At 44.0% G+C, this 114562-nt stretch overlaps 9 protein-coding genes and 2 pseudogenes across 13 annotated transcripts; 7 read left to right on the forward strand and 4 right to left on the reverse strand.

Annotated features, from left to right (window-relative positions):
* Positions 1 to 1571: 1571 nt before the first annotated feature.
* AVIL (advillin) lies at positions 1572 to 21493 on the forward strand. The gene is made up of 19 exons (XM_074226263.1): positions 1572 to 1649; positions 2987 to 3061; positions 5167 to 5363; positions 5883 to 5991; positions 6307 to 6417; positions 7347 to 7549; positions 8043 to 8121; positions 8224 to 8322; positions 9411 to 9564; positions 9680 to 9780; positions 10256 to 10393; positions 10519 to 10677; positions 16512 to 16691; positions 17895 to 18040; positions 18204 to 18348; positions 19170 to 19358; positions 19701 to 19769; positions 20245 to 20370; positions 20870 to 21493. The coding sequence occupies exons 1-19, from the start codon at positions 1584 to 1586 to the stop codon at positions 20981 to 20983; spliced, it is 2460 nt and encodes an 819-aa protein (XP_074082364.1). The 5' UTR covers positions 1572 to 1583; the 3' UTR covers positions 20984 to 21493.
* Positions 21276 to 35646, reverse strand: TSFM (Ts translation elongation factor, mitochondrial). 2 transcript variants are annotated; one of them, XM_074226259.1, is made up of 6 exons: positions 35527 to 35646; positions 35219 to 35371; positions 31304 to 31432; positions 29810 to 29932; positions 29230 to 29317; positions 21276 to 23606 (listed from the first exon to the last, which is right to left on the reverse strand). In XM_074226259.1, the coding sequence occupies exons 1-6, from the start codon at positions 35581 to 35583 to the stop codon at positions 23200 to 23202; spliced, it is 957 nt and encodes a 318-aa protein (XP_074082360.1). In that variant the 5' UTR covers positions 35584 to 35646; the 3' UTR covers positions 21276 to 23199. The 2 variants fall into 2 exon arrangements, with proteins under 2 accessions (XP_074082360.1, XP_074082361.1); XM_074226260.1 differs by having other exon boundaries at positions 35566 to 35636.
* Positions 35647 to 36199: 553 nt separating this feature from the next.
* Positions 36200 to 47433, reverse strand: EEF1AKMT3 (EEF1A lysine methyltransferase 3). Its single transcript, XM_074226264.1, has 3 exons — positions 47001 to 47433; positions 46620 to 46731; positions 36200 to 37556 (listed from the first exon to the last, which is right to left on the reverse strand). Exons 1-3 carry the CDS (start codon positions 47169 to 47171, stop codon positions 37174 to 37176), a joined length of 666 nt encoding a protein of 221 aa, XP_074082365.1. The 5' UTR covers positions 47172 to 47433; the 3' UTR covers positions 36200 to 37173.
* LOC141510887 (RNA-binding protein 34-like) lies at positions 44024 to 44549 on the forward strand (annotated as a pseudogene).
* LOC141510888 (RNA-binding protein 34 pseudogene) lies at positions 44681 to 45331 on the forward strand (annotated as a pseudogene).
* A 1655-nt stretch (positions 47434 to 49088) lies between the features above and the next one.
* Positions 49089 to 53889, forward strand: METTL1 (methyltransferase 1, tRNA methylguanosine). The gene is made up of 6 exons (XM_074226265.1): positions 49089 to 49242; positions 50860 to 51023; positions 51758 to 51942; positions 52026 to 52139; positions 52339 to 52440; positions 52761 to 53889. The coding sequence occupies exons 1-6, from the start codon at positions 49136 to 49138 to the stop codon at positions 52878 to 52880; spliced, it is 792 nt and encodes a 263-aa protein (XP_074082366.1). The 5' UTR covers positions 49089 to 49135; the 3' UTR covers positions 52881 to 53889.
* Positions 53890 to 54359: 470 nt separating this feature from the next.
* Positions 54360 to 59820, forward strand: CYP27B1 (cytochrome P450 family 27 subfamily B member 1). The gene is made up of 9 exons (XM_074226266.1): positions 54360 to 54554; positions 55230 to 55420; positions 56112 to 56314; positions 56501 to 56701; positions 56802 to 56974; positions 57698 to 57870; positions 58191 to 58269; positions 58639 to 58836; positions 59206 to 59820. The coding sequence occupies exons 1-9, from the start codon at positions 54360 to 54362 to the stop codon at positions 59317 to 59319; spliced, it is 1527 nt and encodes a 508-aa protein (XP_074082367.1). The 3' UTR covers positions 59320 to 59820.
* A 2227-nt stretch (positions 59821 to 62047) lies between these two features.
* On the reverse strand, positions 62048 to 67105 carry MARCHF9 (membrane associated ring-CH-type finger 9). Its single transcript, XM_074226267.1, has 4 exons — positions 66573 to 67105; positions 65370 to 65525; positions 64908 to 65100; positions 62048 to 63795 (listed from the first exon to the last, which is right to left on the reverse strand). Exons 1-4 carry the CDS (start codon positions 66927 to 66929, stop codon positions 63461 to 63463), a joined length of 1041 nt encoding a protein of 346 aa, XP_074082368.1. The 5' UTR covers positions 66930 to 67105; the 3' UTR covers positions 62048 to 63460.
* A 2875-nt stretch (positions 67106 to 69980) lies between these two features.
* CDK4 (cyclin dependent kinase 4) lies at positions 69981 to 72736 on the forward strand. 2 transcript variants are annotated; one of them, XM_074226268.1, is made up of 8 exons: positions 69981 to 70168; positions 70527 to 70751; positions 70880 to 71015; positions 71126 to 71293; positions 71454 to 71563; positions 71787 to 71837; positions 71971 to 72106; positions 72305 to 72736. In XM_074226268.1, the coding sequence occupies exons 2-8, from the start codon at positions 70534 to 70536 to the stop codon at positions 72398 to 72400; spliced, it is 915 nt and encodes a 304-aa protein (XP_074082369.1). In that variant the 5' UTR covers positions 69981 to 70168; positions 70527 to 70533; the 3' UTR covers positions 72401 to 72736. The 2 variants fall into 2 exon arrangements, with proteins under 2 accessions (XP_074082369.1, XP_074082370.1); XM_074226269.1 differs by lacking the exon at positions 69981 to 70168 and adding an exon at positions 70238 to 70320.
* A 70-nt stretch (positions 72737 to 72806) lies between these two features.
* TSPAN31 (tetraspanin 31) lies at positions 72807 to 75550 on the reverse strand. The gene is made up of 6 exons (XM_074226270.1): positions 75072 to 75550; positions 74675 to 74842; positions 74399 to 74479; positions 73991 to 74122; positions 73634 to 73747; positions 72807 to 73491 (listed from the first exon to the last, which is right to left on the reverse strand). The coding sequence occupies exons 1-6, from the start codon at positions 75132 to 75134 to the stop codon at positions 73417 to 73419; spliced, it is 633 nt and encodes a 210-aa protein (XP_074082371.1). The 5' UTR covers positions 75135 to 75550; the 3' UTR covers positions 72807 to 73416.
* Positions 75551 to 82015: 6465 nt separating this feature from the next.
* Positions 82016 to 99480, forward strand: AGAP2 (ArfGAP with GTPase domain, ankyrin repeat and PH domain 2). Of its 3 annotated transcripts, none has more exons than XM_074226271.1 (19): positions 86105 to 87315; positions 89500 to 89558; positions 90973 to 91060; positions 91234 to 91319; positions 91523 to 91670; positions 92253 to 92387; positions 92786 to 92895; positions 93148 to 93306; positions 93504 to 93590; positions 93684 to 93788; positions 94246 to 94408; positions 94658 to 94774; positions 95025 to 95153; positions 96153 to 96301; positions 96647 to 96737; positions 97023 to 97245; positions 97387 to 97642; positions 98293 to 98493; positions 98836 to 99480. In XM_074226271.1, exons 1-19 carry the CDS (start codon positions 86184 to 86186, stop codon positions 99136 to 99138), a joined length of 3741 nt encoding a protein of 1246 aa, XP_074082372.1. In that variant the 5' UTR covers positions 86105 to 86183; the 3' UTR covers positions 99139 to 99480. The 3 variants fall into 3 exon arrangements, with proteins under 3 accessions (XP_074082374.1, XP_074082372.1, XP_074082373.1); XM_074226272.1 differs by having other exon boundaries at positions 94661 to 94774; XM_074226273.1 differs by lacking the exons at positions 86105 to 87315; positions 98836 to 99480 and adding an exon at positions 82016 to 82341 and having other exon boundaries at positions 98293 to 98499.
* Positions 99481 to 114562: the final 15082 nt, after the last annotated feature.

Consider the following 114562-nt stretch of genomic DNA (forward strand, 5'->3'; position numbering starts at 1 on the left):
AGCAGAGAATAGAATTCTATTTGGAAGGTGTGCACTTTCTCAAAGATTTTTCCTAGAATGATTCTTGTTTTCCAAATCCGGCTTCATAGGTGAGTGATAAAGAAAAAAGATCCAATAGATTTTCTCATGATAACCTATCCTATCTCCAATTGCAAGTACCTGTAACAATCCCTGTAGAGTTGTCATTTCCATTTATTTATAAATTTCATCATCCTATTCCTTTGCTGTTTGTGGTTGGGAAGGAATTTTCTACTATTTCTGTCAACTGTAACATCTGTTAGATTATAAGCCTAAATGCTAAATCCATGTTTTTAAATTATATAAAAATACAAAATTAGCTGTGGGTGCTTAATAAAATAATTAATTAATATGCATATAACAAATATACCATATGACCTTCAAGGGCTTGCCTTCCCCCCAGGGCCAAAAGACTGACTATAACCAACCCTTCCCTCAAAAAAGAAACTTGGAAAAGGAAACTGGAGTCAGTCATCCCTACATTCTGAGCACTTCATCCCTACCACTCAGGTGGATAAGGCTTGAATTTATACCAATTCACTAGACCACACCCATTACTTGACTGTTCCTTGCACCTGGGGTCTATTGTCCTTTGCCCAGCTCCATCCTTCTGTCGCCCTTATATTCATTCCCTTTTCATTCATGGGGCACCAGGGGATCATTCTTATGACTCAGACAGGCTACAAAGCTTATTATTATTATCATTTTTTAAAAAACGCAGTGAAAGGAGTCAGAGAAATAACAATAGCTGCCATTTATTTATACAACATTGCATATTTACAGTGTTCTCTTCACAATCAACTTACAACATAGGAGGCAAGAGTATTATTATCATCTTTGTTTTGCTGATGAGGAAATCCAGGTTCACACAATGCCCACAGTCCCACTGCTACCATAAGTGACAATTTCCTGGCTTCTTCAGGTCCCTTGTACCTCTCTGACTTTTTAATAGAAAAATAGATTCAAGCCATGGGTATGCGGAGGAAGAGGAAAGAACTGTTTTGAACTTAATTGCTGAATGGCATCTGAAATTATATTTTTTGATTCCCATTGAATTCAAAAAATACTTTAAAGAGACAAGAGGTAAGAAAAGGCACAGAAATGGAAGTTGAGATTCCTGAGTTCTAGCCATATGTGTAACCAATTAATTGTGAGATTTTGGACAAGTCACTTCTTCACCAGAAACAGCCATAAACTTCCAGTCAATAGAGATCTCTGTTCACATCTTAAGATGAGATTTGAGATGAGACACTGAAGCTGTGTGAACATTCATTTAATTTTGTGAGCCTCAGTTTCCTCATTTATAAAACAGGGATACTAATTCTTGTAGTACCTGATTGCACAGGATTGTCATAAGAATTAAATGAGAGTATCCATCAAAAACTTTGTAATTCTTAAATCATGATGTGAATGTCACTCTGTTACTGGTTTCCTCATAACCTGTGTTTGGGAAACTAGCAAGACGGTTTCAGAAGAAAAGTACTACATGAATACTCAATGTTGGGATGTCTCATTGTACCTTTTCCTCAGTTACATTTTAGTTTAGTCGGGAGAAGACAAACACCATGTCTCTGAGTGGCGCCTTCAGGGCAGTGGGCAATGACCCAGGAGTGATCACTTGGAGAATAGAGGTAAGCTGGGTCCCCATGACCAAAGACAAACATTTCAGCTTCCTTTCTACTAGCCAATTCCCCTAGACCAAGGTACATCTTCAAGGTCGAGTCTGTCTGTAGCACTGAACCATCATCAGTAGGCTTTCTTGAATGTTGGTATCAGAAATTTTGGTCTACTTTGAAAAACTTCTTGACTTCTTATTTTGGTTTGGAAGGAGAGTAAAAGACAGTAAAGTGCATGAATGTAATTGGATATTCCTGATTGCCCCCAGGCATCTTAGGGATGCCAAGAAAAGTACATCTCATAACTTGGACAATAAAAATGATCTATCTACACTCAACTTGCAGAAAGGTCTGCAAGGCCGAAGGCCCCTAAGGCTTGGAGGCTTTTCACACTCACTTTGTCATAGTAATAACAAACTTCCCATAGCAGGCTTCCTTTACTAATTGAAATAAAGTGCCCCACTTCTTCTCTGAAGAGTCAGGGTGCTGCTTTTTTCCCAGAGCTAAGGTCCTCATCTCAGGAGCCAATATTCTGTAAAAGAGTGCCTATTCCCCCCCCCAACTGGTGCCACCCCACCCCCTACCCATAATGAAAGTGGGGAAGTGAAAGGAAACATTTCTTGCTTAAGGAAGCAGGGTACTTCCTTTCCCAAGCACTCCAGAGACTGCCATCCCCTATACCTTGCCCCTTACAATTCTGCCCCAACCTTTACCTGGGGTTTGGGAGGGTGGTGGTAAGGTAATACTGGTACCTGCCCTTTTTCCCCACCCATTGAGAAGGCTAGCAATATGATATCAATTATACATGTGAAGTCATACAAAACATAGCTGTTCCCTTTTAGCAAAATCAACTAGTTCCCAAGGGGCAAAACTTGAAGTGATATTCCCAAGCAATAATTCCTTACCTTGTGACTAGCAGGGGACTATCTCCTCCTTCTCCCCAAAGCTGGACAAAAAAACTCTCCTTACAAGTCTCAGCTCCAGGAACTCACATCAGGACTGTGCTTCCCAGACATAAGTAATGGCCACAAACAGATTAGAATCATTATTAAAGCTACTCATTTGTGAGAGGCAGTGGGATCCGTCAAAAAGAGAGCCAGCCTCAGGGTCAGGAAGATCAGGGTTCAAGTCTCTCCTCAGCCCCAGCATTGGGCAAATACTTCACTTCCAGAACTGTAAGGATCCAGAGAGTTTTTCTGTCAGTTCCCTTTATCAATGAAATCATGGGTCTGGCTTAGAACAATAGATTTATTGTGCCCCCAAACAAGCACTACCCCCATACTAGAGCAGGAAGTGACCAGGACTGGAACACAGACTGGTATGTGCTCCTCACTCACTTTTTGTCCTTCTAGAAAATGGAACTTGTGCTGGTGCCCCTGAGCCTTCATGGTAATTTCTACGAGGGAGACTGTTACATGGTTCTTTCGGTGAGCAGACCCTAGTCCCTAACTCCCTAGCTTCAGTCTCTTCCCATAGTCATCGATTCTCAGGAACCATGAAGACACCTGCTGGTAATGGGGGCTACGGACCCACAGGAACCTTGGGACAAGTCGATAATATTTCCCAAACATCTATATTTAAATACATTTTGCAATGTTCTAGATTTACAAAGATCAAAGATAATATGGAGCCTATTCTCAAAAATCTTATAAAAGAAATATGCAAGCAACAATAATAAGAGGTATAATGTGCTAAATTCATAAAAGTACATAAGGGAGTTTCAAGAAAGATGAGATCACCTAACTTGGGGGGCAGTGGGGCAGAGAGAATATGAGAGGGCTTTATAGAGAAGGTGTCACCTGCATGGACTCTTGAAGGAAAGGAATTCAACAGGCAGAAACATTCTGGACCTGGAGGCCAACATGAGCAAGGACACTAGCAAGAAAGGAAAGGATAAATCAGAGAATGCTAAGTAGTCACATTTGGCTCAAATGCAGACTGCAGTGGAGAAATAGACTGAAGAGGTAATTTGGAGACAGATTGTGTAAAGCCTCGCATGCCAGGCTAAGGGGCTTATATTCTAGTGGCTAAGCAATAAGGAAACATCAAAGGATATCTAGCTGAGGAAGGTCAAATCAACATATTGCAACATATTGCATATATTCTCAATCTCACTTTATTAGTGAGGAGAGTGCCTAAAGATAGGACAATCACTTATGGAGTTATTACAATGGCCCTTCAAAGAGATAATGATGTCCTGAAGTATAATGGTGTCAATGAGGGGTAAAAACAAGAACCAAGGTTGTAGAAAAATGGGTAATATATAGCAACTGATCTAATGTGAAAGGTGAAGAAGACTTACAGAGCAGCTATATGGAAGAAGGAAAAATTAAAGATAATTCTGAATTATTCATCCTGAATGAAATAATGGGAAAGTGATGGTATCAGTAAAAAAGGGGGGGGAGGGTTAGGAAGTGAGGGGCAGGTTTGGGGGCAGAGTAGGGAAGAAGAGGCAGGATAAATTAACTCCATTATAGGCTCAGGTAGGACAACCAGTCAGCAACGTACAGCTGGAAGTTAAGACATGAAGCACTGAAGACTCCAGGAATAATCAAGGCCGTAGGGATCCCTGAAATCAAGTCTAGACCTCCAAGAGTTTAGAAGTCTAAGGTGCACCCTCAAAATTGGCCTTTCCTTTTCAATTCAAAGGGTAAGGAATGGTGGAGCTGAATGGAGAATCAATCTCCTTAGTCCAAGAAATGTCCTTCTGTCTGATGTTAATCTGCAATGATCCAGTTGACGATAGTTTACGTAGTCCTCCCCAGATACCAGGAGGGAACCAAAAGGCCCAGCCCTGGTTTCAAAGTTACTTTGGTTGAAAAATAACAACAATAAAGTCCTGGCAGTTTTAAGCTTGATCTTCCCTGTACATGTCAATGAAGTCAGCCGAATTACAAAGACAAAGCAAATGCGTAGGTGCAAGTTCCCAGTGCAACTTGAATATTTAAATGCTGAGAATTGCTGCCATAATAGAGGAATGAGATTTGGAGCATAATCCATAGGCTTTGAGAGAACAGAACTAATCTTTGTATCTTCCTTGCCTCGTATAGCTTGTTTAATAAATACTCATTGAATCAAAATGGGCATCTGTCAAAATTCTGAAGGTATATCCTTTATGGGGGTTTCTCTTTGTTCTCAATTGTCTCGCCTATCTTAAGGGACAGCAAACTTTCTCACTTTTTCCAAATATGGAAATAGATTTGGGGGTCAGCTGGGTGGTGCAATGGAGCACCAAACCTGGAATCAGGAGGACCTTGGTTCAAATCCAGCCTCAGACACTTGAGATTTTTCTAGTTGTATCACCTTGGGTAAGTCACTTAACCCATTACCTCACCCAAAAAAATTGATTAGGACCACAAGGATTTGAATAGAACACCTAGACGAGTTATAGACTTCTACTGGAGTCAACTGACCCTGCTTAGGGATAATAATCCAGCCCCCTACCCCAACCCAGCCCCAGTATGCCACAGCTCTGCCAGAGCAGAAAAATGAGCCACTTTCTAATTTCACATTCTCTTTGCACACACTTCAGACCCGGAGATCTGGAGGTCTATTATGCCAGGATATCCACTACTGGATTGGGAAGGACTCTTCCCAAGATGAGCAGAGCTGTGCCGCCATCTACACTACTCAGCTAGATGACTATCTGGGTGGCAGCCCTGTTCAACATCGGGAAGTTCAGTTTCATGAATCAGAGACTTTCCGAGGCTACTTCAAACAGGGGATCATGTGAGTAGAAATCTGAACTGGACTGTTCTTGCACTCATCCTCTCCCTAACTGGACATTTAACAAAGCACAGAACCATGATGGAAACAAATAATGCATGGTAAAGGAGAGAGAGAGAGAGAGAGAGGGTAAAGAATTACAATAGCACTTTTAGCGGAACTCATAACAGTTCCTTCCTTTCCCTGTCTGATAAAGCTTATGTGTATCCATTGCAATAATGATAACTGAGGAAAATATTGAATTGGTTTTAATTATTAATGGATTGGATTGAAGCTGGAAGTTAATCAAAGAAAGCTTCCTGGAGGAGATGGAGCATGAGTGGGTGAGAAGTTCATTCTCCTAGTAGGGTAGTTATGTCAGGGGAGCCTTGAAGAAGGCCTAATAGGGGGACCATAAGAAAAGACCCTAAACATGTGTGATCCTGGATAAAAAGATTAAACCCAACCCCAACTGGAATAAAATAATAATAATGATATTAATAAACCCTAGGAAAAATAACTATCCCTTTGTCTCTCCCTCAGCTATAAGAAGGGAGGTGTAGCCTCTGGGATGCAGCATGTGGAGACCAATACATATGATGTGAAACGTCTACTGCATGTGAAAGGGAAAAGGCATATAACTGCTACTGAAGTAAGTTTTCCAGAAAATCAAACTCATTTGAAGGGATTGATTACCCAAGGGTTCTTCCCTGGGGCTTATGAACTTATTTTTTTAAAAATTTAATCTTTTTATTTTAGAAAATTTTTCAATAGTTGGGTTTCAATATAATTTATTTCCTTTGTCATCTATTATATATTTTTTATGGATTTTGAGAAGGGGTCTGGTCCATAAGCTTCACTAAACTGCCAAAGGGAACCAGGACACAAAAAAGACGAGATATGTTCACAATGCTTTCACCGGAGCTATAGTACTACCCTTAGAACAGTCTTTATCTCTAACCTATAGGTAGAACTGAGCTGGGATAGTTTTAACCTGGGTGATGTCTTCCTGATGGACCTTGGAAGAGTCATAATCCAGTGGAATGGCCCAGAAAGCAACACTAGAGAACGGCTGAAGGTACTGTTGTTGCTCCTCAGGGAAAGTATCTCTTTTCCTTGGAGTCCCCCTGAGTATGGCTTACGACTTGCAGATATGGTTTTCTTCTTCCTTGGTAATTACTAGCGTTGTTATGATTAGTGATTATTTGCTATTATTATTTTTACATTCCAGGCTTCCCTGAGATTCAAATTAGACCACTACTTTTTTATTAACTGTCTAACATGTAAAAAGTACTGAAGCTTACTTTGAAGGGATCCTTGTTATGGAATGTACACCAAAAAAAAAAATAAGCTAGTGAACTCTGTACATTATAACTTGAAGATTTGGTGAATAGCTAGTAGTTCAATTTGGCTGAAAAGGATAATTGGAACCATATTGTAGAATTTGTCATTTATCCTAGGGACTTTGGAATGAAGGCTTGGAGCAGGGAAATGACATGGTCCAATCTGGGTCTTAGGAAGATTAATTTAGCAGCTATATGGAGGAAGGGTGGATTTGAGAGAGAATACTGGAAGCAGGGAGCCTATTTAGGAAGCTATCACCATATTCCAGGAAAGAGGTGATGAGGACCTAAAAAGGGTAGTGAATATGTGAAAGAAGATTGTGGATTTTATGGAGGCAGAATTGACAAAAACCTAGTAATTATTTAGATATAAAGACCAATGCAGGGAAGAATCACAAATGACTAAGCTATTAAATTTGAATCACTATGAAGATGATGGTATTCCCAACAGAGGGATTTGTTTTGGAGGGAAGCTTTCTTCGGGAAAGATGAGTTAATGGAAGCACATTACTTCCAGTCCAAGAAATTAATGACTAATTCCCAAAACCTTTAAATTACTAAAAATTCCTGTCTCCTGGATCTGAAACTTGCTTCTTCAACAATACTCAAGTTCCTGTGGTAAGACAGGCACATTGAATTTCTTCCTTGAACTCCCTTATGGCAGGCAATGCTCCTAGCAAAGGATATTCGCGACCGAGAGCGTGGGGGCCGTGCTGAAATCGGTGTTATTGAGGGAGACAATGAGGCAGCCAGTTCAAATCTGATGAAGGTCCTTCAAGACACACTAGGTGAACGCTCCCCAATCAAGTCTGCAACCTCTGATGAGGTCTTAGATCAAGAGCAGAAATCAAACATCATGTTATATCAGTAAGTGGCTATTCTCTACTCCTGACAGGAAACTGAGGGATCCCCTCATAGCTTTCTTTTGCACCATCTTCAATTTTCATATCTATAACAAATATAAGTACCAAAATTCCTCTTCTCAAGCATTTTCTCTCTTATGTTTGGTTTGATATTCTGGCACACAGTACTTCCTGCTTATTATTTGAGTTATAAAGATGATGATAGAATCTCTATTATGGTACTGTGAGATACACACTCCAAAGCCCTAAGGCTTTGGGAGGGGGCTCAGAATATGGAGGAGAAAGGTGTATAATTCTCAGAATAAAAGGAACATATTTTTTTTAAAAAAAATCTAAAATGTAGCCTATCACAAGACACACACTTCTGTAACACTGGGAGCAATAACCCAAATTCTACAAAGAAATTTTCCACCAAAGCAATGACAGAAAAGCAACTTGTAGGCAGATGTTCTCCTGAGGAAAGACAACCAAAATCAACATGTTTCTCCCTTCTCTAGTGTGTCTGACTCAGGTGGGCAGCTGACAGTCACAGAAGTATCCACGAGACCTCTGGTCCAAGATTTACTGAATCATGATGTAAGTCTAATACAGATAGACTCAGACTGGAATAACCTAAGAGTAAGGCTCCTTTACTGTCTCCATCAGTGGTGATATCATTTATCTATTGGAATGTTTTAGGATTGCTACATCCTGGATCATAGTGGAAGCAAGATATATGTCTGGAAAGGAAGGGGAGCCACCAAGATTGAGAAACAGACTGCTATGTCCAAAGCTCTGGTAGGTGGGATTAATATACAAAAATGGCCAGATGATTTTATTCAGGATTGCAATCAGACATATATATTTGGGTTCCTTGGACATTTAATTTGAACCTTAGGCAAATCAACCTATCTGGGCCTGCTGGCTTTATCTGTAAAAATGAGAGTTAGGTCTAGGTGGTCTCTCAAGTCCGTTCCAGCCTTAGAGCTATGATAATACAATCCCTATCAATGAGGTGCTATGCTAGGAGTTGGGTTACAAAACCAAAATCAAATCAGGTTCTGCCTTCAGAAAGCTTACATTCTATTAGAGGAAGGGCAGCTAGGCAGTACAGTGGATAGAGCACCAACACTAGAGTCAGGAGGATCTGAGTTCAAATCCAGAATCAGACACTGGATATTTATTAGCTGGGTGACCTTGGGCAAGTCCTTTAACCCCAATGCCTTGCAAAAAAAAAAAGCAAACAAACCAAAAAAACCCCAGGAGAATGATATTGACTTAGTGAGTAAACGCTACTACCAACTCTGCGTAGAGAACCATTGAGGTTGAATGTCGGCACAAAGAGAGATAAAAAAAATTATTCAAGATACTGTCCTAGACTGCCCCCCCACAAGGAGATTATGTTTTAATTGAGGAGAAAGGACACAAGTAGATGTTCCTTTTGAGAAACACAAAGTAATAAAAGAACAAATTGATAGAGTACAAAGTCAGTAAATTACATAAATGCTGATGAGACATGGGGTAAAGGAGTTTGCTCACCATAAGCACAAAAAATATTATGACAGCCTAATGGAAAGATGCCAAAATGTTTTCTATGAATACATTCTGAGGGTAGGCAACTCAGTCTCCAGTTAGAAGTGAATCAGCAAAATTACTTTTAAAGGGATGACTGGGGGTTGGGGGATATGAGAGGAGAGGAAATATAAAAAAAAGGAAATTTTAGCCTATGTTAAAAACTATCAATAAAATTATATTTAAAAAAAAAGTGAGTCATCTTGATATGACTTCAGGAGGAGAGCTTTCTTAGCACCTAGAACAAAGGGGTGAGTCACCAAGCAAGCAAACAAATTCAGTAATGACTAATCTAGTTCTCTTTGGGGCTATAGGGCTTCATTAAGATGAAGGGTTATCCAAGCACCACCAATGTGGAGACTGTCAGTGATGGAGCCGAGTCTGCCATGTTCAAGCAGCTATTCCAGAAATGGACAGTGAAGGACCAGACCTTAGGCTTAGGAAAAACCTTCAGCATGAATAAAATTGGTGAGATTACCTCTCCAAATCTTTAGCCTTGACAGGAATTTCCAAAGGGCAGCACTGTTCATGTTTATAACTGAGTGTGTCACTCATTTGACTTTTCCTGAAATCTTTTCTACAGCTAAAGTCATTCAGGATAAGTTTGATGTGACTCTGCTTCACACAAAGCCAGATGTAGCAGCCCAACAAAGGATGGTGGATGATGGCAATGGAAATGTAGAGGTAAGCCTAGCCACTCAAAACTGAAGGAAGGTGGACATTGTACTCACTAGGACACATAGTGGAATATAGGTTCTACTTCTAGTCCCTTCCACTCTTTTACTCCAACCCCCTCTTATCAACTTCAATCTTAGGAATAAACTTCAAGAAACAGCAAAGTCTGCAAGGTAGTAGTTTTTCTAGGTAATAAGAGGTAGACCACCCAAATTCTACCTTTCAAAACCATCCAAATGATCTATCAGCTGGAAAAGAACTCTAAAGCCACAATCTGATGCATCTGATAGCTCAAAGCACCTCTCTAAGAGGCATGGCACTAAGGATGCTAGATACATTTTGAATGGTTATTGTGTTCTCAACTGCCCTCTGCCTGGATTTATTTTCTACTTATTTTCCTTCAGGCTGTACTAATTTACACAGCTGGCTCCATATCAAACAATACAAACATTGTGTGACTTATGCATTTCATTCTTTTGTCTAGGTCTGGAGAATTGAAAATCTGGAACTAGTCCCAGTTGAGCATCAGTGGTATGGTTTCTTCTATGGGGGAGACTGCTATCTGGTTCTCTATACCTATGAAGTAAATAACAAGCCAAGTTATATCTTATATATATGGCAAGTAAGTCTAAAAGATACCCTTCAGTCAGGGAATCCAAATGTATCACCTGCTGTGGTTTGCTTTGGACCAGCAGCAGGGGTCCATCTCCCCTACAATGTATTTGTCCTCTTTTTTCACCATGGTAGGGTCGACATGCTTCGAAGGATGAGCTGGCAGCTTCAGCTTATCAAGCTGTGGAGCTGGACAGACAGTTTGGGGGTGCTCCGGTGCAGGTGTTGGTCAGCATGGGGAAAGAACCACGCCATTTTATGGCCATCTTCAAAGGAAAGCTTGTCATCTTTGAGGTGAGGTCTCCTTTTCCCCTCCCTGCCCTAAGAAAAATACCCTGTGAGTTGGTATGCTGAAAACCAAACTGGAGTTTCCATGAATGAGATATAAGAATCATTAGTCAGCTCCACAGAAGGGAGAAAAAGGTTTGTCAACCCATGTTGCATAGCCTTTCCAGATAAATCTAACATGATGGCATTTTCATGTCACTTCTTTACTAATGAGCCTACAATGGCTTCAAGTTCAGACTCCTCTCCCTAGCTTTGAAGATCCACCATAATCACACCCATCCTAACTTTCCAAATCCTGCCAATCCTCAGACTGGTCTCCTCACATATTCTCTTCACCGGCACCCTGTTCCCCATGCACTGGGTTTATTCTCACCCCCTAGAATGCTTTCCCTCCTTCCTAACACGTTCTAGTCATCTTTCTCTACTATGACAATTTTCCCAACTACTCCAATGAATAAATTTTCCTTTATCTAAACATTTTTTGAACTTAATGTCTCCCATTTTAAACACATTATTCCTTCTATCATATTAGTCTTTTCCCAACTAGTCCCTTTGCTCCTTAAAATCAAGGAATCCCCTTTTTCCTTTCTGCTCTTGCATTGGTGGTATCATTTCTTCCCACAGTTTAATGATCCCTTCTTTTAAAACAAGTAAGTCTTTATCCCCAGTCTCAACCTTTCACCTGAGCCCTATTGCCTACCAGCTATCTCTGCCTTTGCCCTACTGGCACCTCAGACTCAACAACATTCAGAGCTAAATTCATTTTCTTCCACCCATCCTTCCAACTTTCTCACAACTCCTGCTGGTAGGTTCCATTCTTGACAGGAAGAATCAGCAAACTGGCTTCTTTTTTTAAACCATCATCTCAGCAGTTACTAAGCTAATTGTTGGGAAATCAAGAGCTAGCAAAAGGAGTTTATATTCTACTGGGGAAGATGAAACACAAAAGGAGCTGAAAAGGTGGTGAGATAGGGATAGACTCCACCCAGATCAAGGTGAAGATGAGTTATCTGTGCCTCACAGAGAAATATGATGGGAACCTCTTCCTTAAAATGGACAGTGGTAGTTGGGCCTGGAGTTAGGAAGATGAGTCTCAGACCTCAGACAATTTCTGGCTGTGTGACCCTGTTTGCCTCAGTTTCTTCATTGCCAAGAAAACTCCAACTGGAGTCATGAGGAGTCTGAAAAGACTTGAAGTTAGAGTTTCTGGGAAGAAGTCAATCAGAAAGTGAGGTCTCAAGGTTGGTTCCAGTGAGAGAATAATGAGAAAGCTCTTGGCATAGCAGCTGGTAGCATAAACACTATATAAATATTAGCTACAGTTATTATTATTATTATTATTATCATTATTAATGAAAGAATACTGGAGATGAGACAAAGAACTATGAAATACAGGAAGGGAGGCTGAGTGTCTCCCTGGGGCACAATCTGAGGGATTCATCCTCCTAAATGTTCCTATTCTAAGTCCTAGGGCCCATGGTCTGTCTATGATGGAAGCAACACTATGACAAGCGGTATTGTGTTGTATTGCCTTTTGTAGAGAAACCTGCAAGGAGTAAGGACTAAAGGTGGGGGGAAAAAAGTCTCAATCTCCAAAGCCTCAATTCTGCCTTCCTTGGTGTTAATCCAAGGCTTACTTGGGCTTCCTTCCTCACCCACCCTGTTATTGAGGCTGTGTTCAAAGCCCATCTCAATTTTCTTCAACTAAAGTTTAGGGAGTGGAGAAGACACAGGTATAAAAGGATGAAGAGAGGAGAGGGGGAGAAAAGAGACAGAAGATATTTAATAATGGAGAAAGGAGGGACAGAATCCACTGACCCTCACTCATAGTACCAATTGCTGGAGGCTGTTTTGAGGGCAGACTGGACAGTCCGTGCTGAGAACAACAGTCCCTTTGATTTGATGCATTATTGGAAAACCACGTGGTCTATCTGAATATAACCAAGGAAGCAAAGAGGAAGCAGCAGCAGACAAGGGAAGAACACCAAGAACTATGTGCTCTCTCTCCCCCAAACTGGGACAGTAACCAGCATTTCCAAACAATGGCAGTCTGCCAATCCCTGACACAGTGTCCCCAGTATTCATACATTCAGACTAGGACTGAATTGGGCAGGGAAGGGATTCATCGAAGAATATTCCTTGGGAGCTATCAGGTCAATCTTCAGGCGATGGTAGGAGGCATTCAAGAGGATCCTGAAAGAAGGTGGCTCCCAGGAGTTGGCACATCCTTGTACTAAACTTTCCCTGGGACTTATGGGTTCATCTCTACTCCATATATTTTGGTGCCACTCAAGTTAAAGAGGTATTAATTAGCTTCTTACCTCTGATGTCTTAGGTGTATGAATTTGTCGAGACAAGGGGATTCCAGAGGATTCTAGGCATAGAAAATTATAGACACAGGAGTTCCAGAAGGGTATCCAGAAGGATAGGGCTAGGGCAGAAACAGCGTGTAATTAGAAAGATTTGTGTACTGTGTACTTCTTTTGTTTTGTTTTTGCAAGGTAATGGGGTTAAGTGACTTGCCCAAAGTCACACAGCTAGGTAATTATTAAGTGTCTGATGTCAGATTTGGACTCAGGTTCTCCTGACTCCAGGCCAGTGTTCTATACACTGTGCCACTTGGATGCCCCGACCTGTGTACTTTTTTTTAACATGTTTTTTTCCAATTATATACAATAGTAGTATCTACCTATCACTTTTTGTAAGGTTTTGAATTTTACAATTTCCCCTTCCCTCCCCCCACCACAGAAGGCTGTTTGATAGTCTTTACATTGTTTCCATGCTATACATTGATCGAAATTGAATGTGTTATAAGAGTAAATATAAGAGGAAAAATAACGCCCCCCCCCCCCCCAAGAAGATGAAAAACCTCAAGAATAGAGAGAAAAAAGTACTTCAGTCTGTATTCAGATTCCAATGGCTCTGTCTCTGGGGTGAGTTGCTTTCTTTATCATAAGTCCACCAGAGAAGTTGTTTCAATATTTTTCCCACAGTTGCTATTACTAGCTGTACCTCCACTCTATTCCTCGCCACTCTCACTTATTCTATTCTCTCTCTCTCCTTTCATCCTGGCCCTGTCCCAAAGTGTGTTGAATCTGAGCACTCACATCAGGGAGGTGGATCCAATGGCTAGATATGAATCAGGGCGACTGGAGATGGCCCTGGATGTAAAGCAGTCAGGGTTTATCAAGGTCACACACCTAGTAAGTGGCAAGTGTCTGAGGCTGGATTAGAACTTCGTCCTCCTGACTATAAGTCTTCCTGACTCCAAAGCCAGTGTTATATCTATTATGCCACCTAGCTGCCCTAAAATAAAAGTTGCTAAAGTTTCATACAAATAAGGTTTTTTGGTCAGTTACTTCCCATTAAAACAATACTGTGATCACTTTTCCCACATTTCCAACATTGAATTATTCCACCTTTGTCAATTTGCTGACTTTGTTTTAGATTATTGTTTTTGAATATTTTAAAAAATGGATAGTGATAGTTTCTTCTTTTAAAAATTCTGCCCATATCTCTTGACCACTTATAGGTCATGGAAATGGTTCAATTATTGGAGATTACCAATAGGTTTTGGATATGACTTTTCTTAAAAAGTGTGGTGTTAAGAATGAATTGTACATTTTTTTTCATAAGAAGTTGTGACAGTGGTTGAAAAGACCTGGGTTCAGATCCTGTCTCTACTATAACTAAGTATCTCAGTCAGCTCTCTAAGATTATGTTACAAAGGAGTTGTTGGGCTGCATGATTAGAGGGCCTCACACAGAATTCCTTTTGCCAATGAAGTCACTGGTTGAAAGAAAAATCTTATTTTCAGTTGTTATTACTTTTATTGGTGTAAAAGTTATGTTTACATCACCAAAATAATTTATTTTGTCTTTTATAATTTTTTTAAGTTTTTTTATAAGGCAATGGGGTTAAGTGACTTGCCCAAGGTAGTTAATTATTGTGTCTGAGACTGGATTTGAACTCAGGTCCTCCTGACTCCAGGGCTGGTCCTCTATCCAATGCACCACCCAGCTGCCCTATTTTGTTTTTACAATGTGATGGCATCCTTTCTTCATTATTGTGATAATCTAACTTTCCATTTCCCTTTTTTTAAAATGGATTTTCAAATATATAATTCACTTATCCATTTGGAATTTGCAATTATCTGTTGTAAGATTCTAGTCTAAATCTCTTGCTTATCAAATTGATATTCAGCTTTCCCAGCAGTTCATATTGAAGAGTTCTTTCCCAAGTATAGTGTTCATCAGTTTAGAAAAACTATATTACTGCATTAAATTCTAAGACTTGTTCATTTAAGCTATTCCACTGATTAACATATTCTTATTTAAAACCAGAGAGTTTGATAATTATTACTTTAAAATTTGAGCTATGGTAATGTTTGATCCTTTAGTAGTTTGATATTCAATAACTGTTAAATCATGTCTCTTTTATGTCCAGAATATCTCTTCCATACAATCCCTTCCTCTCTATTTATTCATCACTTTAGTTTTGGCTATCATTTATTATTTTAGCTCTCAACTCACTACTCATACTCAAGATTAAATCATTGTATTTATCTTCAGCTAGTTACTCATATATGTCAAAGCTTAACCAATTTAGGCTCTCAGCAGAAAATACATTTTTAGACCTCACTAAAGCATCATTGCAAGATTCCCATGCTAGCATAGACTCCATTTTTTTAATTCAATTTTTAAATACAGGTAATTTGGGATTGCAGCCAATTTCCCTTCCTCAGCATATTCAGTTCTAGCCTCTTCTTTCATTTCTCACTGTTAATGAGGAATTTTGCATTCAAATTGGTGCTTTTTTGTTATATGAATTGCTTCCTCCAGGCAATTTATAAGATTCTCTTTGACACCAAAGTTCTAGAACTTGGCAAATACATTTCTAAGTGAGCTAAACTTGGGGTTCCTTCCTGTCAGTGATGTGTAGATTCTATCAATTTACACTGCCTTTTCATTTCAACACATCCAAGCAATTTTATTTCCCTCAATATGGTATTCAGACTCTTCTTCATTCAGTACTTCTCAAATTTTCACCAAGTTGTCTTCTAGTTTTACTGTTTTTATTTACAGAGATCTGAAGTCTTCTGTCAATTTTACCGAGGTTTTTTCTTCCATTAAATTTAGTGCATTTGTCACTTTTATGATAGAGTAGGTGATCTGGGATTAGTTGCAATCATTCATTCTACCATTTTGAGAGAATTTATTGAATTCATTTAAACAAGCAGCAAAGCACAACAGAAAAAAAGAGGACTGGCCTTGGGATGACATGAATTTGACTCTCAACCTTAAAATTTACAAACTGTGTGACTCTGAAATCAATTAAACTCCTGGTCTTCCCTTTTCTTTTCTATAAAATGGGAACATTTACAATACCTCAGAAAATGCTGAATGGAAGTCTCTTAATGTTATTATTGTGCATCCCCAAGAGTACCTCACATAGAGCTAGACACACAACAAGTATGCAATAAAAATTTAATGTTTAAGGAACTCTCAACTAGTTTCTAGTCAACAAACTTTTAACATTCTAAATCCTTGTCTGTTATCTTTGATATGCACTTGATCTCTATTGTTCCTCTCTAATGAAGGCTAATTTTTTTCTCTGTTGGGTCCTTAGCTATAGATATACTGAGAATTGACAGGCTCTGGGGGCAGATAGGTGATGCAATGGATAAAGCACTGGAGTCAAGAGGACCTGAGATTCAAATCTAGACTCAGACAGTTAATAATTACTTAGCTGTGTGACCTTGGGGAAGTCATTTAACCCATTTGCCTTTCAAAAAAAGAGATGAGAACTGACAGGCTCATAATGATTTCTTTTATCTATAGGGGGGAACATCTAGGAAGGAAAGTGTTGAGCCTGATCCTCCTGTGAGACTATTCCAGATCCAAGGGAATGACAAATTTAACACCAAAGCTGTGGAGGTATCAGCATTTGCCTCTTCCCTGAATTCCAATGATGTCTTTCTTCTGCGGACACAAAATGAGCACTACCTCTGGTATGGAAAGGTAAAATAGACTGGCAACCTTCCTCTTTTCTCCTTTCTAACAACAAAGTCAAAGGGACCCAAGGAAAGGATGTTTCTCAATTCTCAATGAATGTTTCTCAAAGGATCCTAAAAAGAAACCTAAGTATTTCATATAATTACTTTTCACCAGAACCTCACACCATAAGGTCAAAAGAAATACCAGGGGAGACCAAACTCTATTCTGTAATCTTCAAGCTGGACATAAAGATCTTTCCATGATAGTTTAGTAATTGTTTGTATTCTAACTAAAATTGTAAACTAATCATCTTTATTCCCTAATTCAAATTTGCATATTCATTCAAAAGCATTAAAAAAAGTTACTGTAAAATATTAGTTATGATAAGGACTACTAAAATCAAACTGAAGCAAACATAGCACATACTGATCTGTCCTGCAGATGAAAGAATCTTGCTATTACAGGCAATTCTCTGCACATAAGTGGACCATTCTGCATATCCCTACATAAAACAATTTTTATGTAATGTGAATTTGCCTGAGTATATGGGAAAAGGAGGGAAGGAAGAAGACAGGAAGGAGAGTTTGTATGCCCTTGGTGAAAGGGACCAGCACATGGTTTAAGGACATGTGGGGGCAAGGACAAAATGGAGAGCAAGAGGAAAATATAGCAGCTGGGGAGAGACATTCACCTGAGCACAGACATATGGAAGACAGGAATGGGGGTGCTGGGGCCAGACACAAAGGCAGGTGGGCAGAGCAGGGCAAGGTCTCAGTCTCAAGTCAAGCCCCCAATCCTGCCACAGACACAGCGATTGTCTCTCTGAACAGACATTCTTCTGCTTTCACTTGGAGAGGGTTTTATTGATGGTATTGGGGAGGTCACAAAAGTGCCAAGCTAAGTTGCAGGATCAGAGACAGAACCGAAGTTGACATAAGTTTTTTTGGAATGCAGATTTCTTTCAGAATTCTTTCCATAAAGTTGAATTTGTGTAATGTGAATTTTTGTAAAGTGAGAATTGTCTGCATTCCTTCCTTTCCCTTACTAAAACAAACAGAAAAATCTTCATATTCAATTCTCCCTCTTTAAAAGCACTAAAAATAAAAATACTATTTCTAATCACTGGTGGCTATGGCTTGATACCTAGCCTATGCAAAGTCTCCAAAATTTCTTTCTACAAGCAGCCCATGGGAGGCTAAGGCTCTCCTATTTTCATTCTAACCCCAGGGTTCCAGTGGTGATGAGCGAGCAATGGCAAAGGAATTAGCTGGAATGCTTTGTGATGGCACTGAGGACACTGTGGCTGAAGGACAAGAGCCAGCTGCATTTTGGGACTTACTAGGAGGGAAAAGCCCTTATGCCAGTGACAAAAGGTGAATGTGAGCACAGACTTATTACCCTTCAATTACTATACAAAACATGCAGGACTAACAAATAGCTTACTATATTGAAATTATATGACATTTGAAGTCCCATTCAGCTCTAAAATTATTTTTCAAGTAAGCTTGTTTTCATATAATGGATTGTACCTTACAGACTCCAACAGGAAATCCTTGATGTACAGCCCCGTCTCTTTGAGTGTTCCAATAAAACTGGTCGGTTCATAGTCACAGAGATCACAGATTTCACACAGGATGACCTGAACCCAAGTGATGTGATGCTTCTGGATACCTGGGACCAGGTAAGAAGCATATGTAGGGCCAAGAACAAATGACAAAGATTCATACACTTAGAAGAGGACAATAGGTCAAATGCCATAGACAATGGGATAAAGATGGCATTTTTGTAGTTTTCTAAGATGACAAAACAGTAAGGTGCCTAGAAACTCAGCCTAATAGCCTAGCAAACATGGTACTTTTTACAAATTGTTCTGTAAAAGTTATCTTACAGAAAAAAAATTTATTTTCCACTAAAATTAACAGCAAATCACCAAATTAAAAAACCCTACAAAAGGGCTGAAGAGTAGTCATACTCAGTTCTTCAAAGACAACTCACTATTTCCATCTATTTCATCTGTAAAGGATAATTACCCAATAGCCTCTCTGATAAGAAATCCAAATTAGGAAAAGTTTTTTTGAGAAAATGGATTTCTGTAAGAAGGCTTATTCCATAGATTCTTAAGAGATAGTATAATACAATGGAAAGAGCTCTGAATTTGGTGATAGAGGATCCAAGTTAAAATTCCAACTCAACCACTTAGTAGTATTTCCTCCACCAAACAAATGGTTAACTGGGATACTAAGTGACTTACCTAGAATCTTTTGTGTGCACTATTTTTTGGGGGGGAAGGTAGTGGGGTTAAGTGACTTGCCCAAGGTCACACAGCTAGGTAATTAAGTATCTGAGGTCACATTGAATTCAGTTCCTCCTGACTCCAGGGCCAGTGCTCTATCCAGTGTGCCACCTAACCACCCCACCTAGAGTCTTTTGACTAAATTATGTCATCCTGACTTCTAGATGCCACCATCTAAAATATATAATATTAAATCTTTAACACAACAGGTATTCTTATGGATTGGTGAAGAAGCTAATGCCAAGGAAAAAGAAGGAGCCTTTACTTCAGCCCAGGAATATCTACACACTCACCCCAGTGGCCGGGAGACTGACACACCTATCCTGATCATCAAACAGGGGTTTGAGCCACCCATCTTTACAGGCTGGTTCTTGGCCTGGGACCCTCATGTCTGGAGTGTAAGGACCAAGAGAGCAAATGAACAATAGAGCTACCGGGAATCTCCTGGGAGGATGTGGTCATTGGTTTACATCCCATTCCTTATCCTTCATAGTAACCAGTATAGTCTACAGAGCAGACTCCACATATGCTTATAAGTTACAACCTAACTAATTTCTGTATGTTGAATGATTATTTCTAAACTGATGAAATGGAAATTAGATTAAGCAAAATCTGACCCTGCAAATGGATGAAAATAAGGATTCTGCTCTTCTGACCCATGCTATCTCTGAAAGAATGTATTCTGAGTGACAAATGACATTTCCTTACAACTTTACTTTGTGTATTCTATATTCCCACAGGAAGGCAAATCATATGAACAGATAAAGGAAGAGTTGGGAGACACTGCTGAAATTGTGAGAATCACTGCTGTGAGTTGGACTTATTCTCCAAGATGTCATAAAGGGAAAATAGCAAAAACTAGACCAGGGCAGTCCATTTCTAACAGAAATAACATTTTCATCAGTTGTTTTGTTTTTCCAATAGCTCACAATTACATAGCACTTTAGGGTTTATAGGAAGCTTTTGTAAATACCTTATCTTCATAACCCTGAGGATACCATTACTTTTTTTGCAGATAAGGAAACTGAGGCTGTAAGACTAAGTGATTTGAGGTTAGATTTGAACTCAGGTCTTCCTGATGCCAGGTCCAGTGCTCTATCCACTAGGCCCCCTAGCTGCTTTTGTTATATAATCCAACTAACACCCTAACTTATTTATATCCATTTAAAAGGATAAAGAGGTCCAACAGGATGGATATCTTCTACTAATATCCACTAATATCTTCACTATTAGGCTTTGTGTTTTCAGAACAGCACAATATGCCCCATATAAATCTCTTTCTAGGACATGAATGGTGCTTCCCTCTTCCTGAATGCTGGTGGCAGTGAACAAAAATACTACCCTATAAAAATGCTGCTGAAAAATCAGCAACATGAGCTGCCTAAGGATGTAGACCCTGCCAAAAAGGAGGTCAGTGGCTAGTTTTTTTTTCCTTTTAGGAGAAAAAAGTCATGTTCTCCATAGTCTGGCTCTTCTTATTGAATTTATTTAATTGTGAAGAAACTCTGAACCAGAATTCTTATAATGCAATCTTGTAATCCACCTCTTTAAAGCAGCTGGAGGACTCAAATTAGACTAATAGAAGTATTAGAATTATGTCAAGTTCTGCATTTTGTCCAATGTTTGTGGCTCATATATAATTCATAACCCATTTTACGGTCTACCTGGCATGAAACTCCCTGTTCTGCTCAGACAATGAGCTAATACTAACACTACGCCAAAAATATGACTCCAGCTTACTCACCATTTACAACAAAATTAAAAAAAGTCTAGATTTTCTTTCCCCTAAGCTCAAGGGCAGAGCTTGTAAGCACTTATAAAGGAGATACTTTATTCAAAGTTCTTTCTTTCCACATTAAGATGTGCATGATCCTCCAGAGCTCCTGGTCAAATGTTTTCTCTCTCCTAGAATTACCTCTCTGATGAAGACTTTGTTGCTGTATTTGGCATCACAAGAGGGAAATTTGCTTCACTGCCTGGCTGGAAACAGCTCAACCTGAAGAAAGAAAAGGGGCTCTTTTAAAGAATGGAAGCAGATGACTATTTGTGGCAATACTAGAGAATAGATAGTGCCAATTATGAGGGAAGAATTTATCTGTCCATCACAATGTCCTTGACTACTTATAGAATAGCAAGAGAGTTTTGCCAAGTGCAGCATGTTACCTAGAATGACTATCTGCCATTATTTAGTTGTTTAAATACATATAACTATCCTTCTGATTTCCATGATCTGCATGAATTCAAGTTACAAGAGTGAAAAAACGAAGACATTAAGTTACATAGATCACACAACAAACTTTCAAATCCTAAAAATGTATCATGAAGGCAATAGTTTAATTTTGGTGTTCAGACATTAGGTTCAGATATCAAGATCATTAATGCCAAAAAAAAAAAAAGGAAAATTCACAAATCACTAAAATCTGTAAACAATTTTCATGCTTCCTGATAGGTCCCAGACATCTTTTCAAATCAAGGACCCTCTATAAGATGAGGGAATGATACCAACATCCTTATTTGCTCATACAACAAATACAGCATATATTTCACATCTGTGGAATGTTTTTGTATTGGGAAGTTTGGGGGGGAGGGAGGAAGGGGATGATGGGAATGGGAATAGAGCAGTATCTATTATAATAGAACAAAGTTTGTCTGATAGCTGTCTAAAAAACAAACATCTTGATCATAGCAAAAGATGCAAGCAGGAAAGAAGCCATTCAACGTTCATTGTAGTAACAAATCCAACTGCACATATGCATATAGTCACCAGAGACTTATCTTCAAAGGATGTCATAAATGTCCACAAACGAGCCACATTTTCCAACAAACTGCATTTTGAATCAGTCTCAGATGGGAGTCATATACTTAACACAAGTTACATTTTCATTAGTTTCTGATGACACAACTTCTCCAAACACCTAAAGCTGAAACCTTAGAGGTTGATGCAAATTATAAACAAAGGTAGCAAAATTGTTCCCCAACGTGTCCTCCAAACAGTTGACAAACTGCTTTTCCCAAAACACGTATCTAATCACATCACATTTCTACTCAAATCTCCCTTCACCTCAGTTTATAAAATACAAGTCAGCCTGCCATTGAAGATCCCAGCAGGCTCCCACCCACTTTTCCAAATATTGCAAGAACATTCCATTAAACTAAACTAGCCTACTACTTTTTCTCCTAGTTTGGCATGCAATTTCCCATCTTTGTCATTTCACAGATTTTCAAAGTTGGTTTCCTTCACAATATTGTTATCATTGGACAAATTGATCTCTTGCTCTTACTTCATTCCAGTGTTCATACAAGTCTTTTCAGGTTTTTCTGAATCTGACATGTAAAGAAAAGGTACTAGGGTGGACTCCATCCCCACCTCTGCCCCTTCCTACAAGATGTCTTTCCTGAGGTCCCTCCAGGTTGTTGGTAGTTTTGATAATACTTTGTGTGTATTCGCTATAGCTCTGGACAGCCTGACTAAAGGTGTAATCTACATGTCCCATACCCACCAACTTTGCCCCTCCCCCAAAAACAAAGCTCTCTTAAGACAGGATAGTTTCTTCTTTTTTGTTTCTGTATTCTTAGAACCTACTATATTGCCATGCACAAGGACAGTTAATGTCAGTGGAGGTGAATTATGAGAGGAATTATTTCTCAAGGAGGAGAGGGCTCTGGAAGTCTATAAAAGGAAAAAGTTATATGAGCTTAGGGTGAATAGATTTAATGAGGCAAAGAAGAGAGAGCTCACCAGTGTCCTTGGGATATTTCCAGTGAGGTTCCTCTAAGACAATTACTATTTAAAATTGTTTGGGGCCATTTGCTGGAGATAAAATTAATGGAAATGGGGAGGTGGGTGGGGGAGTAGAATTAAAACATATACAGGCTGTGATTTCACTGAATGTAAAAGATAAACAACTTCAAGTCAAAAGGCTTCACATTCCCATATTCCCAGTAAAGCTACTTGCTCTTTAATGGGCTCAGTCAGGGGCTGTCAATGACACAGTGAGTCAAATTCACAACATAAAAAGCTAAACTCACTACTTTACAAACAAGGAAGAAGGCAAGATTCTACAAGGAGGAAAGCATCTTTATTTAGAGCTGCTGCACTGAATTACCTTTTCAGTTTTACTATAAACACAGAGAGGAAACAGCTCACATGTATTACTGAAACAGTGACCAAACTAATCTCTTAGGACATAGCATGACTCAGTTACTAATTTTTTTTAAGGTCCAGGATATCCCTGGAATCTATTCTGCTTTTGCTACCACTAAATCTTCTCCACATTCAAATCTCAAAAAATCTACCACAGACACACCCTGAGGCTTTACATACTGTCCCAATGTTATGCTAGGATCCAGCAAATAAGGCTGGGCAAGCATCTTTGTTTCCTCTTCTCCACTGGGCTCATCTTCCATTGAGCCTACAGACAAGGGAGCCATCCCCACGACATGCTGCCCGAGTCGTCGGCCAAGGTCTTCAAGGTTTGCTTTCTCTTCAGGTGCCTGGCAGATGACTAAAGCACCATATTTCCCAAGCATCAAGTGACCGAGAGAGGGGCTGTGCACTGCTCCATGGACATAGGAACCAATGTAGTATCCTTTTGGTACAGTCACCCAAGCAGCTCGCTTAAGAATCAAATTTTCTCCCAATTTGCCTGCAGAAAAACAAAAATTAAGCAGTCATCACAATCATCAGGAGCACAGAAGCATCTCTGTAAAGTTTACCTATGCCTGGATGTGATTCCCTTATTTGTGGAGCAGAGTCCCTAACTTTTTTCAAAGTCAGGAGTCAACATATTTTCTGAAATTTCTATCCTCCCCTAGACTAAGGGGGATCTTTCCCTTTTGAAATCACCTTTGGTGTGATGTGACATCAAAAAAAAAAAAGAAAAAATGAGATCAGACATCTTAGAAGAAGTTTTCACCAAAGAATAGAGAGTCAATCAAAGAGATAAAATGGGCAACTTGTATGACATAAAAGTGAAAAGATTTTACTTAAAATCGAAACACTGAGAATTAGGTTTTGTTTTTGTTTTTTAGATTTTGCAAAGCAATGGGGTTAAGTGGCTTGCCCAAGGCCACACAGCTAGGTAATTATTAAGTGTCTGAGGTCGGATTTGAACCCAGGTACTCCTGACTCCAAGGCCAGTGCTCTATTCACTGCGCCACCTAGCCTCCCCAAACACTGAGAATTAGAAGGGAAGCAGTTAGCTGGGGCAAAATCTTTCTAACAAATTTCTCTAATAAAGGTCTGTTATCTAAAATACAAAGAACTAATACAAACATATAATGAGCCATAAATCCAATATAAAATTCAAAATAAAAGGTTATAGTTCTCAAAAATATAAGGAACCAACAATTGTATTTAAAGATAAGCAGATTAAAGGAATTCAGTAGTACCATCCCATCTCTATCAGATTAATGAAAATGATAGAAAAGGAAAGACAAGTAAGTGGTAATGGAGCTATACAACTGCAGTGCTGGTAGAACTAGAACTGATCACCACTCCAGGAAACAATATGGAACTAAACTATAATTTCTGACCCAAAGAAACCAGCACTATACCCATACTTCAAAGAAGTCAAAAAGAGGGAAAGAACACATATCTACAAAAACATTTATAGAAGAATTTTTGTGGTTGCAAAGAGCAGGAAACAAGATGGAAGACCAATATTAAGGTATGCCTGAAGAAATGAGAGTAAATGACTTAATGGAATCTTGTGTATCAACAAAAATGCCAAAAGAGGCAGATTCAGAGAAACCTAAAAAAGCCTTACATGAACTGATGCTCAGTGAAACAGAAAGAACAGATGAATAATTTATACAATGATTATAATACCATAAAGGAAAACAACTTGGAAACACTAAGTTTGAGTAAATTGAATAAATACCAATAACAACTCCAGAAGACTAAGGATTCTAGCTTCCCACCTCTTTGCAGGAAAGTAAGGTGATGGACCAGGAATACGGAATGAGATATAACATTTTCAGATATGCCCAATGTGGGAGTTTTTCTTGCTTATCTCTACTTATTTCTTATAAAGGAGGGATCTCAAGCAGAAAAGGGAGGAGTTGTTGGGAGGGGATGAGGGGAGTGATAGTGATGCTACTAAAAAAGATTACCAATTAAACATTTTTGAACTACAGAGTAGCAGGAAGAAAAAAAGGTAAGTGAGTCAGTGTACTACTATGTTAAATATAATAGTTACTTTAAAAAACTGTGTAATTAACAGTCAGTTTCAGTTTTCCTGTTCTTTTTACTTGGATATATACATATTTGTTGAACCTTGTTAAAGTCTTAATATTTAAAAAAAAAATTTAGAGCCCAATTTGGGGGCAGCTAGGATAGCAGTGATGAATAGACCACTGGCCCTGGAGTCAGGAGGACCTGAGTTCAAATCTAACCTCAGATCCTTAATAATTACCTGGCTGTGTGATCTTGGGGAAGTCATTTAATCCCACTGCCTTGCAAAAAAAAAAAGCCCAATTCAAATAGCACCACTGATAAGGTCTTTCCTGCCCTCCTCTCCTCTTCTCCCCCTCTTCCATTTAGTACTACTCTTTCCCTCTGGAAATAACTTATAAAGATTTCAGCATTTAAAGAAAGAAAACTAGATAAGATACTTTCAAACCTATAGTTTGAGGAAGAATTCTTAATTAAACAAAAGATAGACAAGATTATCATAAAAGACAATAGACAATTTTGACTTTAAACCTGAAATTTAAAGTTTCTGAACAAATAAAATGAATGAAGAAAGACAGAAGAGAAACAACAGAATAGGGAAAATATTTGCATAAAATATCACATAAATCTTGTAACTAAAATACATAGGGAAGTGACACAATACATAATATCAAGAACAATTCCCTAATACAGGCATTGATGAACTTCAACCCCCAGGCCAAATCTGACCCATCCAATTTTGAACAGTCAACTAGCCAAGAATAGTTTTTACATTTTTAAAGATTTTATTTATTTTGAGTTTTATAATTTTCCCCCCAATCTTACTTCCCCCCCCCCCCACAGAAGGCAATTTGCCAGTCTTTACATTGTTTCCATGATATACATTGATCCAAATCCATGGTATATACATTGACCTAAAGTATATATATATATATTTTTTTTTCTTGCTGTATTTAAAAATGTATTTATAGCGTATTTTAAAATGTCCTTGGCTCTGTAGCTTGGAAGTGGTGATTTATTTGGCCTGCAGGTCAGTTTGTTTACTCCTGCCTTATCTAGTAAGATGAGAGGTCAAAAAACAGAAACAACAACTACAAACTACAGATGAACATATGAAAATATGCTACAAATCACTAATAATGAAAAAATAACCAAGATTTCACCTTACACTAAACAAACTGACAAAAACAACAAAAGGGGGGAAACAGTAAATGTTGGGGGGCCTGATATGATAAACATTCTGGATATCAATTTGAAAATACAAGAAAAATAAATTGTCCTTACCCTTTGACACCCCAAGATATAGACTCCGAGAAAAAGGTCTAATAATTGTTAAATAAATGATTATATACCCAGATATTCACACCAGCACTCTTTGCAGTAACAAAGACTGGAAACCAAGAGAGTGCACATCATTTGTGAATGGCTGGAAAAAGTCAGGCTATATGACTCTAATAGGGAAATGCTGTGCAGTTGAAAATAAATATGAGAATCAGGGAAAGATTTGAGTGAACAGATGCATAGCAGAATAAGCAGAACCAAAAGAACAAACATAAAAAATTACTACAACCAGTTAAATGAAAAGAAAAATTACCAAAAAAGATATCAAATTAAAAAAATGAAAAACTAATAGCTTAAAGATTAGATAATAATCTGAAGGGTTTTGAAATATTTGTGTCACTTCCCTATATATTTTAGTTATAAGATTTATGTAATGTTTTATGCAAATATTTTCCCTATTCTGTTGTTTCTATTTTATGTCTTTCTTCATTAATTTTATTTATTCAGAAACTTTAAATCTGACAAAAAAAAAATATTGTAACAACATTTTTAACAATGATCCAAGTCAATTACAAAGCACTAATGATGAAAAATGCTATCTTCAGAGAGAGAATAAACTCTGAATTGCAAGGCATATGTTCCCCTCCTACCCCCCACACACTTTATTTTTCCTGCCCATGTTTTTACATGGCTTCACATGTATACTAGGTACCAACCATAGTGCTTGTCTCCTCAATGGGCAGAGGAGGGGGCCAGAGAGAGAGAGAGAGAGAGAATTCTAAAACAAAGGTCAAAAATAAATATATTTTTAAAAAATATTAACAGATATGCCACTTTAGATAGAATCTCAAACTAGTAAAGCAGGGCACAGCAAAAATCCCCCAAAATTCTAAACTTCAATTTAACCAAGAGTTTCAATATATATAATCCAAGAGTTACCTGGAGTTTCCCTTTTTGTTAATATTACCCTCTAAAGAAGAAACAAAAGAATCAAAGGGGAAGGGAAGGGGCGGCTAAGTGGGGTAGTGGATAAAGCACCGGCCTTGGAGTCAGGAGTACCTGGGTTCAAATCTGGTCTCAGACACTTAATAATTACCTAGCTGTGTGGCCTTGGGCAAGCCACTTAACCCCATTGCCTTGAAAAATCTAAAAAAAACAAAGGGGGAAGGAAGAGGGGATGGAATAGTAGAGATATGAATAATTAGCTCTGATTTATTCAAAAGAACACAAACACAAATACCTATCCCAGAGAGTTTTTTTTCTTAAGAAATGTCCAGAAATGAAAACTAATTTTAAAAATTAGTAGTTACAGTACTTCCCCAGAAATAAAACTAGGCTAAAATCCCCCAATTTTTCCAGAATTACTTAACAAACTTCCTAGACTTCTGCCTAACCTGGTTCCTCATCAATGACTCACTAATTGTGAACAGACAGTATGAGATGATCTGGTAAAAAGGACTGTTCTCATTATCAGTAACCTCAGAGGAGCAGCTGGTTTCTAGGATTCTGCAATGATCCTCCCCATAAGGGAGTGTGCAAGATAAAACAAAATTCCCCTCACCATCACAGATTGGGCAAATTCACTAGAAAAGTTCCCACAACTCCCTAATTGATCATTCTTTCCTTAAAAAGAAATATATCCAAACAATCAGACAACTAAATGCCTGTGGATTTGCACATACAGAAGCCCAAATATCTTATAATCATATTCTCATTACTATGAATTTAGTTCTTTCAGAAATTACAAAATTTTCTAAAAGCCTGTTTTAAAATGATGAAATTGAAGCTATTTATATATAGTCTATATATTAAAAAAATGCTCCAAATCATTACTGATTAGATGCAAATTAAAAATGCAAATTAAAACAACTCTGAGGTACTACCTCACACCTATCAGATTGGCTAAAATGGTAAAAAAGGAAAATGATCAATGTTGGAGAGGATATGGAAAAATTGTGACATCAAAATACTGTAGATGGAGTTATGAACTGATTCAACCATTCTGGAGAGCAATTTGAATCTATGTCCAAAAGGGCAATAAAATTGAGCACACCTTTGATCCAACAACACCACTACTGGGTCTATAATATCACAAAAAGAACATTAAAAAAGGGGAAAAGACCTACATATACAAAATATTTATAGCAGCTCTTTGTAAAGTGGCAAAAAATTGGAAATTGAGAGGATGCCTATAAACTGGGGCCTGGTTAAACAAGTTATGATAATATGAATATAACGGAGTACTATTGTTCTGTAAGAAATCATGAGCAGCTCTGACTTCAGAAAAGCCTGGAAAAACTTCTGTGAACTGATGCTGAGTGAAGTGAGTAGAACTAGGAAAATATCAAACACATTATTAGCAATGCTGTGAGATGATCAACTGTGACGGACGCAGCTCCTCTCAGCAGTTGAGCGATCAAAATCAATCCTAAAAGACTTATGATGGAAAGGTCATCCACATCCAGAGGAAAAACTATGGAGTCTGAATGCAAAGCAAAGCATACTATGTTCATTTTTTAAATCTCCTTTTATGGTTTTGCTTTCTTTCTCATTTTTTCCACATTAGTTCTAATTCTTTTTTCACAATATGACTAAAGTGGAAATGTATCAAACACAATTGTACTTGAACAACTTATATAAGATTACTTGCTGCCTGGGGGGGGGGGGGAACCTACAAAAAGATGAATGTTAAAAACTATCATTGCAAGTAACTGGAAAAAATAAAATAACATTAAAAAATAAGTCTGCTTGATAGAAACCACTTCTTGATTTCTATTCTTAGTCTCAGTCTGGAGTCTACTGCCAGTACTCACCAATAAATAATGTCAACTGATCCTTGAGAGAGTCTTCTCTATTAGGTCCAACTCTAAGCTGAGAGAGCTCAGCTGTCTCTAGAAAACCCTGAATACACAGAGAAAGGAAAGCAAAGATCAATTTGCAAGCTCACTTGAATACTAATATGTGTGTGTGTGTGTGTGTGTCTGTGTGTGTGTGTGTGTGTATAATATTTTACCACCAATGCCTGTCCCATTGGAATATGAACTCCTCTTAGGGAGATTTCTAAGTAATTTCAGAATATGAAAGAGCCTCAAAAATAATTTAGAACAATTCTATCATTTTATAAATGTACTAAGAGAGGTGGAATCAGGCCATACCTGATTATTGGTTCATATTATTTTTCCTATGCTACATGGTCTTACAAAATCCTACCATCTCTCTCATAAATGTTTTCAGGTTCCATTAAATAAACACTTTATTCCCTATATAGCTGTTTTATCTGGACTACATTAAGAACTTACTAAAATTGTGCCTTTTCTAATCTGACCATCTAGTAATTCCTTTCTCCTGTCATTTTAGCTTCGAAGTCTGAGTAGACTCTAAACTCAAACTCACCTTGCTGTAAGTAGAGAGCTGTTGCTTCAGATTCTGACAGTACGACAAGGTTCCAAGGGCCACTTGCTGGACCAGTTGTTGAAACTTTAAATTTCTAGAAACAAAATCTGTCTCACAGTTCACCTGCAGGGAAAAATTCATGACATAAACAGTGGTTTAGTGGCAAACTGATAACAACAAGAAGAGTTTATTTAGTACAAACCAAAGTAAAGTTAAGGTGTACTGTAGATATAACTACGTCTTTTCAAGCTACCATTCCTATGCTAGTAGAAACTTAAGCAGCTCTTGCCATGAGTTAAGCAATATATGCCAGTTGAGAAGATATTTTAGAACACTGCCAGTGATGTCTTAACTCTTGAGTTTATTAACAATTTGGACCTTTTCCCCTTAACTTCATTTCCTATTCTATGTTCTAAATAAATTACCCAATTTCTTCTCTTTTCTCTTTTACTAATCCTTTATGACACCTAAACTACTTCTATGTCCACTACCCTCTCTGTACAAGCTAATCTAGAAAATTTATAACCTCTTCAGGAAACCCGACAACAAAGCTTAGATTCATAGCTACCTTAAATTAACAATTCAATCATTTAAGCTGTACCTACGATGTATATGAAACACTAATGTCCTAATCAGAATGCAACATGGAAGTAACACTAAGGTCTTCAAGGCTATGCCAGTGGGACAAAAGCTCTGCAAGGTCCTACCAAGCTATAAAAGTTTTAAGATCAGTTCAGCAATATCTGTTATCTGGATGTTGTTCAAGGACCAGACTAGTTAAATTTGGACCAATCTAGTCAAAGGGCAATTTATTTTTTAGTGGAAACCTCTCTCAAATCAATCTGCTGAAACACAGAGAAACACAGTGTGACAACAATGAAGATGAAGGTCTGGAACCCTGAAATTACAAGCAAGAAACTACTTTTAATAACAATAATACAAAGATCTGGTTAATCAAGGAATTTATACACCAAGGCATCAAAACAAGGGCTAGGAAGAGACTAGACATAAGAATTCGTTGGCACAGGCAACTTCCAAATAAGGAATTCCCCCAAGGTCAACACTTTCTCTTCAATAGACTTGTCTAAGATTCACAAAGCCAGTCTTGAGTCACAAGAGGGACCTTGAACTCCCAGGCTTCCAGACTCTTAGACTAGTTCTCTATCCATTATATAATACTGCCTCTCCAAGGTGAATAGACAAACATAAATTAGAATAAAAGTGCATGGGAGAGGTACAAAATTGAATGAGTGACACACAAAGATGGGCCTCTCCTAACACTCCTTTACACATCTTTACATAAAACTAGCTATCACTGAGGTCATTTCTAATGATTACTTTTGATTCCACTGTTTGATTCCTCAGTTTCACTGTCTATCAGACAGCTCTTTTAGAGTTTATCCATATTTTCATCTAAAACATCTGGTACAAGTATAGTCAAGTATTTGAGGACCAACAAGTATTCCTAGAAACTGGTACATGTGAGGGGCTCACCTCCACCATTACAGCTGAATTCCCTTCCCGTAACAATCCAATCAGCCCTTCCTTAGTTTTTCTTCCCTGAAGTTTTGTAGCTTTGCTCCATCCTTCCTTCTGGGCCTGATTATGTAGCCAAGCTTCCGCCTGCAGATTATGGAAGAAAAAAACAAACAAACAGCAAGTCAGACAGAATTCTGGAGCTGCAAGATCCTAAATGTTTTCCTGTCTTCAATTTCTCTGTTTCCTCTACACCTCAAATTATTTAAGCCCACTCTAGAGTGTAAAGCAAAAAACAAGTCTTGTGACAATGAGTTCCTGAGACTTAAGGGGCTTCATTTCTTGCTTCTAAATAGCTGAGCACTGTTACAATTCTGTAATACTTAATGCAAAAACACTCAGAATAACAACTGTCATTTATTATAGAGTACCATCCTGCACAACCTGCTCTACAGATTTACTTTTGAGAAAAGCATGATTTGGCCAACACAGAAAGATGTTTCATGTGACTTCAAAGGTATAATTGCTTGCTCTACTCAATGGATTGGGGGAGGGGCTAGAGGAAGGAATCTGGAGTTCAGAAACATTTTTTTAATGAATGTCAAAAATAAAGGTGTCCTCCCCCTACCCCCTAAAAAAATATGTATTATGATTGTTTTATAGATAAGAAAATAAGCTTAGGGAAATTAAGTCCTCTATAGTTGCACATCAAGACATATACATTAAAAATGTGAGTTCAAGTTCAAGCTTCCTACTACTACACCCAAAATATATCACTTGAGAGGCATAAGGTTATCTTCCTCCTAGCTAAGTGGGGCTAGCAGTAGTCTTGAACTCAATTCTTCCCAAGGTTCTATGAAATGTAGGTCCTGAGGGATGCTAGGTGGCACAGTGGATGAAGCACCGGCCTTGGAGTCGGGAGTACCTGGGTTCAGATCTGGCCTCAGACACTTAATAATTTACCTAACCCTGTGGCCTTGGGCAAGCCACTTAACCCCATTTGCCTTGCAAAAAAACCTAAAAAAAAAATCCTATGAAATATAGGTCCTACAGGATTTCAGAAAAGTCTGCAAAGACTTGCATGAACTGATGCTGAATAAGATAAGCAGAACCAGAAGAACAGTGTACACATTAATAACATGGGGTGATGATCAACCTTGATGGACTTGCTCACCCATCAGTGCAGTAATCAGAGATCATTTTAGGGGATCTGTGATGGAGAACATTATCTGTATCCAGAGAAAGAACTGTGGCGTTTAAAGGAAGACCAAAACTTACTATCTTCAATTTTTTTTTAATATATTTTTTAGAATTTTTTTTTTGCAGGGCAAGTAAGGTTAAATGACTTGCCCAAGGCCACACAGCCAGGTAATTATTAAGTGTCTGAGGCCAGATCTGAACCCAGGTACTCCCGACTCCAGGGCCGGTGCTCTACCCACCGCGCCACCTAGCTGCCCCTATCTTCAATTTTTAAAATTTATTTTGTGTATTATGTAATTTTACTATCTCTAATGTTCTCTTTCTTCCTTTTGGATCTGTTTCTTCTCTCACAACATATTCAATTTCTATCTATGCAGGTCATGGATGCAAATCTAAAGACTATATCAGATTGCCTTCTGTTGGGGGTGGGAAGGGAGGGAGAAAAATGATTGGTAGAAACTAGCACTATATGTAATTTGAAAACAAATAAAATATTTATATAATAAAAAAATAAGGTAGGTTTAAGTCTCAAGATTGCTGTAAGGTTGAGGTGGCTAGGTGGCGCAGTGGATAGAGCACCGGCCCTGGAGTCGGGAGTGCCTGAGTTCAAATTCGGCCTCAGACACTTATTAATTACCTGGCTGTGTGGTCTTGGGCAAGCCACTTAACCCTGTTTGCCTTGCAAAAAAAAAAAACCTAAAAAAATAAAAAGATTGCTGTAAGGTTCAAATGTAGTGGTGTGTATAAACCAAAGCACACTTCAGAATGCTCTATACAAATTAGCTATTTCAAGTTTTACTGTGGTTTTTTTCCCCTAGACCTGAATGCCAGCACAGACCTCAGGCCTTAATAAAAGATAAAATGAATGGGAGGCATGATTCAATGACACTTTTGTTGTAAAATATAACCACTTGTTAAATTAAAAAAAACTTATTGATAGGGGCGGCTAGGTGGCGCAGTGGATAGAGCACCGGCCCTGGAGTCGGGAGGACCTGAGTTCAGATCTGGCCTCAGACACTTAATAATTACCTAGCTGTGTGGCCTGGGGCAAGCCACTTAACCCCATTTGCCTTGAAAAAACCTAAAAAAAAAAAAAAGAATGAAGGCATAAATATATAACACTACACATATATTTATATCTGCACATGCGTTATACCTATGTATTTGTATGGGTATTTCTATAGGAGCTCTGTATACATATAGTGCATGTGTACTTTCATGTATTTATGTATTGTATACATATACACATATTGTATACATTTATACATATATTGATGTATTTACATATGTGGATAGAAAGATAAGAATTGGGAGTGGACAGAGCACCAGCCCTGGAGTCAGTACTTTCATGTATTTATGTATTGTATACATACACACACATATTGTATACATTTATACATGTGTTGATGTATGTACATATGTGGATTGTGGGTGGATAGAAAGATAAGACTTGGGAGAGGCTAAGGTGGCAGTGGACAGAGCACCAGCCCTGGAGTCAGGAGTACCTGAGTTCAAATCCGGCCTCAGACACTTAATAATGACCTAGCCACTTATAAGTAACGCCACTTGCCTTGCAAAAACCTAAAAAAAAAAAACCACCTTATTGATTAAATGCTTTTGCAGAGAAAAAGGAAAGAAGTTCTTAACCTACAGTTGTTAAAATTTTGACAAATACAATGGGTTTCCTGTCATTTCATATACATATATATATACACACACATAATATAGAAACAAATAAGTATATGTATATCTATACATATGTGTATATATAAATACATACATACACATATGTGTATGTATAAATACATATACATAATATATAAGTAAATATATGTATATATGTGTATATATAAATACACATATGCACATAATATATAAATACAAATATATACATATATGTGTGTATACATAAATACACACATACATATAATATAAAATTAAATATAAATATATGTATATGTGTATGTATATAAATACATATATGCACACAATATATAAACACAAATATATATATACATACGTGTATATAAATACGTATATGCACTTAATATATAAATATAAACACATGTGTATATACATACATGTGTATATATAAATGCATATGCATAATATATAAATAAATGTGTATATATGTGTGTATATAAATACATATATGCATATAATATATAAATACAAATACATACATATGTATGTATATAAATACATATACACATGATATAAAAATAAATATATGTGTATGTATACATATATGTGTGTATATATAAATACATATATGCACATAATATGTAAATACAAATATGTATATATACATATGTGCATACATGAATACATATAATATATAAATATAAACATATATACATATATGTGTACACAAATATATACATAACATATAAACAAATATAAGTGTATGTATATGTACATATATGTGTGTGCATATGTAAATGTATATATACACACACATATTAAGCAGGAGTTTAAAAGCAATCCTCTGCGAGGGGAGTGCATTGGCTGGTGGGTTCATGCATTCCTTCCAAAACCAGTCAGTCCCCCAGCGGCCTGGGCCGAGACAAAAGGCGCCGTGCCCTGGAGGGCTCTGCCACCCCACTAATTCACCAGTCCGCGGGGAAGACGCCCTTCGGCGGAACCAGGCCGCGGAGGAGGCGGCGCTGCCCACCCGGGGGGCTCCGGCGCGAGGAGGGGGCGGGGCGGCCCCGCGGCGCAGGCCGCCCTCACCTGGGCCAGGTCGCCGCCGCACGTCTCCAGCGCCTTCTTGCAGTTGGTGAAGGAGTAGCCGGTCCTCCGCCGCAGCTTCTTCAGGCGCTCCTTGCTGGACGACGCCTCGGGCCGCAGGGCCCCGGCGTGCGAGGGGCGGGAGCCCAGGGGCACCTAGGAGAGAGGGAGGCGGAGAGAACAGGCCTGAGCCGCGGTGGGGGCGGGGAGGCACCGAGGCGGCGGGGGGAGGGGACTGGGAGGCCGGCCCCGGGGAGAAAAGGGCGGCCAGGCAGGCCTCCGGCTGCCCCCGCGGGCACACGTCCCCTTACCGGCCGGTTCCGGGGCCCCAAGTGCTGAAAAAGACGCACCGACCGAAATAAAGACATGATTCTCGTCCGTCCCCAGCCGCGGCGACTCGGCCAGCCCGGAGCGGTGCGCGCACGCGCGAGAAGACGCTGGGGGGGAGGGGAGGGGATGTGGGCGGGGGGGAGACGAGGAGCTACGGAGCGGCGGTTGGGACCAACCCGCCGAGCATGCGCTAAAATCACGGCAGCGAGGGCAGCGCCACCTGCTGGCCAGGGCTTCTCGGGCTCGGCCCGCAAGGGATGGGTCGCGTTACCGAGACAACCCCAGAGCAAGGACCAGTTGCAGTCCTGTCCCCGAGGCTACCTCCGGCGAAAGGGGTGGCGAACGCTGGGAACGGCAATAATAACTCAGATTTATACAACGCTCAAAATACTTGGATCATGGCCCCCCAAAGAGTCAGGAGGAACAAATATGCATCCCCTTTTATAGATGCAGAAATCAAGCGCCTTTTTACAGGACGGGTCCTTAAGAACTTTTTTGCCTTTGTTTTGCTTTAACACATAGGAGGAACTTTTAAAAAATGCTTTCCGGAGTACCTGGGTTCAAATCCGGTCTCAGACACTTAATAATTCCTAGCTGCGTGGCCTTGGGCATGCCACTTAACCTCATTTGCCTTGCAAAATCCTAAAAAAAAAATGCTTTCCAAGTCCAGTGCTCCTTCTACCATTCAACCTCTTTTAGGAAGAACTGCCCCCCTCCCCAAATGGTAAACAATCTGCTTAGGCACTCCATTCCCCTTGTGTTCCTAAGTATGAAACAGGCGGTCTGAAATTCTTTCTTCACCAAAGTCTAAAAACATAAAGCCTTAGTTGCAGAAGATGCTTTTCACGTTCTTATCTTGTTGAAAAGTAAAAACATAACAAAAAAAAAAGCAAAACAGAAATGAGAATATGCCCACTAAAAGGGCAACATAGGAATGAATGGTATTTATTCATTGTTACTGAGTGCTGTAGATACATATAAAAGCAAGAAAGTCGCAATCTTTGTGGGACAGAGACAAGAGCAATTACTCTGCCAACAACCCACAGTATTTTATCAAAATTCCTTCACCTTCCCCTTTCTAAAAACTTCAGTTTCCCCACTCAGCCTCCACCTCCAAGAATGGTAACTGAGAGTCTTCTTATTACAATGTCATTGGGGCTTTTGAGGGGCCCAGGAGTCTGGAGTTTCCAATAAGATGATGCCCAGAATTAGTCTAGAACATAGGTGCCCAACTTTTTAGCTCCTCTGGGCTGCATCATTCAACAAAGATTTGCATATAAAATTTAATATTTATTTGTGACTATAATGCAACCCATATTACCAATGATTATAATAATAAAATGTTATAATGGTTAATGAACTGGCTTTGAGGTGCTGGGACTGGACACTTCTAGACTAGAAGAAATGGCAAAATTAATAGAAAGCAAGGAAATCAAAGAAAGCAAGGAAATGAAAGCCACAGAAGCATAGAAAACCTAGCCCAGAATGCAGGAATCAGCCAAGTTTGGTAATTCTGCATGGACTTGTATTCTTCACTTCTTCCCAATACCAACAGAAGAGGACTTATCAGAGGAACGTGTGTGGTCAGAGGTGAGGAAGAATTGGATGTGGAGGTACAAAGGAGTCTCTCAGCCTCCCCTATGTGTAGCCCTGTATATATTAATGTTTTCTTCCTCATCCCGCTGTGCCAACTCCAGTTGAAAATGCTGTGGTAACATATCAAGAAAGAAACTCTCTGTCCTGTGCTCTTCCCTCATCTTGGAAGCCAAATAGATAGTGCCATTTGGTCCACAGAGATGTCTAAGGGTACCCAGAAGCAATGGAAAGGTAGGCTCCAAATACACGATATCAGCCCCTAATACCAGGTCATAGTCTTCAGGAAACACACCGTGGTCTAGCCCCCAGGCCAAAGCTCGGACCTGCGCCCGTCCACCAACTGGCACATTAGCTCGTACATTTCCCTGAATTTGCTCCAAAGCCAGAGGTAGATCAGTGATGGTGACATCTCCTCCTGGAAGAGAGGGAACAGAAGAGAAGTGAGATCTAGGAACCAACTGAAGGATTCCCATTAAGAAATGTCTAGAAAATTTTCCATTCTCAACACCTTCAGAAAAGTTGTTCCTTTTTTGCCTCTCAGAATTCACCTATGTCAAACATGAGCACTGCTAAAGCACTTCACATATATCATTTTATATCCTCTCAACAACTCTGTGAGGTAGCTGCTATTTATTTATTATTCTCCCATTTTACAAATAAGGGACCTGAGGCAAACTGAAGTTCAGTGACTTGCCCAAGTCACACAGTTAGTAAACATCGACAGTTGATCTAGGTTAAGCAACTTGCTCAGGGTCACACAACTAAAGAGTATGAGGCAGGATTCAAAGGTTCCAAGCCCAGAATTCTTTCCCCATTAAACCACCTGGTTATCTTCAAGTCACTGTTTTGGACACTGAGAACACAAAAATGTAAACATAATATCGCCCGTCTTCAAAAAAACTTAGGCGCAATGGGGGAGAGGTTGACATGTTATGTACACAGTTAAGTATGATAAAAAAAAAAAACAGAAATTCAACAGGGATAAAGTGACATCTTCCTAACAAATTCATCCAGGAACTCAAGTAAACTTTAGCTAAGTCAATATTCTCTATTGTATAATTTGATTGAGAATAGCTCCCTCCTCACCACACTTTTCAGTCTTTCACCAACTGCCCAGTACAGTATATACCCATATTAGAAAGAAATGGAATAAAAAAAGGAGTTGGAGAAAGAATATAGTAATGATGGACTATGGAGCTTGTTAATGACCATTCCCTGTAAAATAACTGATTAATATAAAAGGGTTGAGGAGCCAGAAGAATTTTTCAATTGGGGGGAAAAAAGATATAAAAATCATATAAAAATAGCATGCAAGGATATTCTTCCTGTCTAAAGCCTTTCAGAATATCTGGCACATAATAGATAATAGACGACCACTGATTGATTTTGTTCACCCCAACTCTTGACTTTGTATTTGGGTACATGGATGCAGATGTCCCTTTGAGCATGCTAATGTCCCAAATCATTGACCACTTTAACACCTATATTCTTCATCTTCACTTCATATACACATAAAGGAAGGGTCAAATGAATGCGTTAGATCTTCCTGACTTTGAATTTCCAATTTCTTATTTTCTTTTGTTGGCTATTTGGAGGAAATAAGAGGTTAAATGACTTACCCGGGGTTACACATCTAGGAAGTGTCAGCTCAGATTTGAACTCAGGTCCTCCTGACTCCAGGGCTAGTTCTCTAATCTACTATGCCAACAAGCTGCCCCTCCCCAACTTTCTATTCTCAATCACAAACTTCCATCCTTCCATCTCTTGTTCAGCCTCACTCTTCTCATACCTAGTCTTAGTCCTCAACATGACTAATCCCTCCTCTCCCACCACCACCACCAGCACTGACTCTGTCCTAATCCTATCAATCCATCATTCTGACTTTAATTTCCTTACTTTCCCATCATATTGCTTAGTGCAAGATAAATACATGCTAACTCAACCCTAAGGTTGACTACTTCCGCTGCATACCATCCTCTACTCTAGAATCCCGTCTTCATGTCTTTTCATTGATCATACCATACTAAAACAAATTCATGAGGAGTTACTTCTATCATCCTTTTCCATTTTCACCAGTTAATAAATATTGCTATGAAAAATCATGGGGAAATTCTGACTGGATTTCCTCCAAGTTTATGTTATCAAATCTCATATGCTAACACTGATAGTGGGCTCTCATTGCTGCACAAAATTCCTTTTATTCTTTCTTGACTGACTTTCTATATTGCTTTTCAAAATTATTGGCCCTTTAAAAACTTCTCTATCAACACTCACTTAACATTTGACATAAAACACCTACTGGGTCTATACAAAGACAAAAATGAAACAGTCCCTGATTTCAGAGAATTTATAACCTAGCAGCGGAGACAACATATACATATACATATACAAGTCTAGTATTGTTAAAGAGATGGGTTGCTTAGCCACTCCTATTTACTCTTCTATTTGACTCATTGCCAGATAGATTTCCTATTATATATATTTCTTCTCCTTTCTGGGAAGTAGAACAAGCCTCTTAAGTTTTTATTAGCTCTGAGCCCCCAGCCAGAAATCAGATGTAGTGTTTCTGGCAAAACACTCCAGTGATAGATCTCTCGCTCTGTCTCTTCTCTTGGTATGTTTCCTCCTTAGTGGCTTGCACCCAACAATATTCCAAAACAATAAGCTTCAAAAGCAAATGCCAGTGATTACCACTATTTATTTATGCAGACACAATAAAAAATTAAAAACATAGGGAGATAAACAAACTTCCCTATAATATGCCCAAAGAAGGCAATGCTCCAAGAAGGAGCTCAAGGGGGAAAAGAAATTATAAGATTATCTGCTTTGGATTATGATGAAAGGGCAGGGGAATTATTTAGCAACAGTTTCTAACAGTTTCTAAAATTCTATCTGGCATACCTTTTGCCTGATCCACCTAAGCAGCCTCAAAGACCTTTGATGTTTTCCTTTGTATTGATTGTCTCTGCAAAGTGGTTAACCCAGAATCTGACATATGATAGACATTATATCAATACCTATTCCCTTCTCCTTCCTTTCACTTGGATTTTTACAACTTCTCTTACTTCAACTACAGGATTCTTCTGCTCCTCCAGTCAGAGGCTCAGTTCCTGACTTTTAAAGATCACCTTGAGACTTGGCCTATCATTCTTCATTTTATCCAAACTGATTCATTTATGTGATAATTGGAACTTCAAAAGGGAACACTTCATTTTTGGCTACTCCACTGTGATTAGGAACTGGGTTTTCAAGAACCATTCCTTTTCATATGTATAAACAAAAGAACTGCAGAAAGAATACAAAGTAATGGGAGAAGAGATACTAGCACCCTTGGTGATTAGGAAGGACTTCATTTAGATGGTCTCAAACTGAGTTTTAGAGTAAACCTGTTTGTAAGAAGCAGAGGTGATAAGAGCTAATTTTAGGATTGTGAAGGCTTTAAATGACAAACAAAAGAAATGTATTTGACCTTAGAAGAAATAGGAAACCAGTGTAGTTTACCAAGTAAGAAAATGACAAGATCAAATCTTTGCTTTAAGAAAATAACGTTGACAGTTTTGTGGAGGATGGATTGAAGAGAGAAGAGACCTAAATCAAGGAAAGAGAGGGGGTGCAGGCCACATGAATAGAGAAAAAAAGACAGAGGGTGGAGCTATCCCCCTCTTCAAAAAAAAAAATCATCCATCTTTTCTAGTTATCATCCTAGTTCTGTCTTCTTTTTCATGGCTAAACTCCTTGAGAAAGTCATCCACAATCAATACCTCCACTTTCTTTTCTCTCACTGTTTTTAACTCTCAGCATTTTGGCTTCCTACCATGCCAATCAATTGAAACTGCTGTCTCCAAAGTTAATAATTTCTTAATCATCAAATCCAATGGACTTTTCCTCAATCTTTATCCTTCATGACCTCTCTGCAGTCTTTCACATCGTCAATCACTCTCTTCTTGCTTCTCACTAAGTTTTTATGACACTACTCTTTTCTGGTACTCTGTAGCTATCTGATTTCACCTCAGTGTTCTGTGATGGATCTATTTTCTTTCTTTTTTTGCAAGGCAATGGGGTTAAGTGGCTTGCCCAAGGCCACGCAGCTAGGCAATTATTAAGTGTCTGAGGCGGGATTTGAACTCAGGTACTCCTGACTCCAGGGCCGGTGTTCTATCCACTGCGCCACCTAGCCGCCCCTTCTTTGATGGAACTTCATTCATGTTCTATAGTCCCTTTAACTTTGGATGTCCACCAAGGTTCTGTCCTAGGCCTTCTTTTCTTCTTCTTGTATACTTTTTCATTTAGAAATCTCATCAGGTCCCCTGAATTCAATTATCATCTCTATTCAGATGATTCTGAGATTTATTTATTCTAGTCCCAACCTCTCTCCTGTCCTCCAGGCTCAAATTTTCAATTGCCTATTGAACATTTCAAACTGATATCACCTATGGTGTCATCCTCAACTCTCAACTCTTTCTGATCCTTTCCTCCTGCGATATCCAATCAGTTGCCAAGTTCTTTTGATTCTTCATCCCTTGTATGTGCCCCCCTTCCCTTCTCTGATGCTTCTCTAGTACAGGCCCTTACCATCTCACAATTTGCCTACTGTAATAATCTTCTGATTGATCTTCCTATCTCAAGTTTCTCCCCATTCCACTCTATCCTTTACTCAGTTGTCATCCTTGGCTTCTTTCAAGTCTCAGCTAAAATCTCACCTTCTGAAAGAAACCATTCCTGGTTCCCTCCCTCAATGCTAGTGTCTTTCTGCTAAGATTATCTCCATTTCATTCTGGATATATCTGGTTTGTAGATAGTTGTTTACATGTTACCTCTTACTTTAGACTGTGAGTTCCTTGAGGGCAGGAATTATATTTGTCTTTCCCTGAATCACCAGCATAGTGCTTGGAACATGATAGTTGATTAATAAATTCTTGTTGACCTTAGACAGAAAAAAGCATGATTTGATTAGATATGTGATTTGAGGGGGAATGATGAACAAAGATAGCACTGAGATTAGTAAACTGATTAGAAACCAGATTACAAAAGGGTGAGAAATGAGGGAGAGAAGTGAAGGCAATGAGAGAAAGTGAAGGCAATAAGTACATTCAGTGTTTTGAGGAGATGGCGAAGTCTATTGATTTTTTTAAAGTTTGGGGAAGATTTGAGTATGTGGATTGAAATCAAACAATCAGTATATTAGGAAAACTGAAGATGATAAAGCAAGAGAAAGGATGCTTTTGGGAGCAAGTTGCTAGAGAAAACTGTTAAGAGGTTGTCAATATATTTAGGAGAGCTCGCCATTGTGAGAAAAGCCTACATCAGAAAAAAGCCTCCTAATCAGAAACCAGAGTAAAAGAGGAGAGAACAAGACGATGATGACAAGAAATTTTTGGAGTTATTGAGAAAAGGAGAAGAGGAAGTTAATAAGGAATAGCCTTAATTCAGTACATTTTAAGATGAAGTTCTGAGATGGGGGAGGGTAGAGAGGTGTCATATCAAAGAGAGAAGAGATTTGGAACAGATGCTATGAGTGACTTATTCTTCAGAGTTGTTTAATCTCAAAACAAGTTATAGTGCATCAGTATTCTCAAAGAACACTTTTTTTTGATAATGCCAATGACTTTGTTTCTCACTATTTTTACTGCTAAAATGCTTCAGTCAGGGAAGAATAAGAATGCCCAATTATCTCAGGACTTCCTCCAGCTCCATTTCAGTTATAGAAATGATGGAGACAATTGGTGGTGGTAATCCAGATTGGGCTTTGACAAGACTTGAACAACTGTCATAACTATAGTTTCAGGGCAGCTAGGTGGCACAGTGGATAGAGCACCGGCCCTTGAGTCAGGAGAACCCGAGTTCAAATTCGGCCTCAGACACTTAATAATTGCCTAGCTGTGTGACCTTAGGCAAGTCACTTAACCCCATTGACTAAAATAAGTAAAAGCAAAAAACATAACTATTGCTTTATGAACATATATTATAAAGATAATTTTATAAGGTATGAGTTGAGCAAGGAAAGCTAAAGAGAGGTTTGAGAGAGATGCTTAAGATATTGTTTTCCTGTCATATATGGAAAGTTGGGAAAGGGAGATAAAGACAAGGAGGCCTGTCTTAAGGAAACTTTTAAAGGGAAGTTTTTGAAATTTTAAAATTTATCTTGTAAAGAGGATTAAGAAAATGCTTTGGTAAAAAAAGCTTTGGGAAAAAAACTTTTGGTACATTGAGTAAGTAAATGAATAGAAAAGAATTTATATCATGACTAAGTGATGAGGATGAAAATACAAAAGCAAAGATTATAAATTGAATGGTGTTTCCAGAAGTCATTTGTAACTACAATGATGTTTGGAGGGGGCTCTGGCTATCATCATTCTCTCTCTCTTTTTTTTTTTTAGGTTTTTACAAGGCAAATGGGGTTAAGTGGCTTGCCCAAGGCCACACAGCTAGGTAATTATTAAGTATCTCAGACAGGATTTGAACCCAGGTACTCCTGACTCCAGGGCCGGTGCTTTATCCACTGCTTTACCTAGACACCCCTGTCATCATTCTTACAACTAAAATACTGTGATTATCTCTAACAGCTTTGTTATGTATTTCATTGTTCATAAACTGGATATTCAGTAATTTTAATATTTATTTAAGCCCAAGAGATTAAAGGATTTAGTGTGAAGAAATCTGAGCAAATACTATAGGGAAAGGATGTTTTTCTGATTTATTATTGGTAGGGTTTCTGATGTGACTTGATATGATGAGAAATATGTTGAAATTTTATCAAAGAGGAAACATACTGGATGACCCTGGCTGGTAACTGAGATGGTAACTGAAGGAAAAAGAAGACAGTAAAGCAATAGAAGATAGGGTGAGCAGATCCTTCAGTTGGATGAGTGACCTTGTTTCAAAACAAAGTCCTTTAAAAGTGGCAAGAGTAACCTAGCATCACTCTTCAGCTTCTCAGCTACACAGGGGCAGCAACTTGTTTATATGGTTGCCAGATAACCAGTTTCAACAGCAAGAAGAGAAAATTTAATAAAGATGAGATTTCAATCCACAGACAAAGAACATATGCTGCTATTGAACAATTATAGTGAAAAAGGAGCTCTCTGATGCAGATGAAAGATTGGCAAACAGAGAAAGTGCTTCCGTATCTACTGATCTTGAAGAGGAAGATACTACAAAATGCAAGTTAAACAAGTGAAGAAAAGAAAAATTTCTCAAGCCAGTAATAATGGCAAAACAGCAGATGGTAGAATACTTGATAAATCAAATTATTCATTTGAGTCAAATAAAAAAAAGATTCACTTCCATGAGATAAAGGACAGAATAAAAAAATTAAACAACTGTTTGTGATAAATATACCTGTCATCTGTAAAAAGAAAATGAAATGAAGTTATTTTTTAGAGAGTATGGACTGTATAACCTATATTAGATCACTTGCTATCTTAGGGAGGGGAGAAGAAAAGGGTGAGAGAAAGAAAATTTTACAAAAATGAATGTTGAAAACTATTTACATATAATTGGGAAAATAAATAAATAAGAGTATGGATAAATAGAAAATGTATGATTTTGATCTTTGCAGAAAAGAGCACTTTATCTCAAAAGATTGCTGTAATAAAATGTTCACCATGGACAAGAGTATTAATGGTTAAGTTACTTTTAAGGAAAGGAGTGCTGCTGAAAAGGTATTGAAAAGAAATAGGGTATAGATTGCAGAATGATTTCCCATTAGAGTTTAATTTATATCTGATATTCCTTTGAGGGGCAAGAGATCAATATTTGTGGGGAACCTCACTTACAAAATTGAAGTAGCTGCTATTCAAGAATACTTCTCTGACTGTGGAAGCATTTTAGCAGTAAAAATAATGAGAAACAAAGTTACGGGCATTAACAAAAAAGTGTTCTTTGAGAATACTGATGCACTATAATTTGTTTTGAGATTAAACAACTCTTAACTATTAGGAAGAATAAATCAAGCATTATGTTAATAATGAAAAAATCAAACCATCACATACTCCAGACAAATTTTTGGAGATTTTCACCAAATTTAAGCACAAACTTAGTTTTCCTCCTGAAAACACAGCATAGCATTCTGAAAATACATTTGCTGGAGAAAACATTAATCCCTTGAAAAAGGAAAAAAATGACCAAAAAAGGGGGGGGGTAAAAAGGAATGAAATGGAAATAAAAAAATTTTTAATGGGGAAAAGTTGAGCAACAGGCTTAGAGGTGATTTACAAATGAAGTTGGTGAATGTGTAACTTTGTTATACAGGGAAGTTGTTCTCCTAAATCTTGATATACTGAAGAAAAAAAAAATAGATCCTGTATGTTAGAAATTCCCTCTCCTCCCCTTCTCTAAATCTCAAAATCTCTCTTCTTCATCTTCCATCTTCTCTTTCTTTGCAAAGGTTTCTAATGATGAAGAGGCCCTCGCCAGGGCAGCCCCTCTAACATACATTCTTAATCCTATAATCTCCTGTCTCCTTTAAGTGCTTCCCTGCTCTATCCTTCCTTCTCTTTCACTCATCTTCAATAGCCTTTTATCCATAGATTCCTTCCCTTCTAGGTCTACCTTATCCTTAAAAACAACAGCCACAACAACAAATACTCATTTGAACCTGCCATCCCCTCGAGCTAATAACCTTTATCTTTTGTTTTCTTCCTTCTGCACCCAAACTCCAATATATCATAGGGTACCATATCTTCACCTCTTACTTATTTCTCAATCCTCAGTAATGAGGCTTCCCACTCTGCTACTTAAACTTCTCTTTCCAAGATTACAAGTGATTCCTTAAATTCTAAATTCATTTACTTTTTTTTTTTAGTCCACATTGTACTTAGCCTCTTTTAGAAGCTTTGATATTGTGATCCATGAGGAAGTCCCCAGGAACTCAGTCCCTAGGAAGTTCCCGTATTATATAACATTTTAAGGACAGCATAGAGAGACAGAAAGGATTTTCCCCTTTATTTGTATCTTTAGAGTGCCTGGCACATCAATGGCACATAACAAATACTTATTGACTTGAAATGACTAGTACTGAATGGTGGCCAGGTCTTTGAGTCAGCCAGCCTCTAACTTAAAGAGCTGTGTGACCACGGGCAAATCACTTAACCTCTCTGTTTCAGATAGCTCTCCAAAACCAACCTGCACAAGTGAAAAGACCTCCCACAATGGGAGGTCCGTAACTACTCGAATCACTGATTGGATTCCCTCGCCCTAGCAAAACAAAAAGACAGTGTAGAACTGGCTCACATTACAGAACTGGCTAAATTAACCCAGATCCTTACAAATCATGAGATCTATGACCAACAGCAACAAAAAGATAGTATCGACTGGCTCACATTACAGAACTGGCTAAATTAACCCAGATCCTTACAAATCATGAGATCTATGACCAACAGCAACAAAAAGATAGTATCGACTGGCTCACATTACAAAATTGCACTAAATGAACTCAGATCCTTACAAATTATGGGATCTATGATTCCAGCTCACCCACCTTGCAAAGCTGCCAGAATGCCCACAATGCCAGTCCCAGCGCCCAGCTCAATCACCTTCTTTCCTCGGAAGTCCAGGTTCTTCCTCTCAAAGTAACTGCATAGGCTCAACGCCTATAGGGGAATGGGGGATGGGAGATGGAGGATGGGGGAGGAAGGGAGAGAGAATTTGGGAAGAGAAAGCAGGTCATTGCCTAATTACAGAGGAAATCCAATCCGTGCTTACATTCGGCTTCCTCTGCCCGAACTAGGAGAGGCAGAGTGGAGGAGAGACATGAAAACCCCGCAGCCCCCTTGCTCCCTTGCTGTCCTCTCCCCATCCCCTCCGCGCCTTTCCCTCTGCGGACGGACCACGAGCGAACCCCGGGATTCCTAGTCCTCACCGCATCCCACACAGGCGCAGCCACCCCGAGTCGAGCCCCGAAGCTCTGTTTGATGCTCAGCACATGACCGCAGAAGTGGAACTGAGTCTCTTCTGTGTAAGAATCAGCGAAGAGCCCGTCCTCCAGGGGGAAGACGGACTCCAACTCCAGTTCGGAGTCGGACTCCAACATCCCGGACGGGGAGCGGGCAGCAGCCCACAGTGCCACTGGACTCCGCTGGACTCCGGCCAGAGGAAGGGGTGGCTTCCACGTGGCCGGGCAGGGGGGAGACCCTGCCGCCTCCAACCAGGAGGAAGGGGAGGTCAGTCCCCCTGGCACCCCCAGCCTAGGTTCCTGGACTCTGGGGAGGAGGAACCGAGTGGAAGAGACCTGGCCCCCCTCAAGCTCCTCCTACCCCACTTCCTCGAACTCGACACCACCATCTGCAAGCGGACTGGCCCAGACACCTGAGAACCGCCAAGGCTTAATTCTAGACTACGTGGCAGGGCCGAGGAGGAGGTGTCCTAGTCTTCCCTGGAGACTGTGACAGCAGAAAGAACACTCTGGGGTCTGAGTACGATTCTTTCGGGGCAAGTGACTTAGCCTTTCTGCAACTCCGCTTTCCCAACTGTAAAATGGGAGAATTAGACTGGATGCAAGGATTCTTCATTTTAGGGGGTTTTCTGGACCCACTTTGGCAGGCTGGTGGAGTCTGTGGATCCCCTTCCTTCTAAAAGTCGAGTTTTTAAATGCACAGATTACATAGGATTAAAGGAAACAACTATTTTAAAATATTATCATCAGTTTATATTTTAATGTTTTTATGATTTATTAATGTTTAATGTTTTCTCTTTTTCCCTAAATGTTTTCCCTTTTTTTTTATCTTAATAGCATTTTCCCAATTACATGTGTAGAAAGTTTACTACATTCATTTTTGTCAGATTTTGAGTTCCAAAGTGTTCAAATTACATAGGATTAAAGGAAACAACTATTTTAAAATATTATCATCAGTTTATATTTTAATGTTTTTATGATTTATTAATGTTTAATGTTTTCTCTTTTTCCTAAATGTTTTCCCTTTTTTTATCTTAGTAGCATTTCCCCAATTACATGTGTAGAAAGTTTACTGCATTCATTTTTGTCAGATTTTGAGTTCCAAAGTGTTCTCCCTACCTCTCTCTTTCCCCCTTCCCAAGACAGGAAGGATATAGCTTATATAAATACAATAGAATTTTTTTTTAAAGTTCACAGACTACAGGGTAAGAATCCTGGCCTAAAACATTTCTGTCTTTTTTTTAAAAAAATCCTAACAAATTCTATATTTCACTGTAGCAAATCAGACATAATAAGACAGGAAGGATATAATTTACGTAAGGACAATAGAATTTTTTTTTTAAAGTTCACAGACTACAGGGTAAGAATCCTGGCCTAAAACATTTCTGTCTTTTTTTTTTTTTAAATCCTAACAAATTCTATATTTTACTGTAGCAAATCAGACATAATAAGACAGGAAGGATATAATTTACGTAAGGACAATATACTTTTTTTTTTAAAGTTCACAGACTACAGGGTAAGAATCCTGGCCTAAAACATTTCTGTCTTTTTTAAATAAATTCTATATTTTACTGTAGCAAATCAGACATAATAAAGGTATATAGTGAGAAAGAGCCCTTGCAGTAGAGTCTGGAGTGGTTAGATCTAACTCCCCATCCATGGGATCTCGGATGAGGGGCTTACCCTCCCTCGGAGTCAATTTTCACATCTGCAAAATGAAAAAGAATAAGTTATTTTTTTTGATATGGTCGATGCGGAAATTCCTTTTAATTGTTTTGAGGATTTCCTTTTTTCTATTCTTTTTTTTCCAGTGGAGAGTGGGGGGGGGTGAGTTGAGAGATCAACAGAAAAACTCCTAGTTGTAGTTCCTTTCTAGCTCTAGTTTTGTTGATTTTTAAAGTTCCAAGACAGAAGCTTACACACGGTAGCCTCCCTTTCTCGGAATCCCAAAACGGTCAGGCATTCGTGCCCCGGTCCCTTTAAAGGGGCGGGGCCTCGCGTCCCGCCTCCCTGACGTCGCGCTGACTTCATCACCGCGCGCCGAGGGCCGGCCGGCGGGCGCCTCCACGTGAGAGTCGCGGAAGCCCTGGGACCCCGGAGCCATGGAGGGCGCGGAGCTCGGCGAGGGATCCCCTGCCCCGGCGCCCCAGAAGCGCTTCTACCGACAACGAGCTCACTCTAACCCCATGGCCGATCACACGCTGCGCTAGTGAGTTAGGCCCTCCCCGGGAAACTGGCTCCACGGTCCTGGAGAGCCTTGCTTCGGACCGGGGCCCTCCCCCCACCCCGAGCCGGGCGGGGATGGGGGGTGGGGGGGACGGACGGGGAGGTGGGGATCGCGGAGCTCTGGGGGGCAGTGATCTTGGCCTCTGCAGCATTAGGGGGCCGAGGCCGGACTCCCCTTCCCCCATAGAAGTGGCGGGGTGCAGTGATCTGGCCCTAGCAGCATTGCGGGGCCGAGGCCGGACTCCCCTTCCCCCATAGAAGTAGCGGGGTGCAGTGATTTGGCTTCAAAAGCATGGGGGAGGGGGCAAGCTGGACCTCCACTTCTCTCATAGCAACCGGGATGCAGTGAAACTGACCTTAGCAACGAGGGAGGGGCTTGGGCCGGACTGCAGTAAACTTGCCCTCCCAAGCAGGGGAGGGGTTGAGACTGGACCTCCTCTTCTTCTGTTGTAGGGTATAAGACTCCGAATTCCTGGGTTCCATGAGTATGGTCTTAAGAGAGTCACGAGTCAATTTTCTTTTATGTCATTTTAACCTGCCCCTCCAATCTTAACATTTCCTAAGTTGCTTTGGTTAATAAAATTCATTACCTAGTGGGCACCCTTCTGATAATGGTTCTTTTTTTTTCTTAGCTAAACTGGCCCTCTGCCAGCAAGTTTGTCACTGTCAGTAACCCCAACTCAAAAGTTTTTTCAGCCAAGTAAAACCTACCAGTGTTTGCCCTCCACTTTCGAAAATAGTATTACAGAGTAGGATTCCTCCTTCATTTTGTCAGAAAGGATAACGATATTTGTGCCTCCTATCTTGAGGGCTGAAAAGTGCTGATTAAGGCTGATAACTTTGTTTTAAAAGAACTATTATTTGTATAGTATTTTCTGGTTCAGTTTAAGAGAAAGGACAGAGACTGGTTGAGATAGAGACCAAAGCAGAGGAATTCAAATTCAGTTAAAAGGAAACAAGAGGATTTCATGTGTAGGCTGAAGGAGTGAAATGGAAGAGGATTGTTATAGGTGGGTCTGGTGATGGGAAAGAAGAGACAATAATGGGGTAGAGGTAAGTGAATAAGCTGCTGAAGGATTGATCCATTATGCAGGTTGTAGCAGTTTTGTTGTCTTGCAGGGGAAAAAGATTGTCAGTGAGAGAGTTTTGAGTAATGAGGTAAATAGAGACAGGAGGACTTGAGTAAACCTTGACTCCTTTGCCCCCACCTGATAAATTCTGTAAGAATAATTCTACCTGGGACAAATAATACAACTAGAGGAAGACTTCAGTTTATTGTGCTAGATCCCTCCCTAAATCACTCCCCCCCCCCAAAAAAAAAGGATGTCTGCTTTTTTGTTACAAGAAGGAAACCAGACTAACCCATCTTCACATCAAATGCTAGAAATTTGGATGGATGGGTCAGCAGTTCTGGCCCTTTTGGGTGTGGTCCATTTCCTCAAAATAGGCCTATCATTCATACTGGGGATTAAGGGTGTTTTCCTTTGTGTCTCCTTGAGGCTAGAGGGCCCAAAGTTTTGGTAAAACTTCCTCTCACCCCACCCACAATACAATTTCTGCTATTTTTTACTCCCCTACTCACACCACCCTCCCTCCACAGCCCTGTGAAGCCAGAGGAGATGGACTGGTCTGAGCTCTACCCCAAGTTCTTTGCCCCACTGACCCTCAACCAGAGCCATGATGACCCAAAGGATGAGAAAGAAGAGGGAGCTCAGGCCCAAGTGGAATTTGCAGACATAGGCTGTGGCTATGGTGGTTTGTTAGGTAACGCTTTGCAGTGGCCCTGTCTCCTTGGGCAGGGGGAAAAGGGAGGTGAGACTGAGAGAGCCCAGGCTCTTCTGCCTGTGCAGCAACTTTGGTGGGGGCTGCAGTTTTGGCCTTTCCCCTTCGGACCCAGACGTTGACTCTATGACATCAGTTTTTACCCCCCACTCAGAGCCTGTGGCCTTTGGCCAGGAACAGGGAAGGTGCTGCCTCAGATGCCTCTGAGCCAGGGATGACCTGTCTGGCCCCTCCCCCTCACCACAGTCCCTACATGGGGCATCTTACCTGCCAGGTATCGGATCAGTGAGTCGGTCAACATGAGCGTCAGAGATCAGCACTGTGTCCAGTGATCCTTAACCATCTCTCACAGGCCTCCCAGGAATTCTTCTCTCCTTCCATGACTCCTCTTGCCCCACCATCAGTTGTATTGTCGAGTTCCTCTCCTCTTAATTTTCTCCCAATATTGGTATTACACTCATATACACTGTAACTGTTCATACTATTCCTAGTCTCTGATCATCTCCCCCATTTGCCTGCAGCTGCATCCTTGCTTTATCTGTCTTTCTAGCTTCTCATTCCCACTGGGGCTCTGATGGCAAATCCCCATTCATTCAAAGCATTTCCCCTGGGCCCATTTATTCCTAGTCTGGGTAACAATCTTCCCCTTGGATTGGGGCTTTCTTACCCACTTAGCTTTAGTATTTGATGATTCTGCATCTTTCATTTTTACCCAGTGGAACTATCCCCGATGTTCCCAAACACACTGATCCTCGGCCTAGAGATCCGGGTAAAGGTCTCGGATTATGTTCAGGATAGGATCCGAGCCCTTCGATCTACTTCTGGGGGTGGCTTCCAGAATATCGCCTGTCTTCGTAGCAATGCCATGAAGCACCTACCCAACTTTTTCCACAAGGGGCAGGTGAGATGGGGCACTGGAGACATTGAGTTTTCCCCAGCTTGGGTGGTGGAGTCTGGTGTCTCACCACCCTGTCTTTCTCACAGTTGACAAAGATGTTCTTCCTCTTTCCTGACCCGCACTTCAAACGAACCAAACACAAGTGGCGAATCATCAGCCCTACGCTGCTGGCGGAATATGCCTACGTTCTGAGAATTGGGGTCAGTTGTGGTGAGAGGAAAGGATGATAGATTGTGTTGGGGTCCTCACTTTTAGTTGATCTTGCTCAGAGTTGGAATTGGGATGGAGGGGTGGGATTTCCTCCCACAGTCTTATCACTACCTTATTTAGGCTTCCTATCAGTTATTCATGAGTTAATTTTACCCAGTTGCACTGACCAGTGGGTTGGGGTCTCTACAGGGGCTGGTTTATACCATCACTGATGTGATGGATCTGCACAGCTGGATCTGTACTCACTTTGAAGAGCATCCCTTGTTTGAGAGAGTGCCCTTAGAGGAACTGGTGAGTTGGGAAGCAGGTGGTACTGGGAGGACAAAGGCAATAAGATCTTTTGAGAGTGGGATGGTCGGGGCGGCTAGGTGGCGCAGTGGATAGAGCACCGGCCTTGGAGTCAGGAGTACCTGGGTTCAAATCCAACCTCAGACACTTAGTAATTACCTAGCCCTGTGGCCTCGGGCAATCCACTTAACCCCATTGCCTTGAAAAAAATCTAAAAAAAAAAAGCTAAAAGAGTGGGATGGTCTCTTGAGCCCAGCACAATACTGGGAGTAAGGGATAGAGGTTTGTGGGGAAAGATTCATCTGGAATTTTCACTCTCCTAGGTTGATGACCCCATTGTTGGACGTCTTGGTACATCAACTGAAGAAGGAAAGAAGGTTCTCAGAAACGGGGGAAAGAATTTTCCAGCTGTCTTTCGGAGAATTCAGGACTCTGTTGCCTAACTACCTGCCCCTGGCTCCACTCTGGCTGGACACTACTCTGATCCTGCCATATCCAGATCTATTCTCTGTGTCACAGAGGAACAGTGGAGGCTCTTCTGCCTTTTGGGTGGGAGTGGGTGTCCGGGGGCTGCACTGTTTCTGCTATGGGTGTAGGAACTACAGAAAGAAGGGAAGGGACCCAGAGCAGCTTCTTTGACTCTTTTATCTTCAGAAGAAGCAGATGGACAATACACACCTCAAGCCCAAGACACGTTAGGAAGTGTTTCTGAGTTAGAGAGGCTGTGTTCTTTAGATAACCCCTGTCAGCCAAGGATATGCTCTGTATAGCTGGAATAAGAAAACAAATTGCACTCCCAGCTAAACTTTTTGCTGGGCTCAGATAACTGTAGTCGTTGGTTTATTTTGCTGTGCTGAGGCTTCTCTGTGTCTTTCAGTCTGTCCGAACCTGCCAATGCTGCTGTCCATAGAAAAGGCATATACCATTCTCTCCTGCCTTCTCCATCCCACCATCTCTGGGCTTCTGATTGTCTAGTGGTCTGAGACTATCTTAATGACTACCTTGAAAAGTATAAAGGGGAGGCATTTTGAAAAAGAGGTTATTGTCCCCTCTGTGTTGACCTTGGATAGTGGCCACAACTGTTGAGATTGTTGGCTGATGAGCAAAAGAACCTACCATGTTTCTGTTTCTGTAAGAGTAGTCAAGAAAGAGTGGATTCTACTATGGAAAGACCCTGTTGGGTAGCTGACCAAATAGTGATTCTCTAAAGGGGACTTAGAGGGGAAACCATCTGGGCCATACTGAATTTGTTGTGACTGACCACCATCGCTCCAGATCCCAACCAACCTAGTCCCTTGGTTTAAAGTCTGCAAGTATGGGATTGAAAATTGCAGATGAATCTGTCCCCACTAGGATTTTGTCTGGTCTCTCCCCACCTCTCCTTCCTCTTAGCACACACTGAACCATCCTTTCCCCACTGTTGTCCTATAAGAGAAAGGAACTTAGTACCTCCTTGGGGAGAATACGCTATTCTGGAGGAGAAAATGGGAGCAGAGGCTGCTGTATCTATTCCCTGGATGAGTTGGAAAGGGGGAATTCCTTAGGGAGGGGGAGGGAGAGATGGCTTGGCTCCTTGGAGAAAGGGGTGGGAATGCAAGAGACTGGCTCAGATGTCTCATCTTCCTAAAGTGACTTATTTTTAATTGGGGGATGGGGTGGCAGAAAAAGAAACTGAGGAAGGGGGGAGGGCCACCCAGAAGTGAGTAGAAGGATTTCTGGGATTCATCAATTGAGTTCTCTGCCTGCTTAGAGAATTTACTATGCAAATCATGGAATTCAGTCAACTAAAGAGGGAAGGGATTGGCTGGGGTGCACTGGAGGGGGGTGGTTCCTCTTCCTCCAGAGGTTTAAATAGGGGCTGGAGAAGTTAGCTAAGATGCTCTGAAGAAGAGAACACTCCCCAGTATTTGCTGCATCTCAACATGACCCAGACCCTCAAGCTGGCTACGAAAGTGTCTAAGTTCACTCGATTGATTCCAGATCTGGGTGTAAAATTGGGCTTCAGAGGCAGGGAGAAGGCTCCTCCGGGTTTGACAGACCTTCCCGGCCCTTCTACCCTCAGCTTCCTGGCAGAACTTTTCTGCAAAGGGGGGCTATCACGTCTACATGAGCTGCAGGTAAGGGGTACCCCCACCTCTGCCCAGCAGGAGCTGGATGGCGCAAACAAAGGGTAGCTGGGATTCAATTGAGGAGGCAGGTTACTGGGGAAACTTGGACGTTTAGCAAGATTGAGTCAGAACTTTGAGGGGCTCGTGGAAATATCAAAACTAAGGTTTAATCAGCAAAGTTAACCGGGTGCTGCTGGTTTGTGTATGTGTGTCTACAGAGACATACACACATACCATATATATATACTGACCAATAACAATGCAGGCTCCCAGCTTTGGAAAACGGTGGGAGACCTGGACTGATAACATAGGTTTAAGAGCTTGGTGGTGGCTGACCCTAAGTTTAGAGTCTGCAAGTAGACTCCAGCTGCATTGCAAATATCCTGGAATTGTCACCCAGTCCCACCCACCTCGCGAGTGGACCTCCAAAACTAGAAGAAAATTGTCGAACTAGTCTTTTGGATTGGAGGAAAGTTAGCTAGGAAAATTAACTCGCGCGCCCCGGTCACTTCGCTCTTACATTTCCAGGGGCTGGGAATCTGGACACGGGCTTGTAGCCCCTGATGGGGTAAGGGATGCAGGGATCTCGGATGATACAGCGCCCCCCCCCCCCAAACTCTACCGTGGCAGCCGAGGTTTCAGAGCAAGAGGGAGCGGGATCTCCAGATTCTCACCTTGCTCCAGGTCCAAGATTCTGCCCGTTTCGGTCCCGTGTGGTTCGCCAGTTTCGGACCAGTGCAGACGGTATATTTGGCAGCCCCTACCCTGATCGAACAACTGCTCCGACAGGAGGGTCCCCACCCGGAGCGCTGCAGCTTCTCCCCTTGGGTGGAGCACCGGCGACGCTGCCACCGTGCCTGCGGACTGCTCACAGCGTGAGTTTCCTCCTCATCCCCTTAACGGTCGGGGAGGGGGCCCCCCCATCCAGAGTTCCTCTCCAACTCTCAATCTGCTTCACCTTTGGCTAGACCCCTCCCCCTCAAATACTCTACTTCCAAAGAAGTTCCAAGCGCCCCAGTTCTGCAGTCTTTCCCCTTACTAGCCAGCCTTTCCGCGTCTCTCCACTTGCTTATTTCTGCCTTATCCCCCCTCCACCTCCCACCCACCAGTTGCATTCCAGGAACTCCCCTGACTCTGGAACCTTAATTCCTCAACCTCAGTTCCCCACTGCCCTTGCTTTTTTTTATTATGGTCTTTTGTTGCCTTCGCCTGGGGCGCTGGAAGTGAAGATGCGCTCTCCAACTCGAGACCTGACTCTGCCCTAAGGGGCTTACGAGAATTATGGAGAGGAGGGACTAGACGGACTGGAGAGGCTCTGACTCAGGGCTCTCGGAAACTGGGGTCGCTTGGAGGCAGGAAATGAGTAACTAGGTCCTAGATGAGGAAGGCAGGAAAGAGCCCGGGAGAAAATGTCTCTGCACCCTGAGAGCGCAATAGAGTTGCTGCGGGGACCAGCCTCTGCTTCACCTCTCCCCACTCTAGTCCCTTCTCTGCTGTTGGGTAACTCAAACCCCGGTGGCACCTGCGCCGCCTTCCCCTTACTCTATCCTTTCCGAACCTCCTCAGAGAAGGAGAAGAATGGCAGAGGCTTCGCAGCCTCCTGGCCCCGCTTCTGCTCCGGCCCCGGGTGTCCGCTGGTTACGCCGAGACTCTAGACAGTGTGGTCCAAGACTTGGTGCGCCGGCTGCGGAGGCAGAAGGGTCGTCTAGGAGGATCATCCGACCTCGTCCGAAATGTAGCTGGAGAATTCTACAAGTTCGGCCTCGAAGGTAGCGCCTGGGCTTGGGGAATCGGGTGTCTTCTGTTTAGTGATTGATCTTGGGAGAAGTAAAGGAGGGACGACCTTCTGGGCAGATGAGACATTCCCTCATCCTCTCCAAGTTGCGGGGACAGCAGGGATGCACTTGTTGGAGTGTTCTGGTGTCTCCCTAGGTTGTAACACTTTCCTCCCACAGGCATTGGGGCCGTGCTCCTGGGTTCCCGGTTAGGATGTCTGGAGTCTCAAGTACCCCCAGAAACTGAGACCTTCATTAATGCAGTCGGTTCCGTATTTGTGTCCACACTGCTGACCATGGCAATGCCAAACTGGCTGAACCGGCTTTTTCCTGGACCCTGGGACCGCCTGTGTAGGGACTGGGACCAGATGTTTGCCTTCGGTGAGGTGCCAAAACAGGGTTTTCACAACCAGGGCTGGTGGGAATTGAAGAAAGAACCACAAGGAGGTTCCAGGAGCTCATCTGTTTCTTTTCCATCCAGCCCAGAAGCACATGGAACAGAGGGAGACTGAGGCAGCTACGAGGAACATAGGAAAACCTAAAAGTGCCAGTGTATCTGGACCTCATTTGATCCACTTCTTGTTCCAAAAAGAGCTGCCATATGCATCAATCCTCGGAAGCATTACTGAGTTACTATTGGCTGGAGTGGATACAGTAAGGCTACTTCTGCAGCACTTTCTGACTCCTACTTGTCGTAAGGGATTGATTTAGATATTTAGAGTTAGAAGGGACTTCAGGGGCTGCTAGGTAGCGCAGTGGGATAGAGCACCAGCCCTGGAATCAGGAGTACCTGAGTTCAAATGTGACCTCAGACACTTAATAATTACCTAGCTGTGTGGCCTTGGGCAAGCCACTTAACCCCATTTGCCTTGCAAAAACCTAAAAAAAAAAGGTGGGGGGGGGGGACTTCAGAAGTCATCTGGTCCAAACCTCTAATTTCCAGATAAGGAAATTGAGGTCTAGAGAAGTGACTTGCTGGAGGTCACATAGATAGTAAAAGGCAGCACTGGGCTTTGAAGTCATGTCCTGTGATCTCATATCCACTCCTCTTTCTGCTAGGAATACCTGTAATACCTCACACTTATGTGAGGTTTAATTGATTTGTGTAACCGTATTTTCTAAATTTTAAAGTGGCATGTCAGGGATTTTTATTTCTGGAGTTCTTATCCTCTTTATAGAGCTGGCATACCCCAAAACCTTTCCACTTCCCTAAAGGTGGTTTAACTTTGGTCACTGAATTCTGGCCATCTCCAAATCCTGCTTCTAGTTTAGGGTTGACACCTCCCAAGTTACTGACACAAACCCTGACCTTGGATAGCTAATTTGTGGGAATTGTGGCTTCTAGACTCTAACCCCTCTTGTTCATGTCACTCTCAGGTCTCCAACACACTTTCTTGGGCTCTATATGAACTTGCACATCACCCAGAAGTTCAGACTGCACTCCATGCTGAGATCACAGGTGCCATGGCTCCTGGGTCTTCCACCCACCCTCCAGCCTCTACCTTGGCACAGCTGCCCCTGCTGAAAGCTGTAGTGAAGGAGGTCCTAAGGTGAGAAGGGGTAAAACCCTAGTAGGAGAGGCATTGAGATGAAGTGATGAAAGATGATTAAAGAGGCAATTGAGCTGAGTAGGAACCCATAAAAAGAATATGGAGAAATGGAAGGGCAGTGGAAAGATGTCAATCATCCTGTTAACAGATGTGACAGAGTGGTGTCTGATAGATGGGCAGGGAGTGTAACTTGAGGTAACTGAAAGGCCAATTAAGTGTCCTCCCAGCACACATAGGGCAAGAAGGTATGGGGGGGAGGATAGGAGAGAAGTTACCAATTCTCAATCTCATTTTGTTGTCCTCAATTCTATTCATCCAAGGTTATACCCTGTGGTACCTGGAAATTCCCGTGTCCCAGACAAAGATATCCATGTAGGCGGTTATATCATCCCCAGAAATGTGAGTAGGACCAGTGAGATCCTCTTGAGTCTATTCTACATCCCACCTCCCTTCTTCCCATCAGACCTAGCCTGAGCTTATCTTTATCAGATCTTTAGTTATTCCAGTCTTTGCTCCCCATTCTAAATTCTTTAGAATCTTCTCCAAAACAACAGTGCCTTTCACTAAGTAGGTACTGAGTAAACATTTGCTGTGTTGATTTGGAGGTCAGAGGAGGGTCAAAATATCTTTAAGAGGATCCCTAGAGAATTTTTTCTGTAGTGTCAGACAGAACTCTTCTGATCTCTTCACTCCCAATCACTGTCACATCTGGTCCAATCCTCTTACCTCTGTCCCTCCATTGATTGCCTTTTCTTCTTTTTTCATCAGACTCTGGTCACTCTGTGTCACTATGCCACATCTCGAGATCCTGGGCAATTCCCAGAACCAAATGCCTTCCACCCAGAAAGATGGCTGGGGGCACAGCCAGCTCCCCATCCTTTTGCCTCTCTTCCCTTTGGCTTTGGCAAACGCAGCTGTATAGGAAAGCGCCTAGCAGAGCTTGAGCTAAACCTGGCTCTGGCCGAGGTGAGTGTTCTTGAGAAAGATCCCTCCCTACCTAAAAGCTTTCTGTGCCCTTCCCTACCTCCTAAGGCCAGGTCTTTGAGGGCTGGATAACCCATTTCAGTCTTTTTAGACTCCATTCCTTGGCAAGTGAAGATCATTCCATAAAGGATCCCTTGAGGGATCTCTGGTACTCCTGATTCTTACCATTCCCTAGAAATGACCTCTCTTGTATTAATCCCTTCAATATAATCTATTCTTTGATACTAACCATTCCCAAAGTGTATTACTTCAATGTCCATGGCACCCTTGATGCTATATCTCCTATTGGTGACCGTGCCTACAAGTACTGATTATCACCTCCAAGTGACTGCTTTCTCCCTCCCACTCTAGATCCTGATCCACTTTGATGTTAGGCCAGAGCCAGGTGCTGGAATCATCAGGCCCATGACCAGGACAGTCCTAGTGCCTGAGAGAAGCATTAACCTGAAGTTTGTTGATCGATAGTGATATGATTTATCTCAGATTTTCTTCTCTCCTGTTCCTTGCTGGAAGGGGGTCCTCAAAATGCCTGGAAAACTCTCCATGGGGAAGACAAGGTCCTTTTGTGCTGAACTGGAGTAAGACCAGATCAAAGACCTTGAGATAATTCTGTACAAAGGACAGGAAAGTTCATTTGTTGAACATGCACTATGCATTGGTCCAGACCAATGAGAAGAGCAGAACATTGTGGATCACAAGGGAACTTGTTCATTTTGGCCTTAAGCCACAAGGAACGAGGGTCTGGGGAGCTGTATAACTCTATCCCTTTCCATCCATCCTCTCCAAAGCTTTCCGAACATTGGTCATGTAGGTACCTGTCCTTTGCCTGTTAAGCCTGGAGCCTTAGGCCAACCCCCGAACCCAAGATTTCTATCTTTTATCACTGCCAACCCAAATCCTGCCTATATTCCTCACATAGCCTTTTTTGTATTATGATTCTTCATACTTTTGTAATTAAAAATATCCTCCTGCTGCCTTTCTGGTTTTCTCTACCTTGCTCCCCCCCCCCCCACTCCTCCAGCTTTAGGGGTAGTAATTTTGGATCTTCCCACCTGCATTGATTTCCCTGGCACTGGAAGTGACCTGATGAACACTGGGTGGTCTGAGCACCTGGAAGTTTGTTGCATCACTGACCCAGGCATGTTACTGTCTGCCATGAGGAGCAGCCAAGCCTGGCTTCCTACAAAAAAAATAAGAGCAGGAGGAACTGAAGAATCAGTCTTCTAACCAATGGGTTAGACAACTCAATTCAAACAGAGCTGTAGATTTGAATAAAAGTCTAAGGACACCACAGAGATGAGCAGAAGCTGTTGGGTGGACTTTATAGAATAACTGCAAATCTCTGAGATGATTGTTTTGAGATAATCTCCTCCACAGGGCAGACAGAAATCAAAGTATAGATGGAAATTGAGAATGATGGAAATGACAAAAAGAAGATACATCCATACTTTTGCAGAGATAATACATAGGGAGTATGGGGCTACGCAGAAACTCTCAGGCACTGATACAGGAAGGGTAAAGGCTGATTAGGCAGAGGGAATTTCTAATTCTTTGACTCAGCATGTTACCCAGCCCCTCCATTTCTGGGCACAATTCTCTACCTTGTGATTTAAATACGGATTAACTCATCCTTCTTCTGCAATAAATCTGTCAGTAATCTCTAGTTCCACCCTGCCCCCCCCCCAAGTAGCTCAGGTAACCAACCCAGTTAGGACTTGCTCCTTTTCCTACCACCACCAACCCAATTATCGGAGCGTGGATCAAGTTTCAGTTTCATACTTCCTCCTCTCCCTTTCTTTGGCTTGGCCACTAGCCATAGTTCAGTGGGAGATAGAGTGATCTCTCTTATCCTAGGCTTTCTGAGAGAGACTATCCATACAAAATCAATAAAAATCCAGGACTTGTAAGCTCTCTGTATCATTGTGCAGGAACAAAGTTGTGTGTATATTAGCCTCCTCCCCCAACCCAATTACTATTCTTTCTAGACTCAGGGTTTTGGTTCCCCCTCCCCCCCAGGTTCAAGTTAACCTAAACTTGGTTTCTTATCCCCAAACTCTAAGTCCAAAGAGATGGATATTCATCCTTAACCCACCTACCCTTTAGCCTATGGCAGGATTATCCAAAGTTGCCGTTCCTAGAGAAACAATAATTTCAAAAATACCTAGTCTAGTCAGGGACCCCTAGTTGAAAAAGGGAGCTGTTCTGCCCTATTCCCCTTGCCCTAGTCTTACCCTCAGACATTCAATTGAGGCCTTCTCTCAGTAACAGGAGGTAGGGGAAACGCACTGACGTACTTGGCCCAGACTCAGGCCCTGAAGCATAGTGTGTAGATAAGTACTTATATGCTTTTGAGCTGTAATGTGGGGCCATTACTCACTGGGAGAGGGCCTGGAGGTGGAAAGGATTTGGCAAATACAGCCCCTAACCTGCATATCTTTGTCTGAGCAAGTCAACAAATGTCTATGTGCTAGTGGTCACTTTCTGGGGGAAAACAGCCAGCTTGGAACAGATGAGGGAGAGAAAATGCCCTTTCTCAGGGAGGCCCCCATCCACTCTGGCCTGACTTCAGGACTGGGACAAAGGAGCGAAGGGTCTAAGGGAGTCCAGTTAGAATGAGACTGTCACTGGAAAAATAAGTAGGGTGGGCAGGAGGGCAGTAAGTTTGCAAAACATACTCCTCTCAGCTCCGTATACCATACTACCCCATTCCCACTCTTGGGCTAGTCTATAGGACAGCACCATGGACAGCACCCAGATTGGTGCTGAGAGAGGAAGGGGGATCCTTCAAGCTGAGGTCTCAGAACTGACCACAAAGAGGTGGGGGGGAAGTCACTGCAGAAGCATTTCCCCAAAACAGCTCCTTGGCTCAGACTCTAAGGGAAAGACTAAAGATAATAGAAATAACTCTACTCCTGAATCCATTATGTAACCTGAATATTCTCATTGCTGATGAATAATTCACTTAGCCTGACAGCATAGACCAGAGGGCAAGAGCCTCCTGAGTTGGAGTAACCAAGCCTGCTGTTGACCCATATTCAGGACCAGTCCATAAGGTGCTACTTGATACCACTCCAGTATACAAATGGTGAATAATTCACATCTAGATCCTGGGGGGGGTGGGGGTGGAGAGGAGATGGGGCAGGGAGGACCCACAATTTGATTCATTTGACAAAACTTAAAAAGGAATGAGATAAAAACCTTAAACCTGCTGGTTAACACAAACTGCTTGAGTAAGCTCAGGTTTGAACTGAGACATGTAATTATTGGAAAGGCAACATAAATCAGAGGGAGCTGAGGGCCCAGAGGTATATTCATGCAGAATGACCAGCATTGATCCAAGTGAATAGAAATCCACTTTATACCACTAACCATTAAAAATACAGTCTGAAAGGGAGTCTTAATGACCCAAAATGTCTAAAGTATACTTCCTGCTTTCACCCACCTCCCAGCTTGAAGAAATACTAGGACATCTGATCAAACTTATCCCCAACCTTCATTCTCACCTAATTCTCAGGGGTTCTCACACTTAGAAAATGAAAACAATTTCTCACAATTATATCATAATTTTCTAAAGCATTTCTATGTCTTTCTCATGTCCCATTACAGAAAACCCCAAGCTAGTACTCAAGTGCCAAATCATTTTGATGTTTAGCGATTTGGTGTATAGAACGCAACCAGAAATAAATGCTCAGGTCTTGGAAAACATTTGGTCATTGAAAAATTTTCTTTGCCATGGGAATTTACCTATTTCTCATTTTCCTCACACCAATTCTGTGAGGTAGATAGGGAAACTGAGGCACAGAGGGGTAGAACATAGGTCTTATTTTTTTTTCCACCAGACCATTCTGAACCTTGCCAACTATACAATTAAAGTGAATTATTCACCAGCAAATGTTTGCTAAACCATTTGGGGTTGGTAGGGAGAAAAAAAATTAACTTATTAGGTACTTTGGGACTTGCAACATGTATAGACAAAACCGCCCCCGCCCCCCAAACCTCAAATCTTCCCACAATCCTCCGACGAGAAAAGAGCCTCTGTTTGCATATAAATGACTCTTTATGCCCTCCCCTCAAACAAGAGGGGGTAGGGCAGGGGTAGACTCCCCTGCCCTCATGCAGGGAACAGGAGGTGGATATACACTAGTCTTATTGCCAGATGCCCTGTGGCCATAAAGTAGGAGGGATGGGTGAATTGGTAGCCCCTTCCTCCTGGCACTGGCCCCCCTTCACCAAATCATTCCTATGGAGTTGGGAGGGGCCAGAGGCCGTGTGAGCTGAGGTAAAGATGATTTTTCTCCACTCTCTCCAGGGGAAAAGATGTTCTCCCCACTTCCCAGGAGGAAAAGCGGCCATCAATGAGGATCGAAATTTCTTCCAGGTAGAATCTTTGCCCCAGGGAAAGATGAATGATCAGTGGGGGTCAGATATTATCTCCAGCGGTCATGTCAACATCAGAGATCCGTTGATGTGTGGGCCAGTCAGGTGTGGGAGCAACCCCTTGGCCAAGTGGAATCTCCACTGGTTTAGGAAAGATGCTCAGCAAGGACTGGACCATATCTCCAGCCAGTGCACTGACTTTAGGGTCCTCCTTTCCTGAGAGTTTAGCTCAGACAGTGGTGACCCTCATGACAACCTCTCGGCCAGATCGGGAGCTGGAACGGGCATCTGGTGGCCGCAGCTGTCCAAGCAGATGCAGAATTGTGTAGCCACAGTGCTGGGGCAAGAGCGTCCGGACACGCTGGGCAGCTGGAGGGCGGCCAGTGGCCCCAGGAGAGGAACCTGTCCGTGAGGTCCTGGGGCCTGGCTTCCCTGCCATCCCACCTCCTGCATCCCCTCCTAGGTCCTTGGTCTTGTCATAGTTCAGAACCTTCCACTGTTGGTTCACTGCCTGCCAGCGTTTGAAGATGCGGTAGACAGAAGAGCCCTCATGGACAATAAGACCTGATTGGAAAGGGAGGTCAGAGGTTGGATCAATTTTTCATTGAACTCAAGAGTCAGGGGAAAATCCAAACCTGATTTTTCCAGACTGAAATGAAATAGTAAGAATTAAGAGAAGCACTAGGGCAGAGCAAAGAAAAACCCCAAGTTTTGTCAAAATCAAGGGGATCTCTAATTGGGCAGGCCCAGGCCTGACCTGTTCAGGCCCCAGGAAGCAAATCTGGCACTGGGGGAGGGGGGGGGGGTTAGAGCCTGCTGTCCAGGCTGCTGCTCAGAGACAGGAAGTCCAGGCCACTGGGGTCCAGAGAGGGAGGCGGTTGGGGGCAGGGGTCCAGCCCAAGCTTCCTTGTTAAAGGAGTTCTATATTTAAAAATCAAATGACCTGGGTTCAAATCTTTGTTCAAATCACTAGTAAGTGAACAATAACAACACTAAATAATAATAATAACAATAATAATATTTACATTTATACATCACTTCAATGTTTGCAAAGCCATTACAAATATGATCTTACTGTATTCTCATAATACTTCTAGGTGATGTGTTATCATTATCCTTATTTTACAGATGAGGAAACTGAGGCGGACGGGGTTAGGACTAGACTTTATTTTATTTTTTTAGGGTTTTTTTTTTTGCAAGGCAAATGGGGTTAAGTGGCTTGCCCAAGGCCACACAGCTAGGTAATTATTAAGTGTCTGAGGTCGGATTTGAACCTAGGTGCTCCTGACTCCAGGGCTGGTGCTTTATCCACTGCTCCAGCTAGCAGCCCCAGGATTAGACTTTAAGGCAAGCTTTTTGGTGTCTCAAGTCCAAGTGAGTAAAATAAAGGGATTGTATTACATAACCTAATAGTTTCCTTTCAGTTCCAGCTCTAGTATCCTATAAATTTTCTTTCAAATTGTGCTTAAGCTGGGGAGAGGAGATAATTAATTCCATATGAATTTGTTGCTATTAAGCACCTACCATGGATATTGAGCACCTATGTGTGTAGAGCATACATAATTCAGGTGTAAAAGTTAGGTAGTTTAGATAAAGATAAAATCACCGGTTCCTCTGTGTTTTAATTTATAGGAACCTTGGGGATTTTAGGTGGATGGGATTGGGTGGTCTCTCACCAATGCAGACGACATCCATAAAGCCGTACATGCCATAGCAGATCTGGAAGAGCAGGTCCTGGCGCTGCCACTTGGCCGATGGACTGAGTGAAGACCAGATGAGCCAGGAGATGCTGGCAACAAGGAAAAGGGAGCCCAGGACAATGGCTGCGATCTGGACCTTCTCAATGACTGTCAGGGAGATGGCCTGCCACTAGAAAAGGAAGGTGTTCTCAGAGGAATACATGAGGACACAAGGTCTCGCTGGCTACAGAACGCAGGGTCGTGATAATAGGAGGCAACCATAATAGGGAAGGCCTCAGTGACAGAAAAAGAATCAGGGTGATGGGGTATCTGTTGTCAAGTGGCTTAGGGGAAAGCATAGCCAGATCTGGTTTGGGGTGGGTGGGGGGAGGCGGTGAACTGCTCCCAGAACTCCTACCTCTACCATTAGCCTAAGGCCCTTCCCCCTGTACCTCTCACCTGTAGTGGGTTCTTGGTGCTTATCGCCAGGACCTGGTACTTGAAATAGCAGAGTTCACAGCTCCAGGATCCTCGCTCACTGATCCATCGAATGAGGCAAGGTTGGTGGGTACAACGAACAGAACCATCACACCGGCATGGGCTCAAGAGCTCCCCCTAAAGGTAGGGAGACAAGGGAGGACCCAATCACCCATCATCTCAACTGGATAGAGAGTTTCACTCCCTCCTCAAAGAAACTCTCGATATTAGAGATCCATATCAGAGATCCAAATTCAAGACCCTCAAGGGAAACCATTCATCCCGGATTAGATGAAGAGTACACACTAGAGTGGGGAGGAAAGCCCTTAGATTGAAAAGCAAACTGTTCCAAGATCAGAGAAACCAGCAGAAAGAAAGGAGATGCAAGGGGACCTAGAATATCTCTTTTCTTGGAGCCCTAGAGAACATAGTTTATATAAAACCAAGGAGATGGACAGGGTTGGGGGGGGTAGAAGGCTAGAATGACTTTAAATAAGTGTTAATCACCACCACTCTACCACCCATCAAAATAACCTTTAAACAACTTTACAGATTTTGCAGGAATTCAGAGGATTTTATTATTGTATCTCCATGGGGTCCAAAAGAAAACCTTGATACCAGACTAGGTCTGCCCTCAATCAAGGAAATTCCCTCTGAGCACTAACAATCCTTCTCCAACCCTTCCTCCCCCTTTATGGGCAGCTCCCTTCAGAACAATTTAAACAAAGAATCATCTTTGAAGAATGAAAGTTGCTGAATTTAAAGCAGAGAAAGGCTCTCCCCAAAGGTTAAAGATGCTGAGGAATAAAGGGAGCACAGATGAGAAGCTCCAGCCCCAACAAGCGAGGCTGGCTTTTCAAAGAGCAGCCTTTCCTCTGCCTCCATGAAGGGTGGCCCCTCCCACAGCCTATAGAGATAGTAAAGTGTGGGGAGGTGGGATCAGGGGACAGTGGGCTGCTTTGCCCTGACAGCTCTGGCCTCCTCCCCAGGCCAGCTTCCCTGGCACACAACCTGTCCTCCTTTTCCTGGGCTCCGACCCACCCCTCCCCAGGCACCCTCCCGCCTGGCCTTCTCCCGGGTACCCCCTACCAGGTTCTGGTCCCGGCATGCCCCCGGGTCCCCCCGGCCGGGCCCCCCTCCCCGCCCCGGCGCCCCGCTCCCAGCCTCCCCAGGCCCCGGCCTGACCTGCTCCGGCCCCTGGAAGCAGATCCGGCACTGGGGGGTTCGGAGCCCGCTGTCCAGGCTGCTGCTCAGGGACAGGGAGTCCAGGCCGCCGGGGCCCGGAGCGGGGGGCGGGGGGGGCGGGGGCGGGGGTCCAGCCCGAGCTTCCTTGTCCCCGGGGCCCCGGGCCCGCGGCTCCGACCCGTAGTACTCCTCGTCGTCGCCGTCGCTGTCCCGGGCCGAGCAGCCGGCGAAGGGCCCCCAGCCGCAGCCGGCTCCCCCGCCCCCCCGGGGCTGAGGCTCGGGCCGGGGCCGCCCCCCGCCCGTCAGCACCAGCAGCTTCAGCTCGTTCAGGAACATGCGGAGCCGGGACTTGAGCATCGTCCGGGCGCCGGGGGCCGCGGGGGAGGGGCGGGGAGGGCGGTGTCGGGGTCTGGCCGGGGGAGGGGGCGAGGCGGGGGAGGGGGCGCCGGGGCCTGCGGGGCCGGGCTCAGCGCTGCCTCCCGCCCTGCCCCGGGGCTGGCGGCCCGGGGGCCATGGCCGGGGTCCTCTAGGGCGCGGGGGCCCGCGGGGCCGGGGCCGGAGCCGCCCGGGGGCCCGGGGTCACGGGCCCAGGTCCTCCTGCGGCGGGGCCGCCCCCCATCGCGGGCCGCCGGGCCCCGGCCCCGCTCGGGCTCGGGCTCGGGCTCGGGCTCCGGCTCCGGCTCCGGCTCCGGCTCCGGATCGACCCGTCCGCTCGGCCGTGGCAAATGGCGGCTCCTTCCGGCGGCGGCGGCGGCGGCGGCGGCGGCAGAGACCCCCCCCACCCCCACCCCCCGGAGCGGCGGGCTGGCGGCGGGCGGGGAGACGGAGCCCGGGAGCCGGCGAGGGAGAGAGGAGGGGCGGGGCGGGCAGGGGGAGGGGAGGGGAGGGGGCCGCGGCTGCGCATCCCCGCCCCGCCCCGCGCGAGCAGGTGGCCCCGGGGGCGGGGGCCGGGGCGGGCCGGGGGCAGAGTGGAGGGAGGCTGAGGGGGCCAGGCTGCTGGGGGGCAAGGTGCCAGAATGTGCGCGCGCGCGCGCGCGCGTGTTTGTGTGTGTGTGTGTGTGTGTGTGTGTGTGTGTGTGTGTGCGCGCGTGTGTATATGCGTGTGTGTGTGTGTATGTGTGTGTGTATGTGTGTGTGCGCGCGTGTGTATGCGTGTGTGTGTATGTGTGTGCGCGCGCGTGTGTATATATGCGTGTGTGTGCGCACGTGTGTATATATGCGTGTATGTGTATATATGTGCGTGTGTGTGCGCGCGTGTGTGTATATGCGTGTATGTGTATATATGTGTGTATATATGCGTGTGTGTATATGCGTGTGTGTGCGCGCGTGTGTATATATATGCGTGTGTGTGTGTGTGTGTGTGTGTGTGTGGATGGAGACAGGTAAGCGGGCTGGGGCAGAGCCGCGGCCTCTTTTAACATCTCACAAGCAGCCGCTTTAGCAACCCCCACACGCCAGTCTCCCCTTCTCCACCGCCCAGGGCGCCCTCCACTCCCCCACCTCGTGTTCCTCTTGTCAAACCTCGCCAAGCTCCTTCTCTTTCCCTTCTCCCCAGTCTGTGGGAAAAGGGAGTCTGGGGAGTCCTTTCGGTCAAACACTCTGGGAAAAAAAGTAATTAGTAAAAGAATAATTAACAGAAGGACTGAGGGGACAGAGATAGGGGAGGGGCAGGCGGCAAAAATCAGAGCTTCCCGGATGGAGGGGAGGGGAAGAGCATGGATTCAATCATACATTTCAGGGTTTTTTAAAATTTATTTTTATTTACAATTTTAAATTCTATTCCTTCCTTCCTTCTCTCCCTTCCCTATCTATTGAAAAGAAAAGAAAACCGAATCAATGAAACCGTCTCAAAGAGCAAAGTTGAAATAAAGGAGAAGTTGGGATCTAGAATGAACCTCCATAATAAGAGGAATGTTGAAGTAGAGAAAGTTTTTCACACCATTCATTCATTCATTCATTCAAGCAACATTTAGAAAGCACACTTTGTTACCATTGTCTGATCTTAGGACTACGTGGCAGTTCCTGCTCTCAAGAAGCATACAATTCCAAAGAGGAGGACAATACAAGTCGGATAGAGACAAAACACTAGTCCTTTAACTCACCTTCCACAAGGCTCACCTTACAAGGTGCAAATATTTCCTTCATTTCCCTATTTCCTCAGGATTTCCCACCACAAAGATAGCCGCCCTAGTACTCCTGCTATCCTTAGTAGCAATATATGGAGCAGGAAGTAACTCTTCTTCCCAATTTGAAACTGTTGCAAAGGGTTTAAGAGAAAGATAGGAAAGAGAAACATTGAAGACCCTAAGTCAGACACTATTAACCACCTCTTGACTCAAAGAAATTCTGAAATGGAATGAGAGATAATACTGACAAAAAAAGAGGGCAAATGCATCAGTGAGTAGATAAGTCTTTCCTTCCCCCCCCCATTCCCTTTAGGATAGGGATGGAAGGGGAGAGGAACACTTGGGCTAGGGATAAGGACCGAAGCCCACTTTGTTGTAGAATGACGGTTTGGAGTATGGAAGGTTTGCGGTAGGGTGGAGGTTCTAATCTCCTTTCTGACACTTAGTGTGTGACTTTAGGCGAGTCTTGTCATTGTTTTCTCCCTTTGTACCAATGAACGGGTTTGAGTAGAAAACCTTTAGGTCTCCTTCAGCTCTTAGCCAGGGTCCCATTGTATCCCTGTCTCACCCCCTTTTTAGTTTGGCTGAGTCCTATGCATGGATAGGCTGTTTCCTTATGTTGAGGGATCCTTTTATAATAAAAATCGAATCAGAGGTTTGGAAGGAACCTCAGAGGTGATGGCATTCTCCCCAACCTTTGACCAGCATCTGTCCCGGCTGGTCCTTCATTCCCCGCTTGATAGCGTCCGGGGAGCTGCTACTAAAAGCCCTGGGTCTGCCCCCTCTCACTTCCACCCACTACTCCTCCTGCCCTCTGCGGCCAAGCCGCTTCCACTCCAGGCACTGGCTGCTTTTCTTGTTTATGCTTCTTGAGAAGGGGGAAGAGAGGAAAGGAGGGGAAGGAGGATTCAGAAATGCCATGAGAATGCAGGAGGGACCAAGAAACCGGGAGACCACCAGAGAGACCACCTCTTCCCCAGCCGCCTTCTGTCCACAGCTGGGATCTGGGTGGCCTCGGTTGCCATGGCACCACCCCGGGGCTCCTCCCCCTGACGGGCCCCGCCTCCGCCCGGGTCACGTGACCCGCCCTTAGCCACACCTCGGCAATGTCAGTGGATCACGTGTGATAGCAACAGATCACGTGGGCACGGCCCCTTCCCTGCCGGCCTCCCGTCGGCCCGCTCCGGAGCTGCCCTAAGGCGCATGAATGGCCGGTCACGTGCCCTCACGTCCCGCGTGCGCCCGTCTCCCTCCGCCTCCCCGTTTCCGCGCGCCGCCTTGGCAGCGCCGGTCACGTGGTGAGGGTGTGGGAGAGGGATCCGCTCTAGCCCCCGGGAGTCTATGGTGAGGCCTGCCGCGTCCGGCCCCCCGGGACCGCATTCCCCTGCATGGCTCCGCCGGGGGCGGCCCCGGCGCCCAGATAACGGTCCGTCCCCGCCCCGGGCGGCGCGGTGCCCAGCGCCGGAGGAGGTGAGCAGGGCGCGGGCCGCCGCGGGCACGGCCAGGGGCCCGGCCTTTCTCCCGGAGCGGATTTTGCCGCGGAATGGCCCGAGGCCCCGCCCCCTGCCCTGCCTCGGCGCCCCGCGTGCCCGAGCGGGAGGCCGAGCGAGCCGGGCCGCCGGGTAAGGGCCGGGCCGGGCCGGGCCGGGCGGGAAGGGGCCGGGGCCGGGGGCTGCCGGACTGGCCTGGTGCCTGGCTGCCCCGCGGCTCCTGCCCGCCCCGCGGCGCCTGGCCTGTCATTTCCCAGGCGGGGTGCCGGCGGGGGCGGAGGATCCCCCGTTACCCCGGGGCCCCGGCGGGCCAGGGTAACCGTGCCGCCTCCTCCTAGGCTCAGGATGGACATCCCTCGGTATGAACCGGTGGCCGAGATCGGCGTGGGTGCCTACGGGACGGTCTACAAGGCCCGGGACCCCCACAGCGGCCACTTCGTGGCACTCAAGAGTGTGAAGGTCCCCACGGGAGGAGGAAGTGGGGGGGGCCTGCCCGTCAGCACGGTCCGAGAGGTGGCCCTCCTGAGGAGGCTGGAGGCCTTCGAGCATCCCAACGTGGTCCGGTGAGCCCCGGGGGAGGGTTGAGGCTCTGGGGGGGGGGGGGGCAGCCCGACGGAGAAGTAGGACCTGAGCAGGAGCCCAGCAGAGAGCAGAGTCGGAAGCCTCCTAAGTCACCCTCTGCTCTGATCAGGCTGATGGATGTCTGTGCCACCGCCCGAACTGACCGAGAGACCAAGGTGACCCTGGTGTTCGAACATGTGGACCAAGACCTGAGGACGTACCTGGACAAGGCCCCTCCACCAGGGCTGCCCTTGGAGACCATTAAGGTGTGAGCCAGGAGTCCAGGGGTGGGGAAGGTCCTGGGAATAAATAGGGGCTGTCGGGTTCATAAACCCCCAAGCTTCTTTACAATGACCTTAGTGTGCTTTTTTTCCAGGACCTAATGAGACAGTTTTTAAGAGGCCTAGACTTTCTTCATTCCAACTGCATTGTCCACCGTGACCTGAAGCCAGAAAACATACTTGTGACCAGTAGTGGAACCGTCAAGTTAGCTGACTTTGGTTTAGCCCGGATCTACAGCTGCCAGATGGCACTCACACCTGTGGTCAGTGGGAACCAAGGAGTAGTAGTTTATTCTGGAGAAAGGAGGTGGGAATGCTGAAAGGTTGAAGAAAATGACAGCTTAGGAAACTTTCGGGGGCCTCCTAGAAGTCCCCCCTCCCATGCTGCCCTTACAGGTTCCTTTTTCTCTCTCTCTCTCTCAGGTAGTCACTCTCTGGTACCGAGCTCCTGAGGTTCTCCTGCAGTCAGCATATGCAACACCTGTGGACATGTGGAGTGTTGGCTGCATCTTCGCAGAGATGTTCCGTAGGAAGTGAGGACTTCGTGAGACTTCAATTACTCCTCTTCTTTTAGTTACCGGGAAACCTCGGTTCCTGTCCCTCTTATACCCTTCCCAAAACAAAATTGCTGTCTTTGAAAGTACTCTAATGATCCCTGACAGTTACTATTTCTGGAACCTCAGTGATTCTCTCCCCCCCTGCCCCCAAACACTCTAGACCTTGATTACTGTTCTTTTATCCTTTTTCTGCCTTCAGGCCTCTCTTCTGTGGAAACTCTGAAGCTGACCAGTTAAGCAAAATCTTTGAGTAAGTGAACAGAAAGTTGAATTAGGATGTGTCACTCAATGTCCTTTTCTAGAAGGCTTTTGAGAGTCTTGGAATTCGGGAGAAGAGATACTAAAGCCAAGACCACTCAATCACAGGTCTCCCTTCTCTCTAGCCTGATCGGGCTGCCAGCAGAAGATGATTGGCCTCCTGATGTTTCTCTGCCCCGAGGAGCCTTTACTCCTTGTAGTCCCCAGCCTTTACAATCTGTCGTGCCTGAGCTTGAGGGACCTGGAGCACAACTGCTGCTGGTAAGGGACAATAGAGAGAATAGAAAAACTACCCTCCTCACCTTTTCTTTCAGGAGATTCAGAAGGGGCAGAGTACAAATATAGTTGGTAGGAGGTTTAAAAGTCATGGGAATTGGGAGAGAAGGGAAGGAATCTATCTTTAAGGGTGGTCAGAAATGTCTTTGCTATTACTTCAAAACATTCTCACTTTTTTTTCAGGAAATGCTGACCTTTAGCCCCCACAAACGAATCTCTGCCTTCCGAGCTCTGCAACACACTTACCTACAGACAGCTGGGGAAGGGAACCCAGAATGACCACTGGAAGAACTACATCCAGGACCAATACAAAAGGAAGAAGAGCTACCATTTCCCCTCCCCACGGACACTGGGATCACTCCTACCGCCACCATGATGTTCAACATCACAAGGCAGGAGGGAGAACACGATCCTCCATACACATACCCTTCCCAAATCCTTAACCATTTTACACACAGAATCTTTTACTGCCTTAATGACATTCCCTACCACCAATGCCCTTTGTGAGACATCTCTCTTTCCCACCCTAACCCCCTAGATTTTGGGGGAGAGGAGAGGGTAGAGGATGGTTTATACCGGGAAAAAAAGCAAAACACGAAGCTGGTCTGGTTTTTATGTTTCTGACTCTGATTAACTGTGAATCTGCAAATGAGTGAGGGATGAAAATAGACAACGTGGTAGTTCAAAGTGAATGAATAAGGTCTTTATGGAATAATACAAATCATATAGGGTTTGAGGTTAATACAGTCTTCATTTGAGAAAATAGAAAAAAAAATATGCAAATACAGGGTTAAAAAGGCTTTATTTTTTTTTTACATTCACTACACTATCCAAAAATACAAAGCCTATATGCTCTTGATGTGAGAAAGTTGTCACCTTTGGAGGATTGTTACCCACTCACCTCACCCCTAAGGAACATTACTTCCATTAATGATTGGCTGTGCCTTGGCTGTGATTAACCTTGGAGAGGAGAGATCCTGGGCAGGGTAAGACAGATCAAGTCAGTCTAGAAGGAGGCTGGCAGGGCTGGAGTTTGCAGGGAGCTTCTTGCCCCATTCAATCACATGCACTTGATAAATAGCATCCCGCTTCCTGGGAGCATGGGGGTATGCTCAGAATCTTCCCAACTCTGCCTATCCCCAAAACCTCATGTCAAGGACAGAAGCCTAACTGTCCAATCAGCTTAGGGATTGTAGCAAAAAAGGGCCTCTTCTTATTTCCTTACATGGAAAAGGCCCTGGGGTCCCCACCACAAAGGAGTAGGGAAAAGATGGGTCAGGGGCATCCGGAGATCTCTATAGGAAGGCACTGGGGTTTGCTCGAGGGTCCTTCTGATTCCGGAATCTCATTGCTAACCACACACCTAGGATCTGGGGGAGGAAATGGGGACATTTTAGAAGGAAAGAAATAGCAACACCTGTGTATGACGCACTCAAATCCACAGTTTATAGCTCCAACTAGGAGAAGGAGAGTGATGTGGAAGATAAGTCCAACAAGAAGGGAAGACCTCACCTCTGTAAAGCTGAAGAAGAGTCCAACACCCCCCAGGATTTTCAGTGCTTCATCAGAATGCTTAAGGAATTTGTCTCCACAAACCTGGCACTTTGGGCCGTGGGTCTTGCAGAGCTAGAAATAAGAGGATTTCAAAATGATGGTTCTTGGTGGATAAAAGAACAGGCCCTGTTCCACCCTTTTCAAGAGGCCATATAGCTTGGGAAATGGTTAACCAGTATTAATGTTCACTGATTATCACTCAAACCTTTTCCAGCCATTCATACATTCATACAGTTTCTGTAATCTCATGATGCCAATCCTCTTCCCTACTCTGGACATTGTCCACTGTCACCATCCCCAGCCCCATATCCTCACAGCAGTGCAGAAGTTATAATCCTGGGAGTACAAGGTTGTGGAGTTGAAGAGGCCACAGCAGTCCAAACTTGTCTCTAGTTCGTTCCGAGTCTTGTTAGTCATGACCAACCAGTAAGTGCTGATGACATCTTTCTGGTAGAAAGAAAGGAATGGAGTACTAATAAAACGATCCCAATTCTAACTAACATACTAAAATATGATGTGTGCTAATTCATTATCTGAGGAGCATGGAGCAAAACTTCGTGTTTGGGGTATCATCAGGAATACAATGTTTTTCTTTTTTCTGAAGAACCTTTCAAATCCCAAACTGATCAGAAATCTAGGCTTTTAGGAGACTGCAAAGTGGCAGACCCAGAGTTTCGTAGGAGAAGAGGAGGAGGAGGAGGGAAAGGAAGTGTGTCCCCTTACCTGTGTGTTTCTGTTAATTGCCAGACAGGAGCAAGAGATTCCAAACTGGAAGATGAAAACCAAACCGAGTATGATCATGTACTAAAGTGGGGCTGAGTTAAGGAAAAAGTGACCAGAGCCATTCCCGCTTCAATCCTATGCATCGCTACCTCTGGTGATGGGAGAAGCTCAAAGCCAGTGGTTTGTCCTGGGCTAGAGAAGGAAGGCGTCTCCGCGGGAGGCTTGGCTCCCACAAAGGACCCGCACCCCCCAGCACCCCCTGGCACCCCGGGATACAAAGAACAGCAGGACTTGGTGGTGGTAGACGGCACCGATGAGCCCGACCACGGCGATGAGGAGGAGGAAGACCCCTACCGCGATGACGCCCCCGATGATGTCGATGCTGGACACCAGCCCCAGCCCCTTGCCCCAGGCAGCCACGCCGATCAGCAGCAGCCCCACGAGCTGGGAGGGGAGCCAGGGGGGTCAGCGCGCCCGGAGGGAGCCCCCGGCCCTCCGCCTCCACGGGACCCGCTAATGGGGCCCAGCCACGGGCCACGGGGCGCCCCCGCGCCGTGGCCGGAAGCTCGGTCCCCTCCCCACGGAAGTCCCGGGATCCCCGCCGCCCCGGGAAGTCTCCGAAAGCCCCCGGGGACCCTCGCCACCGGAAGTCCCGGGGGACCCTTCCCCTCACCATGTAGACCACGTTGAGCGCACACAGGGCATTCTTGGAGCAGGCGAAGCCGCCGCACACCATCTTCCCGGCACTGGGGACCGGGGTCCCGACGCCTCGAGAGTGCCAAAGGTCTCGGGGGCCGTGCGCTAAGGCCCCGGCGGCTCCTGTCTCTTTAAATCATCTTCTCCCAAGCCCCGCACTCTGCGCCTGCACCGGCCCGCCCCTGCCTCCGGATTGGTAAGGCTGGAGGCCCGCCTCGCCCTTCCATTGGGGAGTCCGTCGGTCAATCGAATCAGGAGTCACCGCCCAGGGCGCCCGCTTACACCGGCCTGCTCATCATTGGGCGAGCCGTAAGAAAGGGGCGGGCTTTCGGGGACTCCCGCGATGGGCTAGGACTGGAGCGACCCGGGCTGCCGCCGCCGCCGCTACAAAGGCCCGGATGACTGGGACCTCTCCGCGAGAGAGCGGCGGCCTGCGGAAAGTTGGGCGCGGGGCTGGAGGGGAGAGGAGGGCGGGCGGGCGGCGGGGCCTCCCCCCGAGGGCCGCCCCCGAGCGCCGCCCCGAGCTCGTCCCGCAGTGACCTCATGGGGAGGTTGTTTTGTTGTGGCGTCACGCGCCGCGTCCGGACCCGCCCAAGGCCTGCCACCGCGACCCAGAGGCCGGAACCGGCGCATCTCGCATCGCCGCGTCCCAGACGACTACGCCGAGGTTCGGCCAATGGGGCGATGCGCATGGCGGGGGCCCGTCGGCCTCGGCCTCCCCGTCTGCAAATGGCAGCACCCTCCTGCGCACAGTTGCCAGGATCCAGCGACATAACCCGCGAAAACCACCAGGAGCATTAACATTATCCTCATCAGGGGCGCAGTGGAGTCAGGAGTACCCGAGTTCAAATGCGGCCTCGGACACTTAATAATGACCTAGCCGTGACCTTGGGCGAGCCACGTAACCCCACTGCCTTGAAAAAACATATATATACATATATATATATATATATATATATATATATATATATATATATATATATATATCCTCATCTTGTGCTGGAAGGGTGCTCGGGCATCTCTGGTCCAGTCTCTTAGACCAGCTCATCTTTTCATCTTGTAGGATAAGGTTCTGAGCACTGAAGTGACTTGCCAAAAATACATGAGTCTTAATTAAGCCGAGCTGCTGCGCTCCTAATTTGGGGTTTCCTCTGCAAAAAAAAAAAAAAAAAAGTATTATTAGAAAGAAAAATTATTAGCTGGGAGAGGGATGCCAAAGATAAAGTAATATAGCTGCCCTTGATGAATTCAAATTGTTTTTGGCTCAGATGAACTACATCTTCTGAGTCTAAAAGACATGGCAGATGTGATGACTGAGCCACTGTCAGTTATATTCAAAAGAGCGTGGAAAATGGAAGAAGCACCATAAGACTGAGGAAGAACAAATATTATTTTTAAAATAGGGAATTTCAAAAACGAACAGTATGCAAATAACATCAGTGAACTTGACTTTGATTCCTGGGAAAGTTTTAGAAATTTAAAGGAATGATTGGTGAACACTTGAGAAGGGAAGCAGTGATTCCAAAGAGTCGTCACACTAGCTTAATTTTTTTTTGACAGGATTACTAAACTAGTAGATGAGCCAAAGGCTGTGGATATAATTTACCTACATTTTAATAAGGCTTTTGAAAAAAGTTTCTCATTTAATTCTTGCAGAGAAGATGGGTTAGAATAGATGAAAACATTCAAACGGTTTCAGAACTGGTTGAATGAAATGAATAAGGAGTAGCTGTTATGGTTCAACATCACCATGACAAAAGGTCTCCCCTGGAGTAAGTACCTCAGAGACCTCAGCTCAGTGCTAGTTAACATTTTTTTATCATTAATTTGATAAAGGCTTTAGAGGACTTGATGCACTAAGCTAAGTGCTTACATAACACTAGTTAACAAACCAGGTAATACACTGATTGATGACAATAGTGGTTTTGAAAAGGATCTGAGGATCTTAATGGACTGCAAGCTTAACATGAGAGTAGTGTGTTAGGGCAGCTGGAAAACTAATCTGACTTGCACTGGGCTACAATTAAGAGGAGCATAGCTTCCCAGAATCCTTAGGGAGGGTGATAGACTAAGAGTAAGCTAGGAGGCAAGGTGGACAGAGTGCTGGCCTTGGAGTCAAATCCAGCCTCAGCCAACTTGACACTACCCGTGTGATCCTAGGCAAGTCATTTAGCCCTGATTGCCTTGAATCCAAGGCCATCTCCAGTCCTATTGATCCCTTGTGGCTGATGACTTAGCACAACATTCCCTCACTCAAATTCAATTCACATATTTGTCATAGTTATGGTCCTCTTTGAGAATGAAGGACAAAATAACAAGGAGGGTGATAGTCCTCTATGCTCTCTGTTCCTATCAGACAGACCTCATCTGAACTCATTTTTTTATATGACACTGTGTTTTATTTCCATTTCCCCCTTTCATTCCAAGCAGAGACAGAAAACAACATATTTGGCCCTCCTATGCCAGGCTGCCAAAATAAAAGCTCATCTTCTCTTCCAAAATTCCTCTCTGACACAAATGAAAGCATTTTAAAGGTTATGAATAGCAATTATTCTACCTCCACAAAACTCCCCAGACTTCATCTGAACTTTTAGATTTAGTTCTGGGAGGCATGATTTAAGAGCTGGAGAGTAGTTAGATTGGTGGATGGCCTTGAACCCATGATATGTGAATCTTTTCAAGGGACCAAAAACATATTCACCTTGGAGAAAAGGAAAAGTGGGGAACATGATAGCTAATTTAAAAGATTTGAAGGGCTATCATGTGAAGAGGGTAGAAACAGAATCCTAGGTAGAAGTTCCAATTTTTAATTTGCTCTCAAGAGCTAACAAATGGACCTCTTTGGAGGTCTTTAAGAAGAACCTTGTCTGCCAGTTCCTTTCATAAATGGACTGAACTAGCTAGATACTCAAATTCTATGATTCTACATCCACATTCATTTATTCTTTCCACTACAACATCCTTTACCCAGATGCTTTCCTTTCTAGGATAGGAGGTTAGTAAATAGCCTTTATTTTTGCAACTTGTGATTTCAATAGCCTGATTTGGAACTCATTATCTCTGCTGCAACATATTTATTACTTACAGTCTTAGAGAATTGCAATAACAAACTGCATTAAAGTACCTTAATAGTATATATCAGAGGCATGAATTAAATCTAGTTCTCCCTAACTCCTAGACCAACCCCTTTATCCACTATACTAGGAATGCTTCTCCTAATACCTTTTACAAAGTACAACAGGAATGGAACATTGACAGTCACTTCCCTTCAGCCCAAACTCACAAAACTTTCAGGGTCTTGTGAGTAACAAGATGGTAGACTAAGCATTTTCTCCAATCTTCATGACTTCTCCAAAACAGATGTGTGGCAAAGCAACTTCAGCTATTTCCATGGTTTAAGACACCCAGAATCCAAAAGAAGGTTAAAAAACGACAACCCCCAATCCCAGGAATTGAATTTATTGACCCTGAGCTCACTCAGCATCCCTTCCTCTCTTTCCATACCACCAGCAGCAAAACTAGCAGACCAAGGAAACCTCATAGATTTGCATAAAAATCCACCCCTGCACCTCAGTCCCTTCTTTCTTTCCGGCACTCTGGAGAGCCCAACTTCAGGCTTCAAAAATTTTTTGATCCTCAACAACTTGGCTACAACCTTCAGGAGCAGAAGCCTACTGGGAACTGCAACTCAGAAGCATCAGTGCTACAAAGCTCTGAACTACTCATGATGTATTAGGAATAACTCTGACCTTTTCTGTTTCAAGTAATTTCCCTTGTAAACTCCCAAGTCCCCCCAAGACCCACAGAATCTTTAACTATTCTTAGCCCTATTAGTTGTTCTCTTTCCAGAATAAACTTCATCTGGGAAGGAGGGAATGGAGCAGAATCACCAGTGTTCATACTGGTGGGCTGTATAATACCCTACCAAGCCTGAGGGAAAATGCACAGCATCCAACTAAGGCCAGTTTTGAACATCCAAAAGTTCTTTAGGGCTGAGATGTAAGCCAATGAACAAATGAATTGCCCAATATCAGAGGAACCTAAGGTACTTTGAGATATATCCCCCAAGAAAACCACAATCAGAGGGGAAGGAGTCAGAAAGTGAATGATAGGAAAAATAAAGTTTGGGGGAGCAGAGAAAAAATGAAAATATCAAAAGATTTCAGGAAGAAGAAATTTTAAAGACTTTGAACATAAATAAATCAAAAGGAAAAAGATGAGATTGAGAATACAAATTCACAGAAGTAAAAGACAAATGTGAAGAACAGAAGCAAGAATCAATAACATTAACAGAATTCCTTTACTAACAACTAAATGCATAGATATATGTAACCATGTGTGATGTGAGGGGAAAGGGTTGAATATATTTATTTCTCTTTCCCAGGCTCTGTCTTCTAGGCCTTTAAGGATAGGGTCACCTCCAAGAAAATTTCTCTGAGATCCAGGTGAAAAATGATCTCCCCCTCATCAAATTATTCCAAATACTTTATAACTTCTTCTTTGAACTTAAATCATTCTCTCTTGTATTAGTTATTTTGTGTTCATGCCTTCCCTCCCCCCCCCACCTTATAATCTATGATTATTCTGCCTTATTTTTGTATAGCACAATGCTGAAAATGTGTTGGGTAATAGGTAGCTAATGTTTCTTGCAAAGTAAAGATACATATATTAGGGAATGGTTAAATAATATGTGGCACATAATTGTACTAAAATATTCCATACTATAAAAAATGATGAATATGATGAAAGCAAAGAAGGGGGAGAAGACATATGGATTGAAAAATGAAACTTGAAGAACTAGAGAAGCCATAGACTCAGATCCTTGTACTATAAAACTATAATTACCCAAGACTGGCCCCAAATACCTAGGAGAAAACATCTTCCCTGCTTCTTTGCAGACATGAGGATTATGGGCATGAAACACTACAAATAATGTCAAACTTTAAAAAATATATTGATAAGTGTTGTTAAACATTTTTTCTCCTTTTTTATTCTTTATAATTAATGGCTCCTTGGGAAAGGGAAGGATACTTTGATGTTAAAACAAGGTTCACTACTAATTTTTAAATAATTTTTTTCTTGGATATTTTGTTGAACTAAAGGAAAAAAGGGGAGAGATTAGAGAGCATGAAACATTTAGATTTTTAGAACTGGAGTTGAAGTGGTTTGCTCAAAGTCCTACAAGAAATAGCAAAGTCAAAATTTGAATCCAGATCTAGACTTCCAGTTTAGTGAAATTCTTTCTACTAAATCATGCTCCCTATCTTCCCAAGATTCAACCCTTTCCTTACTTTCCCTGTCCCCCATCTTGAATGGTCAATTCACTTTGTACCTTTGCAACCAAGTACTTTCATTGCCATCACAAAGTACTGTGGGCAGCAGTTCAACGGATTACTCTTTGGGACCACAATAAAAATCAACATGAAAACAATTTCATAACACAAACACATGTTCCACACATGGGTATGATTGTAAGGCATCATAAGTCAGGATGATTTTTTTAACCCAGGTAAATAAGGCCACAGTAGGGAGACCTCTGAATAAAGTTCTGTGGCAAGAGACCTATTTCATCCTTGCCTGGAATATAAAGACCCCCCCCAAAGCTCCCAAAGCTGCAAGCACTCACTGCCCCAAGTCCCAAGAAGATACAACAGCCCAAGTAAGAAATGAAAATCAACCACCTCCCTATCCCACAAAGTGAGCTGCACACCTTGGAAAGACTTTGAAATAGGTATCACTTTTTCTGGCAACTTGATTGAGGGATAAGTTGATAATCATTCTTTCTCATATTCTCTTTTTAAAATCTTCAAAGGGAGACAAGCAAGTAAAAGGAAGTTGGTTAGAAATGGAGCTTGGGAAGAATAGTGGTGGTCTTAGGATGAGAGGTTTTAAAGCTTGTATAGATCTTAAAGATCACCCTCTTCATTTCTTTTTTTTGGGGTTTTTTTTTTTTTTTGCAAGGCAAATGGGGTTAAGTGGCTTGCCCAAAGCCACACAGCTAGGTAATTATTAAGTGTCTGAGGTTGGATTTGAACTCCTGACTCCAGGGCCAGTGCTCTTTCCACTGTGCCACCTAGATGCCCCCCCCCCCATTCCTTTGAACAGAATGACTGTTTTAGAAAATGTTCTATTTTTTTTTTCAATTACACTTCTGTGTAATTCCTCATACTTGGGGTTAGAGTGGAGGAAATGTTTGGGGGAGGGGGCATTGTTTGGGACCAGGATAACAGAATAAAGGAAGGATAGAAAATAAAGATCTTATAAATGTTGAAATGACTTGAGAAATGCACACATGAGGTACAAATAAGTATAATGGGCTTGTTCCTGCTAGAATCATGATCAATTTGGATTAACTCTTGTCTTTTCTATTTTGAATCATTTCACCTGTAAATTCCACTGTAGACCCACAGAATCTTTACCTAATCTCCACCCTATTAATTATTCTCTTTCCAGAAGAAGCTTCATCTGGGAAAGAGGGAGGGAAGGAAGAAGGGGAGGGGGGGATGGGGGAAGAGTGTTATTGGAATGGCCAGGGTAGCAAGAGCAAGGCCAGGTTGCGTACAGACTAAGTATGAAAGGTTGCTAATAGGAAAAGTTATGAGTATGTGTGCAAGTTTCTGAATGAATGTGTCCCTTATGTGAAACTGAATGTGCAAAGTTATAAGGCCATACAAGGCCATAAGTGTGTCAGATTTGTTTGTAGGAGGCTTGTTAGTTAATTGTTGGAGGCACCAAGTGTTCCAGACTGTACCTGTGATAATTCCTGCCTTGCTTTTCCATAACCACCACCTTCTCCTCTAGGCCTTGACCTTCGCATTAAGGTGGCTCCCTTCACCTGGTTGAGGAATCCTGGTCAGGGCTGCTTGGTGGCCTACATAACAACACTAGAGGGGGTGTGAGAGAGGTGCAGCGGTTATTGCTGCCTCAGACTGTGGGTTTGAAGCACAACAGCCAGGAAGTGAGACTGACAGACAAACGGAAGGGCGGATGGAAGCCAGGAGCACTACTCCTTCTTGAGTTGGTAAATGTGGGCATGGGTCGGGGGGTCATTGAGAATTGCTAGCCTGGCCAAACGGGCCTAGGCATGATGTATGCCCAGAGGCAGCTGGCTACAGCTGCAGTTAAGGCAGAAGTCAGACGACATGAGGTTGCCAAGCGGCACCTGAACCTACTCAGAAAGTTGGCAGAGAAGGTGAATGATCCACAACTCCGGGACGACATCAAGACCTCACTGGACAGTATTAGAGGTGAGAGTAGATCTTGTGCCCAACCTGAGGGTATTTGAGGATCTGAGGAAGGGGGGTTCAGCCTAAGATTTCACTGGTGAGTTAACCACTTCCTTGTCTACCCGCACTAAAAGGGACTCTAGGGGACAGAGTCCTGTTAAAATTGTAATGAGTTGAGTTTGGAAGAAAGCCCACTTGTCTCTATCTCTAACTCCAATAAGAGGTCACTAATGAGGTGGCTTTCAGTACTGGGAAAACATGGACAGTTTCTGCTGGGGGAGGAATTGTCTGTGAGTGACTCAATCATTGACCTAGAGAGATGGGAACAGAAAGAGACTTGTGGGGAGAGGAGTTTTAAGGGCAAGATCATTTGAATCCCAGATGCATTCCTAGTACCCACCTGCTGAACCACAGCCAGGGAAACAAATATTTGTGCACATACACACACATTCTTAAACATGCATATTTAGATAGTGATACACATACGGTCTCAGACAGTCAGAAACACACTTGTCATAGACACATGCTCACCAATCTAGTACCCCCCCTTCTTGTCTTCTGTCACTTTTCCTCAATATTTTCTTGTTCCTGTCTCTCCACCCCTGCTTCCGTTCTACCTCATTAGCACTATTACAGCAAGCAATGACAACACAGGGAGGAAGTGTTGCCATAGCAACACCATCTGCCACATCCTTCTGCCCCCTTTCACCCCCAAATCCTGTGGTGGGGGCCTAGGATGGGAGAAAGACTTAAGCAGTTGCAAATCACCTTCACAACTCCATATTACATACATTAACAGAATTTGACCCTTTTGCTCAAAGCTCTCCAATCTTCACATTTGGAGTATCAAAGAACCAATCAAGAACAGGCCAAGTTTAGGGTAGGATGGGGGATGGGGACAGTATAGAGAAACAGAAACTAGCTCAATTGTCACCTCACTTCCAATTTACCTCATTTCTTCTACTTTCAACTGTCTTCCTATGTGATTTTCTGGTGTCCAGAGGAGATGATAGTTATTCTACTCATTCTTTCCCCAAGACCATCTTTCTGGGAGCTTAATTTATAGAGAATAGGAAAAATAGGATGAAAATCTACCCCATGTTTCCTACAGAGGCATTGCATTTCCAGTTCTGTACTGTCCCTGCTGGCCCCTGGGTGGTGAAGATATTGCTCATGTTTTCCCTCCACCTTCCACATTGCCATGGGAGCACAGTTGTTGCATTCCAGTGACAGATTTAGGGACTTCAGGTTAGAGTGATGAGAGTAGGTTTATCCCCCCAGTGGCATCCTGGACACCTGCCCAGTGTGGACTGGTATGCCTAGTCAGGACATTCAGCTCTGCCTCCTCCAGCAGAGAAGGGAGGGGTTTTGAGTGTTGTGGGAACAAACAGACAACCCCAAAGAAAGGAGAAAAGGAGGAGACTCCCTTCTCTGAAATTCCCTGGGGACCTCAAGAACTAGGATGTGACAATCCCTTAGGGATAGTTGTACCTATTATACAGAAGGAAAAACTGAGGACCAGGCAGGGATAGGAAAACAGATCAGAGGTGACAACTCTTCTAACCCCATTCCCTACAGACAACCACATAAAGACCCAAGCGTTCAGGCGCCCGTGTCCGGGAGAGGGCGACATCTCGGTTTTTTCCAGGTCTTTTTGTAAAGATAAGGGGAGCCGACCCCTAGGTTGGGCGCTGAGGGAGGTCGGGTACAAGAGCAACTCGGAGAACAAATGCCCCCCCCCGTCCCTCCCCCCACCCCGGGTCCCCAATTAGTTCCCAACCCGGGCCCCGCTCGCCGGCGGCTCCTGCCTCCAAGAGCCGCCCACGGCAACTCTTATTATAGCCCAGGCTGCGTCAGGGGGAGGGAGAGAAAGGAAAGGAAGATGGGGAGAATGTTTGGTTCCTGGGGTTCGGAGGAGGGGTCTGGAGAGGTTACTGCTCTAACCCGCCCCAAGGCCAGGGTCCCGCCCCCTATTCCCAGGCGCGGACAAGATAGAGCGACCCCGGGTTATCCACTTCTATCTCTTTTCTAGGAAGGATAGGAATCCCCTGATTTAGGGTACCAGGAGACGCATAGACCTGTTCTATCCTATCCCCTTCCACCTCCCTTCCAAAAAAGTCAACAAATATAAGGAAACCCGGGAATTCTCAGTTGCTACTCCCTCGGTGAGCCGGCATCTATCTGATAAACACACCTTTGTACACTCCTGCTTTGTTGGGGGAGACGTACCGAGGTGGGACTTCACTCACCCCCATTTTTTCCCTCAACCATCCTTCCCTTTCCCTTTCTCCAGAGGCCCCCTTTGGCGCCCCTGCCTTCCACTGATCCCTCTTCCCTCATTATTCCCGCTGTTTCCCCCGAGTCCTTTCGGAGCCAGTGTTGCCATGGATACAGGATGCATTTTTGTGAGAGCGGAGGGGTGTGAAGCCCCAGATTTATGCCCTCCTCTCAGCCCGGGAGTCTTTGATTCACGGCGTCCTGGTGTCCCCTCTACGCCGCCCCCTACCTTCCGCCAACCAACTTGGTACCCCGCTCAGTCTTCTGGGGGGAGGGGGCAGGGACTTTGGAATGCCAGATTCCCTCCAGGACGGACTTGGGATTGGGCAGTCACAGCCTAGCCCTTGGTGGTGAAAGGACATGGGGGACTCAGCGTAGGAGTCAGCCCCTTGCACCCACTGTAGGGAGCGAGGATAGCCGAAGACTTAGCTCACCTCGAGGTGAGGGTCTCTTAGGGTCCAGAGGCTTCCGAATTTCTTTCTTCAAAGACCCGCCCCCCCCCTCCCATGGGCAAAGTGGCTGAAGGGATGCTTCTCCCGGCTGGAGTGACTGCCCTTCAGCCTACATTCGCAAGCCCCTTTCCCCACGTCCAGTTGCTCTGCAGAAGGGGAAAAGCTGGGGGCCAGGACCTAGTCGGCTTCAATCCAGTCCGGGATTTGGGGAGGAAATCCAGTCCGGGATTTAGAAGTGGAATCCAGTTCTGGCTTTTGCACCATCCATTTAGACAGCCCGGCTGGTGTGTGTGTATGTGTGTGTGGTGGGGAGGTGGCGGGGAGATTTGGTTGGGAGGGGGGGGCGGCAGGGGGCCGCCTCCTCCTCAGTGTGAGGGGAGAGCCCGGATACATCGCGCATCCGGACCCGGCCGAGTCCCGGTGAACCCCCGCGAACCCCCGGACCCTCGCCTAGCCCCTAAGCCCCTCCCTCCCCCAGACCCTCCGGCCCCCATCATCCTCCTGCATCCTCCTGCATCCTCCCCCCTCCTTCTCATTACATCTCCATCCTGCATCCTATCCTCCCTGCGCCCCCGCGTATCTTCCGCATTTCCCTCACCCCTTGCATCCCCTTCCTCTGGACCCCACCCCCCAGTCCTTCTCCCCTGCTCTCCATCCTCCACCCTTCTTCCCCTAAGCACACCCCAGCCGCCAAACCCCATCGCCCCCGCACTCCATCTCTTCTGCCTCTCCCCTTCCCTGGCATTGCCGTTTCCCCCACGTCGCCCATTTGCCCTGGCTACCCCCTCCTACTCTCTCAAGCCTCCCCCTTCAAGACCCCCCAGCTCTGCTTCCCCTCACCGGCTGGGGGATGCGAGGTTACGCCCTCGCCTCCTGAGAACCGCACTCAAGGTCCCAGGCCTGGGAAAGGGTTGGGGGTGCAGGGTGGGGGGCATGGAGAGGAGGAGCCCTGTGTGATGGGAGGGGGGTGCTCTCGGAATAGGCGGAGGCGGCGGGGACCTAGGAGCCTGGGCGGGGGTTGAGCAGGGGACCGAGTCCAGCGACAAGCACGCAGAGCTACCCCATGGCCGGGCCTCCCTGAGCCAATTCGGGGGAAGCCCCCTCCCCACCCCAGGCCGGGGGTTTCGGGGCCCCATGAGCCGGGGTGCGGGCGCGCTTCAGCGCCGGACAACGACCTACCTCATCTCGCTGACCCTGGTCAAGCTTGAGTCTGTGCCTCCACCGCCTCCCTCGCCATCAGGGGCTGGGGCCCCGCTAGTCAGGGCACCAGAAGGGGGAGAACCTGGAAGCCCTCGGGGCGCAGATGAGACCGGCAAGAAGCGGCAGGAACGTCTCTTCCACCGACAAGATGCGCTGTGGATCAGCACCAGTAGCGCGGGGGCAGGGACGGAGACCCTTTCCCTGTCCCCTGCTCCAGCTAGCCCAGCCTGTCCGGTCTCCCCTGCTCCGGGTCGTCGCCTCTCCCTTTGGGCAGCCCCTCCTGTCCCCCCGCTCTCCGGGGGACTGAGCCCGGACCCCAAGCCTGGGGGGGGCTCCACGGCTTCCCGGCGCCCACTACTCAGCAGTCCAAGCTGGGGGGGTCCGGAGCCAGAGAGCCGGGGTGGGGGGTGCGTCCCAGGCTCCTCTTCCCCCCACCCCGGCACCGGCAACCGTCGTCTCAAGGTGGCGCCCCCCCCACCTGCCCCCAAGCCTTGCAAGACGGTCACCACGAGTGGGGGCAAAGCTGGAGGGGGGAAGACCGCAGGGAGTCGGCTCTCATGGCCGGAAAGCGAGGGCAAGCCGCGGGTCAAGGGGTCAAAGAGCAGTGCTGGGGCGGGAGCCCCCGCCGGAGTCGGAACCGCGGTCGGAGCAGGAGCTGCAGCCGGACAGGGGGCTGGAGCCCGAGGAAAGTTGTCCCCGCGTAAAGGCAAGAGTAAGACGCTGGACAACAGTGATCTGCACCCCGGGCCACCCGCCGGCTCTCCTCCTCCTCAAGCGGCCCCGGCAACTCCGGCTGCCTCTCCAGCTGCCTCTGCCACCTCCCCTGGGCTTCCCCCGGGGCCTGCGCCTCCCATCACTCTGGAGCCCCCTGCCCCTGGGCTGAAACGGGGCCGGGAGGGGGGTCGTGCCTCCACCCGCGACCGGAAGATGCTCAAATTCATCAGTGGCATCTTCACCAAGAGTACCGGGGGACCCCCAGGTCCAGGGCCATCTCCTGGACCCCCAGGCCTGACCTCCAGCAGCGGGTCCCGGGAGCTGCTGGCTGTAGAGCTTCGTGCCTCTCCCAGTGAGTAAGGCCAAGGGGAGGGGGAGAATTGAACTGTAGGGCCTGGAGGGTATCATGGCTAGATCTCAATGCAAAAGCTTTGCAAGCCTAAAAGATTTAGAAAAAAAAAATGTCACTTATCCTAACTCTCCAGTACAACCTGTAAGAGAAACTAGAATGGGAGTGCAGGCCTGAAGGAAACAGTCTGGACTTTAGGGACACTGGGGTTCCTACTTACCACCTGATGACCTCTCAGTGGTTGAATTTGTGTGGAGAGATGCAACAGGACTTGCTGGGTGTCCTTTGAAGATCAGGACCAGGAGAGGGAGCTTGATTAAGGGGGAGTGGCTAGCTTGTATTTCTGTCTATAGGTCCCAGGGAGGGTGACTCAAGCCTGCTGGGAAAATGTGTCCTTGGTCAGGGTGAGAATAAGCAGGCATTTGCAGATTCCCCCAGGAAGTCAGACATCCCCAATTCCCACTCTTGCCTGGTACTTAGGACAGAGAAATGGAACCACATGTATTATTTGTGAACCCCTCCAAAGGGAATTTGATAGAAGATGAGGATGAGAAGAACTGGGAGAAGGTCTATGATCCTGTGTACTTGGTGCCAGCAGGTTCCATAACTAATTTGCAGGCAGCCACTCGCCTGTACCCTCGGGGAGGGTAGCAGGCGAGTGAGAGAGATGTCAGGGATGTTATCTTTTGCTCAGTGTCCTGGATGCAGAAGGGGGAGTGGAGGGGAAATGTGTGGGTTGAAACTACTGGATATTTAACTGCAAAGCTATAGGGGGTAGAGAGCTTGAGATGGAGGTGGGATGTGATGGCGGGGAGCCTCACTTCCCACTTACCCTCCTCCCTCCCACATAAAGTCAAATTCAGATCAGCTGGGGTCCTACCTCAGTGAGTCAGGAGTGATGGGGAACTGCACAGTTCTTGCTCTGGTTGTATTTGTTGTGTTTTTAGCTTTGGCTTCATTGGACTTGAGATGTAGGGTAGGGGCGGAGTGGGTCTGTTCCCTCTCCTGGGAGGCTGTCGGGGAGCGGGGGTGGTGGCCCGAAGTTTGGCTCCGGAGCTGTCAGGAGCAGATGGCTTCAGATCCGCTTGCTCCCACTGCAGCTGCTCCACCCTAGGAACGTCCAGGCCTCCAGTGTCAGGCTGTCAGACACAGGGGATCAGGCAGACTGGAATAAGACTGGAGCAAGGGATCTGAGGGGACAGGGCTGGAAGAAGTTTCCAAAGCCCTCTCCCTACAGCACCTTGCTATAGATCACAACTGGATAGAGTTGATGCTTACTTTTCCCCCTGAGCTTCACTTCCTCAATTTGGTATTGGATTTCTGTCCTGACCAAACTCTAGAGGGATGAGGAAGAGGGCACATTTTCGGAGGGGTTTACTCCCCTGAACTTCCTTTCTCCAATTTTCTACTGAGGGTCTTACCTAGTTAAACCCAAGAGGGATGAGAAAGTGTCTGATTTTGCAAGGATCTTGGTTCTTTAAATTAAATTTTGGAACTGACAGAAAACTACTACTTGGGATTTGACCTGTGCCTGTGACCTTGAAAGAGAGAGGGATTTTAGTCATATGTATTATCTCCATTGAAAGCCTCAGTTTCCCTTTTGCTAGAAAATAGAGATTGAGAGGTTCTCCCTTTCCTCCTTAGCTTCCACCTTCCACTCTATCCCTGCATCTAACCTCAGGCTCTGTCTTCCCTTTGAATCAACCCCATCCCCTCACACTATAAACCTTCTGGACTCTTCTTGGCCATCCTCTTAGAGAAGGGGCACCAGTTCTTCTGGGCTGGGATGTGGAGGGGCACATAGTTAGGGATGTGCTTTAAGGGAGATGCCAATGTGAAGTATTTTTGTCTCTCTGGTTCTGTTGCTAAGCAACCTGTGAGCGGCAGCAACAGCTGTGGGGAAAGCAAGCTTGATGGGGGCGGAGTGTGGACCACTGTCTTAGCATCTAATTCCCTAGCTTTTTCAACTCAAGGGAAGTGACCCATCCTTGAAGGGGGGGGGGGGGGGAGTGGGAAGGCAGAAAGGTATAGGAGTTTGTGTTGTGTGTGTGTGTGTGTGTGTGTGTGTGTGTGTGTGTGTGTGTGTGTTACCGAAATGCTCACTATTTCATTTCCATGTGGGCTTTCTCCATCAGACCTAGAAGGCCAAACAAATCTAAACCTCTCTTATCTTCTATCTTCTTTCAGAAGCTGTGGTTAATAGTCAGGAATGGACTTTGAGCCGATCCATCCCTGAACTGCGATTGGTACGTGAGCCAGTGTCCTTGACTATATAGTAAAGTCCCTTCCAGGTTTATTTCTCTCTCTCTGATTGTATTCTCATCCACTCCTCTCCTCTTTTTCTAAGATGATAGTGGTGAATTGTGATTCGTCATTGTCCCTCCATTATCCTATGTTCTATCGTTTCATATCACCTCCTCTTTTTCTTCTTTTTGCCCAATATTCCCCATTCAATTTCTCTTCCTGTTTTTCCTATGCTTTTCTCCTCCCTCTGGAGAGTTAGGTGGTACAGTGGCATTAGGAGGACAGAGGTTCAAATCTAGATTCAGACACTTGCCACTTACTAGCATTGTGATCTTGAGCCAGTCATTTAACTCTGATCACCTGGAATCCAAGGCAACTTGATACATATCTGGCCACTGGACCCAGATGACTCTGGGGGGAGAAGGCTCATGAAGCTCCTCACTCAAATCCAATTTACATGCATGTTATGGTCTTCAAGAATAAAGGATATCATCATCATCCTCCCCCCTCCAGACCTCTCCTCATTGCAGTATCTCCTCCAGTCTTTTCCTCAAATAAATTCCATATAGTCCAGAACTTGGGATTTAAAACAACATTCTAATTGGTTTAAGAGAGGTTATCACTTGCTCTCTGTCCCCCTGAAAAAATAAGAGACTCCATTCTGTTGGTATTTCCTTATGTGATCCTTGGATAATTTTCTGCCTTTAAAATCACAGAATCTTACCTAGCTGTGTGGCCTTGGGCAAGCCACTTAACCCCATTTGCCTTGCAAAAACCTAAAAAAAAAAATCACAGAATCTCAAAGTTTGGATGTATCTAGTTCAGCCCATATCTGAATAGAGGTCCCCTTCACAACATTCCCATGTCATATTAAAGTTGGAAGGAAGCTTAGACATAATACAGTGCAACTCATTCTACAGATGCAGAAACTGAGGTCCAGAAAAGATGAAGTAATATGTCCAAGGTCACATAGTTACCAGTCCTTTTGACTCCAGGTTCAGTGTCCAGTGGTTCTTCCACTACACCATGCTGCTCTCTTATTTCTCCCCATGCCTTCTCCCAGGTTTTTATCCAATCTTCCTTCTTGAATGATTGACCACTGTCAGTCACTTCAGATTCAATGAGAGTAAAATTCTTCCATCATTCCAAATCTCAAGACAATGTTCTCTTTCTTTCTTTCTTTCTTTCTTTCTTTCTTTCTTTCTTTCTGGCAAGACAATGGGTTAAGTGACTTGCCTAAGGTCACACAGCTAGGCAAGTATTACGTGTCTGATACGTGATTTGAACTCAGGTCTTCCTGACTACAGGGCTAGTGCTCTATCCATTGCACCACCTACCTGCCATCCCCATTACTGTGTTCTTAATCCCCTTGATCTTTGTTCCATCTATGACTTCAGTTCACTCCCTTGTTCACAGGGGGTACTGGGTGATGCTCGGAGTGGGAAGTCATCGCTTATTCACAGATTCCTGACTGGTTCTTACCAGGTGCTAGAGAAGACAGAGAGTGAGTCCGTGAGAATGAAAAAGGATTGGGGGAGGGGGAAGGGAGTCAAGAAAATTTTGAAACAAGTCCTAAACTTTGGGACCTTTCCCATTACCATGATAACTGAGGTATATACATGATGTAAATGTATGTGAGTTTGCTGCAACCTTTCCCCCACTAATAATCTTGGACAGGTGAGCAGCATAAAAAGGAGATGTTGGTAGATGGACAAAGTCATTTGCTGCTGATCCGAGAAGAAGTAGGGGCACCAGATGCCAAGGTGAATGGGGAAGAAAAAGCAGAGAGGAGACTGAATAGTGGTTAGACTTCTGGGGAAGTAAAGTTGGAGAGGGGAGGGGAAGGGGAGGGAGGGATCACCTTTTTCTTGCTCCAGCCCTTCCCAGTTCTCCACTTGGTAGAGACTTGAGAGAGATAGAGAAGAATTCTTTCTGAATGATCCCTCATTTGTCTCTCCTGGTCTAGTTCTCCAGCTGGGCAGATGCTGTCATTTTTGTCTTCAGCCTGGAGGATGAGAATAGTTTCCAGGCTGTGAGTCGTCTCCATGTGCAGCTAAACTCCCTTCGTGGGGAAAGCCGGGGAGGTCTGCCCCTAGCACTGGTGGGAACACAAGGTAAGAAGATGCTAGGAAAAGGGGAGACACAGAAGAGTGCCAAGTAGTTGCCAGTGTAGGGAGATGTGTGGACAGAAGATGAAACTTTGGAGAAACATGAGAGATCTCTTCAAGTCTTTAAAGGTCTGTCACATAGAAGAGATATTAGGCTCCCTCTACTTGACTCTAGGACAGAAATGGGAACAATGAGAGAAAGTAGCAGGAAGGCAGAATTCAGCTCAATAGAAAGAAAAACTTCCTAACATTCAGAGCCATCCAAACAAGAAGTGAGTTGCTTGGTGAGTCAGTGGGTTCATCATTGCTAAAGTGGAAGGCTGGAGGGTCACTTGCAAGAACCACTGGAGAGGGGATTTCTGTTCAAGTCAAGGTGGGACCACATGACCTTTGGTTCTTTCTAAGATTTCTAAGACTAAGATTTGTTGATTCTGTGCAAATGAGAGCCAGAGCAGGATAGAAAGATAGTGGCGGCTTTCTCTGAATTAAGTTCTCTACTTCAATTCTTTTGCCTTTAGGGGACAGAAAGCAATAAGGACTGAGTGAAAGTGTAATTTTTTTTCTCTTTCACCTTTCTCTCCCCATCAGACCGGATTAGTGCTTCCTCCCCCCGGGTTGTTGGGGATGCTCGTGCCCGAGCTCTATGTGGGGAAATGAAGCGCTGCAGCTACTATGAGACCTGTGCTACCTATGGGCTCAATGTGGACAGGGTCTTCCAGGAGGGTGAGAGTGATTCGTGGGGACCTTGGAAGGTGGGACCAGTATGTAGATAAGATCCTTGTAATGGGAGGGCAGGATAAAGAAAGAGTGAAGAAGTGAGTGAAAGGAAAAAGGGAGACTGAAGGGAATGAAGAAAAAATAAAAGGGCAAAAAGGACTTGGGGAAGTTAAGGGGGATAATATGAATGCAGGGGTAGAGTGTGTGTTGATGAGTGGAGAGTTGGGTCATCAGTATGGGTTGGTTTTTCTTTCCCCCAGGTTCTGTTTGTGTGTGTGTGTGTGTGTGTGTGTGTGTGTGTGTGTGTGTGTGTGTGAGAGAGAGAGAGAGAGAGAGAGAGAGAGAGAGAGAGAGAGAGATAGTATCAGTCTCTACCTTCCTTTCTCCCCCCCCCCCCCCCACAGTGGCCCAGAAGGTTGTGACCTTGCGAAAACAGCAGCAGCTCCTGGCTGCCTGCAAGTCCCTGCCCAGCTCCCCCAGTCACTCAGCTGCCTCCACCCCTGTGGCAGGGCAGGTGAGAAGGGCAGGTTGGGGAATGTGAGGTGGGAGGCAGAAGAAGGGAGTCTCTGAGGTGTTGGGTAGGTTTAAGGATAGAGATTTTGGAGGACATGTAAGGGATGGGACTTTGGAAATAGTGGGAGGGAGTGTTGACTATAGCAATATCCCTGAAATCCCAGGTAAAATTCCCAGTCTTCCATTTCTACACGCATATGGGTTTGAGGAAATTCAGTACACTCTTCTTTGTATTCAAATCTCTTTTCTCCAGGCCAGTAATGGGGGGCATACAAGTGACTACTCATCATCCCTTCCTTCCTCACCCAACGTTGGCCATCGGGAGCTACGGGCTGAGGCAGTTGCTGTGGCTGGCTTGAGCACCCCGGGGTCTTTGCACCGAGCAGCCAAACGGAGGACAAGTCTCTTTGCGGTAGTGCCTTCACTAATCGTTCCTTCCAATCTAGACTAACAGACTCTCCATTAGACTCTCGTTCCACCAGTTCCCTTAAGCCCTGGGTTCTCTTGACGTCTCTTTCTCAGTTCACTCCCTTCATCCCTTCCTCCTCTTTCTTCCTGATATCTGCCACTTTGTTCCCAATCTATTCTAATAACAGTAAACCATTCCAGAATCGAAGAGGCAGCGACTCTGAGAAGCGAAGCCTGGACAGCCGAGGGGAGACCGCAGGAAGTGGCAGGGCAATCCCGATCAAGCAGGTAGACAGATTTTGTGACTGGGGGGAGGGGAAACACCTTGCCCACACGGTGTACCTTAACTTTTCCTCTGGCCCATTTTCATCCCTGCCCCAGAGTTTCCTGCTAAAGCGAAGTGGAAATTCCCTGAACAAGGAATGGAAGAAGAAATATGTCACATTGTCAAGTAATGGCTTCCTCCTCTATCACCCCAGCATTAATGTGAGTGCCCTCCCACCCTGCAGCGATGAATCCCTCCTCCACAGCCTCTAAGAGTCACCGGGATAATATCAGTCTATTTCCAGTTGTTTGAAAATCTCCCCTCTCCAGATAGCATAGTCTTTTTTAGCCTTGCTTCATCCCCCAACCAATCTCCACTGTGTATTATAGAAGGACTGATGTTTGGCTTCAAATCCCATCTTTGATATTATCAGTCATGGGAAGTCATTTCCACTGTGAGCCTTAGTTTCTTTCTTTATTAAATGGGATTCTTAAAGTACCTGCCCTCCATGGGGTTTGAGGAGAATCAAATGAAATATTGTATACAAAAATGATTTTCAACCTTTCAATAAATGTCAGATTATCAATATTTAGGGTGCTTTACAGCACCCTAAAGGTTTATGATGATTCAGACATTTTCTCTTACCCCTAACCATGTGGGAATCCTTCTGTCTCTCAGGATTACATCCACAGCACCCATGGAAAGGAGATGGATTTGCTTCGGACAACAGTGAAGGTACCAGGCAAGCGACCTCCTCGGGCCATCTCAGCCTTTGGCCCCTCTGCCAGCATCAATGGCCTCGTCAAGGATATGAGCACTGTCCAGATGGCTGAAGGCACAGGTGAGGGAGGGGCTAGGGTCCAAGGCAAAAGGGCAAAGAAGGATCCTTGGAAAAGGTCATTAGGAAGGTTGGGTAAAGGAGGTGTGGGGGATAAATGAAGAAATGGGAGCAGGGGGCAGGTGAATGTGGAGATGATGACAGAAAAGCAATGAGGGGGAGAGCTGGTAAAAGCAGTTATGGGGGGGAACGAAGGATGAAGGAATGTTATTGAAGATTTCCTTTTCTTCCCCTCAAATACTCTAACATTAGCAGACATCCCCACTCCTACTCCTACACCGAGTCCCAGTTCACTGCAGCCACCCCAGGATCAGACATCAAAGCATTTACTGAAACCAGACCGGAACCTGGCCAGAGCCCTCAGTACAGGTCAGTCTTACCTCTTCCCAAAACTAAATGCTGTTTTCTGGCCAAAATTAGGGGTCGGAGTGGAGGTTGGGGTGGTGGAGCAACCTTGAGAAGAGAGAGAAAAATAGATGAAATAGAGATGCACATTTATCTGAGGAAAAGAAAAGATAAGGGGGAGAAGGAAAGTTCTAAGGGAAAGAATTTTTTTGACATTATGAAGAAGGAAAAGCTGGCTCAGGGGAAACTGATTAAATTATGCATCCTCTTAAAGACTGTACACCATCTGGAGACTTAAGCCCCCTGAGTAGGGAACCTCCACCTTCTCCCATGGTGAAGAAACAGAGGCGGAAAAAATTGACCACACCGTCAAAGACGGAAGGCTCTGCTGGGCAGGCTGAAGGTGAGGCCATGAAAAGGCAGTCCTATTTTTTACCCCAACCGGAAACCCTGACTGTAGGTCCTGGGGTGGTATGGAAAAAGAGCCTGATCTGTGTTCTCTTTTGCATATTTTTATATCAACTGTGAACATTTTGATTAAAAGAAAAATGGGAATCCCTCAGTCCCTGGCCTTCTCCCTAGTGAACCCAGAGCTCCTGCCTCTTTCTCTCCAGTTGACCCCCATCTTCCTCTCCCTAGTCTTCCAATCTCAGTCCCTTTCTTTCCAAAGCTCACTGAGATCTGAACCCTTCCTTCCTGCTCCCCTTAGTATCTGCTCCTTTCAATTCATTACCTCATACTCTCCACACACATACACGGTACTCTCAGCCCCCTTTGCTCAGGGCCTGGATTCCAAATCTCCCTACTTTCACTGCTCTCTGCTTCTGCTCCACTCTGCTCTGGGGCCACTGACCTTTAGTTCTGCTTTCTCTCCCTATCTGTCTGTCTCTATTTTCCCCACTGCCTTTACCCTCTCCTCTCCACTCCTCTTTTCTTTCTTTCCTCTTCTCCTTTTACTCTTTGGTACTCCTGTTCTCTCTATGTGTATGTCTCTCTGTTTCCATCTCTCTGTATTTCTATCTCTTCCCCATTCCCTCTTTCCCCTGTCTCCACCATCTATCTTCTTTTCTCTATCTCTTCTATCTCTATTTCTCTTGTCTGTCTCCTTTGCTTCGGGAAACCAGCCAAGCGCAAAATGTGGAAACTAAAATCCTTTGGTAGTTTAAGAAATATTTATAAAGCAGGTAATAAAGTGGGGAAATTGGGGTGCAGGGGTTGGGGTGCACCTGCTTCCCCTGCATGTGCGTGGACTTCCTGCTTCCCCATTCTTCTTCCCCTCTCCCATACTGCTCCCACCCCACCCTGCAGGGGCCCTGGGACGGCTGTTTGGGGAGGTGGGGAGAGGGTTTGGGGAAAAGAGTGTTAGAATTCTACCATCCTGTTCTACCCGCCCTCCCCTCAGAGGAAAACTTCGAGTTCCTGATTGTATCAAGTACTGGCCAGACCTGGCACTTTGAAGCTGGGAGCTTCGAAGAGCGAGATTCCTGGGTTCAAGCCATCGAGAGCCAAATATTGGCCAGTCTGCAATGCTGCGAGAGCAGCAAGGTCAAGGTGAGTGCTGTAGGGGAAAGGTGTAGTGGAGGAGGCAGTGCCTGGGGAAAGGTACTTAATTGTGGTTGGGAGATTGAGAAACAGCGATCACAGAAAGAAATATTGAGAAAAGAGCTTTGAATCTGTGGTGGGAAAAATCCAGGCTTCGATATGTGTGTACGTGTGTGTGCGCTTTTGAATCTCAATTTCCTCTTCTGTAAAACACTGAGGCTAAATTAAATGCTCTCTAAGGTTCCGCCTAGCTCTAAATACGTATTGAGTCTTTGACAGAGCCCTGTCTGTCTCGTGTTTTCGGGGATTGCCTGCAAGGATCACTGCTAACCCGGGCTCTTCTTTTTCCCTTAGCTACGCACTGACAGTCAGAGCGAGGCTGTGGCCATCCAGGCGATTAGGAACGCGAAGGGAAACTCGCTATGTGTGGACTGCGGAGCTCCCAGTGAGTGAGGGTGTGGATGATCGGTGGAGGTGAGGGGCGGATCATTTGGAATGCGGGGGGAGCAGGGGTGGATGTTTATGTTCGAAGACAAACAGAACTTGGAGAGGAATGGGTCCAAGGTTCCGGGAAGGGCAGGGCGGAGAAAGAGATCCTTGGTTCTCGAGGTGAGGCAGAGAAGGGCAAGAGAAGGGCCCGAGGTGCAGAATGTGGAAGTATGGAGGCTGGAGGAGGGTATCTCGGACCAGAGAATGTGCAAGTGACTCGTACTCTCTGTCGAACCCCCAGACCCTACCTGGGCAAGTCTGAACCTGGGCGCGCTAATCTGCATTGAGTGCTCTGGAATCCATCGAAACTTGGGAACTCACCTGTCTCGAGTTCGATCCCTGGACTTGGATGACTGGCCGCGGGAGCTGACCCTGGTGCTGACGGCTATTGGCAACGAGACGGCCAATCTCATATGGGAGAGCGACACTCGAGGCCGAGCCAAGCCCACGCGGGAATCCTCCAGGTGCGAGGAGTCGGGAGAAAAGAGGGGAGAGGAGCGGTAAAGAAAAGTTGAATTGGTTTGCAAAAGGGGAAAGCAATCTTTGAGGGAGGAGAGGACCCTCTTATTGAACTCTTCCCCACTTCTATCCTCACGTCTTCTCAGGGAGGAGCGAGAGTCGTGGATTCGGGCCAAGTATGAGCAACTGCTCTTCCTGGCCCCACTGGGAGGTCCGGAAGAGTCCCTGGGCCGCCGCCTCTGGGCCGCAGTGCAGGCCCAGGATGTTGCTGGGGTGCTATTGCTCCTGGCTCACGCGCGGCACGGGCCTCTGGACAGCGATGTAGGGGACCCGCAGCTACGTTCCCCGCTACATCTAGCGGCAGAGCTTGCCCATGTGGTCATCACGCAGCTGCTAGTCTGGGTATGTGGAAAGGGGCAAAGATCTAGAGGCCTTCTTAGATAATCGAGGAGGGTCAAAGGAGACTGGCTGGGAATGCCGAGTGTCCTCAAGGACAGAAAGGCGTGACAGCCCCCCCACACACACACACCTTTCAGTTTGTCTTCTGTGTCCATCTTAGAACTAGAATTGGGGGAAGCTAGGTGGCTCAGTGGATAGAGCATTGGTCCTGGAGTCAGGAGGACGCGAGTTCGAATTCAGTCTCAGACGCTCGATTATCACTAGCTGGGTGACCTTGGCCAGGTCACTTAATCCTATTGCCTCGCCTCCAGGACCACCTTCGTCCTGACTCATATCTGGCCACTGGACTCAGATGACTAGAAAGGGAGACTGGTGACAAAGCACAGCACCTCCTCACTCCAATCCAATTTAGGTGCTCGTCATGGCTTCACTTCCACAGCAGATCTAGAACCAGGTCGGGGGGTGGGCGGCTTTGCTGAGGAGGGGGAGGAGGACCTCTGAGACGCCGCTCATCATCTTCAAATCTTTAATGTCTCTTTCGTTGACACTAATCCGGGTTGTCCCAATCATTTCTGTTTGATGGTGGGGGCTGCTCTGGGGCCCTGGTTCCCAGAGCGCGGAAGGCACTCTTACTTGTCGCCTCTTCTTGGCAGTACGGCGCCGACGTATCTGCTCGGGACGCTCAGGGCCGCACGGCGCTGTTCTACGCTCGGCGAGCTGGGAGCCAGCTGTGTGCGGACATCCTGCTGCAGCACGGCTGCCCCGGGGAAGGAGGCAGCGGGGCCACCACTCCTAGTCCCCGCCGGAGAAGCAGCGCCGCCAGCGTGGGCCGCGCCGATGCTCCGGTCGCGCTGGTATAGCGGCACCACGCAGACAGACACCCTCCCCCTCCCCTCCGGCCTGCCCCAGCATCTGTGCTCCGGGCCCCCTCACCCCCCACCCCACCCCACCCCACACCCCGGCACGGACACCCTCGTTGTGGATCGTTGGACACAGATTCCCTCTTCCCCTCTCCACGGGCACGCTCCCCACCACTCACACATTGCGGACACTGAACCCGATCTCCCGATAGCACCGTCTCTTTCCCCTGTTCCCTCCCAACCTCCCCCCCTCTCCAAGGGACACAGACTCCCGCACTCTCCCTAGCCGAGGCAGGGAGGCCTTTTTTGTGCGCATTAACCGCCCCGATTCCCCAGCCGGATGCACCCGCTGTTTCTCTCTCCATCTCGGGAACTCTCCGCCTTCCTGCAAGCGTTTGGGAAGGGAGATGGACCCTTGCTACTTTTACACTGGGCTATTGGACCTGCCCTCTGCTGGCTCCTGGGAAGGGGGAAAAAAGAAGTTTGCCCTTCAGATCCAGGATGACTCACGCTCCTCCCCGCCCCCATTCGCTGGACAGTTCGGCCCCCAGAGCCCAATGCCCAGGCTGGCTCCTGGGGAAGAGGGGAAGGTATCACGGTGTTTGGGAGGGGAGGGGGTGTGCTGGTCATGGGAGCTGAGGGCAGTTCTGGGGGATAGAAGGCTTGTTCATGGGCCCCTCCCACTCCCTCCACACCTGATTTCACTGCCCAACAAAAGGGGAAGTGGGCAGCGAGGGGCAGGACCCCGGCTACCCATGGGGGTGGGGACCCCAACCCTTTCCGTGAAAGGGACCAATGGGGGGGAGGCTAAAATAAAGACCCCTCCCTACACACCCACAGCCACACTCACATCCACCCACGGATGGACTGGGTCTGGGAAGCCAGGCCTCTGGCTTCCTCTCTCCACAACAGATAGAGAGTGGTGATGAATGAGATGGGGGCTCTTGGAACTGGGGAGGAAATTGTAATTTATTGCTTTGTGCCCCCTTGGGAGAGGGGGGCTGGGGAGGGGGGAGGGCTGGGACGTGGGGAGGGGGGGTGGGTTAGGGGAAACCTGGGGGGTGGGGGGTGATCTTGGGTTGTGAGTGTCTGTGACTGTGACTGCCTAACTGTGACTGTCCAGAGCCCGTGGTGTCCTGAGCCAGAGGACACCCCACCCACGGGACTCCCTTCTCCCCCAAGTTTCACCCCTCCCTCCCTCTTGCAGGAGAAGCTCTAGATCCAGCCTCCTGCCCCTCCCCCCATCAGACTCCCAGAAACTTTCCAGCCAGGTAAAGAAGTTAAACCGGCTGGGATAGGTCCCTATTGGCCTGCCACCCCTTCCTCAAGTAGGTCGGGATTTCCCTGCCCCCCCTTCTGCCCCTCTTCAACCCCCTTACTCACCATAGCCCCAGGGCCAGTTGGTATCAGTGTTTTGGATTTTTTTGTTTTGTTTTGTTTGCTTTGTTTCCTTTCGTTTTGTTTTGTTTTGGGGTTTTTTTTGGCTAAAATATTTTGGAGAGGACTAGTGTGTTTGGGGAGAGGGTGGAAGAAAGGGGCAATGGGTAATACTCCCCTCACCATTTGCCTCCCCTGAATCAGGTGGTATGAGTCTTCTTCAAACAATTAAAAAGGCAGTGATTTTGACTGGAGGAGTGTAGCTCTGGTCTGTCTAAGGGCTGAGGGCTGGACCTTTCATTTAAGCATAGAATCTGAAAGTTGGAGGAATCTGAGGGACCATCTAGAATTCTAGGCCAACTCATACAGGAGCAGGAATCCTCAGTATAGGAAAAGAGAATGACAGATATTTAAATTAATAGTTTTTTTTTAAAAAATAATTTCACATTTCTGGGGCAGCTAAGTGGTGCAATGGATAGCACGCTGGCCCTTGAGTCAGGAGGGCCTGAGTTCAAATGTGACCTCAGACACTTAATTACCTAGCTGTGTGACTTTGGGCAAGTCACTGAGCCCCATTGCCTTGCAAAAACCCAAAAATATATAATAATTTCACATTTCTATAACATTTTACATTTATAAAGTATTTTCATATTTATTATCTCACTTGATCCTCACAATGATCTTGTGAGGAAGATAAAAACTGGTACAGTGTGGATTAACCCCATTCAACAGATGAGGAAGCTAAGGGTTAGAAGAGATGAAAAGACTGGTTTGATGCTGGGCAGGAGATGAAATGGGGAGGAGATGTTCAAGAACAAGGTGCAGTCCTATTTGGCTCTTTCAAGTTTTGGAAAGGAGGGGAACATAAGGTGGAGGCTGGGAGGTTGGAAATAATGCAGACTATGTCAGATACTCCATTGTGCATGGCAGCTCGGGCCCTGTGTACAAGGAGACAGAGCTGCCTTAAGGATTCTAGGGAGAGGTTATCAAAAGAACCTAATATAAAGAGTCTTGGAGAGCTGCATCAGAATTAGTAAAAGTATGCAGAATGAGGACCACCAGTCAGGAAAATTGAGAAGCAATTAAGGTGCAGAGAGACTGGATGTGTGACCTGCCCTCCTTGGTTTTCTTTGATTTTTTTTCTCTATTACTGTCCCTCGATCCCCAGCTTTTCTTACCTGGGGTGAGGAGAATCTAGATAGTACAATTCCAACCCACTTAATCAGTGGTAGAGCTGGAGTGAAAAGGGGTGGGAGGTCACACACCCTTAGGTGTCCCTACAAAAGATGGATTACACATTCATTTACTGCAGGCAATAAAAGGATCTAAAATCTTTGCCCTGGTTTCCAGGACCTCCATTGATCGTGGGAGTTTAATGCCTTCTGATTTAGCCCCTAGTGAGTTCAACTCTACTGAGGGACAGGGAATTTCACCTAGATGAAAGGGTTGTGGTGGAGGAGGGAACGGGAGTAGGCAAGATCTGGTCATCATTTGCATTCACTCACTTACTGAATGAGGAATGCTCAAGGAAAAACTTGTCTTGGCCCTCCTCAAGACCAGCTCCAAAAGTCTCAGATCTAGTTCCTCAAGTAAGCTCAAACAGGTGTCTGCTAGCACTTTGGGGGTTCAGCTTTGCAGAGTTCCAATCACCCAATCATCCAGAATAGCAACATGATTGTACCTGGGAATATATCACTGAAGGAAGGCTCTTTTGGAGAGGGGTGGAGAGATGAAATGTATATGCTAAAGGGAAGGTGAGGAGGGAGAGAGCAGGAGAGGCCACCTCCATATCTTTATCTTCAAGATACTGCTGCATGCAATGTCACCCAGATAGTAAGTTAGTCTCCCTTTGGCTTATCTCTAAATACTTCTACTATTAGGGGATAGCTGAGACTTCAGTGCTAACTGCAAAGAGATATGGGTGTTGGCAGCACTGCTGGGGGAAGGGGTATCAAGACACAATCTGGATGAAGACTGGGCAAGAGGGGTAGAATGGAGCAAGCTGTCTGAGGAAAGACTATGAAGAACTCCTTCAGTTTTCATCCCACAACTGACACCAGAGACAGCAGAAAACTGAGATATCTCACTCACACCAGACTCTAGGTAAACTTTTGCTTGTAATGGGGGGCCAGTTCTGCATATTCTTCCTACCTTTTAGTTCAACAGAATTTGAGCACAGTTCAATATAACAAACATTTATTAAGCATCTCCTACATACAGAACACTGTACAAGCCTTGGGGTTACCTTTTTTATCATGGAATTTAGAATTCAGAAGTAAATGTTATATAGAAATAAATCACCATAATATAAAATAATACATGATAAAGTCATAAGAGCTAATGTCATGTGAGGTCTGATGGATAAAGGTTCCCCCAACTGAGGAAAGATCGGGAAGGTCTCTGAAAGTAGAAAGCTTCAAACAATGACTGGTGATTGATAAGATTATTAAATATAGAGTTGAAAAGGACCTTATAGACAATTTAGCCCAATTCTTTTATTTTACTACATGAGGAAACTGAGGTTGAGTAATTTAACATGTAGTGTCAGAGGAAGAATTTGAACTCAAGTTTTCTCACTACAGAACCAAAATTCTTTGCACTGTGCAATTCAATCTCAACAAGTGGAGGAAAACTATTCTAGGGAAAGGGCTAACATGAGCAAAGGAACTAAATGGGGAAAGTGTGGGGGTGAGAATGGGCAAAAGCAAGTGGTCCATTTTGACTCAGATGTGGCATATAAGGGGTTGACATGGGAGAACACTGGAAAGCTGATGTCAGATTATAGAAGTCCTTGAATGATGGGACTAAGAATAACTGAATCTCAGCATTGGAGGGGCCCTGTGAGATGGCATCTTCTACATAGCATTCCCAAAGACTGATCATCCATCCTCCACAGAAGATCTCCATTGATGAGGAACACAGTACTTACAGAAGTAACCCATTCCACTTATGGACAGCTCTAATTGGTCAATCAATCAATGCACAAACATTTTAAACACCTATGTATTAAGCACTATACTAAGCACTGGGGAAGTAAGGAAGGACTAAGCATTTATTAAGCACCAACTGTATATCTGGCACTTTGCTAAACACTTCACAAGGGACAAAGAGAAATGATTTCTGGACTCAAGAGCCTACAAACTAGCTAGGTAGACAATCTATGCATATTTAAAATATATGAAAAAGAAATCAAAAGGATAAAGAGCAAGTGGAGGATAAGGGGAAAGCTTCATGTAGAAAGAAAGGGGCACTTAAATGAAACTTGAAAGAAATTGGGCATTTTAAGAGGCAGAGATGAGAGAGTATATTCAGGGAAGAGGGAGTAGTGAGAAATGGGAGATAAAGGCACAGAAAGAAGAAATAGAATATGTTATGTGAGGAACAGTAAGTCTAGTTAAGGGCTGTGTAAAAGGGGTGGAAAGTTACAGTGGGACCAAGTTGGGAAGGGCTTTAAATGACCAAAGAGTTTATGGTTGATCCTGGAGGTAACAGGAAATAACAGGAGTTGATTGGGTAGGGAAAATACATGGTCACATCTTCACTTTAGAAAAATCACTTAGATAATTATGTGAAGGATGAATTGGAGTAGGAAGAGATTTAAGGCCAATAGACCTGATAGATCAATCAAGAGTGATAGCCACCTGAACTAGTCTGGTGGTTCTCTTATAGTAGAGAAAAAAAAAAGATGCTAGAAATGTTCTGGAGGTACAAACAACCAGATTAAGTACTTGATTGTATATATGGGGTGAGGGAGAGTAGAGTTGAGGCTGTAAATCTGGATGACAGAAAAGGTGGTGGTGCCCTCCCTAAAAATAGGGAAGTTCAGAAGAGTAGTGGGTTTGGGGGAAAGCTAATGAATTCTGCTTTAGCTATATTGATTTTGAGTTTAAAATGTCCAAGGAACAGTTGGAGATGGTGAAGCTCAGGAGAATCACTGAAACTAAATATATGGATAATTAATATAAACTGATGAGGCCCACTAAGAGAGACTGTATAAAGAAGGAAAAGGAGAAGAGGAGAGGAGAGAAAAAGAGATAAGGAGAAAAGAAAAGAGAAGAGAAGAAAGAGGGGAGGGGAGGGGAGGGCAGTCTAGGACAAAACCTTAGTGTAGACTCACAAGGTCCTCATTTCCCAAAGGCATCTAGGTGTCAGTAGATAAGAGTGCTTAAATCATGAAGACCTGGGTTCAAATCCTGACTCAAACAATTACTAACCATGTAACTATAAGTCTCTTAACCTGCCTGCCTCAGTTTCCTCATATATAAAATGAGGATAATAACATAAATTTCTCAGGATTATCATGAGGACAAAATAGATGTTTATAAACATCTCTTGCAGATCTTAAAGCACTATATAAATGCTAATTATTATGATGATGATCTGACAAAGGAGAAATAAGAGACATGATCAGAGTAAAAACCAAGAGATAATTGTCTCACAAAAACCCAGGTAGGGTACAGTATCCATGAAGAAAGTTTGGTCAGCAACAACAAATGCCGCAGAGTTGGTCAAAAAAGTTAGACTGGGAAAACGTCCTTGGATTGGACAATGAAAATATCATTGGTAACTTTGGAAAGGATATTTTCATTTTAGTAATGAAGTTGGAAGTCAAATTGAAGACGGTTTGAAAGAGAGAGGAAGTGAAGTCAATTAGTATAGATCATTTTTTCAGGGAGTTTGGTTAAGAACAGGAGGAGAGAAAAGATAATGGTGGGATGGTAGGAACTTGTAACAATTTTTTTCAGGATAGAGGAAATGAGTATGTAGGCATCAGGAAAAAATGCCTCTTTTTCAGACACTGGAGTGTAGCAGATAGTTGGGATGATATCAAGAGTGTGTAAAATATAAAAAAGAGGAAAAGAAGTTCACAGAAAATGGTATTGATGTTCCCGTAAAGTATGAAACTGAGATCTTCAACTGAAAGAGTGAAGGGAGAGATAGTATGGGAAAGTTTAAGGAGACAAGGGAAAGTTTGGAACAGATATTTGATGTTGGGAAGCTAAGTAAGAGGAAAGATAATGCATTGCTACAGTGAAGGCCTAGTTGAGCTTTTATTGTTTTTCAGTCATTTTTCAGCTGTCTCCCACTCCTTGTGATCCCCATATGAGATTCTGAAGTGGTTTGCCATTTCCTAATCCAGTTTATTTTACAGATAAGAAAACTGAAGCAAAAAGGGTTAAGTAACTTCCCAGGGTTACAAAGGGGTTACACAACTTGTAAGTATCCAAGGCAGGATTTTAATTCAGGAAGATGTCTTTCTGACTCCAAGTCTAGTGATCTATCCACTGTGCCACCTAGATGCCCTACTATTTGAGTTTAGATAATAATTTTATAGTGCACTCAGTCACCGTGGTTGTGTGACTTCTGAACTAGATGGTAGAAGTAATCCAGGGCTAGGGTTTGGCAAGACATAAATTCAAGGAAAAAAGGATAATTTGGAGATGAGTTGGTTAGTTAAAGAAAAAAAAAGATAAGGGAGAAAAGTGAAGCCAAAACCAAATTATTGGCCTGGAAAAGTCCTAAATGGTAAAAAGATTAGAGGTCATAAAAGGGCAAAGAAGTCTTTAAAGGAGAAAGGCATAGGGAGATATGGAGTGATAGAAGATTGTGATTAGAATAGATTTTCAGAATTTTTTATTATGAAAGTGGAGTTGTGTGGCTAATGCGAGATCAAGGGGGTATCTATCACTGCAAGTAGCTGAGGTAGAGGTGAGTAGGACTTGGGAAGTGGGCAAAGTTGTACTGGTAAATTTTAACAACCTGGTCTCTGAAAAAAGTGCATGACACACAATTTTAATCTGCATTATTAATATAGCAATCACTTTCTGATGCCTAGACAATCAGAAAAACAATAAATCAAGCCCTGATTTGTAGCATTTCCATTTTCCAAGGGGTAAATGCCCATTCCTGCACATTTTAAAATAGGTTCTTGAAAGCCAGGATCAGGTGTTTTCAGCTTATTTAGATGCTTTCCCCCATTCCACCCCTGCCCTGGGTAAATTGAGGAAATGGGAACTTAATAATGATATTTATATAGTGCTATAAGGTTTCTAAAATACTTTACATATATTTTTCTGGGTTTTTTTATTTTCTATTTTTATTTAAGGCAATAGGGTTAAGTGACTTGCCCAAGATCACACAGCTAGGCAATTATTAAGTGTCTGAGATTAAATCTGAACTCTGGTCCTGCTGACTCCAGGGTCAGTGCTCTATACACTGTGCCACCAGCTGCCCCTACATATATTTTCTCAATTGATTTCAAAACAATTTGGTGAGCTATATTGTTATCTTTATTTTATAGAAAAGAAAACTGGGACTGAGAGAGTTTAATGTAGGCAGGGTCATAGAGTTAGTAAATGTCTGGGGTAGGATTCAAAGTCATGTTCTCCTGACCCCAATTTTATACACACACACACACACACACACACACACACACACACACACACACATACAAACACATACGACATAGCTAGAGTATTCCAAAGAACACCAACATATATATTGAAAATTTAAAAATATTAGCTGTTCTCTCTCTCTCTCTCTCTCTCTCTCTCTCTCTCTCTCTCTCTCTTTGATCAGAGGGAAAGAATTCCAATAGAAACAAGAGCAATTAAAAGCCCCTGTTACTTGTCATCATGCCTGTGTCAGGCCTGTGATCTGTTTCCCTAGCTCCTCATTTATTTCTTCTTTCTAGAGCATAATCTGGTGACAATGTTGTTTCTGTTTCTATTTCCATGGATCCATGCCCTCACCTGTTCTTTACTCATCTTTTCAGTTCCTCATTCTCACTTGGACCACTCAAAAGATTTGTGAGATAGATAATATGATATATTTATTCCTATTTTACAAGCAAGCAAAATGAGACTCAGAGAGATTAAATGGTCAAAAAACTCAGTATTATTGGAGGCAAGATTTGAAGTCAGATTTCACCTTCCTCCAAAGGCCAGCACTCTTCCCATTACACAACACTAGCAAATAGACAATACCAAGGACATAAACAGGAGACTCCATACAGATAAATGGAGATGGAGGATCAAATATACCAATGCCTGAATGTCATTCTAATTCAAGAAAGCTGTGTTTTAGAAGGGAAAATAAAAGCACAACAAGGAATCAACAGTTAACTAATGGGGCAGCTAGGTGGTACAGTGCATAGAGTACCATCCCTGGAGTCAGGAGGACCTGAATTCAAATCTGCCCTCAGTCACTTAATAATTACTTAACTATGTGACCTTGGGCAAGTTCACTTATCCCATTGTCCTGCAAAAACTAAAAAAGAAAAGTTAACAGATAGCAGGAACTGGCAATTAAGGAGTAATAAGATGATAATTACTTTTGTTTATGCCTCCATAGATCTCCAGCTCAATGCTTTCCACCATGCTTCCCTCTTTTGGTTTTTGGATTTCTTCATAAGAAAATATTTTTTTCTAATTGGCATCATTACTTCATCCCCTTCCCTTTGACTTATTCTGTGCCTTAAAAAAAAGTATAGCTTTCTGGGGCCATACTTTTGTGCTGTGTCTTATTCATTAAAGTGGCAACATCAAGACCAAGTGCTACCTATGAAGAAGCAAATTACTGTTTCAAAATTAAAACTAAAGTAGAATACATTTTAAAACATTTCAAAAATGAGGGCATTTAACTAAACCACAGGCTATAGAATCAAAATTAATTGCCCAAGTGTCAACTAACTAGATAACACCAGAAGATTCTTGTAGTTCTAGAGTGATACAAAAGCTTCCTGTTTTAATAACATTGTTTGGGTCTTCATTTTGTGCACTACCTTCATTTCATCCTGCATCTTTGTTGCTATATGTTACTGATACCATAAATATATCTTTAGTTTGTTTTCTATTGTGCTCTGGTGCTGAATTGCAACTATAATGAAAGATGCAGTTAGAGATAACTGCTTTGGTTTCTCTAAAGTTCCTTGGAATGGTATATAAACCACTACACCTCACCCTTTGGTGAGGATTCTTGGCTGATAAGGCAGAATCTATTCCAGGCAGTTTTTCCAATTGCTTGATACATTAGTAAATCTGTTTCTAATAGATCTACTCCCTAAAATTTAGCACAGTGATTCAATTAATTTGCTTCATCACTTATAGCTTATTTATCATCTTGTTTCCATATTTCTAGCTCCCCTTTCAGGTTTTTTTCTTGTTGTGTTTTTAAAATAAATGCTATTGATGTCTTTTGTTTTTACATTGTCTAAAGTTCTTTCTGTATATTTTCCCATCCCTCTCCCAGAGAGTGATCCTATATAATAAAGAATTTTTTTTTTTTAGTTTTTGCAAGGCAATGGGGTTAAGTGGCTTGCAAGGCCACATAGCTAGGTAATTTTAAGTGTCTGAGCCCACATTTGAACTCAGGTACTCCTGACTCCAGGGCCAGTGCTCTATCCACTGAGCCACCTAGCAGCCCCAAAAAGTTTTTTTTAAAAGAAAAATTCCAGCAAAACTGATCAATACGTTAAGAAAATATGACTATGCAATGTTCTATACTAGACCCCCCTCCCAACTCTGCAAAGTGGGGGAGATCTCTTTTCATCTCTCTTATTTTGAACCAACCCTGTTCTTTTTACAGTTATTTTCAATTATCTTGTGATTTTTGTCCTTTCCATTTACATTGTGGTAGGATATATTTATGTGTATGAGTGTAAAAATGTATAGTATGTATATACATACACACGTATATATGTATTTAAACCATTTTGCATCAGTTCATGTAAGTTTTTCCATGCTTCTCCTTATCCATCATATTCTTTGTTATTTAACAGCATAGTAATATTCCACTATTTACATATTATAATCTTATTTAACCATCTCCCAATTGGTGGACATCTACATTTTTCCTCAGTTCTTTGCTACTATGAAAAATACTACTATGAATATTTTGGGGGTTTATGAAACCTTTTTTTTTAACAGTAATTTTCTGTTTCTAGCAATGGAATCCCTACATCAAGGGATTTGAGAATTTTAGCTACTTTATAACATAAAGGCTCTGAAGAGGCAGAGAGGAACCCTGACCTCAGGATGTTGAGGATATGTATGGTATATGAGAAACTCGAGACAGGAAAGAGCACTGAACATTTTGGGGTTAAGAAATAGATATGAACTAAGAAGATGGGAAGGTAGGAAATGTATTAACTTGGCAGAAAAGAGCTAAGAAATATTGTAAGTAAGAGATTCCTGAAATGTTTCTCTACTGATATTCTTTCTCTTATATTTTGTCCACTCTTTAGAGCTTGTAGTTTGGTGAATAAATTGGCAGGTTTTCCCCCCTCCTGCTTCTTTTTCAGCTTAAAACCCTTTTGATTAGATCTGAAGGATTCCCCAAAAATATATTTTTCCTAGCTCTTGCTGAGTGAACTCTATCGCTGGCCAAGAGCATGTTGTTCAGATATTTTAAACTGTGGTCCACAAGTACAAATCCCATTCACTGAATCATAGGTTTGTGCCAAAAGAGATCTCAGAAATCCAGACCAATGCCCTCAATTTATATAGGAGCAAACCAGTCCAAATATACTAGAGGAGTTGCTCAGGGTTATACATATGGTAAAAATCAATATTTGAACCCAGATCCTCAGACTCCAAATCCAGCATTCTTCACTACATTATCGTCTTAACCAGCTGTTCCCTTCCTGAATCCAGTTTTCTCCACTGAAAATTTTGCCTTTGATTAGCAGAAGTGATGAAAATACCAATTGTTTCTCCAAAGTCTTCCAAAGTCTTCTTGCCCTCAAACTCTATAATCTTTACTAATGCTTCCTAGATTCTCCTGGAAGAATCATTTGTACTAATGTGAATCACCAGAAGTGGGTAGTAGTTATCTAGTTTGAGGAGCCTTGGGAGGTTCTCTGTCACCTCCTGGATCCATGCCCTGGGAAGACAAAAGGCCTTTCTGTTATCAGGTCCACAAATAGCTGCCTCAGTATCGTGCCTCTCAACTATCTCTCCTTGTCCTATTTTCCAGGTCAGTTGTTTTTGATATATTTGATATTTTCTAATTTTCAATCATTTGCTTTTGTTTTAATATTTCTGTTCTCCCATGAAGTCACTGATTTGTTTAGTCTATTTTAATTTTCAAGAAGTTTATTTATTGGGAAAAGAGCCGAAAGGCTCAGCTCCATGGGGTTAGAGGGGTGGCCCACCAGAGTGAAGGAACTTCAGACTCCCAGAGGCAGCTCCAGGGTGCTGGGAGCCGCAGCTCACAGCAGTGGGCCCAGTTTCCTGATCTACACCCCGAGGAGCACAAGACACAACTTGGGGGAACAGCAGGGGACCTCTGCCAGAGCAAGCACATGAAGCCCAGCCCTCAGGGCACACAGTGAGCAGCGTGGCCAGGGCAGCCCAGATCTAGGAACCAGAAGGAGGTGGAGCCAGTAAGCAAGAGCCCCCAGGGCATGAGCTCTGAACCTAGGAAGGAGAGTGAAGAGAGACCTCCTAGCTCTGTCCTCTGTCCCCGGAAAAGGACTCTGAAGCTCTAACCACATTCAGATCCTGATCAAAGTCTAGGCACCCCCATAGAACAGCAGGGACCCTCCACCTCAGCCCCGTGGCAGAGGGGTGTGCTTGTGGTCATTCATAGACCAGGAGGGAAGATAGAGCCTCACACACAGAGATCCTTGTAGGGGTATCCCACTAATACTCAGAAGCTCAGGAAATACCCCAAAACCAGGCACAGGCTGGGGAAATGAGCAAGCAGAGAAGCAAGAGGAAGACCATTGAGAAATACTTTGCCTGTGATCCCAAGAAGGATCAAAACACTCAATCTGAAGATGAGAAAGAACAAACTCCTGCATCTAAAGACTCCAAGAAAAACAGAAATTGGACTCAGGCCATGACAGAGCTCAAAAAAGACTTTGAAAATCAAGTGAGGGAGATAGAGGAAAAATTGAGAAAAGAAATGAAAGAGATGCAGGAAAAACATGAAGTCAACAGCTTAGTCAAGGAAATCCAAAAAAATGCTGAAGAAAATAACATGTTAAAAATCAGCATAGGTCAAATGGATAAAACAGTTCAAAAAGTTGAGGAGAAGAACGCTTTAAAAAGCAGAATTGGCTAGATGGAAAAAGAGATAAGAAAGCTCTCTGAGGAAAACAAATCCTTCAGACAAAGAATACAACTCAGGGAGATTGCTGATTTTATGAGAAATCAGGACTCAGTACTTCAAAACCAAAAGAATGAAAAATTAGAAGAAAATGTGAAACATCTCATTGAAAAAACAACAGATATGGAAAACAGATTTGGGAAAGATAATTTAAAAATGATTGGAATACCTGAAAGTCATGACCAGGAAAAGAGCCTTGACATCATTTTCAAAGAATTATTACAGGAAAATTGCCCTGATATCCTAGAAGCAGAGGGCAAAATAGAAATGGAGAGAATCCACTGATCTCCCCAAGAAAAAGATCCAAAAAAAAAAAAACAATCCCCAGGAATATTACAGCCAAGTTCTAGAACTCCCAAGTCAAAGAGAAAATATTACAAACAGCCAGAAGGTCACAATTCACATATAATGTAGATGTAGTCAGGATCACACAGGATTTAGCAGCAACTACATTAAAGCTTGTAGGGCTTGGAATATAATATACGGGAAGGAAAAAGAGCTTAGAATGCAGCTGAGAATCAACTACCCAGCAAAACTGAATGTCCTCTTCCAAGAAAAAAAAATGGACTTTCAATGAACCTGGGGAATTTCAAATGTTCTTATTGGAATGGCCAGAGCTGAACAGGAGGTTTGATCTTCAAATACAGGACTCAGGTGAAGCATAGAGAGTGGAGAAGAGGAAAATATGAGGGACTTCATGAACTATATGTATTCTTGTATAGAAAAAATGATACTGATCATACTCATATGAACCTTCTCATTTAATAGAGCAGGTAGAAGGGGACTTTTATAGATGAAGCACAGGAGAGAGCTGAATTTGAAGATATAATGTGGTATAAAAATGGAGTCAATAGATAAAAGGGAAATGTAAGGAGAGGAATAGGCTAAGATATTTCATATAATGAGATTTTTCTTCATTACAATGAGCTATTGCAATGATATGGAAGGGGCGAAGGCAAGGGGGAATGAGGGAATCTTTGCCCTCATCAGAGGTGGCTAGGAGAGGAAACAGCATATATACTCAATGGGGTATAGACATCTGTAGTAAGGAGAGAAGGGGGACAGGGGAAGGGGGGGAATGTGAGTGATGGAGGAGAGGATGGACCATGGGGGGAGAGTGGTCAGATATGACACATTTTCTTTTTTACTCCTTGCAAGGGGCTGGGATTGGATGACCTGTCCAGGACTATAGGGCCAGGTGGATGCTGGGCCTAAGGGGTGGTATGGGGGCTCGGGGCCTCTTGGCCCCAGGGCCGGGGATCTGTCTGCTGTGCCACTCAGCTACCCTATAGCACAGAGTGAAAGGAGAGAGAAAATATAGTTCATGGTAGTAGAGAAGTATGAATGGAGGGAGTTGCAATCAGCAGTGGCAACGGTGGAAAAATATGGAAGTAACTCTTGTGATGGATTTATCCTAAAGAATGAGATTCGGGGCGCCTAGGTGGCATAGTGGATAAAGCACCGGCCTTGGAGTCAGGAGCACCTGGGTTCAAATCTGGCCTCAGACACTTAATAATTACCTAGCTGTGTGGCCTTGGGCAAGCCACTTAACCCCATTTGCCTTGCAAAAAGCAAAAAAAAAAAAAAAAAAAAAAAAGAGATCCACCTGCAAGAGAGCTGGAGGTGTTGGAACACAGACTGAAGCACATTTTTTATTATTTTCTGGGGAGTGTTGCAGGGCAAATGGGATTGAGAGCTGCCTGGGGCTGCACAGCTGGGTGATTGTTGGGTGTCTAAGGCCGGATTTAGACCTGGATGCTCCTGGCTCAAGGTCCAGTGATCAGTCACCCCTACTATTATTACTATTTTATTTTGGGTCTTGTTTTTTGTTTTTTTGTAGAGCAATGGGATTGGGGTGGCTTGCATGGGGTCACACAGCTGGGTGATCGTTGGGAGTCTGAGGCCGGATTTGGGCTCGGGTGCTCCAGCTCCAGGGCCAGTGCTCTGTCCACTGCGCCACCTGGCCATGCCTACAATTATTTTTAATTTTTTCTTTTCCCTTTATCGTGTATGAGGGTCTATATTTTCTTGGGGGGGTATTATGTTTACTCTTAAACAAGAATATTTTAGTAATGTATAAAAAATTATTTGTATAAAATAAGAATAAATAAAAAGTGGGAAAACAAGTTTATTACTTGGTTAAGGGTTCTGTTCCAAGAAGTTTCTCTAATTCTTTCCTCTGGGCACCTTTTTCATCTTTTTAAACTATTTCATCTTTTTTTATTTCTTCTAGGTATTCTTTATTATGAAACAATCCAATTTTTTTCTTTTGAATTTCTTGCAGTTAGTAAGGGGTTATCTCCTTTGATTCTATTCTTCTGAATTTTGGATTCTCTCTGCACTTAATTCCCTTTAATTCTCTTTCTCTTGTGTTTACTCCTCTAGCCTTAGTCCCTGAATTTGGATTTGCCTCCTGTGTTTTGGGGTGAGTTGGTTAGCCCTCCTTGGTTTCAACCTGGATCACCTAGATTCCTGTACTAACTTCCTCCCCAAGATCTCTGAAGTTCAGAGCACTGGACCTTCAGGGCCCTGTAGAGTACCTCAAGATTGAGTGCTTTAGAGACCTTTGGTGTGTGAGTGCTACAGTGATAGCAAGTATCACCAACTGGTCTGTTACTCTACTTTGACTTCTAAGATCTACAGTGTGCATTGTGTCTAACTTTTTTTGTGAAGTTCCTCTGCTCCTATTGCCTCTGGACATGTCTGCGGAAGTTGGTTGTGTTGGGTAGCTTTGGTCTTGTTTGCCAGCACTGGCACTGGCACTGGCTTTTCTAGTGTGTGATCTTTCTTGTGAGCTTCTGGCTTACTGGTTGGTTTTTCTGATTCCATTCAGGTAGCTATCTTGGTTGGAAATTCCCCAAAGGCCCCCTCAACATGGAGTTATCAATCCCTTCTATGTTTTTTTTCCCTTCCTCTAACCCTTACTCAATCTCTTGCCTGAGTATCTATGGATACATATTATCACTCTTAGAAGATAGGTGTTTACTTCCCTGTCAAAGTGTCCAGCTCCCTCCAAAATAGGAAGAACCTCTGTTAGTATTTAATGATCCCTTTCTCCTTAGTCTTCCATGTTCCAAATTCCTGACACAGACCAGGATTCCTTTCTGTCTTTTCAAACTGAAGACCCTCTTGCACATTTAAAAAAAAACACTTCATTCTCCTTTATGTCAAGAATGGAAAAATTTTCCTTGGTTTCATTTACCTTTTCTTCCAGAAGTCAGAACCGCCTCAGTTTTGAGTATCCAATTTACCCATGACAAATCAAATAACCCATGATCTACACAGCTCCCTAAAAATTGCTCCCAGCTCCATATTTGCTGGAAGTGCAGTCCTCGGTCTTCTAGTTTTGCTGTTACCTCTCTCAGAGAACTGCTGCAGCAAATCGAATAGGGCTGAGGGGTGGGGCAGGAGATGTGCAGATAGGTGGAGAGTCTTTAGCTCCAAAATTGTCATTTCAATTCACTATCACCCTCTAACCTGGTTAATAGCTTGACAGCTACATCTGACTTTTCCCTTATATTAGTAACTTTTTACCTTGTCTTACCAACTTCTATGATTCTCTTAATCATTTTCT

Source organism: Macrotis lagotis, chromosome 2, assembly GCF_037893015.1.
Source record: "Macrotis lagotis isolate mMagLag1 chromosome 2, bilby.v1.9.chrom.fasta, whole genome shotgun sequence".
NCBI lineage: Eukaryota > Metazoa > Chordata > Mammalia > Peramelemorphia > Peramelidae > Macrotis > Macrotis lagotis.

Bases quoted from the DNA above. Each gene is read 5' to 3' on its own strand.
- AVIL (XM_074226263.1), top strand. From the start codon at position 1,584: ATGTCTCTGAGTGGCGCCTTCAGGGCAGTGGGCAATGACCCAGGAGTG. The intron at 5,992-6,306 runs GTAAGTTTTCCA...TCTAACCTATAG, and splicing joins GGCATATAACTGCTACTGAA to GTAGAACTGAGCTGGGATAG. The intron at 16,692-17,894 runs GTAAAATAGACT...TTCTAACCCCAG, and splicing joins ACTACCTCTGGTATGGAAAG to GGTTCCAGTGGTGATGAGCG.
- TSFM (XM_074226259.1), bottom strand. From the start codon at position 35,583: ATGTCTTTATTTCGGTCGGTGCGTCTTTTTCAGCACTTGGGGCCCCGG. The intron at 35,372-35,526 runs GTAAGGGGACGT...CCTCTCTCCTAG, and splicing joins TGGGGCCCCGGAACCGGCCG to GTGCCCCTGGGCTCCCGCCC. The intron at 29,933-31,303 runs GTGAGCCCCTCA...TTTTCCCTGCAG, and splicing joins ATTCAGCTGTAATGGTGGAG to GTGAACTGTGAGACAGATTT.
- EEF1AKMT3 (XM_074226264.1), bottom strand. From the start codon at position 47,171: ATGTTGGAGTCCGACTCCGAACTGGAGTTGGAGTCCGTCTTCCCCCTG. The intron at 46,732-47,000 runs GTGAGGACTAGG...ATTCCCCTATAG, and splicing joins CTGCGCCTGTGTGGGATGCG to GCGTTGAGCCTATGCAGTTA. The intron at 37,557-46,619 runs GTGGGTGAGCTG...CCTCTCTTCCAG, and splicing joins CATTCTGGCAGCTTTGCAAG to GAGGAGATGTCACCATCACT.
- METTL1 (XM_074226265.1), top strand. From the start codon at position 49,136: ATGGAGGGCGCGGAGCTCGGCGAGGGATCCCCTGCCCCGGCGCCCCAG. The intron at 49,243-50,859 runs GTGAGTTAGGCC...CTCCCTCCACAG, and splicing joins GCCGATCACACGCTGCGCTA to CCCTGTGAAGCCAGAGGAGA. The intron at 51,024-51,757 runs GTAACGCTTTGC...ATTTTTACCCAG, and splicing joins TGGCTATGGTGGTTTGTTAG to TGGAACTATCCCCGATGTTC.
- CYP27B1 (XM_074226266.1), top strand. From the start codon at position 54,360: ATGACCCAGACCCTCAAGCTGGCTACGAAAGTGTCTAAGTTCACTCGA. The intron at 56,702-56,801 runs GTGAGGTGCCAA...TTTTCCATCCAG, and splicing joins GGACCAGATGTTTGCCTTCG to CCCAGAAGCACATGGAACAG. The intron at 58,837-59,205 runs GTGAGTGTTCTT...CTCCCACTCTAG, and splicing joins TAAACCTGGCTCTGGCCGAG to ATCCTGATCCACTTTGATGT.
- MARCHF9 (XM_074226267.1), bottom strand. From the start codon at position 66,929: ATGCTCAAGTCCCGGCTCCGCATGTTCCTGAACGAGCTGAAGCTGCTG. The intron at 65,101-65,369 runs GTGAGAGGTACA...TTCCTTTTCTAG, and splicing joins GCACCAAGAACCCACTACAG to TGGCAGGCCATCTCCCTGAC. The intron at 63,796-64,907 runs GTGAGAGACCAC...CTTTCCAATCAG, and splicing joins TATGGATGTCGTCTGCATTG to GTCTTATTGTCCATGAGGGC.
- CDK4 (XM_074226268.1), top strand. From the start codon at position 70,534: ATGGACATCCCTCGGTATGAACCGGTGGCCGAGATCGGCGTGGGTGCC. The intron at 71,016-71,125 runs GTGTGAGCCAGG...CTTTTTTTCCAG, and splicing joins TGCCCTTGGAGACCATTAAG to GACCTAATGAGACAGTTTTT. The intron at 72,107-72,304 runs GTAAGGGACAAT...CTTTTTTTTCAG, and splicing joins CTGGAGCACAACTGCTGCTG to GAAATGCTGACCTTTAGCCC.
- TSPAN31 (XM_074226270.1), bottom strand. From the start codon at position 75,134: ATGGTGTGCGGCGGCTTCGCCTGCTCCAAGAATGCCCTGTGTGCGCTC. The intron at 73,748-73,990 runs GTGAGGATATGG...TCTTATTTCTAG, and splicing joins ATTATAACTTCTGCACTGCT to CTCTGCAAGACCCACGGCCC. The intron at 73,492-73,633 runs GTGAGGTCTTCC...TTCCTCCCCCAG, and splicing joins TCTTCTTCAGCTTTACAGAG to ATCCTAGGTGTGTGGTTAGC.
- AGAP2 (XM_074226271.1), top strand. From the start codon at position 86,184: ATGAGCCGGGGTGCGGGCGCGCTTCAGCGCCGGACAACGACCTACCTC. The intron at 94,409-94,657 runs GTGAGGGAGGGG...CTCTAACATTAG, and splicing joins CCAGATGGCTGAAGGCACAG to CAGACATCCCCACTCCTACT. The intron at 97,643-98,292 runs GTATGTGGAAAG...TCTTCTTGGCAG, and splicing joins TCACGCAGCTGCTAGTCTGG to TACGGCGCCGACGTATCTGC.